General features: G+C 42.9%; 2 protein-coding genes and 2 long non-coding RNA genes across 9 annotated transcripts; 3 read left to right on the top strand and 1 right to left on the bottom strand.

The window, feature by feature from the left end:
- The first annotated feature begins 6,892 nt into the window (after nucleotides 1-6,892).
- PRKAR1A (protein kinase cAMP-dependent type I regulatory subunit alpha) lies at nucleotides 6,893-27,686 on the top strand. 4 transcript variants are annotated; one of them, XM_009236651.3, is made up of 11 exons: nucleotides 6,893-7,028; nucleotides 10,269-10,451; nucleotides 17,680-17,850; nucleotides 18,655-18,746; nucleotides 18,946-19,007; nucleotides 19,852-19,898; nucleotides 20,715-20,873; nucleotides 22,811-22,871; nucleotides 23,840-23,961; nucleotides 24,857-24,938; nucleotides 25,213-27,686. In XM_009236651.3, exons 2-11 carry the CDS (start codon nucleotides 10,275-10,277, stop codon nucleotides 25,383-25,385), a joined length of 1,146 nt encoding a protein of 381 aa, XP_009234926.1. In that variant the 5' UTR covers nucleotides 6,893-7,028; nucleotides 10,269-10,274; the 3' UTR covers nucleotides 25,386-27,686.
- Nucleotides 27,687-32,048: 4,362 nt separating this feature from the next.
- On the bottom strand, nucleotides 32,049-100,068 carry FAM20A (FAM20A golgi associated secretory pathway pseudokinase). Of its 2 annotated transcripts, none has more exons than XM_024234863.3 (11): nucleotides 100,007-100,068; nucleotides 49,807-49,991; nucleotides 49,020-49,070; nucleotides 46,760-46,838; nucleotides 38,545-38,637; nucleotides 37,611-37,726; nucleotides 36,902-37,082; nucleotides 35,760-35,869; nucleotides 34,813-34,894; nucleotides 34,267-34,326; nucleotides 32,049-32,667 (listed from the first exon to the last, which is right to left on the bottom strand). In XM_024234863.3, exons 2-11 carry the CDS (start codon nucleotides 49,979-49,981, stop codon nucleotides 32,403-32,405), a joined length of 1,212 nt encoding a protein of 403 aa, XP_024090631.1. In that variant the 5' UTR covers nucleotides 49,982-49,991; nucleotides 100,007-100,068; the 3' UTR covers nucleotides 32,049-32,402. The 2 variants fall into 2 exon arrangements, with proteins under 2 accessions (XP_024090631.1, XP_024090630.2); XM_024234862.3 differs by lacking the exon at nucleotides 100,007-100,068 and adding an exon at nucleotides 97,965-99,155.
- On the top strand, nucleotides 49,820-52,922 carry LOC134760499 (uncharacterized). The gene is made up of 2 exons (XR_010138006.1): nucleotides 49,820-49,955; nucleotides 51,728-52,922. It is a non-coding gene; the product is annotated as an uncharacterized LOC134760499 (long non-coding RNA).
- LOC129051424 (uncharacterized) lies at nucleotides 74,398-80,638 on the top strand. Of its 2 annotated transcripts, none has more exons than XR_010138007.1 (4): nucleotides 74,398-74,647; nucleotides 76,643-76,739; nucleotides 77,742-77,993; nucleotides 80,393-80,638. It is a non-coding gene; the product is annotated as an uncharacterized LOC129051424 (long non-coding RNA). The 2 variants fall into 2 exon arrangements; XR_008515687.1 differs by having other exon boundaries at nucleotides 74,421-74,647; nucleotides 77,358-77,993.
- Nucleotides 100,069-110,719: the final 10,651 nt, after the last annotated feature.

The raw sequence follows: 110,719 nt of genomic DNA on the forward strand, positions 1-110,719 counted from the left end.
GCCTTCTTGAGCCCAGAAGTTCAAGACTAGCCGGGCAATGTGGCAAAACCCTGTTTCTACCCCCAAAAATACAAAAACTAGCTGGGCATGGTGGTGTGCACCTGTAGTCCCAGCTACTTGGGAGGCTGAGGTGGGAGGATGGCTTGAGCCCGGAGGTTGCAGTGAGCCAAGATCATGCCACTGCACTCCAGCTTGGGTGGCAGAGCCAGACTCTGTCTCAAAAAATATATATGTAGATAATAAAATAAAATGAAAATCAATGGTTACCAGGGCCTTAGGGGAAGGAGAGAGGGATAAACAGTGGACCACAGGGGATATTTATGGCAGTGAATCTCTTCTACAGGATGCTGTAATGGTAGATGTAAATGTAATTACACATTTATCAAAACTCATAGAATATGCAACAGAAAGAGTGAACTCTAATGTAAACTATGGACTTCAGTTAATAATAATGTATCAAGCCAGGTGAGGTGGCTCAGGCTTGTAATCCTAGCACTTTGGGAGGCCCAAGTGGATGGACTGCTTGAGCTCAGGAGTTTGAGACCAGCCTGGGCAACATAGTGAGACCCTGTCTCTACAAAAAATACAAAAATTAGCCGGGTGTGGTGGCGTATGCCGGTAGTCTCAGCTACTCAGGAAGCTGGGATAGGAGACTGGCTTGAGCCCAAGAGACGGGAGGTTGCAGTGAGCTGAGACTGAGATTGTGCCACTGCACTCCAGCCTGGGTAACAGAGCCAGATCCTGTTTCACATACACACAAGTATCAATATTGGCCCTTCAAGTATAACAAATGTACCACACGAATGCAAGATGTCAATACAAGGGAAAACCATGTATGGAGGGATGATGAGGTGGTATCTGGGAACTCTCTGTATTTTCTGCAATTTTTTTGTAAACCTAAAATTGCTAAAACAGAAAGTCTATTAATTAGGATAATTATATCAATTTCAAATTCAGTGTTCATAAATTTTTATCGGAAGACATCCACGCCCATTCATTTACATATTGCCTATGGCCACTTTTGTGATACAATAACCAAACTGAGAAGTTGCCACAGTGGCCAGATGGCTTACAACATCTAAAGCATTTACTATCTGCCCCTCCCCCCTACCACAGGCCACTGATTACTCTTCCAGCCTCACACCATCTCCCATCTTATCCTTAGGCCATCTTGAAAAATATTTTCCTTAGAAATCCATGCTCTCTTGCCCATTAGTTCCTCTACCTGGAATACCAAGCAGGACTAACTGGGTACCATTATATCCCAGACACCTTTTTTGGCTGGCTTTTTTTGATCACTGATGCCTGAGTTAGATGCCCTTTCAATGTACCCCCCCAATCCCACCCCCATAATTTGGCCTTTCTATGGAAAGAACTCACGTTATTGCTGGCCCCTTCAGACTGTGAAAATTTTTTTTTTTTTTTTTTTTGAGACGGAGTCTCGCTCTATCGCCCAGGCTGGAGTGCAGTGGCCCGATTTCGGCTCACTGCAACCTCCGCCTCCCTGGTTCAAGCGATTCTTCTGCCTCAGCCTTCCGAGTAGCTGGGACTACAGGCGTGCACCACCACACCCGGCTAATTTTTGTATTTTTAGTAGAGACGGGGTTTCACCATATTGGCCAGGCTGGTCTCAAACTCCTGACCTCGTGATCTGCCCACCTCGGCCTCCCAAAGTGCTGGGATTACAGGCGTGAGCCACCACGCCTGGCCCAGACTGTGAACTTTTAAGTTTGAGGTCATGGCTTATTTATCTCTGCATCCCTGTTACCTAGTACCTGCTAGTATCCACTAGTGTGGATGATCAGGAATCATTTTATAAGGGATTCTAAACTTGGAGTCCATACATGGTTGGGCTTCAGGATCTGTGACTACCTTGAAATGGGATGAAAAGGCTATGTGTGTATGTTTGTTTGGGCTTATTTCCTGGGGAGAAAGCCCATTGTTTTCATGAGCTTCTCAAAGGGAACCATGACCAGCCTCCAACAAAGAAAAAAATGAAGAATTCCTGGAAGAGTATAGGTACATGGTCAGTACAGTGCCAACCTAGATACATTAACAAGATTTGTTGACTCTGTCAGATTGACAAAAACAAAGAAAGTTATGGATCCTAGTCAACAATCATACCATCCATGACACAAAGATCTGTGTGACAATAGCAAAGACATGGAATAACCCAAATGCCCATCAATGATAGACTGGATAAAGAAAATGTGGTACATATACACCATGGAATACTATGCAGCCATAAAAAGGAATGAGATCATGTCCTTTGCAGGGATGTGGATGGAGCTGGAAGCCATTATCTTCAGCAAACTAACACAGGAACAGAAAACCAAACACCTCATATTTTCACTTATAAGTGGGAGCTGAACAATGAGAACACATGGACACAGGGAGCAGAACAACACACACTGGGGCCTGTCAGGGCAGCAGGGATGAGGAGCATCAGCTAATGCATGCAGGGCTTAATACCTAGGTGATGAGCTGATAGGTGCAGCAAACCACCATGGCACACATTTATCTATGTAACAAACCTGCACGTTCTTCTGCACATGTATCTCAGAACTTAAATTAAAAAACAAACACACATACATCTGAAAAAAAGAAAACCGCTATCTTTTCACATTAAAAAAAAGATCTGTGTGGGTGACTGACTCATCCCTATTTTTTAAAGCCTCAAATCCATGACAAAAGGTCAGCCTTGTTTAAAAACAGCTGAGGCCTAGGAGATTAGTATTCAAAGGAAGAACATTTTAGAAGAGATTCATACAAATATCTGGACTTCACTGAATACATGCTTGTGATAATTTTGTGTCAACTTGGGTAGGCCATGCTACCCAGTTATTGGTCAAACACAAGTCTAGATGTTGCTGTGAAGGTATTTTTTTTGGTACGTGTGATTATCATTTAAGTCAACAGACACTGAGTAAAGCAGATTACTCTCTTTAATGTGTGTGGGCTTCACTCAGTTGAAGGTCTTAAGAGAAAAGACTGAGGTTCCCTGAGGAAGAAAGAGTTCTGCTTTGGACTTGAGACTGCAGCATCAACTCTTCCTTGGGTCTAGGCTGCTGACCTGCCCTGCAGATTTTGGACTGTATATACCCAAAGAAATACAAATCATTGTATCATAAAGACACATGCATGCTTATGTTCATTGTAGCACTATTCACAATAGCAAAGACATGGAATCAACCTAAATGCCCATCAGTGGTAGTCTGGATAAAGAAAATGTGGTACATATACACCATGGAATACTATTCAATGATAAAAAGAATAAAATCATGTCTTTTGCAGCAACATAGATATACCTGGAGGCCATTCTCCTACGCATATTAACACAAGAATAGAAAACTACCGCATGTTCTCACTTATAAGTGGGAGCTAAACATTGGTTACTCAAGGACATAAAGATGGCAGCAATAGATACCTGGGACTACTAGAAGGGGGAGTCGGGGAGCAAGGATTTAAAAACTATTGGGTACTATGCTCGCTACCTGGGTGATGGGATCACTTGTACCCAAATCCTTAGCATCGCACAATATACCCAGGTAACAAACCTGCACCTGTACCCCCTGAATCTAAAATAAAAGTTGAATGAATAAGTAAATATGCTATTTTTGATGAAGATATGTTTTAGATTAAGATATTTTTACTTGGTACACTTTAGTATTAGACCCAAGTTTGCCACCCTTCTGGTTTCTTGGTTAATATTTTCAATTAATGCTCAAGATAAACACCCCTCCTTGGTTTAAATGAGCATTTGCCAGTGAGAAAAGTAGGAAGACATTTTGGCATTCAGGTGTTTGCTGGAATTAGTTATGTCTGAAACCACAACTTTGGTTCTCCTAGGAAGTACAAGTACTCAGTACCATTGTACACCATAAGTAGGTGGTGATGGACTTTGAAATTGGAAATATGTGGATCTGTGTTTAGCCAATGGAAACTTTAGGTACAAGAACCACCAAGAAATGGACCACCAAAGTATTCCTTCCTTTCACGTTTTAGCTTTCTTAGTTCTATTTCTGCTTATCACTCGTGTTTATTTTGCTTTTGTGGTTTTTGGTATTGTTTCACAAGCATTGTAACAGCAATTATGAAATTTCTTTTTCGATTTTTGGGTGGGAACGTCTTGCTGTGTGGCCAGGGCTGCAGTGCAGTGGTGCGATCATGGCTCACTGCAGCCTTGACCTCCTGGGCTAAAGCAATCCTCCCAGTACACGCATGGGTCACCACATCTGGCTAATTTTCAAATTTTTTTTTGTAGAGACAGCAGTCTCACTGTGTTGCCCAGGCTGGTCTTGAACTCCTGGGCCCAAGGAAGCCTCCAGCCTGGGCCTCCTAAAGTGCTGGGATTACAGATGTTAGCCACCACTTAAACAGGAAAAGTTACTTACAATCCCACTACTCTAGAAACATATTTTTAAACTGAGTTTCTCAAGGACACAGGCCAAAGGAAAGGCTAACAGACCTTTGAATCAAGGGCAGAAGGCCTCCGGAGAAGGGAAACCGTACAGAAACTACGGTGGAACAAATGTCATTTCTGAAACGTAATTTACGAATACCAACAAGTTGGTATTCTCACAGTGGCACAGTGGCACTGAAAGAACATTTGCACCATTTGGAAAACACTGAGGCTATTTAGTTTTTCAGAACAGCTGTCTCACTGAACTCTCCCCGGGCTCAACTGTCTACTGCCCATTTCCCTTTATGTCTCCTAAAGCCCCAGCATATGAGGATTTGGCACCTAGAACAAGGTTGAGTGTGACTGACACAGGAAACGGCCCGTGGCTGGACTGGCGCCTGCATGCAGCTGAATGGGGACACACAGCCAGGCCTCAGCAAGGAAGCAGCTGTCACTCAAAGTGCTCAGCTCAATGTCACCAGCTTGCTTGTTTCCTTATTCTTAGTGTCTTAACTTCACTTGGAAGGTAACACTAATGGTGGGACATAGTGTCACTCTGACTTAACCTTGTAGTTTGGGTAGCTCTGCAGGAAGAGGGAGAAATGGGAATTAAATTAACATTCATTTAATATATCCCACACTGTACTGAACACTATATTTATATACGTAGAGGGAGAGATAGAGAGAGAGATCTATCTATTCGGCAATGGAGAGTGATTAAGATCACTGCCTGGGTTTAAGCTATGCTAGCTGTGTGGCCTTGGGCAAGTCACTTAACTTCTCCATGTCTCATGTTTTTTTCTGTAACGATAACAATATTACCTATGTTAAGAGTTACTATGAGGATTAAATTAATTACATGTAAAGCCCTTAGATCAGTGCTTGGAACACAGTAAGTGCTATACGTGTGTTTGCTGTTATTACCCTTAGTAGTTAACTTCAACAAAGTCCTGTTCATCCTTTTATGACCAAGGAAACTGACGCCCATGGAGATTAAGTCAATTACCGGACATGGCAGAGCCTGAAACCAAACTCAGATTTACCTGACTGCAATATTTTCTTCCCATAACATGACTGGGCCTGCTCAATGCTATCAAATTCCCTCTGCTGCTTGCCAGCATAGGGTTCAGTTTATCAACCCTTCTTTGTACTGTCAAGAGTGAAATCCTATCTGACTGAGGCTCTGTCTTTTATCCCCAATTCCGATCAACCCTGGAGAAGGGCCAATGGTCAACATTTGGGGAGTCAGTGAAAGGAGAAACTTCCCTTTTCCATTCCCCCCTGTAGGCCTGATTGCCCTTTTGATATCGCCTATGTATCCCTATCAGAAGGTAGTGAATAACATAACTAAATAAATCATCTGATGGACAGTACCTTTACAGCCTGGTGGATTTGGGGGAGCAATCGGCCTCCGAGGGCAGCGCTGTCCAATAGGAATATAATGGGAGCCATCTGTGTAACTTTAAACTTTTTAATAGCTACATTAAGAATTAAAAAACAAAAGTGAAATTAACTTTAATATTTTACCTAATATATCAAAAATATTGTCATTTCAATCTGGAATCAATATAAACATTATTGAGATACTTTTTTGTATTGAGTTCATTATTTACTTTAAACATACAGTCCTTGAAGTATATACAATGTTACTACAACATCTCCAGGACACTTGCATATGTGTATATTTTGCTTTTTTGTATTGTGTTGAATCCATTATGAATTTTAAGCACACAGCCCTAGAAATATATACAATGCTACTACAGCAGCCCCTAGCCAGACACTTGGACATGTTTCCTTGATGGGCCTTCTTTATTGAGTTACAGACTTGATGTGTCTAAAATTGTACCCTGTCTCCCTTTTCTTCCTCCTTAGACAGATACTCTGATGGAAAAAAAAAATGGCTGAAAGAGTAAAGTCGCTTTTCCTCCGAATTTCCCCCATTAGTGCAGCTTGTATGGACAGCTGCGATTTCTTGTTGGGTCACAGGGCGTTTGTGACAATCTGCACGCTCTGCACTTCTCCCTCTGTGAGGTCAGGAGTGATGGGGGGGCACTTCAGGTTCTAGAAGGACTCAGGCCTCCTCTTGGACCCTGCAAAGTCCTTTCCAGTGCCTGGTTTCCACAGGGACGGTGTTGCCTGCACAGACGACAGCACCCCCGGCGGGGAGAGCGGCCCAGCGGAGACTCGGCAGGGCTCAGGTTTCCTGGACCGGATGACGGACCTGAGCCCGGGGCCCGGGCGGCGCTGGCCGGGCACAGGATGCGTGGCCCGGAGAGCGCATCCCGGCCATCCGCCCGCGCTCGGCCCCGCGGCGCAGCTGCTGCAGATCTGCGGGGGCCGCCACCTCCTCCGGGGGCTGGCAGCGACAGGACTCTCCCCGCCCCGGCCCGGGGCCCTCCCTTGCAGGGGCTGCGGGGAGGAGTCGCCCACCTGTCATCCGAGACACCCCACGTGGGTCGGCCGGGGAGGGGGTGGAAAGGAGGGAGAAAAGGCAGAGGCGTCGAGGGAGGCCGGAGGGAGAGTGGGGTGGACGGGAGCCGAGGGACGAGAGGGAAGCGCACGATAGCTGCGCGGAGAGAGAGCGAAGGAGGAACAAAGGCGACCCAAGACACCCAGAGAGGGACAGGTAAGGAGGGGCAGGTGAGCAGGAAGGAGGAGAGAACCGGGCTAGGGAGACTGCGGAAAGGAGAAGTGGCGGGCGTGAGGAAACTGCTGTGGATAAGGGACGAGTAAGATGGAAAGAATGGCGGAAGGCGAACAACTGCAGAGTGAGGGTCCTTCCAAAAGCGACGGGGGAGGAACTGGGGCTGCTGCGCCCTTAAGGTTGCTAAGGCGACGGTTTTGGCCAGAGCGAGGCGCATTGACGTCAGTAGCCGAACGCTGATTGGCTGCGGCTAGGCCGTTTCCTGTGAAGCTGTCGCCTAGCCGCTATCGCAGAGTGGAGTGGGGCTGGGAGCAAATCGCTGAGGGAGCTCGGTACGCCGCCACCTCGCACCCGCAGCCGCGAGCCCGCCGCCTCCCGTCCCCAGGTGAGTGGGGTCGGCCGGGGGCTCAGGCGAGGTGAGCTTCGTCGCTTCGCAGCCGGTTTGCGGGAGCTGGACCGATCCAAAATGGCGTCACGGGGAGCGACCTGCAGGGGGACGGCCGCACCCCCTGCCCCTCCCCGGCCCGGCGGGCGCCTCTCCGCAGGCCTCACGCCCCCGGCTCCGAGTCTGCATCCCCAAGGCCGTCTGGGCGTCGGCTTTGGTGCGGGGCTCCCCAGCCGCCCTGCTCGCGCTCGCTGCCTCCACCCCACGGCGCCTGGGGCCCTGGCCCCTCCGCGGCCCTCCCCGGCCGCCTTCGCCCCCGCGCGCCGCGGCCTCCTCGCTCACCCTCCCCCATTTCCTGAAGGACAACGGCTCTATTTTACTGGGGTCCGCCATCGTCTCGTCCGCCGGTTCTGGCTCTTCTTGTAAGCCGGCAGTTTTCCTCTCCACTTTTGACGACTCGTCATTGCTAGCAATAGCCTTTCCTCTCCATAGCGGGGGTGATCTTTCCCCCAACACGACGGTCTTAGTCGGGCTCCTGAATTTCCTTTTCTCCCCTTTCACCTCTCTCCCTTTCCCAATTTTTTCTCCTGAGGCCGCCTCGCCACCACTGTGGCCTTCCGACTGGCGTAGCTTGAAGTCTCGGCTTCCCTTCATTTTGTGGTCATGACCGTGGCCTACGTGAAGTGAAGGGCATTTTCCTGTCCTTCTTCTAGAAAATACACGGTACCTATTAACCCCTTCAGCTCAGAGCCTGTGGTGACGACCGTCCTACTCCTTGAGAGATTCCCAAGAGATCCGTCTTTTTAGCAGAGCGAGGAAAGCAAACACTTCCTCAAGATGACCCTAGGGGAGCCGTAACTTGGCTGGTCTAAGGGGGTGCGGTCTGAATCAGGAACAGTTTCTCAAAGTGTTTTTATTTATTTCCCAGAACGTAATCCTTTCGAAACAATTTTGTCACAACTGAATTTTCAAAAGAATGAATCTGAGTGTTTTGTTTTACGTAGAGACAATGCAGCGAAAGTTTTAAAGCAGTTAAATAATTGTGTGTGGGGAGGGAAGGCTAGGTTGTTGGACTTTACAAATAAGTACACATGGAGAATCCAGGTAACTCGATTAAAAATATTAAGACTGTGAAGTCTGGTTATTCAGGGATTTACATGGTGACTGCATTAATCTTGGTACATTTCTGTTCGTATACTGTCTTATTACCAGTGGCTATCTTTTTGGTTTTTGTAATACGTTAATTGTTTCAAACAAAAACACAGTTTCACTCCTTAGGCCCGGTTCTCTCATCTCTACCAGCCAAAGACCTGATCTTAGAATGATTGATCAGTTGAATGTTCTTGAAATATGACAATGCTTTGAAGCATGAAAGATCTGATTTATGATTGTTCTTGGTGGCCTTTAAGTATTATTTGAAATGCAGACAATTCTACTGAAGTGGATTTTCAGTTCATATGATTGCCTGACCTGGAGAAGTGGCTTGTATAAATCTATCCTGAAGTAAATGCGCGTTTTTTGTTTTTTTTGTTTTTGCCTGTTTAAAGTAGCATGATTATTTTTCCATGGCTTCTAATTTATGTGCTTGTCTTGGAGCCACAAACTTTCTAATGGTCTGTTAATTAGTCTACTTGTTGTTGACCTTTATGGTGAAAGTTGTCAAAACAAAATGAGTAACAGTGTAGCACTTTAGAATAGCTCTTTACTCTGCTAATTCTTTCTATAAGTTCTTTTAAATTTACAGTTTCATCTCAATAGTTTACAATGCATTATAATTGGAAAAGTCTGATTAGTATTGAATTCAGTTGCCGAGTGGAGGGGAACACACTCTTGTCTTCTACTCTTAGTAATTAGGAGTTGGAAGGAAAACAGTATATGACCCTGTTGTTAAATTACTAAACTTCTAATTCTAGGGTAAGGTTAGCTGCTCATTATTATCTCTGTTTGCTTTACTTTACATAAAGTTACCATAATTTGAATCCTCTAAAATCCATTAAATGCAATTTATCCATTACATGTAATCCATTAAATGCAATTTATCTATTGAATCTTCATGCAAGTTTGAAACTTAAGTGTTTTAACATTCTCCTGTCAAGATGAGGAAAATATTTTGACAATTTTCTTTCCGAATGTTTTAGAGTTTATGTGGTAAGAATTCTCCCCTCCCCCAACTAAGGATTTTCCTTCTTTGCCACTAGTGTATTATCATTTAGGGGTGGAATCTGGCAAACGATTCTGGAATAAAGGTTGCTTTTAAAACTCATCTGAATTTTCTTGTGTGTTTTTAAAAATTTTGATTACGCTAGTAGTTGGCCAATCAGATCCTCAATCCAGTGGTTTGCTTTGTGACGTTAGGATACTCCCATGAGATAGAAGTTACGTATAGGGAATGTCAGATATTCTTCATTGTGCTGACTTGCTTTCGCTTACAGTTGACTTGTGTGCCCTGGTAATTCTGTCCTGTTTACCGTTTACCTACTTCCCACGTCATCATGATTTCTTTTGAGGGAGCACTGAATGAAATTCCCTTAAAGGCCTGACTTCAGCACCCGCCTCCGCAGAGGATAGTGGCTCATACTTCCTCCCAGGAGCTGAGGTTATCGACTCTCACTGTTGCCTACAGAGCACAGATCCTGAACTAAATGAAACATTTACTTGGAATAATGCTAGTTCTGTACATATTTTATTCCCTAGTCCCCACTTCCCTGTTTAAAAACAAAATCTACTTAGAAAAAAATTCCTATGAATCAGTTGCCTAATGAATTTAGCAAGTTAAATGCCAGATTGGCATTTTGCTTTATAGTTATACAAGCATATGTGTGTTTTTTTTGTCGCAGAGAACCATGGAGTCTGGCAGTACCGCCGCCAGCGAGGAGGCACGCAGCCTTCGAGAATGTGAACTCTACGTCCAGAAGCATAACATTCAAGCACTGCTGAAAGATTCTATTGTGCAGTTGTGCACTGCTCGGCCTGAGAGACCCATGGCATTCCTCAGGGAGTACTTTGAGAGGTTGGAGAAGGTAAAAATAAATGTGGGGAGATGATGAGGTGATTGTGACAGTTGTTACATTTAATAACTGGAATGTTAGTAATTTGTATTTTTTGGAAGAAAAGGAATCTGACTAAATAAAAAGTCTAAAACAGAATTTCAAATAAGAAATACAGTTAAGGCATTTGTAGTAATTTAAAAATTCTTAATTAGTAGAATTTATCAGAAAAACGAACCTATATGCTAACTGTACTTGGCTAATAAACGGTTTCCAAACAATTCTTTGTAACTTTTTAAATTAGTGTGTAGAACTATAACAGATAAAACTGATCAGAAGTAGTTCTATGAATAAGAAATTCTATAGTTCCTGAAGGCAGTTAATGCTCCTCCCGTTTTGAACAAAGCAAGTAAGCGTAGTAAATCTTATCCCACTTTTAAAACTAGTGTAATGAAACATGAATCTAGCTTGTGACTGATATATCAGAAATTTTCAATTAGATTCGGTTTTAGTGTAGAGTATATCTGATGAATTACTGTAGAGATACTGAGATTGATGTTCCTCAAAAATTTTACTCCATATTATTGGTCAGGACTTGTTGCGCTTTGAAAAAAATAATCCAATTTTTATTCTTTTTTGCTCTTCCTCCTTGCGTGTAAGTCATTGTGACCTACGTATATGGCATATGTTTTTCTAGGCAAAGTGATAATTTTACATCAGGGATGATTGAAGCAAATGAATGCTTCAATTGAATGCTTCAATTCATCTCCCTCAAGAAACGATGAATGAAAAAGTCTGGGTTACCAAATATTTTGAATAGTTTATGTGATTCGCTTCTGTAAATCAGTGAGATAAACTTACTGATTTTCTTGTGCATGTGGAAGTTATGAGGTGGTTCATAATGATTATGAATCAATTGAAATGAATCATATACCAAAAGAAATGATTCATTTCTAATTGTATAATTGAAATAATTTGCATTATTTTCCATTGGTTTTTATAGTTTCTTATAATCAGTATAGTTTTATTAGTAAAAGAATCTGTACTAAGCTTTAAAAAGTATTTGGGTAGCTCAATGATCAGGTATTTTCTATTTTCTTTAAAAACTGATTGTTAAAATTTGTATTTAGTACCATGATCAGAATAATTAAAAGAAAAAAAAAAACTAGTCACTGTGAATGTTGCTTTACTGTCTTGGCATTGTAGTAGATATTCTGGCTTTCTCTTATTTATGCAGTTTCCAAATCATGGAAGTATTGTAGAGCCAGGTCATAGATGTAGCTTGTTTTGAAGTCAAGTGCGTTCCTGGAGATCCGGTTTTGAAATGGGTCACTGTAAGGTGATCCCTCTTCTTTGGACATCAATAGAAACCATCAAATGAGAGGATTAAGTTGGTGAGACATTAAGTGTGTATCTTTTTATAGGGAGTGTTGAATGTGTGATGCTAGTTTCAAAGCTTGTAGTTGCCACAGTACTGTTTAAAGACTAACAAAGGTGGAAAACAATAAATAATTATTAAAATGGTTTCTTTGCAGATGGAATTTTTAGATTTAATGTGTTTCAGCTTCTTTAACTTTTAATAATTAAAGTCACAGTTCAACATGGTTTTTGCTGTAATTCAAGGGTCTTTGTTCACATGTATACATTCCTTCCAGGATTGAATATAGATACCTGGACCTTTAAGTAATTAGATTTTCAACTTGTTAGTGGGTCATAGTTCTGTGTATTAGGTGTTAATTTGTATGTTAGTATATTAGTCTGTTGTCATGCTGCTAAAAAAGACATACTGAGGCTGGGTAATTCATAAAGGAAAGAGGTTTAATTGACTCACAATTCAGCATGGCTGAGGAGGCCTCAGGAAAATTACAATCATGGCAGAAGGAGAAGCAAACACGTCCTCTTCACATGGCAGCAGCAAGGAGAAGTACAGAGCCAAATAGGAAAAGTCCCTTATAAAACCGTCAGCTATCGTGAGGACTCACTCACTATCGTGGTAACAGCATGAGGGTAACCCCCCCGCCATGATGAAGTTACCTCCCACCAGGTCCCTCTCAGGACACATAGGGATTATGGGAACTACAATTCAAGATGAGATTTGGGTGTGGACACAGCCAAACCGTATCATTCCACCTCTGACCCCTCCCAAATCTCATGTTTTCACATTTTGAAACACAGTCATGCCTTTCCAACGGTCCCTCAGAGTCTCAGTTCATTCCACCATTAACTCAAAAGTTCAAGTCCAAAGTCTCATCTGAGGCAAGGCAAGTCCCTTCCACCTATGAGCCTGTAAAATCAGAAGCAAGTTAGTTATTTCCTAGGGGCATTGGGTAGATACAGCCATTCCAAATGGGAGAACTTGGTCAAAACAAGGGGACTATAGACCCTGTGCATATCTGAAATCCAACGAGGCAGTAATTAAATCTTAAAGTTCCAAAAGGATCTCCTTTGACTCCATGTCTCACATTCAGGGCACACTGATGCAAGAGGTGGGCTCCCGTGGCCTTGGGCAGCTCCGCCCCTGTGGCTTTGCAGGGTACAGCCCCCCTCCTGGCTGCCTCCATGGGCAGGCATTGAGTGTCTGCTGCTTTTCCAGGTGCATGATGCAGTCTGTTGGTGGATCTACCATTCTGGAGTCTAGAGGATAGTGGCCCTCTTCTTATGGCTCCACTAGGCAGTGCTGCAGTGGGGACTTGGTGTGGGGGCTCCAAACGACCCCACATTTCCCTTCCGCGCTGCCCTGGCAGAGGTTCTCCAGGGGGGCCACGCCCCTGCAGCAAACTTCTGTCTGGGCATCCAGGCATTTCTGTACATCTTCTGAAATCTAGGGGGAGGTTCCCAAACCTCAGTTCTTGACTTCTGTGCACCCATAGGCCCAGCACCACTTGTAAGCCCAGCCACCAGGGCTTGGGGCTTGCACTCTCTGAAGTAATGGCCAGAGCTGTACCTTGGCCCCTTTTAGCCAAGACTGGAGCTGAAGCAACTGGAACGCAGGGTACCATGTCCTGAGGCTGCATAGTACAGGAGCCCTAGGGCATGACCTAGGAGACCATTTTCCCCTCCTAGGCCTCTGGGCCTATGATGGGAGGGGCTGTCCTGAAGGTCTGTGACATGCCCTGGAGACATTTTCCCCATTGTCTTGGTGATTAACGTTTGGCTTCTTGTTACGACGTGAATTTCTGCAGCAGGCTTGAATTTCTCCCCAGAAAATGGGATTTTCTTTTCTATTGCTTTGTCAGGCTGCAAACTTTTCAAACTCTGCTTCCTCTTGAATGCTTTGCTGCTTAGAAATTTCTTCCACCAGATACCCTAAATCATTTCTCTCAAGTTCAAAGTTCCACAGATTTCTAGGGCAGGGCCAAGATACTGCCAGTCTCTTTGCATAGCAAGAGTCACCTTTACTCCAGTTCTCAAGTTCCTCATCTCCATCTGAGACCACCTCAGCCTGGACTTCATTGTCCATATTACTATCAGCATTTTGGTCAAAGCCGTACAAGAAGTCTCTAGGAAGTTCCAACCTTTCCCACATCTTTCTGTCTTCTGAGCCCTCCAAGTCTCTAGGAAGTTCCAAACTTTCCCACATTTTCCTGTCTTCTTCTGAGCCCTCCAGACTGTTCCACCCTCTTCCTGTTACCCAGTTCCAAAGTTGCTTCTATGTTTTTGGGTATCCTTGTAGCAGCACCCCATGCTCTGTGGTACCAGTTTACTGTATTAGTCTGTTCTCATGTTGCTAATAAAAGACATGCCCAAGACTGGGTAATTTATAAAGGAAAGTGGTTTGACTCACAGATCCTCATGGCTGGGCAGGCCTCAGGAAGCTACAATCATGGCAGAAGGGGAAGCAAACACATTCTTCTTCACATGGCAGCAGCAAGGAGAAGGGTCAAGCAAAAGGGGGAAAAGCCCCTCAAAACCATCAGATCTCATGAGAGCTCACTATCACCAGAACAGTATGGAGGTAACCACCCGTGTGATTAAATTACCTCCCACCAGGTCCTTCCCGCAATACGTGGGGATTATGGGAACTATAATTCAAGACAAGATTTGGGTGGGGACACAGCCAAACCATATCAGTCTGAAAATACAGTCATATTCTCATCACCTTCCTCATTACTGGGGGGTTGTGTTTCTGTTACCTTCAACTACTCCAAAAGAAATGTACCAAAAACTCTTGACAGTTGGTCTTTTGAAAGCTTCTGCATTTTAATTCAGTCATCTGGAATTTGAGTCTTCTTTTACTCTTGTATTTATTAGAACCTTAGATAAGAGGAATTAAAATAACTGTGACCTTGTGTCTGCTGTGTCAGGTACTGTGTGAAGCACTTTATGTACATACATACTCGTTATTTCAAATGTATGAGGTATGTGATTATCAGCATTTTACAGACATAGCAGTAAAACTGAGAGAAATTAAGTAATGTGGCTGTGGTTATAGACTGTAGTCATCAGCTTTTGCTGGAGCAACATACAACCCCCAAATTTCAGTGGTTACTACAACAGACCAGTCATGTGCAGTTCTTCTGGTATCAGCCTGTCTTGTGTTCTTGACACCACGTATCTTGTTCTGGGGCTGAGCAGAAGGAGCAGCCCTATATAGGGCATGCTGTTCTCAAAGCAGAGGGAGGGCAGAAGCTCAAGGTGGACAGAGCCAAACCACACAGGCAACCATGGTATGGCATGTCCACTTACATTCCATGGCCAGAGCAAGTCCTGTAGCCAAGCCTTAAGTCAGTGGGGTGGGAAGTATACTTTACCCACGGGGAAGAGTGACAGAAGCAGGGAGGGAACAAATAATCGTGAAAACATAGTAGGTTAGTAGTGGGGGCAGAATTTGAACCTAAGAGTCAAGAAGATAGTGCAGAATTCAATGCAAAACTGAATGCAGAATTTGAACCTCAGAGTCAAGAACATAATTAACCACTGAGTAGACTGAGAGGTTTTTTCTAATTTTTAATTTTTTATTGATATATAACATTTGTATGTTTTTATGGAGTACATGTGATAATTTACATGCACAGAATGTGTAATGATCACGTCAAGGTATTTAGGTTATTCATCACCTCACTTAAAGAGCTGAGGAGGAAGGAGACTGACAGAAGGATGACAACAGCAAGAGAAAGGATATAAAAATATATCATAGTATATACTAGAAAATTCATGATCTGAGTAACGGCTCTGAGTCGTCAGATTAGGTTATATTCAGATTGCTGTTTTTAAAAGACTCACTAGAATCCATGAGACAGTGCTAAAATCAGAATGTTTTTGTTACTTCAAAATTAATCTTAAAAAGTCAGTGAAGTAGAATGTAGTCCCAAGTGAAATGTTATTTGTGAAATTTTTCCTGAAATTTTTGTGAAATGTCAGTGACAAATTTGGGGGGAAGAATTTGTGATTTCATTTATACTCTTAAACTGTGTGTGTGTGTGTGTGTGTGGGTGTGTTTTACTTTATTATTATTTTTTTGAGACAGAGTCTCGCTCTGTTACCCAGGCTGGACTGCAGTGGTGCAATCTCGGCTCACTGCAACCTCCGCCTCCTGCGTTGAAGCGATTCTCCTGCCACAGCCTCCTGAGTAGCTGGGACTACAGGTGGCTGCCACCATGCCTGGCTAATTTTTGTATTTTAGTAGAGACGGGGTTTCACCATAATGGCCAGTCTGGTCTTGAACTCCTGACCTTGGGATCTGCCCGCCTTGGCCTCCCAAAGTGTTGGGATTACAGGTGTGAGCCACCATGCCTGGCCTATTTTTTGAGACAGGATCTCACTCTATTGCCCAGGCCTGAGTGCAGTGGTGTGATCATGGCTCACTGCAGTCTCTACCTTCCAGGCTCAGGTGATCCTCCTGCCTCAGCTTCCCAAGTAGCTGGGAGTACAGGTGTGTGCCACCACGCCCAACTAATTTTTATGTGTTTTTGTAGAGACGAGGTTTTACAATGTTGCCTAGGTGGGTCTCGACCTCCTGGACTCAAGTGATCCGCTCCCTTCGGCCTCCCAAAGGGTTGGGGTTATAGGCGTAAGCCACTCTACCCAGTCATTTACTGTTAAACTTTAAACTTGAGAGAGACTTGCGTTTTATAGCTGTGTGTTAATATGAAATGAGAAAACCTTACTGGTTATTGGTACAAACAGAATTAACATGAAATGAGTTTTCTAAAAACCATATTTTAAAAAGTAGGTTACATATTCACATATTTCAAAGTTGTGCAGGTACAAAAGGGCATAATAATGAAAGGTCTCCCTCCCACACCATTGCTTTTCTTGAATGCTGCCAGTGTTCTTGAGATTAATATATGGGCACTTACAAATTTATATATAAAAAAGAAATAATGGGTCAAATGAATGAGAAAGTAGAAGATAACACTTATTTTTTCCCTTTTACTTCAGGCACAACAACTAATTCTTTAGATCTGAGAGGAATTTGTTTTTAAGGCTCTAGATGTGAAAAAAGAATGTTTAATAGTGTATCTTAGGTTTTATTTGATTTGGTTCAATAAGTAGTTTTTTAAAGCAAGTAAACTCTTTTTGTCTTTTAACTTCAAGTTTAAACCTTGATTACAAAGAATGATCCTAGCTCTGCTGGGAGAAGTATTATAGATATGATCTCGTTTAAATTCGTGGTTACCATCACATCATTTCATTATTTGTTTTTATCTGGGATCAAACTAGAATGTGAATTTCACAGGCTCAGGACCCTCTCCTATTTGTTTTTAATTTCCTGTTGCCTAGTGTAGGTCTTGGCCTGGCAGATCCAGAAAATGGCTTATTGAGTTAATGAAATAACTCAGTAATCTAGACATTCTTGGATCACTATGTTGGGCTTGAATTGTTTTTCCTGATAACATTTCTTTTGGTGGGAGGGTCTCTTGCTATCTGCAGTAGCATCCAAAAAAACCCAATTTTCAGGATTTTGTCTTGCAGTGTGTTACTGTTGTGTGCATCACAGATAATTGTTGTCAAGACATTAATGAATATCTGATTTGTTACTCACATGTTATGTGAGTACTAATGGCTTGTACTAATGGCTTTTGCCCATTAATAAAGGATAGCATCTGTTATCATCTGAGGTACATTCTGTTGAGAGTGTTCCTTTTCAAGTGTTACTCTCTGGTTTTTTTTCCCCTTTGGAATTGGGGTTTTCCTCTTAACTTACATGGTTAATGGAAGAAGAGATTGGAAGTGACTGAGATAGACTATCATTGGAACATGAGAATGCCAGCTTTACATGCCGAAGGATCTCATTTTGCAAACTCGTAATTTCTTTCAGGAGGAGGCAAAACAGATTCAGAATCTGCAGAAAGCAGGCACTCGTACAGACTCAAGGGAAGATGAGATTTCTCCTCCTCCACCCAACCCAGTGGTTAAAGGTAGGAGGCGACGAGGTGCTATCAGTGCTGAGGTCTACACAGAGGAAGATGCCGCATCATATGTTAGAAAGGTAGTTTTGATATTTGAACATCAGGGGGATGCTTTTGGGACCCACTTGGTGGTCATCTAGTCTACTTTGATGAGTGAATCGTAAAATACAAAACAGGGTGGAACTTCATCCATCCTGTACAATTCTTTGGGTACTGGAAAACAGGTTTCTGTAATAGCATGCTGTCAGAGGAAATAACTAATAGTGATTATAAACTGGTGAATAATTGCATTTTGGGGTTTTTTATTTCCTTGCAGTTGTTTTGCAGTAGAAGGAGGTGGGCAGTATTGCTTTTTCTCTTGAATCGTGATGTCCGTTTTTTGCTATCCTATTAAATGTTGTGGCTTTTAACCTTTTATTCTACGAGCCTCATTTGTCCTGTATTCTCCTCTTCCTCAGAGCCAGGCTATTTTGAGTTATGCTTTTAGCCTTAAAGGGGAACAGAATTGTCCTGGCACTTGAGGCTTGTGAAACTAACAGATCACAGATTTTTAAAATGACTAATTATTATAAAATACTTAGTTTTGCCTCAGAATAATGACCTTGGTCAGGGTGTTTTGATTTATTTCTTTAGTTGTTAACTGGGAACCAAGTACCAGACTTTATATTTAGGCCTGGCTGTAGGCAAGGGGATTAATTAGTCAATATTTGTTGAGTAGTTTATGGATCAAAGATAGTACAAATGTGTTGTAGTGAAAATATTTAACTCAAAGCAGTCTTGTTTAAATACCATAATGTGGCTTGATATTTAATTGAAGCGCAGGTTGCAAACATGAAATGTTTTTGGTTTATGGAATTGTCATCTGACCTTCAATTCTTTTCTAGGTTATACCAAAAGATTACAAGACAATGGCTGCTTTAGCCAAAGCCATTGAAAAGAATGTGCTGTTTTCACATCTTGATGATAATGAGAGAAGGTAGGAACAGGCTCTTTCTTAACACTATTTTTTCAAGTAAGGGTGTGATCCCAAATTATTTTCAACACTTGTTGCAAGTTTTAGAGCTCTTAGTAATTGTTCACCAGATGACAGTCCGGGGTCTTTAATTCTAAGCTTAATGTTTGAAATTCATGGAAGAGACATGTGAAATGTAACACGAGGCCTTCTCTCTTTGCAGTGATATTTTTGATGCCATGTTTTCGGTCTCCTTTATCGCAGGAGAGACTGTGATTCAGCAAGGTAAGGGCCTCTGGAGCATGCAGTATTGTTACGGGAGAGGAGGCGAGACTGGAGGATTTTTTTGGTTTTGTTTTATTGAAGTTTGTTTTCCTCTTTGATCCTACCACTTTTTTTTTTTTTTTTTTCTGTTATACTGTTGGATTTTTCTATTTCTTTTAAATTAAAGTTTTCTGAGATGGACAGAACACTTTGTATTGGGAACTAATATTTTTGATATAGTTTTGTTTATAATTTAAAGGAAATGCCTACATTGTCTTACCTTGAATGTCGTATAGAATTGCAGAATCATATATATCTCTCATGTTCTTTATATTATTAATCACTTTTAAAGTAAGAAATAAATGAAACACCTACATTCTTCATTGTATAGCCCTATCTATTAAAAAGGTTCTAGGACTTCTATAGATTCTTACTTTGCCTACATAGACTAACATGGATCTAACTTTTTGACTATCTTCCTCTTTATATTTTCTTATTTATTCTTGACATTTTATGAGTTGGTATATATTTTCATTTTGTGGCAGCCTGATAATTTGTTATTAACTATTTGAGTTGTTTCTAATGTCCTTGTTATAAATGCCATAGCAATTAATAACTGTACACATATGTAGCTTTTAAGAATTTTTTTCAGAGGTATTCTTCACCATGAGATGACTAAAAAATTTTTGATTAATTCTATGACTTTTAAAATATGTTGCTTGATTTTCTTTCCCCTGAAAGATTGTGTTAGTTTGTAACACACTCTCACAGTACCACTATAAAATAAGTTTATTATTTTGTAATAATTTTGAAAATTTCTTTCTTTAGTTTGGAATATGCTTCTAACTTTTTTACCCTCTTTTAGGTGATGAAGGGGATAACTTCTATGTGATTGATCAAGGAGAGACGGATGTAAGATTTACCAATATCAAAAATATGTTGATCTTAAAAGCCAATGTATTGATTGCTTCTGAGCAATAAGAATAGTGATTTTGAAGGGTCATTATATCCCTTGTATGTCAGATTTTATTAATACCTTTTGCCAAGTATTTTTATGACACAGAGAAACTCTTTAAAGGTAATTTTCTGTTCAGAACTTTTGCTGGAGTGGTGGTGAAGAAGTGTGTGTAGCTGGGCGCAGTGGCCCGTGCCTATAATCCCAGCACTTTGGGAGATGGAGGCAAGAGGGTTGCTTGAGCCCAGGAGTTCAAGACTAGCCAGGGCAACAAAGTGAAACCTCATCTCTTAAAAACAAAAAACAAAAAAAAAAAAACAAAAAAAAAAGAGATTCTAGACCCAGCCATTAGCTAGCAAAATTAATACAGCTTTCTTATTCACAAATGAAATGGGGACAATAATAGCATTGATCTTTTAGGATTATTAGAAAATTCAGTGACCTAATGCAAGTAAAATGTTTAGCATAGTGCTCAGCACGGTTCTCTAAGTATCTATGACTGGTATTAGTGCTTAGGCGACCTTTTCCCCTTACATTGTTACAGAGTGCTTTTTTCTTATCAGATAATTAAATCAGGTAAATTATAGACACTCTTAACTCGTTTAACTCATCAGAAATCACCTATTCTTCTCTGTTGTGTACTGCAAAGATAATATATTCTGTTTTTTAAAACAAAGTTCAGGATTGTGACCTTTTAAAAAGGTTTGAGGGTTTTTAACATTTATGTGTTTGTATCTAGAAAATAAACTTTTTTGATGTTACTTGCACTTTAGGTCTATGTCAACAATGAATGGGCAACCAGTGTTGGGGAAGGAGGGAGCTTTGGAGAACTTGCCTTGATTTATGGAACACCTAGAGCAGCCACTGTCAAAGCAAAGACAAATGTGAAATTGTGGGGCATCGACCGAGACAGCTATAGAAGAATCCTCATGGTAAGAGACCATGGTGTTTGAGAGTGTGATTTAGAATTCTCATCTACGTAACTAATGTTTGAATATTACCAGATTAAAAAGAGAATATTTCTTTCTTTTAATGAGCGAATATTTCATTCTTTTAATGAGCGAATATTTCTTTCTTTTAATGAGCAAATACTTTGCATTAAGCCCAGCTTAGCATTATTCATTATGCCATTTTAGGGAGTGATATTTTAGAACAAAACCTTGGGAAACAAGATCTGGTATGTATGTGCTGGTCATCTCATGTTTGGAAATCTATCCGTTTGCTGGTAGGCACATCTTAATTTACCTAATTATACCCATTACAGCATGATAGATGCTGCTTTTAAGTGCTTAAAGTTATTTGGGGCCATTCAGAAATAATCAGCTTCCCTAACCTGTGAAAGTGGGTTATCAGTAATGTATATGTATGTTATGTCCCCTCTCGTTAAAGGAATAAACAGAATACTAAAACCATTGGAACATTCTGGTGATAGTCAGATTTTTTGAGAACGTTGTGATAAATTTATAGGATAGCTTTGGATATTTAAGTCCCAGCCAATGAATTGGTCATTTTCAATGGTTTTCTTAAATTTGTGCAGTGTCCATCTGACCATTTGAAAATGTACAGTCTGATGTACTTTGAAATTTTTCTGCATTTGGGATATATAGATAGATTAGATTGGATAGATAGTCTTGTCCTTCGCAGCAACATAGATAGAGCTGGAGGTCATTTTTCTAAGCAAAATAACACAGGAACAGAAAACCAAACCGCATGTTCTCACTTACACTTGGGAGCTAAGCAATGAGAACACATGGATACTAGAAAGGAAACAACAAACACTGGGGCCTGCTTGAGGGTGGAGGGTGGGAAGAGGGAGAGGATCAGGAAAAATACCTGTGGTGTACTTTACTTATTACCTGGGCACCAAAATTACCTGAACACCAAACCCCTGTGACACCCAGTTTACCTATATAACCTGCACATGTACCCCTGAACCTTAAAAAAAAAAACACAAAAAAACGCTTATGGCAAAGATAAGTCTAAATTTTAGAAAGATTGGTTTTGAAGTGATATGACAGTCTGTTGGAGAAGAAATTGACCATACAGTTAGTTCTGCATTTCCTCTACAGGAATACTATTAGTAAAAGGAAACATAGAATGTTTACAGCTTTATCTCATTGTCAAAGAAGGAAGAGGTAGGACCTGGAACTATTGGTTTGAAATAAAATATTTTACTTTCTCATAGTGGGCCTGAAAGGAAATTAGGGCCTCACAATGCATTGGCTTTGTGGACAGGAATTGGAACTGTAGATATGGGGTCAAATATCTATATAGCTGGGTAGGGGAGGGTATGGTCCTTTTTTATAGAATAAAGACATGTCAGTTGTATAGGCGAGAAGCCAAAACTAATGGAGGAATCTGCATTTAAATATCAGCATTGAACAGGAAGAACACTAGGATTATTGGGTTGTAAATGAAGACCTAGATTACTTTTGTTAGAAAATATTTTCAGAGATAAATTGGGTTGGCAGTGGCACAAAATCAGTTTGAGAGTAAACATGGAAGTTGGACATTGGTTTAAAGTGTGTGGAAAAATATCTTGAGTGATAGGCTCAGGTATAAACTGGTATTTCGACTGTATTTGGAAGTTGGGAAATGCTTTGTGAAATATGTCAGCATACTGGTTGCAAATGCTAGGAATTGGGCATAATATTGGCAGAAAATAAAAATCACAAGAATGTCCTATCATTCATTACCTGTAAAATAAAAATGAATTAGTTAAAATTAAGCTTTCCTCATTAAAAGCAGCAACAAGCTTTGACTTTCTGGTTTTAAAATTTATTTGAAACTTAATATTTATTATTCCATAGCATTATGTGGTGATAATTACACGTCTTGGGGATGTCACTTTTGTTATTTTTATTTTTAGGGAAGCACACTGAGAAAGCGGAAGATGTATGAGGAATTCCTTAGTAAAGTCTCTATTTTAGGTGAGTTGTAAAGTGTGTTGACTTTGCTAGTATATGAGATACCCCTGAATTAGAATTGGATGGACTTGGGAAAAGCCTTCTGAAAGTATAATTGCTACTCATTCCCCCTGAAAAGACAGAAGGGCTGAAAGTCCTTCTGACTGTGGACATTCACAGTTATTTCCTCTGCGACTTTGGTCTCTCTTGTTCCATCATTGAGTTGATTGGTTCAGAAAAGTGAGTACTTCCAACAATACATTTCCTCTGTGGAAAGATTAGGTATCATTTGCTGGCATCCTCTGAAAACATGCCAGAAGTTTGTTGAAATTTAGAGTAAAGCAGATTAATTGAAGATATTCTTTTGTGCATTTTGTTTTGTGGACTTGGAGATGTTAGAACTTGTTCTTCATGAAGGGGGAATGGGGATTTTTATAAGGTAACAGGCTTCTGTCATTGTTTATTACAGTGAATTTTTCACCTCTTCTTTGTCTTTTCTTTGAATTGGTTACATATGCTTTGTGTTTTGGATCGTAGTTTGGCCTTTGGGAATAAAAGTTATTTTCTAGTTCTTTTTCATAAAGTAAACCAAAAATTTAAATAGATTAAATTATTTCTATGAAACTTTGGAATGATATGGATGGGGAAACTATGACTTTTGAGTATTGTAGTTGTAGGTTTGATTTGCATTGATGGCAATCTTCAGGAATACTTAAGGATTACATTGTCTTATTCCCTTGCCATTGGGTACATTTGGTATAAATTAACCTAGCCACTGGGCTACTGAAGTAAGGATGTAAGGGCTATCTGCAGGCAGTATGAGAATCCTGCTCAGACTAGAGGTAATTGAAGACAGGTACCATGTTTAATCTGAGACACTACTATAATGTTGAATGAGCATGGCTATTTGGTTGAATCTCTTTATACTTTCTTTTTACCTTTATAACAGCACCAAATAATACAGAGCAATTATTTTGATTCTTGTCTTTCAGAGTCTCTGGACAAGTGGGAACGTCTTACGGTAGCTGATGCATTGGAACCAGTGCAGTTTGAAGATGGGCAGAAGATTGTGGTGCAGGGAGAACCAGGGGATGAGTTCTTCATTATTTTAGAGGTAAAGAACTCAGAATTTAATACTTTAAAAAGTTGTACACTCTTAAGAGGGAAAGAGTGGGCTAATTCTGAACTATAGCTTTAGTTTTTAAGAATACCTGACCATTTTATTGTAAAATTATCTTTTACTTTGAAATGCTGTTGTTTGGTTTTCTGCCAGGTCACTACATTTTTAAATGAATTTGAGTCAGAATTCTTGAAGGGCCCTAGACATGAAAAGCCAAATTCTAAAAACCATTTAACATAACAAACTGTGATGATTCTGCACTATCCTTGTTAAAATGCAAGTGTTTGGGCTATTTGGCAAATAAGGATTAAAGGTAATTATTTAAATTTGAAAAATTACTGTGTTTGTATATCTCCACATTCCATGGAAATGTATAGCAGATACTCTTGCTAAGCAGATCCAAATGGCAGATTTCTATGAATGTGGCTCCACAGTTGCGAATTGATTTTATTTAAATCAGGGGTCAGGAGACTGTAAAGGGCCAGGTGGTAAGTAAGTTAAGCTTTGTGGACCATAGGGTTTCATTTGCAAAGACTCAACTCTTGTCATAGTGCAAAAGCAGCCACAAATAATATGTAAATGAATGTATGTGGTATTTCAGTAAAGTTGTATTTGTGAAAGAGACAGTGAGCTTGGATTTAGCCCTTCATCTACAGTTTGCTAACCCAAGTCTGCACCCTTTAAGCACCTTAGCTTGATACGAAGAACCTCGCTAGCAGAAGATGCTGGTAAAATAGAAATTGAAGCTCATGTGGTGACTAACTTTAAAGTCATTTTTTATCATATGCACACATATTTGCAAGGTAGCTAAAATTGCATAGGATGTTTAAGATGCCACCCTGGGTTTGAGAGTGTTTGTTTGTTTAGCTTTTTGGTGATTTTATTATAGGGGTCAGCTGCTGTGCTACAACGTCGGTCAGAAAATGAAGAGTTTGTTGAAGTGGGAAGATTGGGGCCTTCTGATTATTTTGGTATGTATGAATTCCCTCACAATAAATACATGGTTTTTTTAAGTCACCTCTCAGTGAGATATTGTAGTCTTCCATAATTTTGTCTTCTCCTGAATTTTATTTTCTAATTGCAGTCTTTTTTGGCTCTGAGAGAGAAGGTGTGAGATTTTGATCTTTACTCATTTAATGAAATTACTGATTGTCTCATATCTATTGTCTTCTTTCTCAGAAGTGCACTGCTTTAAGGAAATGTTTTTCATAGAAGTTAGCCTGTTACCCTCTTTGCTTTCTCCAGGTGAAATTGCGCTACTGATGAATCGTCCTCGTGCTGCCACAGTCGTTGCTCGTGGCCCCTTGAAGTGCGTTAAGCTGGACCGACCTAGATTTGAACGTGTTCTTGGCCCATGCTCAGACATCCTCAAACGAAACATCCAGCAGTACAACAGTTTTGTGTCACTGTCTGTCTGAAATCTGCCTTCTGTGCCTCCCTTTTCTCCTCTCCCCAATCCATGCTTCACTCATGCAGACTGCTTTATTTTCCCTACTTGCAGCGCCAAGTGGCCACTGGCATCGCAGCTTCCCGTCTGTTTATATATTGAAAGTTGCTTTTATTGCACCATTTTCAATTTGGAGCATTAACTAAATGCTCATACACAGTTAAATAAATAGAAAGAGTTCTATGGAGACTTTGCTGTTACTGCTTCTCTTTGTGCAGTGTTAGTATTCACCCTGGGCAGTGAGTGCCATGCTTTTTGGTGAGGGCAGATCCCAGCACCTATTGAATTACCATAGAGTAATGATGTAACAGTGCAAGATTTTTTTTTTAAGTGACATAATTTTCCAGTTATAAGCATATTTAGACTGTGGCCATATATGCTGTATTTCTTTGTAGAATAAATGGTTTCTCATTAAACTCTGAAGATTAGGGAAAATGGATATAGAAAATCTTAGTATAGTAGAAAGACATCTGCCTGTAATTAAACTAGTTTAAGGGTGGAAAAATGCCCATTTTTGCTAATTATCAATGGGATATGATTGGTTCAATTTTTTTTTTTCCAGAATTTTTGTTTGCCAAGCTAATCTGCCTGGTTTTATTTATATCTTGTTATTAATGTTTCTTTTCCAATTCTGAAATACTTTTAAGTATGGCTATCTATACCTGCCTTTTAAGTTTGAAACTAACTCATAGACTGCAAATATCGGTTAGTATTTAACCACATCTGCCTCGGCTCACAAATTCCGATTAGACCTTTATCCAGCTAGTGCCAAATAATTGATCAGATGCTGAATTGAGAATAAGAATTTGAGGTCTACATTCTTGGTTGTTAATTTAGAGCTTTTGGTTAAAGTATGTCCTTCAGCTGACTCCAGTATAATCTCCTCTGCTCATTAAACTGATTCCAGGAGATTGGATTTGCTGTGACTAGATACAGATGGAGCAAATGTCCTAACAGAGAAATAGAGGTGATGCTGCTAAAGGGAGAAATGTCAGGCGGACAAAGTTCAGTGTCGGGAATTTTCCCCGTGAGATTCACTGGGGCATGAGATTTTGGAAGAAGTTTTTTACTTTGGTTTAGTCTTTTTTCCCTTCCTTTTTATTCAGCTAGAATTTCTGGTGGGTTGATGGTAGGGTATAATGTGTCTGTGTTGCTTCAAATTGGTCTAAAAGGCTATCCTGCTGAAAGTCCTGCTTTCCTATCTAGCATTTATTTCTCTGGCAAACTTTTCTTTCTTTTCTTTTTTAAAGTAAACTTGTGTATTGAGTCTTAACTGTATTTCAGTATTTTCCAGCCTTATGTGTTACATTATTCCGATGATACCCAACAGTTTATTTTTATTATTTTTTTAAACAAAATTTCACAGTTCTGTAATGTAGGCACTTTTATTTTCGTTGTGATTTATATATAAGGTAATGTAGGGTTATATTTGGGAGTGACTGCAAGCATTTTTCCATCTGTGTGCAACTGACTGACTCTGATTATTGAACCCCTCTCCTGCCCTTTCCCAGGTAATTTAAATTGGTCATGGTAGATTTTTTTCATAGATTTGAAAAACTTTTAGGTTGTTACCAAGTATGAAGTATAAATCTGGGGAAGAGGTTTTATTTACATTTTAGGGTGGGTAAGAAAGCCACCTTGTTACAAATTTTTTAATTTCCAAAATAATCTATATTAAATGAGGGTTTCTGATCTGTACTTTGTGTTTAGCTACCTTTTTATATTTAAAAAATTAAAAATGAAAATTATGTTCTTACAAGCTTAAAGCTTGATTTGATCTTTGTTTAAATGCCAAAACGTACTTAAATGAGTTACTTAGAATGCCATAAAATTGCAGTTTCACGTATGTATATAATCATGCTCATGTATATTTAGATACATATAATGCTTTCTGAGTGAGTTTTACTCTTAAATCATTTGGCTTGCTGTTTACTCCCTTCTGTAGTTTTTAATTAAAAACTTTAAAGATAAGTCTACATTAAACAGTGATCACATCTAAAGCTTTATCTTTGTGTAATCTAAGTATATGTGAGAAATCAGAATTGGCATAATTTGTCTTAGTTGATATTCAAGGCTTTAAAAGTCATTATTCCTGGGCTTGGTAAGTGAATTTATGAGATTTACTGCTCTAGAAAGTATAGATGGCCAAAGGACCGTTTTGTATTGCTTCCTGATTACCAGTCTGATTATACCATGTGTGCTAATATACTTTTTTTGTTATAGATTGTCTTAATGGTAGGTCAAGTAATAAAAAGAGATGAAATAATTTAAATTCTTAAATGAATCAGTTTTTCTTCCCTTTCTCCTTTCTTTCTCTGTCCTTCCCCGAAAGTCTGCTCTGGTGGGCAAAAATGGAAAGGGGGAAAGTAAATTATGGCATCGGTGTTTTGAAAGAGCAATGTTTATTTTCAGTGCTTTTCAGTTTGTCAAAGAGTGGATCTCAAAATCTTGCTTAAAGGGTAATTGAGATGTAGCAGATTTATTTACTTAGTCATGGAAAGAAAAAATTCAGTCAAAAGCTAAAGATTTCCTTTTGATTGAAGACAGATTGGTTCTGTGGCCTTGGAACTTTCCCAGACTTAATGGGGAAACATCATTTCTATATTAGCATACTCTTTGGTTTAAATTTAATATATACATTTAATGCTACTTAGGGATACTTTTATATTTTGCATATATAAAGTCTTATTTCTGATGCTCTTAGATTTCTGAGGAGTGAGATGATTAAGTTATATTCATTAGTGTATTGGTATTTCTTCACATCCAGTGAAATTGGAGATACGTTGTATGTTAGAAGAGCATTCTTTAAATTGTGTTGCTTTGAACATGTGTACCTTTTCTAGATTCAGTAATCCCTTCCCCCCCGTCCTCTGGATTTTGGAACCTTTAGAGTCACAATAGAATATAACTAAAGAAAATTTCTCTGGGTTGACAGTCCTGGTTATAGTTGAATTCTCTCTAAACAGTGGCCCAAGTAGACTCTTTTTTTTGTTTCTTTTATTTTTTAATGATTTAAATATTGACATTTAAAAATTGAAGTAGCATGTCAGTTTTCTTAATACTACTTTATCTCCAACCACAAATAATAGCTGAACCTTTTGTACTTATGTTAGGCCCTGGTAGTGTATGTTTAGATGGGCTAAGACAACATCAAGAAGCAATGGCTAGATAACCATTTAATTTGTCCCCAAAGGTACGTTTTTATCTATCTATTTGTCTGTTTATCGATCTGTCTATCTAAGATGGTCTCACTCTGTCGCCCAGGCTAGAGTGAAGTGGCATGATCACTGCAGCCTCTCTGCCTCCCAGATTCAAGTGATTCTTGTACTTCAGCCTCTGGAATAGCTGGGACTACAGATGTGTGCCATCACACCCAGCTAGTTTTTTGTATTTTTAGTAGAGGTGGGGTTTTGCCATGTAGCCCAGGCTGGTCTCGAACTCCTAAGCTCAGACAATCTGCCCACCTTAGCCTCCCAAAGTGCTAGCGTTACAGGTGTGAGCCAGCGTGCCCGTCTCCCAAAGGTATTATTATAATAGCTATCAGTAAAGGCTGTAGCTATGTGAATTTCTTAAATCTCTTCCTTCTTATGCTATGTGATTTTTACATAGAAAGCAGCATTGTTATGTACATGTACTGCTAACATTTGTTTCTTGACATAAGTTCAGAGCTGTGACTTCATCTTGACTACACCTAAAACCAAAACCACTGAGTAAGATTTTTTCATTTTGTGAAAGTTCTGCCAATTTTGCTTAAGTAGCTGTGTGATTTTAAAGGTTGCCACTAGATGGAGAGCTTTTTTTAATCTTTGTTAATCTCAAATGAGTTAACTGTTGATCCTTATCATTCATGGATTCTGTATTTGTAATTTGCCTACTTGCTAAACTTTATTTGTAACCCCAAAATCACTAGTCACAGGGCTTTTGCAGACATGAGCAGGGAAGTGAAAAGTTTGAGCCTCCCAACACGCATGTTCCCAACTGAGGTGGAACAAAGGGATGCTCAGCTTTGTTTCATCTCTCATACTGTGAATAAGTGTCCTTTTCTTGGGTTTTTTTTTCTTTTTCTTTTTTTTTTTTTGCATTTTTCTATTTTTTTTTTTGTTGGTGATTTCACTATTAAAAAGCCCCTAAGTGTAGTGATGAAGTGCTGACTAGAGTTCCTAAGTGCAAGAAGGCTGTGTTGTGCCATATGTAGAAACTATGTATATTGGATGTTTCTTTTAGGTCTGGGTTACAGTGCTGTTTGCCATGAGTACAATGTTAATGAATCAGTATATATTAAATAAAGTGTCTCTAACATGCCTTAACATAAAACACACACACAGCAAGATTATGTATTGATCGGTCGATAAAAATGTAACTAGAGACTCCCAACAACCTAACCCTGTATTTCCCCTAGGAGCAATGTTCAGTATTTGCCAATGCAGTGTTTGTGGTGACTTTATGGAACATAAAACTAACTCGTAAGAGAATGACTATTTTTTTTGTAATATGCAAACTCATATTGTCTTCCTGACTTTTGAGAAGGCTAAAACGAATTCTTCCAAATGCCTCTTTCCATCAGTTTACATGCTGTACAGTTCCTGTTCATTTTTTAGTTTGCTGTCAGTAGTAACTTGAAAAGTTCTCAGAGTCAAGAGACTTTATTTCATGGGATGTAAACAGTTCAAAATGAACACGTTGGAAGAACTTGAGTAAGAATGAAATGGTTGGTTTTCTGATATTTTTGAGAAATGAGTCTTAATTTTGTTATTAATCAAAAAGTAATGGAAGGTTGAAAGATAAGTAAATAATAAGGTAGATGTACCACATATCATGGTGAAATTCAAGCCTATTGCTTTCTGTTTGTAGAGTGCAGCAAAATTTGTATATAGGCCGTTGGAAAACCAGTCCTTCGTTATAGGAGGTGGTGGGTTTTGAGGTAGAGCTATAGCCTACTTTCCTGAGAGTCTTATTTGGAAGTCCCAAACCATTTTGTGCTATTCTTTGAACGTTTTTACCCAGATATTTTCCCATTTCTGTGTGTGATCTCCTCGTTCTTCATCCACAGGGAAGAAACAACTTGAAGCAGGAGAGACAGTGAATGAAGTGGGGAGCCCTGTGCTGCAGTAGGGCCACAACAGTTAAGGAAATCTTTGGGATTAAGGTTTCTCTGTTAAAGAGTTAATTTAAAAAAAAATTTTTTTTTTTTTTTGTAGAGACAGGGTTTTGTCATGTTACCCAGGCTGGTCTCGAGCTCCTGAGCCCAAGCGATCTGCCTGCTTAGGCCCAAAGTGCTGGGATTACAGGTGTGAGCCCATGCCCAGCTGATTTTTTTTTTTAAGCAAACAAATTTAACTTCATAAATTAGGTGGGATACTGTTGGGTTTTGTGTTACAGTGAAAAGAAGACTTTGGGATAGGTCTAAACCACTAAATTGTGTGATTTTGCTTACTCTCTCTGAGCCTTAAAGTTCTTCCATGCACATTGGAGGATAGGGGGTTGTATCTATGTTTGAGAGGATTGGAAACCTGTGTGTTGCTTCGGTAACGTTGGTGAAGTGCCTCACATGGTCAGATCTCAGTGAATGGTAGTGATTTTATAGAGACACAAAGTTCAGGGGCAGCATACCAGTAATGTGGGGGTACCAAGGGGTCAGAAGTGTTATTTGTCCAGTCGAGGCTATCTTTGCTCACACTGCAGAAAGCTTGGAGACATTTCTGGTTCTTGACCTTGTACTCTCTTTAGTGACAGCTCCATTCTGCTCTCATGCTTACAGTATTTGAACTCTGGCCTTTACTGGAAAACTTGATTTGGTGAAATCAGGCATTTTTACTTTTGTTGACTGACTAGTCACTCCATGGAATGAAGACCTTACTGTCCTTTGTGTTTTCGGTCATTAATTATGGAATAAGAAACAAAGCCTCCTATTAAAAGGAGTTTCAGATATCAACAAGTCAATAGGGAGAAGGTAGAGGAGACAAGGAATCCCTACTACACTTTCTTCTAAGGGAGGCTTCAATAAAAAAACCTGACTTAGTCTTTTTTGAGCCAGCCGTCACAGGGAGGGGCATCTAGAGGGCCTCACCTTTCCACATAGCCCCTTTCTTCTTTTGGGGATGGGCCGGGGACAATCCTGGGGTCTTAGGGAAAAAGATTGTGGTTGGTGGGCTGTGGTCAGCCTTGTCTCTTTTCCTGCCTTACTTCAGGCTTGTGTCCCTGCTAGACCTGTTCCCATGCCATCCTGACCTTGGAGGACTTTCCTTTTTTTTTCTTCATTGTAATTATTTATTTTGTTACTGGCTGCTTAGTTTGACATATTTGATGTTATTTCAATTGTAATACTCTTCAGATTGGAACACTCCTTTTCTGATATTCTTAGCAAATCCCTCTTTTATTTTTGCCACTTGTAGTAATATCTCTAAGAAGTTACTCCAGGACTGGGCAGTAGAGATTACTGATTCAGATGGGGCCAGTGACTAGAATACGAGTAGAAAGTGTGAGGTCTAATTTGAACCTGTCTGAGAGTTACTGTTGCCTGCGTTGGCCCAAAGTGCAGATTTTTAGTCAGCTTGTGGTAGGCCAGGTGTTTTGTCTGGACCAGGAGTTATCTTTGACTTGTAGACAGAATAAGGATCCTGAGAACAGTCAGGTATCCACTTGATGTCCTTTTATTTGACTTGTTACCATTAGTACCCTCCTGGGATCAAGGCTGCCAGGCCTGACCTATACCCAGATTTCCCAGTGCACTCAGGAGGTCGTCGGTGACCTTGATGAAGCCAGTGCTTTTTGGGAAAAACGGAGCAAGGCAGTGCACAACAGAAGCGGTGCACCAAGGAGTAAAGATCAAGTTCCGTGGGCCCCGCTTGCTGTTTGAGAAAATGTCCTACTTCCTTCCTAGCTGACTTGACTTCCAGCATTAACAGGTGGAGGTGAGGAAGCAGGGTCGGCACTCGAGTCTGCTGCTCTGGCTCCAGGCATATTTTCTGAAACTGGACTCTTCCAGCCCTTAGCTTGTCAAGTTAGCCTGGCCGGAGTCAGGGGCCGATTGTTCCACTGGGCCGTCGACTATGACACTCTGCTGTCCATGGGCCACTATGCACCCCTCCACTGTCCTTAGGATGGTTTGGAGCCTTCGATCCAGGGCAAGGAGGTGGGGTTCAGTGAGGACAGGGCTGAGCTGGTCTTCTAGCAGTGATTCTCGCATCACATCGCTGAGTCTGTAGTCAGCTTGGGCCAGCAGCTGCAGGTGCAAAAGTGTTTTCTTTTTTATTCTGAAAAGACAAAGTTATAGGAACCAAATAAGCAAATGTAAAGAAAATAACTTGCCTGAACTTCTTTCCCCACAAACAGCTGTTGTAGCTGATACTCTTGGCGCCTCTCCCTGTGTCTTCTCAGGCACATTTTAATGGAAACCAGGTAAAAAGGGAATAAATGAAAGGCAAAATCCAGTATCTTGCAGTCCTTTGCCCAATTGCGATTTGGTCAAGAGCCTGCATAGCCATTTGTGCTCTAATAACGGTGATGCTGGGCTATATGCATTTTCTCTGACAACGCTAAGGGAATCAAAACTAAAGTGATACTTAGGATTTTTCAAGGAGATTTAAAGCTAATGGGAGAAGTTTCTAGTAGATGAATTGATGAGCTATTTTCTATCTCAAAATCCCCCAGTACTGCCAGCCTTTAAGTTGTTTCTTGCTAACTTTATTTCTGTGTGTCAGATTTTAAAATCACAGAGATGAAAATGGGGTAGGACCCATCTTTAGGATTTCAGTTTCTTTTTATGTGGGAATCTGACTTGGACTCTGATGTGTAAGCAGCTTAATTGACTTTTGTCAAAAACAGGTACTGCTCATCCAGTCCTGCTCAGGAGGCAGGGAAGGGAGGCCAGAGGGAAGCACGTTTAAATTAACCTAAGACGTAGATGAAGAATACTCATGCTCTGCTCTGAGTTTTCCAGTTGGAAACAAATGAGATGTTTTTGCTAGGTGTGAATATCATATTTATAATTAGCTCTGCATACTGCAGCTGAGCAGGTGGTCAATTTTACAAGCCTGGCTGAAACGCTGGAGAAGTGTGGAAGTAAGTTAGACATTCTTTAGAGAAATGGTGGCCAAGCAGGGGCCTTCGTGCCTTCTTCCAGTCTGTACAGGTTTACAGGACTTTAATCAGCGTTTTGCTCAGATGGTGATCAAGTAGTAGTATTGATGAGCTGATATTAATGCTGGGCAAAGCAGAGGTGTGATTAGTAATACCAAAACCCAGCAGACTGCAAAAATAGGTGATTATCTGAGTGTGTCAACGATTAAAGTTGGCAATTGAAAGGTTTAAAGGATTAAATTCTAATTCATCCTATGTGGAAGGATGAAAAAGACAAAATGTTGTGGGGGAAATTTTGATAGTTGTAGTACAGTCATGAATCGCTTAGTGATGGGGATATGTTCTGAGAAATGTATCCTTAAGTGAAGGTTTTGTCACGGTGTGAACATCATAGAGTGTACTCACACAAACCTAGATGGTGTAGCCTCCTGCACTCTTAGGCTATATGATGTTGCTTGTAGGCTACAAACCTTTACAACACAGTGGTGGATAGCTGTGTATATAAACATAGAAAAGATAGCAAAACTGTAAAATGCAGTAAAAATACCATATTATTAATATAATCTTATGAGACCACCGTCATATATGCAGTCTGTCATTGGCTGAGATGTCATGCAGTGCACAAATGTGTAAGAAATAAGGTGATTCATGTCATCCTACCCACTTAGTCCTGGACCAGTGAAAATTGATGAAGCCCTTCAGACCTCGGCTGCAAGCAGCATGAAGGGTCCCAGCTGTTACTTGCCCATATTATCTGCTGCAGGAAAACTTACATGCAGCACTGGGAGAGAGGCGAGAGGATGGAGATTTCATCATGGGAGTGTCGTCCAAACCTAGGAGGAGAAACAGGCTTTTATGGGTGGCCAGCAGCATCCTTCGCATTCCCCTGAGGCTTCCTCTCTCCTCTCAGCATTTTGTGAATCAGAGATTGGGGTAAAATGCCAGGGATCATGGCAGCTGCCTCTCCAGCCCCTCTCCCCAGTCAGATCACAAAAGCCTCTGTACAGAGATATTAGAGCTAAGCAATCCTTCATTCATTCACTAGCTGCAGAGGGCCAGCCACTGAGGATGCACCTTGCTCTCGAAAACCTCACCCTATTTCAACTAGAGGGCACACGAGTGCTCTCAGGCTGGAGGAGGGTCAAGTCGTTCTTGCAAAGGTAAAGAAAAAGGAAATGGAAGAAGCCGGGCTCGAAGGAGATAAGGCACGTGGTGGTGGAGGCGCTCATTTGCAGGGCGTCTGTTTCCCCCGAGCAGCTGGCTGTACAGAGCAGCACATCTGGGAGAGGGGAGTGTTGAACACACGTGGGGAAGCTCACCCTCTGGCGTTGTCAAGGTGAATAAGGAACCCATCATCCCCGAACTTGGTGAACATCTCATAATGGTGCCGGTCCATATTTCCTGTGAAGGAGGGGAGGACTCAGAGCCGGAACCAGCAGGCCAGGGGGACAGGTGCTCCTGACCTGAATTCTCTCCAGGGAACGGAGGCCTGTCATCACTTGAGAGGCAGAGGTCTGAACGAAGCTGGGCCTCACACTGTCATTTCCTCAGGGCCATCAGTGAAGCAGCCGCAGGAGGGAGAAGGAATCAAAACGAGCAAACCCTAAATGGACTGGTTTCAAGTCTAAGGCTTTCACCCCTGCCTCTGCCCCTACCCCAGCCTTTGGCCAGGGATTTGAATGTGCAGAAAGTCACCTTTGCACCTCGTGTATGTATTGACGTTGGCTTTCCTCAGCCCAGAGATCCTCAGCTGAGCCTGGTTATAGTAAACAGACACAGCTAAACTTCTTGAAAGGCACGATGATGAGCCAGCTGCCTGACTTGCTTCTGACCTAAGCTCCTGTGTGACAGCTACCTTCATAAGTGTCTCGTCTCCCTAGAAGTCCCTGTGGGCCTGGAAGGTGGAATTACTAGTCTTGTGTGTCCGTGGCCTCATATTTGTGTACTTTCTTCCCTTCCTACCTGGTTTCCCCTCAATTGGTGAAGTGAACATACAACTTCCAATCTGACGCCCACTCAGGCCTGTGGCAGGGTGAGATGCCTGCCTTATGAGTGACGACCCCTTCAGCTTCTTCCCGTTCTTTGAAGAGAGGGGAGCTTGTTACCTTCTGTCCTCTGGGACCTCCGCCACTTCTGAGGCTGTGGGAGGTGCAGAGTTGCTCAGTCCTCATGAACCAGGTTGTAAGTTTGTGCTCAAGGTCACGGGGAAACCCCGCCACATAGCAGAGCCCACTTCTGCTATGGGGGCCTGCGTGTGGGGACCTACCTATCAAGAAGTCGAAGATGGCCATGTCGATGACATTGAGGAGCCGCTGGCTGTTGTTGTACGGGTAGATCTGTTTCACTGTGTCACAGTAAAGGGGATTGACCTCCCACCTGAGGGGGAGAAGAAGTCCTGGGGCTGGAAAAGCCAAGATGGCAGGGTGTCGGGGGTCTCCCCACACCTCCCCCTCCCCCCCAATCCCTGCCTCCCTGATCCTGCCCTCGGCCGGTGGCAGCTTCTAAAATCCTGAAAGGCCCTGGGCATGGACACATAAGGCTGCATATATTCCATGTGGTGAGAAGGTTCTGGGTCCTTTAACTCTGGTGGACACTAAACCCATGGTTAGGATACTGTGTGCCATAGGGGAGAGGTCGGGGCAGGCAGGAAAGGAGGGGGCAGTGACCCTCACCTGCTTCCTCGTCCCTCCACATTCCCTCTCACCAAGCCTCTTGGACCCTGCACCACTCACAGCACCTCCATGGGCTGTTCCTGCCTTCTCTCTCTCTCACACATGGTTTTCTGCCTACAATGCTCCGATGCCCATTTTCATCCGAGGGCTCTTCTCAGCCTTCACGGAGTCCCTTAGGATCTGTCATGTCCTCCAGAAATTCTGCCTGGTGACTTCTCTTCCCACTATGATGATGATAGCTTGACTGATGGATCGATTCACTCAGTCAGCTAGTGTGGAGTACCTGCTATGTGCCAGGGAGGGTGCTAGGTCCTGAGGATACAGCAGTGAGGTCCTTGGCTTCCCAGGGCTTGCTCAGGGGAACCAGGTGTCCCTCCCATGGGATTCTCGTGTTCTCCCTGGTTATAGCAAGTGCTGTGCTGTGTTTTTGTGATCTGGCTACATGTCTGTCCTCCCCACTAGACCAAGGAGCTTCTCAAGGAGAGAGTCTGAGTCTTCCATTTCTGTATCCTGTAGCACCTAGTGTTGGGTATATGGAAGGTTCTTTAGAACTGAATAAATGAACTAAAGGGAGAGAAGAGACCCAGGCCTGCTGATCCCAGGATCAATATGAAATGGGGCAAAGGGGTATTGAGGCAGTTTTTCAGATTCAAAAGCCAAGCTAGCAACAAGTCCCTGGTACAGGGTCTGTGGCTACTGTCAAGGACTGGGCTGTGTGGCCTGGGGACCAACTCACTCCTCTTTTCCTGCCAGTGTGTAGGAGCGGATCCAGGGGTTGGGCACAGACAGCCTGGGGGCCAGGTTAAGGGATGGCAGGAAGGCAGAGAGGGAACCCTCCAGCAGGTGTGGGTTGCCACAGACAGCATACTCCGTCTTGCACATGTATGGACACTTGGCGAAGAAGCACACGTTGCTCGCTGGAGGATGGGGAGGAGAGAGGAGAAGGAGTAAGTGGAGGGCTCTGGAGGCGTGACATCTTCCTGGCCTAGGAAATCCCCTGGGAGGGAAGGGAAACGCTGAACTCACAGCTCGGAAGAGGCAGAAGAAGGAAACATTGACTTTTCCAGAAGTGAGGGTGGTGACTGCTACTAAGCTGAATCTCCTGGGTACCTGCTTTCAAATGTCCCAACCTCACTGCATTCTATCGTTATGAGTAGAACAGTCTTTATTACCCTGGGTGGATAACCTCTGGTTCCAGGGAGGCCAGCATTGTAGGGTCAATGCCCACACAGACTAGGTATCATCTCAAACACAACCATTCCCATACAGTTCATCTTGTGTTATGGTCAGGCAGGCCACGGTGGGAGTGTCTTACAACTTCATACGCCCATCCCAGTAACGGATAGTGCTAGCAGCAGGGTGTCAGGCCACTGATGAATGGAGGGGTGGACACTCTGGCTTACCATCTACTCAGACCCAGAATATCACTCGGGCCAGTACTCTACCTGGAGAGACAAAGAAAACACTCTGCAGGATTTCATTCTTGGTGACCTCTAGGATTTCCTTGGTGACATTCACTATCCTCCCCGCTGTTGGCGGCACCCGTCGGAAGTCCAGAATCCTGCAAGAGAGGAAGCTCTGTTCCATCTGAGCAATGATCAGGGGGTGAGGAGGAGGGGTTTTGTCCCCTGGCCAGTGCACATTAGGAATTGGCTGGTGTACCCAGGAGGGTGGCCAGTGAGGCGGATCTCTGCGGTATTGAGCTGGTAGTGCCCAGGTCAACACTGGGCCTTTAAACCTAGGTCTAAAGGAGTGGAGATGGAGTTGAAAATGAATCCTTATTCTGTCCAGCCTCCTGGGCAAGCCTTCCCACCATCCCAACTGTGTTCTTGGTCAGTGCTTCTCATATGTTAATGTTCCTGTGAGTCACCTGGCAATCTTGCTCAAATACAGGGTCTGATTGAGTGGCTCTAGGGTGGGGCTGAGATTCCTTATTTCTAAAAAGCTTCTTGGAAGTGCCCATGATGCTACAGACCACACTTTGGGTAGCAATGACTGAGCAAATAGAGGGAGTGGAATGTTTAGGAATGTGCTTTCACCTAATACCATAACAGTGAGACTCCTTGGATAAATAGGAGTGGGTGCATTCTCCTTGCTCTCAGATCAGGAAACTAGAGCAACTGCCCCAAGCAGCATGGCGGGAAGCGTGTTCTTTGTGAATTGTTCTTTTCATTACATTCATTAAAAGGCCTTGTGTTTTTCAATCTGGGGGGTTGCATGGGACATTTTGGGTTCAAAGACACCACGATGAGGCACGAAGAAGATAAAAAGCCAGAAGGAAGAAATGCCAGGGAGTTCCCACCTGAGGGTCTGTCTGGCCACCCCTCCCAGAGGATTGGTCCTTATAGGCAATGCCATCTCCATGGGGCCAGACCCTACCTGTCCAGATGGAAAGCTGCGATCTCAGCATTGTGTCTCTGAAAGTCAATGAAGTAGAAGAAGTCCACGGGCGTCTCCTCATCTCGCTGCTGTCTGGAAGGAAGGAAGGAATCACGCCCTGGACTCAGACTTCAGCTGGGAGCCTGAGAAGAGAGCTGATGAGCATGACCAGCGAGAAAGGAAGACAGGCTTTTATGCTTTTCATGTACACAAAGGCGATGGCACGGCAAGTCAGGAATGGCCTGTGGCTCCCTTGGCCAGGAGAAGACATGCAAAGTGGGAGGAGACAGGTTTCTTGCAAGACACTGTCCTGCAGACACCACCAATACCAAGTTTCCTACTTAAGAAGCTTTGGTGACAGTGGCTGATTATTTTCAAAACCCAGCAGTTGAGAGGGAAGAAATAGACATTCTTCTGCAGGTATAAACAGAAGAGAGAGGAATGGTTAGCAGAACCAGAGGTAGTGCAAATCCAGATGTCCAAGGATGAAGAAAGGTGGGGTATGAGCCAGGAATGGGTAATGGAAAAGTGGCCCAGAAATGCAATTTAGTATGCTGGGGTTGAAGAACAGAAAAGTTCTGGGTCTTAGGGGGATGTGGGGGAAATACGTGGACCATCATCCCCTCAGAGAAACACAGCTGGATCATGAGGGCTGGGGGCGGCTGGTGCAGAGGATATTGATTTATATACATTAAATCTCTAATGAATTCCTGAAAAGCGCCAGGCTGCCTGAGAGTGGTGGGGCCTGCTGGGTGTGTACATTAACGAAAGTGCTTTTTAATCATTAAGGGCCTCATGGTGTGAGTTCTGGCCTCTAGGCTGACTTTGCCTCGAGGCTAATAAACATGGAAGAATGATGATCTTCGAATAATTTTATAATCCACTGTGTGGGACTGTTAAAACGACTGCAAAGCGATTTAAATGTAAATAAATGTAATGTTGCAGAAATCTATAAATAAGAAGCACTGGCAATTTAAACCGTGATGTGCATTTTGCCAAAAAACACAAGAGAGTCCTGGAAACCACAGTGAGGTGCTGCCAAAAGTAGAGATTCTATTTTAAAAGGTGCAGCCACAGTTACAGCACAGCCCTCCGTGCTCAGGCCTGGCCAGCTTCTCATCATCATCACTGGATGTCGAGGCTAGCAAGGACAATCCCTCTTCCCAGTCTCGTTTTAATTCCTGAGTCCCATCTATAGGAACATAACATCTTTCAGACACCTTTTAGGGTCTTCTAAAACATTTTCTCATTTTTGTATGACGTAAGATAAGAAGTAATTTTAAATTCAAAGGTTGTTTTTGCTTTGGATCAATGCTTCTCATACTTTGAGAAGCACTAATGCACGTCTCATTGCACATTATATTGTATACATTACATTTTAAAAATATAAATCTTTATGTTCCTAATGTTCTAATGTATATTTTCCAAAGATAAAGTTCTACATTCTCTCTTTAATCAGAAAAAAATGGTGTTCACCTTAAATTACTTACAGAAAAATAAAAACCACATAATTTTTCAAGAAGTACATTTTAAAATGATATTATTTTAGATTTTGGACTGAATTTTATAAAAATGTAGATTACACTGTGTTATGGTATAAAAATAGATAAAATTGGTCCTATCACTGAATGTTGGAGGGTTTTGCATTATATTTGGGAAAAAAGCTGGCTAATTTAAACAATTTTTGTATAGACACACTTCGGAGATATTGCAGGTTTGCTTCTAGACCACCGCAATGAAGCAAATATGGCAGTAAAGTCATTCATGAACATTTTTTGGTTTCCCACCCAAGGCATATAAAAGTTATGTTTTTATTATACTGGAGTCTATTAAATATGCAATAGCATTATGTCTGAAAAATGTATACATCTTAATGGAAAAAGCACTTTATTGCTAAAAAATGCTAACACTCATCTGAGCCTTCAGCAAGTCATAATCTTTTTGCTGACTGACTGGGGTGGTGGTTGCTGAAGGTTGGTGAGGCTGTGACAACTTTTAAAAATAAGACAATGAAATTTGCTGCATCGATTCACAAAAGATGTATCTGTAGCGCGCAATGCTGTTTGATAGCATTTTACCCAAAGTAGAACTTCTGTCAGAATTGAAGTCAGTCCTCTCAAACCCTGCTGCTGCTTTATCAACTAAGTTTGCATAATATTCTAAATCCTCTGTGGCCATTTCAACAATGTTCACAGCGTCTTCACCAGAAGTAGATTCTATCTCAAGAAATCACTTTCTTTGCTTATCCATAAGAAGCCACTCCTTATTGGTCGGGTGCAGTGGCTCATGCCTGTAATCCCAGCACTTTGGGAGGCTGAGGTGGACGGATCACAAGGTCAGGTGATTGAGACCATCCTGGCTAACACGGTGAAACCCCATCTCTACTAAAAATACAAAAAATTAGCCAGGCATGGTGGCACATGCCTGTAGTCCCAGCTACTTGGGAGGCTGAGGCAGGAGAATTGTTTGAACCCCAGAGGCAGAGGTTGCAGTAAGCCTAGATCGTGCCGCTGCACTACAGCCTGAGCAACAGAGCGAGACTCCATCTCAAAAAAAAAAAAAAAAAGAAGCAACTCTATCTGTTCAAGTTTGATCATGCAGTTGCAACAATTCAGTCACATTTTCAGGCTCCACTTCTAATTCTAGTTCTCTTTTATTTCCACATCTGCAGTTACCTTCTCCACTGAAGTCTTGAACCCCTCAAAGTCATCCATGGGGATTGAGATCAATCTTCTTTTAAATTCCTGTTAATGTTGATATTTTTACCTCCTTCCACGCATCACAAATTTTCTTAATGGCATCTAGAATGGAGAATCCTTTCCAGAAGGTTTTCAAATGACCTTGCCCAGGTTCATCAGAGGAATCACTAACTATGGCAGCTATAGCCTTATGAAACATATTCCTTAAATTGTAAGACTTGGCTGGGCGTGGTGGCTCATGCCTGTAATCCCAGCACTTTGGGAGGCCGAGGTGGGCGGATCACGTCAGGAGATCAAGATCATCCTGGCTAACATGGTGAAACCTCGTCTCTACTAAAAATACAAAAAATTAGCCGGGCGTGGTGGCAGGTGCCTGTAGTCCCAGCTACTCAGGAGGCTGAGGCAGGAGAATGGCATGAACCCGGGAGGTGGAGCTTGCAGTGAGCTGAGATTGCGCCACTGGACTCCAGCCTGGGCGAGAGTGCAAGACTCTGTCTCAAAAAAAAAAAAAAAAAGGTAAGACTTGAAAGTTAGAGTGACTCCTTGATCTGTGGGCTGCAGAATGGATGTTGTGTTAGCAGGCATGAAAACAACATTAATCTCCTTGGACATCTCCAGCAGAGCTCTTGAGCGACTAGGTGTATTGCCGATAAGCAGTAATATTTTGAAAGGAATCTTTTTTTTTTTTTTTTCCTCTGAGCAGTAAGGTCTCAACAGTGGGCTTAAAATATTCAGTAAACCATGCTGTTAACAGATGTGTGGTCATCCAGGCTTTGTGGCTCCATTTATAGAGCACAGGCAGAGTAAATTTAGCATCATTCTTGAGGGCCTGAGGATTTTTTGAATGGTAATTGAGCATTGGCTTCAACTTAAGTTCCCAGTGACATTATCACCTAACAAGAGAGTCAGCCTGTCCTTTGAACCTTTATTATTATTATTATTATTGTTTTTATTATACTTTTAAGTTCTAGGGTACGTGTGCACAACGTGCAGGTTTGTTACATATGTATACATGTGTGTCCTTTGAATCTTTGAAGCCAGGCATTGACTTTTCTTCTCTAGCTATGGGGAAAGTCCCAGATGGTATCTTCTTCCAATAGAAGGCTGTTTCATCTACACTGAAAATCTATTGTTAGTGTAGCTACGTTCATCAATGATCTTACCTAGATCTTCTGGATAACTTGCTGCAGCTTCTCCATCAGCACTTACTGCTTCACCTTGTACTTTTATATTATGGAGATGGCTTTTTTCCTTAAGCCTCATGAACCAACCTCTGCTATCTTCCAAGTTTTCTTCTGCAGCTTTCTCACCTGTCTCAGCCTTCACTGAGGAGAGTTAGAACCCTGCTCTGGATTAAGCTTTGGCTTAAGGGAATGCTGTGGCTGGTTTAATCTTCTATCCAGATAACTTAAACTTGCTCCATATCAGCAATGAGGCTGTTTTGCTTTCTTATCATTTGTGTGTTCAGTGGAGCAGCGCTTTTAGTTTCCTTCAAGAACTTTTCCTTTGCATTCACAACTTGCCTAACTGGCACCATAAGCTTAGCTTTCGGCTTATTGGCTTTCAACGTGCCTTCCTTACTAGCCTCCTGAATAATTTCTCGCTTTCCATTTAAAGTGAGAGATATAACACTCCTCCTTTCATGTGAACACTTAGAGGCCCTTTTTGGGTTACTAACTGGCCTCATTTCAATATTGTTGTGTCTTAGGGAATAGGGAGGCCCGAGGACTGGGAGAGATTGGGGGAAGAGCAAGTTGTTGGAGCAGTCAGAACACACATTTAGGTCAGGTGCAGTGGCTCACACCTGTAATCCTAGCACTTTGGAAGGCCAAGGTTGGCAATCACTTGAGGCCAGGAGTTCGAGACCAGCCTGTCCAACACAGTGAAACCCCATCTCTACTAAAAAGAGAAAGAATTAGCTGGCCGTGGTGGCTCACGCCTATAATCCTAGCACTTTGGGAGGCTGAGGTGGGCGGATCACCTGAGGTCAAGAGTTCGAGACCAGCCTGGCCAACACGGTGAAACCCCGTCTCTACTAAAAACGCAAAAATTAGCCAGGTGTGGTGGGCGGTGCCTGTAGTCCCAGCTATTTGGAAGGCTGAGGCAAGAGAATCGCTTGAATCCAGGAGGCGGAGGTTGCAGTGAGCTGAGGTTGAACCATTGCACTCCAGCCTGGGAAACAGAGTGAGACTCTGTCTCAAAAAAAAAAAAAGTTTGAAATATTGTGAGAATTACCAAATGTGACACAGAGACACGAAGTGGGCACATGCTGTTGGGAAAATGACACCCATAGACTTGCTTGATGCAGGGTTGCCACAAGCCTTCACTTTGTAAAAAACCTAGTATCTGCAAAGTGCAATAAAGTGAAATGCAGATACAGCGAGCTATGCCTGTATTTGTTTTTTTTGTTTTGTTTTGTTTTTTGAGACGGAATCTCGCTCTGTCGCCTGGGCTGGAGTGCAGTGGCTCGATTTCAGCTCACTGCAAGCTCCACCTCCCGGGTTCACGCCATTCTCCTGCCTCAGCCTCCCGGGCAACTGGGACTACAGGTGCCCGCCACCACTCCCAGCTAATTTTTTGTATTTTTAGTAGAGATGGGGTTTCACTGTGTTAGCCAGGATGGTCTTGATCTCCTGACCTTGTGATCCACCCGCCTCAGCCTCCCAAAGTGCTGGGATTACAGGCGTGAGCCACCGTGCCCGGCCTGCCTGTATTTGTTTTAACTGACCAGGAAGAGATGTTTTAGGCTGTGAGTTATGTTAATTTATTTTCCTGCAAAGTAAACACTACAGGTTCTAGAAGTTTTTCCTCCCTGATACAAAAGAACTGAGAGTAGAGCTCATCCATTGCATATTAGCTTCCAGTTTTAAAAAATGAGAGACATCCGGCCAGGTGCATTGGCTCACGCCTGGAATCCCAGCACATTGGGAGGCCAAGACGGGAATCACCTGAGGTCAGGAGTTCAAGACCAGCCTGGCCAACATGGTGAAACCCTGTTTCTACTAAAAATACAAAGTTAGCCAGGTGTGGTGGTACACGTCTATAATCCCAGCTACTCGGGAGGCTGAGGCAGGAGAATTGCTTCAACCTGGGAGGCCGAGGTTGCAGTGAGCCGAGATAGTGCCACTGCACTCCAGCCTGGGCAACAAGAGTGAAACTCCATCTCGAAAAAAAAAAAATTAGAGACATCCTATTGTGCCACATAAAAATTTTGCTCGGAGAACAGAATCTATGGACCTGGTGATTTGTGGTGCATTTGCAGATTTATCATTACTTTTATGCTTCTCATTAACATCTCCTGTTTCTCTATCAGTGTTCCTTAGGTTGCCTCTCTCTAACTGGGGCTGTCTTTTGAGTATATATTATACGTGCTCACATGCTGGACTAACTGTAACAATGATTTAAACTCTGTAACAACCAGAACCTCACTGGTGGCTCTTGTGTTCAGCTGAGCATTGTGCCAAAGAGTCACATGTCTACTTGTGGAACCTCTGCTAATTGCCATGTGTATTCGCTGTTATAGCTCTCATTTCAAAGGGACACAATGTATTTATTTACATATTTTAGTACTCTATATGCCTGAATACAAGCTGAGGTCTCTCCTGAAATTGTCCCTTGGAAAGGAGTCTCTATATTCAAGTCCTGGCATAGTGAATCACTTTATTTTTTTGGGACAGATACATTAACCTGGAATGACTTGACTTTGCATTGGTTTTACTGCCTAGTGTGACTGGTTACAATAGGTTGTTGGTGGTGATGGGGGAGGGGAGTGGGGAAATAATTTAATATTGATTTAACATTCACCCCAAACTTGACTCTAAGTGATCATGACAACCAATGCCCCAAATTTTTGACAAGTAAAATCTATAGTGGGAGAAAAAAAAGCAATATTTCTAAATCTATATAGTGTTTTATATGATGGGATTTTAAAATCAATATAAATATAAGCAGACATTCAATTGTTTCATGTACATTTCTGGAGAATTTTAAGTTGATCTAACAACTAGGATTTTGGATCTTTCACATAGGAAAAATGGGGGAACGCTTTTTTTTTTTTTTTTAGATAGAGAGTCTCCCTCTGTCGCCGAGGCTGGAGTGCAGTGGTGCGATCTCAGCTCACCGCAACCTCCTCCTCCTGGGTTCAGGAGATTCTTCTGCCTCAGCCGCTCAAGTAGCTGGGACTACATGCACGCACCACCATGCCTGGATAATTTTTGTATTTTTGGTAGAGATGGGGTTTCGCCATGATGGCCAGGCTGGTCTTGAACTCCTGACCTCAGGTGATCCACCCACCTTGGCCTACCAAAGTACTGGGATTACAGGTGTGAGCCATTGTGCCCAGCAGAGGAACTCTTTATACAGCAGTGGTTCTCAAGGTTGCCTGGGCCTTGGGATCATAGGGAGAGCCCCCAGAGCTAGTCCACTGGACTCCCTGAGGGTGGGACTCAGGCATAAGGGTTTTTAAAGCCTCCTTAAGTGAATCTAACATACAGCTGATCCACTCCAACCCCTTCTTTAAGGAGGTGCTTTTGCCAAAGCAGTTGGGACTAAAACTCTTTATTCAGTGCTTATTCAAGTAGGCCCTGCCCTAAGAACCATCTACTGGGGCTTTCAATGGGCCTCCCCTTGAATGGCTGAAGGTTTGGAATCTGCCAGTCTAATTGTATTCCACTGGAAGAAGCACATTCTGGAGGAAAGCATGATTTGGGTAACGTGACCCCTCTTGGGGTGATTTTCTTTTCTGCGGGTCACCTCATCATCTCAAGGAGGAACATTCCCCTGGGCTAAGGCACTGGGGCCCAACTCTAGGAGACCCCAACCTGTGGGCTGCAGATCCTTTGGGGGCCAGAAACTCAAACTCACACCAAGCTGTCTAAGGACTAAATACATATTATTTCACTCATCTATATGTTTTACAAAATTTTCAAGGCATGTAGTTGCTGTTGTTATGAATAAAATATAAATTAATGTAAACATGTAATTGACTTCCTAGTAGCCTTTCTTGATTGTCTCGTTTTTCAGTCAAAACAAGTATTGTGGTATACAAGTCTGTAAACTTTTTGATGTCAAAAAGAGAGTGCTTTCCCTGGAAAAAAGTGGGGATCAATTAAAGTGGTGGAATGTGAACTTAGCAACCCAGATGCCTGGGTTTGAATCCTGGGTCCACTGTTTGCAGCTGGAAGATTGGGATGAGATGGTCTCTTTCAGCCTCAGTATCTTTATTTGTACAGTGGACATTGGAAGAGTATCTGGCTCATAAGCTTGCCCGTGATCCAAGGACACAACTTAGGTCATTGTGTGGCATAGATGATAGTAAGGGCCTGATAAAGACAAGCACTTAGTATTTTCAATTATTATTATTATTATTATCACCCCAAACAGTTCTGTGCTTGGGCAGATTAGAGAATCTCTGAATAACTGGCAGAAAGACTTTAGGTCACTTTTATTAGTTTTTGGTCCAGATCTTCCCAGGGCCACCCCAATTGGGTGTGGAAAGGAGGACGGCAGTCACTTACCTCATGGGTTTGAACATGGCCTTCCCGAAATCCGAGAACCTCAGCACCAGCTTGAGGTGGACCCCACTGGGTTTCACAACTGTGAAAGGCAGAAGGGTGAGTTAACCATGCTTCCAGGCCTGAGCCCAGGCTTGTGACTCTGTTCCTTCAATAAGCCCAGCTGATTTCGCTTTCCTCTTATGTAATGAGACCCTAAAGACTAGGATGTGCTAGCCTGCAGGGTAAACGCCATGGTGTCAGGCCATAGTGATGGTATCCAGGGGCTCAAGACAGTACTTTTTACTTTGGGAGGTGAAGGCGGGAGGATTGCTTGAGCCCAGGAGTTTGAGACCAGCCTGGGCAAATTAGTGAGACCTCCATTTTGAAAAAAAGTACATTTTCTGCTGGTATGGGAAAAGAGCAAAAAATACAATGAAGACATTTACTGAAAACCCCAAAGAATGTTTTCCTAATAAGAATGAACCCTTTCCTCTTTGTGTTTCAAGTACATCTTTGTAGATTCTACTTATGCCTTCTGTTATATTAGACTGGCTGGTTTATCTATGCCTCTTTCTACTTAAGACTGTACCCCTGGGCTGGGACCAGGGCTTGGCAAGTGAGTGCTTCTTAGGTGCAGGGAGTGCTACTTCCTTAAATTTTGCATCCTGGGCACCTCACTTGTCTTACCCTGTCCCTGGTCCTGGAGGGTCAGGACAATACCTCACTCACCTTGTGTTCTATAAAATGGTCAATGGCAGGTGCTTAACTGAAGAGAAGGGAAGCCTGGGGCCCTGTAAACCTTTATTTTCAAACCTTAGTGATATGGTTAGGCTTTGTGTCCCCACCCAAATCTCGTCTCACATTGTAATCCCCTTGTCTCACATCTCATCTCAAATTGTTGAGGGAGGGATGTGGTGAGAGGTGGTTGGATCGTGGGGCAGTTTCCCCTATGCCGTTCTTGTGATAGTGAGTTCTCATGAGATCTCATGGTTTTATAAGGGGCTCTTCCCCCTTTGCATCCTCTCTCTCCTGCCACCATGTGAGATGTGCCTTGCTTCCCCGCCCCCTTCTGCCATGATTGTAAGTTTCCGGAGGCCTCCTAACCATGCTTCCTGTTAAGCCTGCAGAACTGTGAGTCAATTAAACCTCTTTCTTTTATAAATTATCCAGTCTCAGGCATTTCTTAACAGCCGTGTAAAAATGGACTGATACATTTCAACACGCTCCATCAGATGAAGTCACGTAGACATTTCTGATGCGTGTTCCACACATTGAAGTAAAGGGACGGGGCCACTCATGGCTGGTGATGACTGGCCTGAGGGATTTAGGGTCCAGACCCACCTATAACCAGGTCACAGCACTCCTGGAGGGGAGCTCTGCCACTCTCAGGCCTAGCTTTTTGATGCCATTAATCACTTATCCTAGTGAGTCTCAACTCTGGCTATGTTAGAATCACCTGGGCCTCACTGTCTGAACTTGAATCAAAATCCCTGGGGGTGGAGGCTAGGCAGGAGCACTTTTTAAAGCTCCCCCAGTGATTCTAATACATATATATATACACATATATATACATATATACACATATATACATACATACATATATATGCACATACACACACACACACATATATATATATACATTTTTTTTTTTTAGCTGGAGTCTCACTCTGTTGCCTAGGCTGGAGTGCAGTGGCATGATCTCAGTTCACTGCAAACTCCATCTCCCAGGTTCAAGTGATTCTCTTGCCTCAGCCTCCTACGCCTGTCTAACTTTTTATATTTTTTGGTAGAGACAGGTTTTTACCATGTTGGCCAGGCTGGTCTCGAACTCCTGACATCAAGTGATCCACCTGCCTCAGACTCCCAAAGTGCTGGGATTACAGGCGTGAGCCACTGAGCCCAGCTGATTCTAATATTTTGTCAATAGTGGGAACCATTTGCTTCTTGAATTTGAAAGCATACTCCAATCACTTGAGGATTTTGTTAAAATTCAGATTCTGATTCAGAAAGAGAGTGAGGCTCTGCATTTCTGATGAGCTCCTCAGTGATGTTGATGATGCTTTTCCTGGGCCACACGTTGCCCAGCGGGGCCGATACAACCCTTCCCCTTAAGTGCCTTTTCTTGTTGTGGGTGGATGGGGAGAAACGTTGAGTTCTCAGAGGTTAGGCAGAGAGCCATGCTCCTTCCACTCTTGCCCAAGGTCGCCACTGGAGTGGGTTTTGGGGTTTGCACAGCGGTGAGGGTGAAGAGGCTGGGTGGGGGCGGGGCCAGGTCACTTACTCTGGGTGCAGTCACACGCCCCCAGCAAGGCTTTCTCATCTTGACTGTAATCTGCAAAGGAGGAGAAGGGCAATGAGAACTTCCAGTCTTGTTCCTGGGAGAGCCTACAACATGGAGGTCCCTTGACTCTGGTTCAGATCACCAGAGGGGAGACTGTGATGTAGCCTGGGGCCCTTGACCACTCCGTGGGAGATCTCTTGGAGCCCAGGAGACTGTAGCCTCCTTCCCTTCTATGTCCCAGACCCCTGCTCTCTAGCCCTTCAGTGGGCACTCCAGCAATACCTGGCTGGGAGACTGAGTCTGCTTTTGTCTCTGCTAATAATTTGCTGTGTCACTTAGATTGTCTTAGTGCTTGACAGCACAGACTTGGTATCAGCAGGCCTGTGTTTGAATTCCAGCTCCACCCCCTAGGTCCTTGGCCAAGTTACTTAACCTTTCTGTGTCTCAGTTTCCCTATCTGTAAAATGGCAATGGCAATATCCATGCCATAAGGTCTTTGGATGAAAGAGAATGCATCGCCTGCTTCAAAAGCAACACTCAATAAATGGTAGCGATCACCTTTCTTTAGGTATACCAAACAACAGCATACCTCCTTACGGGGTCAGGATGAGATTATTGCTATAGGATCTCTTCCAGAGGGAAAAAGATCAATGCATATGTTCCTCTTCTGTCTCTCAGGTGTCAGCGTCAAGCCTTTAATGTTCCACTCTGGAGCCTGGCCTGGGATGCTTTACCAAGACTCTCTGGGAGAAAGTCAGTCCCCCTTGCGTGATCCCATGAACCTTACCAGCACTGATGGTGGGAAAGTGCCTCATATCTTGCAGAAGTTTGCTGACAACAGGACTGGACCGGGAGTAGAGCCCACGGCGGTTAATACCCAGGTGGAACTGGACCCAGCTGGCCTCGAGTCGGAGCTGCAGTGGGGGTTCCAGGGAGGTGAGGTTCATCTGCTCTCTGTACATCTTTTGTCGCCTGAAAGAGCCAGATAGTTGTTCATTAGAGGAACAAGAATGCAAAGACCCACCAAGATACCTCGTCTGCAGTTTTTTATTCATCCTTTCATTTATTCCACAAGTGTATTAAGCATCTAATGAGGGCTAGGCTTTAAGCTGTGCTTAGGATATCATGGGGAGCAAAACACCTGTGGGGTCCTTTCTTAGCCTCAGAGGGCTTACACTCTAGTGAGTAAAACACACACATAGTTATACAATATCATACACAAATACTTAATTACAAACCAGGACAAATCCTGGGAAGGAAAAAAGGCAGATTGCTGAGAATAAAACTAGGGCCTCATATAATCTGGGATCTCAGGGTGAGACTGTGGGCCTCTTTATGCACTTTCTCATTAAAACTCTCTATCTTACATTTCCCAGTATTTTATGTTCCAAGGAATCAGAAGATAGAGGAGAGAAGGCAATTGGTGAGAATAAAAAGAAGAGAGGGTGCAGATCTTTAAGTGGGGCTGGAAGCTGAGTTAGATTATAAAAGAAAAGAAGAATTAATGAGTCATTTACTGTTTGTTCTGCTTGGGTAGCCTTTTCTCCCAGGAAAAAAAGAGAAAAATAAAAAAGATGGTTCTACCATTTAGAGATGTAGACTGTAATTTAGGAGACAAGTTGTATGTTTATGAAATAACCAGAGCAAAATACAAAGCTGTTATAAATCAACTGCTAAACATGTGGTTCAGATGGAAACGCCTTAACATTTTGGAGAAGGGAAAAGATGAATCTATGATGAAGTAGCCTGAGGACAACCACAGTGAGGAAGGCAGACTTCAGCTGGATCCTAAAGAATGCGGGGGTGTTTGGCTTGAAGGGGACAGGGAGGGTACTCCTGTATTAAGGACAACATGAGCACTATGAGAGGTAGGCAAGAAACGGGTGTATCTGGGGATGAGAGAGGCAGGTTGAATAAATGCACTGTTGAATGAGAAGACAGAGGCCTCTGGGTTGGAAGGGAAGGCAAATTAGTATGATGTCATCTGGCTGGGAAAAGCTGATTGGGAGAGGTAGGTGGGATTATAGGGGCAGGGTTTTGTAGTTCCTATATATCCCTATTTCTCAAACTGTGATAGTATACCTCTCGGGTCTGGGGCGGGGTGAAAAACAAAACAAACATGGCAGATTTGGGAATGTCCAATTTTCTCATTGGTGGAGAGTTTTAAAAATTACCACTTTGGGAGGCTGAGGCAGATCACCTGAGGTCAGGAGTTTGAGACCAGCCTGGACAACAATGATAAAGCCCCGTCTCTACTAAAAATACAAAAATGAGCCAGGCATGATGGTGCACACCTGTAATCCCAGCTACTTGAGAGGCTGAGGCAGGAGAATCACTTGAACCCAGGGGGTGGAGGTTGCAGTGAGCCAAGATCGTGCTGCTGCACTCCAGCCTGGGCGACAGAGCGAGACTCTGACTTAAAAAAAAAATTACTTTTCTATCAAAATAAAAATAGATGTATTATGGGGAAGGAAATAAAATACACCACAGGGATTTGAATCCATGTGTGATCTTGGTGATTGCAATGGACTGAATGTTTCCTTCAAATTCATATGTTGAAATTTTAACCTCCAAGGTGATAGTATTGGAGGTGGGGCCTCTGGGGAGTGATTAGGTTATGAGGGGGTAGCCCTCATGAATAGGATTAATGCCCTCATAAAAGAGACCCCAGAGAAACCCGTCACCCCTTCTGCCATGTCAAATTATAGCAAGAAGACAGCATCTGTGAACCAGCAAGAGAGGCCTCACCAGAAATGGAATCTGCGAGCACCCTGGTATTGGACTTCTTAGCCTCCAGAACTGTGAGAAATACATTTCTGTTGTTTACAAGTCACCCAGTTTATAGTATCGGTTATGGCACCCCAAATAGACTAAGGCAGTTTTGCTTCACCATTTCTCTCCTATTTCTGACACCCAGAATTAAGTGTAATATCCCCAGACGTGATTGCCCAGTGCAGAGGAGAATACGGTAATCACCACCCCCATTCATGGCGTTTTCCTTGTATGAATGTAACCCAAGACTGAAAATCTTTGGGAAATCATGTCACATATCTCTAAGAAACATGATTTTATGGTAAGCAGGATTCTAAAACTGGCCTCTAAGATTCCATGCCCTCATTTCCAGAACCTGTGACTATGAAGAGCTCTCACTCCATGATTATGCTGCGTTCATGGCATTGTTGAATTTAGGGAGGTTGTCAAGGTGGGCCTGATTGAATCGCATGAACCCTTGAAAGTAAAGTTTTTTTTCTGGCTGTTATCAGAAGTCCAAAAGATCCAGAGCATCAGAAGCATTTGACACACAATGTTGGCTTTGAAGACCCACTATTGTTGGGTCAAGTGGAAGGACCGGAGAGCTGCCATGAGGAGCTGAGAGTGCTTCCCGGCTGAAGCCAGCGAGGAAATGGGGGCAAAGAACTGAATTTTACCAACAACGAGAATGAGCTTGAAGGGGGACCCCTGAGCTGCTGATGAAAATGCAGCCAACCAACACCTTGATTTTAATCTTGTGAGATCCTAGCAGAAAATGAGTTACACCATCGGATATGGTTTGGATGTTTGTCCCCTCCAAATCTCATGTTGAAATGTAGTCCCCAGTGTTGAAGGTGGGGCCTGGTGGGAGGTAATTGTAACATAGGGGTGGGTCCCTCATGAATGGCTTAGCGCCATCTCCTTGGTGATGAGTGAGGTCTTGCTCAGAGTTCATGTGAGATCTGGATGTTTAACGGCATATGGCGCCTCCCCGCTCACTCTCTCATGCTCCCGCTGTTGCCAATGTGATGTACCTGTTCTCTACCACCTTCTGCCATGAGTAAGTTTTCTGAGGCCCTCACCAGAAGCAGCATGCTTCCTGTACAGCCTGCAGAACCATGAGCCAATTAAATCTTTTTTTTTTAAAATAAATTACCCAGCTTCAGGTATTTCTTCTCTCTCTCTTCCTTCCTTCCTTCCTTCCTTTCTCTCTCTTTCTTTCTTTCTTCCTTTCTTCCTTTCTTTTTTTTTTTTAGATGAAGTTTTGTTCTTGTTGCCTAGGCTGGAATGCAATGGCACAATCTCGGCTCACTGCAACCTCTACCTCCCAGGTTCAAGCGATTCTCCTGCCTCAGCCTCCTGAGTGGCTGAGATTACAGGTGCATGCCACCATGCCTGGCTAATTTTGTATTTTTAGTAGAGATGGGGTTTTACCATCTTGGCCAGGGTGGTCTTCAACTCCTGACCTCAGGTGATCTGCCCGCCTTGGCCACCCAAAGTGCTGGGGTTACAGGCATGAGCCACCACGCCTGGCCAGATATTTCTTTATAGCAATGCAAAAACAGCCTGAAACACTATCCCAGACTTCTGACCTATAGGACAAATGGGGTGTTGCTCTAAGTGTCTACGTTTGTGGTAATTTGTACTCAGAAGTAAAAAACAAATACGTATTTTGTTCACAGAGAGGCTCAAAAGCTAAATGCTCTTATTTTAAGCATATGCTTTTATTTCGTTTAAAGATAACCTAAGTAATATTTTTTATTAGATCTAGAAAACTATTCATACAAGTGTTTTTGTTTGTTTTTAGAGATGGGGGTCTTGCTCTGTCATCCAGGCTGGAGTGCAGTGGCACAATCACAGCTCACTGCAGCCTTGAACTCCTGGCCTTGAGCAGTCCTCCTGCCTCAGCCTCCCAAGCAGTTAGGACTATAGGCATGCACTACAAATCCCAGCTAATTAAACAATTTTTTTTTTTTTTTTTCGGAGATAAGAGTCTTGCTTAGTTGCCCAGGCTGGTCTTGAACCCCTGGCCTCAAGCAATCCTCCCACCTCAGCCTCCCAAATTCTTGAGATTGTACGTGTTAGTCACTGCCCCTCATGTAAGTTTTAGATTTTCATTTTGTCATTAAAGTGGTTAATCAGCTTTCAGGTGGGATTTACATTTCTGAGTTCCTCAGGGTCACTTAACAAAACAGCTACAGGCTGCAGAACTATCATGGCAAGAGGGTCCGCAGACTTAAATACCTAGAGAAACAGGCAGATAGCATAAATGAGTGAAGAATGCAGGCAGGAGGGGTGGGGAGTGTGTCAAACTAGAGAGAACACTCTCCATGTAAAGAGGAACAGCTGCTACTAAGTTTCAGCTGATTGTAGAGTTGTTCTGACATTGTTTATTCATCCATTCACTCATTCATCAACTATTTGTTGAGATACTAGATACTGATTTATATTTTGGAGCTAGGGTTGTGTACAAATCTACAGTGTTTCATTCATACGAAACTTATAATTTCCAGGGAAATCATTTATTCTGAGTTTTCAAGAGAAGCTAGAATCCGGACTTTGATCAGGATTTGGATTCTCCTTCTAAGTGTTGACTCAAGAATGAAGAGCTGAGCTACCATTTGACCCAGCAATCCCATTACTGGTATATACCCAAAGGAAAATAAACCATTCTACCAAAAGACACACGCACCTGTATTTTCATGACAGCACTATTCACAATAGCAAAGGCATGGAATCAACCTAGGTGCTCATCCACGATGGATTGGGTAAAGAAAATGTGGGACATATACACCATTTTATGCAGTCATAAAAAAAGAATGAAATCATGTCCTTTGCAGCAACACGGATGCAGCTGGAAACTATCATCCTAAGTGAATTAACGCCGAAACAGAAAACCAAATGTTGCATGTTCTCACAAGTGGGAGCTAACCACTGGGTACACATGGACACAAACGGGAGCATCAGACACTGGGGATTATTAGAGGGGGAAGGGAAAGGGGGTGGATTGAAAAAAAACTGCCTATCGGATGCTAAGCTGGCTACCTTGGTGACAGATTCATTCGTACACCTTGGCATCTCATGGCGTACATTTGCAGCAGGCCTACACATGAATCCCTGATTCTAAAATAGAAGTCCAAAAAAAAAGTGTTGACTCAAATTAAAAAATATCCTGTGTGGGCCAAACAACAACAACAACAACAACAACAATAATTCACAGCCAGTTTGTGTTCTCTGCCCTGTCCTGTTAATGCAAATGAAGAAGTGAGCTGGTCAATGTGAGGCAATATTAAATCCTTCTGCACACATATTACTCTGGGGACGTATATGAATAGAGGAGACAAGGCAAAGCAAAGGAACACATTATTATTATTATTATTATTATTATTATTATTATGTTTTGAGACAAGACATGCTCTTGTCTCCTGTCTCATGCTCAACTCCTGCTCTGTTGCCCAGGCTGGAGTACAGTGGCACCATCACAGCTCACTGTAGCCTTAAGCTCTTGGGCTCAAGCAATCCTCTCACCTCAGTCTCCTGAGTAGCTGGGACTACAGGCATGTGCCATTATGCCTGGCTAATTTTTTTATTTTTTGTAGAGACAGGTCTCCACACATGTTGCCCAGGCTGATCTTGAACTCCTAGGCTCAAGTGATGCTCCTGTTTTGGCCTCCTAAAGTGCTGGGATTATAGGCATGAGCCCCTGCACCCAGCTAGAATACCCTATTATTTTAAGACTTTGGTCTCCAAGAGCAGTAGAAAGATGGCTGGGACTTCTGTCCCAAGACAGCAAGCCCTCAGCCAGCCTTCCAGCTTGGGGTGGGGGAAGGGGACTGAGGCTTATTCTTCCCCTAAAGGTCAGCAGCAGGCTCAGGAGTCCAGCAACCACCAGCCCATCCCACCCCCTCAAAGAGAAAGGAGCAATTTGCACTGTTGGTGTAATTATCCAATGTGACAAATGTTAAAGCCGCTTCAGACCTAGCATTTGATGAAAACCAAGGGCAAGGGCAAATTGTTGACCAGGTCTGTATGTCTTTAGTTGGCTTTCCCTTACTTTACTAACATTTATTTTTATTTTAAAAACATAATCTAACCGGGCTCTGGTTCCCAAGGCTACTTAAAGCTAAAGCTATGTGACTGCTAAACTCTCCTGGGAGTCTTCTGAAAAGAGGAAAAAGTCCTCCGCTACGTTAGTCACTCTGCACTAGAGCAGCACAGAAGATGAGTTAGGAGAAAGAAATGATTATTCTGGCTGAGCTGGGTTTTGGGACAGGGGTGGGAGGGAGGTGGAGTTCTCTTAAGTGGAGCTGATAGCTCATGGATTCCAGCCATAACAAATCAGGGACCCAGCATCCAAATCAAAAACAAATGTGGCAAATGGAGTGTACCTTCTGGACTAGGACAAACTCTCCTGAAAACATTCACATTTACTGTTAGGTGGGGACGCATGGCTTTCTGGTTAGCTATTCTGCCTTCGCCAGAACTAGGGTCACAAGCCTCCTGGGGTAGGGGTTTGGACGGGGAAGAAAGGATATTTGCTGTGTCCTCCCACTGTTTTTTTGTTTTGTTTTTTAATGATTAAGATGGAATTGTCAAGAGTAATTGATTCTTTGTTTTTGTTTTTGTTTTTGTTTTTGAGATGGAGTCTTGCTCTGTTGTCCAGGCTGGAGTGCAGTGGCGCGATCTCGGCTCACTGCAAGCTCCCTCTCCCGGGTTCACGCCATTCTCCTGCCTCAGCCTCCCGAGTAGCTGGGACTACAGGCGCCCGCCACCACACCTGGCTAATTTTTTGTATTTTTAGTAGAGACGGGGTTTCACCGTGTTAGCCAGGAAAGTCTTGATCTCCTGACGTCGTGATCCACCTGCCTGGGCCTCCCAAAGTGCTGGGATCACAGGCGTGAGGCACCGCGCCCGGCCGAGTAATTGATTTCTTATCAGAAACTGCTTGAGCGCTCTTTGTTCCTAAGTGGGCAGCCAGTAGGGGCGTACTGGAGCCGGTTTGGACAGGCTTGAAATCGGGCATGGTGGATGTATTTACACCATGGAAATGGCAAATGCTACAAATCAGGACTTTTTTCCCCACACAGGAGAGCTGGTTTTCCAGCACATCACTGGCCAGTGCTTTAATTATGGCTGTGTGCTTACAGGTATAAAAGTGGTGAAGTGAGAGAGAATTCACCTGCTTTTTTTTTTTTTCTCATTATGCTTAAAACAAAAAGTAGAATTCTAAAATGGCAGCTCAATATGACAACAGTAAATATCACTATATTTTAAATGGCTCTATAAAAATCCATTCATATAAAAATATATTTCTATATAGCTAGTTGTAATATCAGCCAAGATAAACTTGGTTTTTAAGCTAGTATAACTGCAGAACTAGTTCATCCTCGTTCAATTTTGTCAGTAATAAAATGTAACAAGATGATGAGTTGTTTTTCAGTCACAAGGGACCCCTGGGGTGCAAGACAGTAACCTAGAGTGTGCCCATAGGGACCAAGGATGCCTGATTCCTGACCCCAGAGCCTGCTGGAATGAAAAAGTCAACCACATGTGGAACCTAAGTATTGAAATCGGGTGTGGGGAGCAAATTAATAAATGCACCCTGTTTTGTTGCAGTATGAATTTAAAAGCCACAGACCCAGCACCACTCTTTGCATGACCCAATCCCTACACTTTGGGAGGCTGAGGCGGGCGGATCACGAGGTCAAGAGATCGAGACCATCCTGGCCAACATGGTGAAACCCCGTCTCTACTAAAAATACAAAAATTAGCTGGGCGTGGTGGCACGCGCCTGTAGTCCCAGCTACTCAGGAGGCTGAGGCAGGAGAATCGCTTGAACCCAGGAGGTGGAAGTTGCAGTGAGCCAAGATAGCACCAGTGCACTCCAGCCTGGCAACAGAGCCAGACTCCGTCTCAAAAACAAAACAAAACAAAACAAAACAAAACAAACAAAACAACCAGATCATGCCTTGTTGTGTCTTCCCATCTCTTTCATAGTTACTCCCATCCAAGTACTTAGTACTTGGATCTCAGAAGCTAAGCAGTCCCGACCCTGCTTAGCTTCTGAGATCAGGCACACTCGGGGTGATACGGCCATAGAATCTTTCATAGTTACTCTCTGCCTATGAAACCTGCCCTGAGACCCCAGCTCAGGTTGACAGATTTGAGCATTGCCTACTGTCTCCTTGCTGGGTGACTCTGCAACAAAACTTTTATTTTCCCTCAAAAGCCATGCCATAGTATTGCCTTCTATTTGTGTTGGACAGTGAGGCCATTGCCTGGTAACACTGGCCTTACTTTTAAGGAAAGAGAAAAAGTATATATCACAAAAATAAAGCACAAAGTCCTCATGGCTGTTGCTTTCATCAATAAAAATAAAACCTTAGTTACAAATCACATGATCTTCAGGGGAGAAGTAGAAATCACTTTGCTCCTGACTCTGCAATACTGGAATTTTCCTTGGAAATAGTTTCCTAAAAAGAACAGTATTTCTTTTAGAAAAAAAGAGCATTCTAGAATGTTTGATTTTACTTATTTTTTAAGTAGCAAATAAATGCATTTACATGGCTCAAAATGTTAAATGTCAAGACTCTTCCTTCCATCCTGTCCCTGAGTTAACCCGCTTCCCCTCTCTGGAGGCAACTAATGTTGCTGGTGTTTTTCCCGTTGTTTTTTTCCACCTTTATTTTTATAGGTATGATAATATAAAATCCGTGCTGTCCTGAAACTTGCTTTATTTTCCTGTCAATAGGTTCTGGTGATTTTTCCAATTCAGTACACAGAAAGCTCCTCATTCTTTGTTAAGTTCACATCGTATTCCAGTGTATGAAAATCACATCATTAACCTGCTATGGTCTGAATGTTTGTGTTACCCCTAAATTCATATGTTGAAACCTAATCCCCAATATGATAGTATTAGGAAGTGGGTGGGGCCTTTGGGAGGTGATTGGGTCATGAGGACAGAGCCCTCATGGGTGGGATTAGTGCCCTTCTAAAAGAGATCCTGTAGTTTTAGTAGAGACGGGGTTTCACCATGTTGGCCAGATGGTCTCAATCTCTTGACCTCGTGATCCACCCGCCTTGGCCTCCCAAAGTGCTGGGGTTATGGTGGCATGCACCTGCAGTCCCAGCTACTTGGAAGGCTGAGGCAGGAGAATCGCTTGAACCTGAGAGGCCGAGGTTGCAGTGAGCCGAGATCACGCCACTGCACTCCAGCCTGGCAACAGAGCGAAACTCCATCTCAAAAAAAAAAAAAAAAAAAAGAGATCTCGGAATGCTATCTCATCTCTCCCACCATGTGAAGAGACAAGGCTTCATCTATGAACCAGAAAGCAGGTCCTCACACTAGACACTGAATCTGCTGGTGGCTTAATCTTGGACTTCCCAGCCTCTAGAATTGCAAGAAATAAATTTCTGTTGTTTATAAGCCAATCAGTTTATGTTATTTTGTTATAGCAGTCTGCATAGATGAAGACATCATCTACTGGCAAACTTCTAGGTTGTTTGTAATGTTTTGTTATGCTGAGCAATGCTGGGACATTCAACCTATAAATATGATGTTCCCCATATGTGAGAGTGTATCGGTATGATAAATTCCTAGAAGTGTTGTTGATGGGTCAGAGGGTAGGTGCATTTATAATTGTCACTGATATTGCCAAAGTACCCTCTGCCAAGGCAAGATACTGCTAATCCCTCTCCCCCAGCATTGTATGAGACTATATTCAAGAAGCTTTGCCAACAGTGTAGTTACACCTCTTGATCCTTGTCAATCTAATAGGTGAAAAATGGTATCACAGTGCATTTTGAATTTGCATCTCTATCTTGTTATGAGGGAAGCAGAACATCTTTTCATCTGTTCAAGAGTCATTTGCATTACATTTGCCTATGTTTGTACTGACTTGTTAGTCTTTTTCCTATTGAGTTTATACACTCAGAAAATTACATTTTTTCTGATATAATTTGCATTTTCTCCCAGTTTGTTGTCAATCTTTTGACTTCACTTATGGTGATTTTTTAAAATGCAAAAATGTTGATTTTTTATAAGGTTGAAATGACCAAACCACTTATTCATGGCTCCAACTTCTGTGCAATTCTTAGGCCAGTCTCACTTTGAAATTACAAGAATAAGAAACCAGACCAAAGCATGGTTTCCTCTAGTATTTTGTGGTTTCATTTTTTTCCACTTAAATATCTGAGAGGTCTAGAATTTATTTAGATAAAACATGTTAGGTATGGGTTCACCTTTTTTCCACCCTCCAAGATGACTAGCCAGTTCTCTAACAATCATTTATTAAACAAATTCATTTTTAAATTTCACTGATTTGAAATGTCATCTTTATCAGACAAAACATTTCCATTTGTATTTGGGTCTATTTCTGGAAGCTCCATTCTGTTTCATGCTCTGTCTGGCCATATTCCAAGGCAATGCTGTTGAACTTTTTTAACTTGATAAAATGCTTTAACAGCTGGTGGGGCTAGTCTTTTTGATTGCTCTTTTTTTTTTTTTTTTTTTTAAGAGTTTTCCTATACAGTCCAACTTGTATACTTATCCACATGAATTTTACAATTATAAAAACCCTTTCAAAATGGAAACCTTAAAAAGTTTTAAACAGGCTTATCAAGTAGCGTTATTATAATGCCTTCTTGAATTATTGATGAGAGTGCAGTTGGCACATAGTTCTAGAGGGTAATTTCCCAGTACATTTCTTTTTTTTCTTTTTCTTTCTTCTCTTTTCTTTTTTTTTTTTTTTGTTTTTTTGAGATGGAGTCTCCCTCTGTCACCCAGGCTGGAGTTCAGTGGCATGATCTCGGCTCAGTGCAACCTCTGCCTCCCGGATTCAGGCAATTCTCCTGCCTCAGCCTCCCAAGTAGCTGGGATTACAGGCACGTGCCACCACATCTGGCTAATTTTTGTTTTTTTAGTACAGATGGGGTTTCACCATGTTGGCCAGGATGGTCTTGAACTCCTGACCTCAGGTGATCCACCCACCTCAGCCTCTCAAAGTGCTGGGATTATAGGCGCGAGCCAATGCGCCTGGCCCCCAGTACATTTCAAAATGTGTAATGAGTGTACCCTTTGACTTAGAAATTTCACTTCTGCAACTTATCCTGTAGAATGATTTGCACAACTGTGCAAGAAAATATGTTCAAAGATGTTCACTATTGTTTGTAACTGTAAAAACTGGAGAAAAGAGAAATATCTAGGACAGGGGTATTTAAGAGATATCTCTATATGTAGTGACGTAGAAGGATGTCTAATTTCAGAACAGTGTAGAGTGGGTCTTTTTCTTTTTGCTAAAAATATCATATACAGGTGCTTATATAGACATAGACACTTTCATTTAGTGTGCATGAAAAGAACACATACCAAACTCAATGATGGTGGGCCCTGGGGGTATGCATGAGTAGCTTCATTTTTACTTTATATATTTCTGTAATTGTACAATTAAACAAATTACACTGAAAGTTGTTTTTGCATACCTCTTTCTCACTCCTCCATGTGTCTCCCCATCTAGCATCCTTTTCCATCCCCCACCCCCTTTTTTTTTTTTTTTTTTTTTTTTAGCATCGCATCTTCTCATTTGAATTGCATTTCCCAGACCTGGCAGAAAAAAATATTTCCTCTTGTACTTGTGTGATCTGTGACCCACAATTTCAGATCACAATGCCCCATCTCCTTGAGTCCCTGCGGTTAATTCAGGCATGTGCAAATGACCCAAGCTGTATCAATCTGAGAATTCTTAAAGATTTTTCAAAGGCTAGCAGAGAAGAGCTGTTCTCTTTTTCTGGGATTCTCAGCTATGAGAAGACTGTACATGAAGAGCTGCCAATGACCAGAAAGCCTGCCTGGTATTGCCATCACTGAGGAAAACTGAACAGTGAAGTAAGCAACAGAGGGCAAGAGGTTGCTCAAAGGCATCATTTGAGTGCCTGGATGCAGCCATCATATTTGGACTTAGTTATCTGAACGGAATGGATCCCTTTCCTCCAGCTGGTTAAGATCAAATTTTTAAGCTGCCCTTTGAAAGATGCAAACAGCCGGACACGGTGGCTCACACCTGGAATCCCAGCACTTTGGGAGGCTGAGGCAGGCAGATCACCTGAGATCAGGAGTTCAAGACCAGCCTGGCCAACGTGGTGAAATCCTGTCTCTACTAAAAATACAAAAATTAGCCGGGTGTGGTGGCACGTGCCTGTAATCCCAGCTACTTGGGAGGCTGAGGCAGGAGAATCGCTTGAACTCGGGAGGTGGAGGTTGTAGTGAGCTGGGATCGTGACACTGCACTCCAGCCAAGGCAACAAGAGTGAGACTCCATCTCAAAAAAAAAAAAAAAAGAAAGATACAAACCCCTTCCTGATGTGCCATGCACTTGCACTGGCTCTGGGAGATGGTGTCAGCTTCCACTTTTCACAGCCCACACCCTGGAAGGACAGAACCTCATCTGCCACATGATGTCCATGCAAGACTCTGAAATTTGTTCCCCACGTCCACAGTTATTAGGGACTTTTTTTTTTCTTAAACAAAACCACTTCCCTAAGGTGATCTTATAGGTGGGTCAACATGATAGGCATCTTTCTCAATAACCTTCATTATCACGCAGTGCCCTTGTTTCATCTCCAGACTAATTTAGAGTTACTGTTGTTGTTTTAACCTCTCTAAATCTCCCTAAATCTTTTTCTTGAGATGCTTCCAAGATGTCAGTCCATTTCAATATCAGTCTTCACCCACAGAAGTCCTTCAAGGACCATCTCAAATGTCTCCATCTCTAGCATTAACCTTTCTTTGACTCTCCCAAATAAAGGATAAACAGCACAAAGGCCAAACACAGGGCTCTGTTTTGGTGTCACTGGTTGGTGACAATGATGACAATGACGTAGTTCGACCCCTGCTGTAATGAGGTGAGAGGGTCACAAAATGCACAGCAAGTCAAACAAGAACTAATCAGTAGTGCAGTAACAGAAAGGGATGCAGAGTCTGTGTCACAAGGACCTGGTTCTGCCTCTTAACAGTGGAGCATCAAAAATCAATGCTAGTGTCGTTGCTATGAACACGATGTCTCATGTGATCCTGCAGCCCCCCACGAGATTCATATTCTTATCCACAATTTGCAAATGAGAAGACTGAAGATAGGGTACAGGCTTAAAAAGTAGTTTAAGCCCTCTGAGCTTCAGTTTACCTGTTGTGGGAAATGGGGAATGCTGATACTACCTCCTATACCATCAGAATTAAGTGCAGGAATATTCAACCATAGAGTAGGCATCCAAGAATGGTGGCTATTTTTAATTACGATTCTTACCACTTATAAAGATGAGAGACGAGGTGGATGATGATTTTTTTTCAAAAACACTGTTCTACTGGGTAACCAGAAACAACCAGCTTTGCCAGCCACTGCAAAATCCCTTGGAACATCCCATAAGCAAGGGAATGGCATGTATGTCATACTTGCATTAGACACCACTACAATTTGCATGCCTTGGCATGTGTGTGAGACTGCAGATCATCTAAGGGACCTTGGAATCCTGCTGTAGCTTTTCTGTGGTCTCTTGGTGTGCAGACTAAGCAATAGGCAGATTATCAAGGCATTAGAGGGAGAGCCAAGGCAGGTCTGGGCTTGGGCCTTAGGAGGTGGGTGTCTGCAGGCATGGGGATGGCAGGAAGCCTGGAAATGGAGCTTCGGTGGCCTAAATGGGAGCCTGGAGTCCTATTTGCTTCCTGGGATATGGGAGCTGAGGGCGTGAGGAGGGTGCCAATCTGCACCCTGTTTTCTTCTGGGACCCCGAGGGCAGAGTCACTTGGGTGCTGCGAGTGCTCCAGACAGGGAGGGGAGATGGCTGTGACTCACAGGGTTCGGGGAGGATTTAGAAGGTTCTCAGAAGACTGGGCGGCTCCCCATGCTCCTAGTCACTAACCACATGGCTTCAGGTCTGAAAATCTTCCCCAGTGCCTACATTTCCTTGTTTTGAGGAAATAGAAGGAATAGGTTTGGACCCCCCGCCTCCAACTTAGTTTTAGAGCAAAGGTTTATGGCTGCTATATTCAACAGTTCTTTGGGGATTGAGGTCAGGCCCCTTTGGAGTAATTTTGATACCTGACCATGCAAATATAGACACAGCAATCCTCTCCAATGGGTGTTACAGTGGAGAAGTGGGGCAGTATCAGAAGGGGAAGTCGAGACCCCCATTTGTTCCCCTCCAAAACGATATAGCTAGCTGTTCATTCCTAAGGTCTCCCAGCTACAAAGCACAGACATCTTTGGTTCCTGCCTCTTCCCAATCATTTCTAAATCCTGGAGTTTAACCTCCATTACCTCCTTTTTTTTTTGAGATGGAGTCTTGCTCTGTCACCCAGGCTGGAGTGCCGTGGCCCAGTCTTGGTTCACTGCGACCTCTGCTTCCTGGGTTCAAGCAATTCTCCTGCATTAGCCTCCCAAGTAGCTGGGATTACAGGTGCATGCTACCACGCATGGCTAACTTTTGTATTTTTAGTAGAGATGGGGTTTCACCATGTTGGCCAGGCTGGTTTTGAACTCCTGACCTCAAGTGATCTGCCTGCCTCTGCCTCCCAAAGTGCTGGGATTACAGGCATGAGCCACCACGCCCAGCCATCCATTACTTCTTAATTTTCCCTTTTTTTTCTGTTGCCTGTGCCTTAACCCTCTTATCTGGATCCTGGAATAGTCTCTTTACTGATATTCACGACCTCAGTCTTCTTCCCTTCTCCACTCCAGGCCTCCATCACTGCCAAATTCACTGTCCAGGGCACAGCTGCAAGCACTTATTTCCCTCCTATGAAATCCTTCAATAGGTCCTTGTTGTCCATGAACTCTCATCCAAATTCCTACTTTAGCATTTCGCCAAGTGTTTTACTTCTTTAAATCTTCCTCCCCACCCGTTGCCCTCCTACCTAAGTTCTATGTTTAGTGTTCCTGTACTTTCCTCCCACCTCATGCTGTTCCATCACCTTGGAATGCCTTCTTCTACATTTTCATCTCCAGAAATTCCTCCCAGCCAAACTCCCATGGAACTTCCTCCTTGAACCTTTTCCAGTCCTACAACCAACCAGATGTGAGCTTTCTTTTTCACTCCCCCAAATTTTCATAAAACTCCAATTTCTTTTATTGTTCTTGCCATATTTTGAGTAATAGTGATTTGGGCATATTTCTCATTTCTTCTAACTGAGGGCGGGCAGAGGCAATGTCTTACTCAACTTTGTGCCCCTTCCAAAACTTAGCACAGCACCTTGTGCACAGAAGGTACTTAACGTTTATTATGGAAAGAAGTTGGAAGCTCTCCACTAGTACTGACATATGCAGCTACTATGGCCTGAGTATATTTTTGGTATTAGTGGGTTAAAAATATTTTAGGGGTTTGGTGGTTTATAATCCAAGACAAATATGGTCTTTTTCAGAGTATTTCGCTCCAAGTTGTGTACAAAGAAAACTTTCTAAATAAAGGAACTCCCCAGGAGTTAGGCAATGGTACAGCAGGGTCAAAGAGGGAAAATAGCAAAAGGGTTAGTCAGGATTAGACACTTCTCTATGAACTATCACTGGATAGTTCAGAGCTAAGGGTTTGCATAGGTATACAATGTATCTCTCTATGTTTTTAGTTGCATTGGGACAAACTAACTCCAAAATAATTTAATTCAAAATCATTTTGATTGCCCTGGAGAAAACACATTTCTTTTGATGGGTAGTTTTAAATGCTGACTCTCCAGGAGAAAATAAAAGCTTTCAGTGTCTTCAGATATGAAAATAAATGGTCAACATGAAAGATGTTTTTCTGATCTTTCAAAATTTAAGGAACTTCCTTGGATTTACTTTTGCATCTTCGGCCACTTAGTCTGTGTCTCCTTTTCAGTCTACCTTGGTCCGTCATTAAATACTACAATTCTGCAAGCTTCTGTTCTGGCTCTTTTTCTTTCTCCCTCTAGCCTTGCTTTGGATGTGATTGCATCCACCCCCCTAGCTTCAATGATCACTTGTGTGCAAAGGACTCATAAATTTTTTCTTCCAGCTCTCTCAGCTGTAGACTCATAAATTCCGCTGCTCATATCTGTAAAGGACAAGATAGCAAATATTTTAGCCTTGGCGGACCATATGGTCTCTGTCTCAACTGCCCAAACCTGCTGTTATTGCATGAAAGGAGCCTTAGGCAATCTGTAAACAAACAGGCAAATCTGTGTTCTAATGCTGCTTTTTTTGTTTGTTTTTACAAAATCAAGTGGTCACAGGCCAGATTTTGTTGCAGGCCACAGTTTTCCAACCTCTGCCTTAAATGTGTCTACATTCAACATGTTTAAAACTAAACTCTTGATTGTCTCTCTAAGCCTGGGCCTCAGTTGTGGCTTCTGTTCTGCCCAGTGAAGGCCACCTGTCATAGGTCAGGTTCTCCCTGAAGCTGGCCCTGGGCTTTGGGTTTAGGAGCAGGTGATTTATTATGAAGGCACTCCCTGGAGAAACTAGTAAGAAAGTGAGGACAGGGGAGGAAGAAGCCAGACAAAGAAGTCCTAGTCTTGGTCTGATCCTTTGGGGACCTGTTAGGCTTGGTATACCTGAAAGTTTGTCCTGCATTGAAGCAAAGGAGCTGAGCCTTTGTACTCTGATATGGTTTGGCTCTGTGTCCCCACCCAAATCTCATCTCGAATTGTAATCCCCACGTGTCAACGACGGGACCAGGTCAAGGTGACTGGATCATGGGGGTGGTTTCCCCCATGCTGTTCTCATGATAGTGAGTTCTCAAGAGAGCTGATGGTTTTAGTGTGGCACTTCCTTGTTCTTGCACTCACTCCCTCCTGCCACCTTGTGAAGAACGTACCTGCTTCTCCTTCACGTCCTGCCATGATTGTAAGTTTCCTGAGGCTCCCCAGCCATGCGGAACTGTGAGTCAGTTAAACCTCTTTTCTTCTACATTACTCAGTCTCGGGTATTTCTTTATAGCAGTGCAAAAACGGACTAACACATACTCTTACTCTGGTTAGTCATTGGCTATGACTGTTCTTGGGGAAAGAGAGAATAGGAGGAGTGTCTGAGTTTACTGAGGCTGCCATAACACACGACCACAAACTTGATCATTTAAAATAAAAGAAACAGCTGGGTGTGGTGGCTCATGCCTGTAATCCCAGCACTTTGGGAGGCAGAGGCGGGCGGATCACAGGGTCAGGAGATCAAGACCATCCTGGCTAACACGGTGAAACCCCGTCTCTACTAAAAATACAAAAATTAGCTAGGCGTGGTGGCAGGTGCCTGTAGACCCAGCTACTCGGGAGGCTGAGGCAGGAGAATGACGTGAACCTGGGAGGTGGAGCTTGCAGTGAGCGGAGATCACGTCACTGCACTCCAGCCTGGGTGACAGAGCGAGACTCCATCTCTAAAATAAATAAATAAATAAATAAATAAAAATTTAAAAAATAAATAAAAGAAACTTACTGTGTCATACTTCAGGAGGCCAGAAGTCCACAATCAAGGTATTGTCAAGACTTTATGCTTTCTGAAGACTCTAGGGGAGTTTCACTCTCTAGGGGAGAATCCATTCCTTGTTTCCTCTTAGCTTATGGTGGTTCCAGGCATCCCTGGTCTTGTGGCCGCATCATGCTAATCTCTGCCTCTGTGGTTACCTTGTTTCTTCCTCTTCTCTTTATTTTTTCCTCTCCTAGAAGGATTCTTGTGCAAGCATTGAGATACCCAGATAATCCAGGATTATCTCTTCATCTCAAGATTCTTAACTTAATCATATGTGCAAAGGCCCTTTTTCCATATAAGGTAACATTCAAAGGTTTCAGGGATTTGACACGGATATATTTTGGGTAGGGGTGGGAGCAAAGGTGGGGAGTTTCTAACAGAATAAAATTCCTAGGCACTTCTAGATCTTTCTAAGGGTGAGGTCAGTGTCTTAGCCACTAGCCACAAAGCATACAGAAGCTACCTGCAGCTGAGTCAGAATTCCAGGAGTTATCCTTGAAATTTCTCTCTCCCTTCCCAAAATGTCCCCTGCATCACCAAATTGTGTAGATGTTACCTCCTTTAACAGCTCCTGAATCTGTCCACCCCTCATCTCTACCACCATCACCCTACCCTGTCACCTGGACTTGTCCAATAGCCTCCTAACTGGAAGTTCCACTGGGACTCTCTTTGATCAGCACTCCTAACTGTAACCAGAATGATTGCTTTTTCAAAATGCAAATCTAAACCTTTAGCTTCCTGCTCAGAAGCACTCAATGTCTCTTTACTGATGTTAAATAAAAACAAGCTTCCTTAGGCCTGCACTGGCCAATATGCAATAGCTACTAGCCACATGTGACTAATTACATTTAAACTAATAAAAATTAAAGTCACACCAGCCACACCCACCACATTTTAATTGCTAAGTAGCCACATGTAACTAGTGGCTACCCTTTTTCACAGCACAGATGATAAAACATTTTCATCATTGTGAAAAGTTCTATTGGACTCAGTGGTCTAGGTTCATGTTCTTCTATCCCAGCTACAAAGGCAATGATCTATCCACCATGGGTGCTTGGAACAGCCATATCCTTGGCCTGGGGCACACTTTCCTCATCTTTGCCTCCTCATTTGTCTCATTTGTCTACCAGCTCAGGCCTTCATTCCTTGGAAGTCTGCATTGGCCTCCGGAGAGGTCCCATGTCTCTGTTTCTGTGTTTCGTTGCACAGTGTCTCTCTCCTTTATTCATGCCGCACTTACAGTTTCACATTTGCTTGTGTTCATCCACCCCAGACACCACAAAGGTAGAGTCTATTTCTGTTTCTGCTTAACCCTTGAATCCTTAGCATCCTGAGCACATAACAGATGTTCAATAAATATATATATATTTTTGAGACTGAGTCTTGCTTTGTTGCCCAGGCTGGAGTGCAGTGGTGTGATCTCAGCTCACTGCAACCACCACCTCCCAGGTTCAAGCGATTCTCCTGCCTCAGCCTCCTGAGTAGCTGGGATTACAGGCACCTGCCACCACACCTGGCTAATTTTTGTATTTTTAGTAGAGACAGGGTTTCACTCTTTGTCAGGCTGGTCTTGAACTCCTGACCTCAAGAGATCTGCCTGCCTCAGCCTCCCAAAGTGCTGGGATTACAGGTGTGAGCCACCACAACTGGCCAACAGATGCTCAATAAATTGTTGAATGAATTAATGTGCTCCTTATCTCACACCTAGTGGATGATAGCTTTAGGAGAACTACCTTCTGTATTTTTCTGGAAAGACAGCTAATGGGAACCATAAACTTACTCAAGCCCAGTATGGGAGAAGTTGATTTGCATGCTCTCTGGATATGACATGTTTGCTATAGTGTTAAAATTTCCAGAAATCCTACCTCCCATTCTTCCTTCTTTCCAACTTTGTCATATCTTAAATTTCCTGGGGCTTTCCTGAGTTAGGATGAACTGAAATGATAACGAGAAATAACTCTGTCCTTTCTGCTGAAATAGCTAGTCTCCCTTTGGCATCTGGCCACACATCCTCCTCCAAAAGCAGTGATGCCAAGTCCTCTCAAGTACAGCTATTTAAATTGCATGCCACAGAATTTATATTTCGCTAAATTCACTGGTTACTAAGCTATTATGAGAAATGGCACTCTTTCTGTTTTGAGAGCTCATACTGAGGTCTCCTGGGGAAGAATTTGGTGATAATCCATTAAGTATTTTCTAATTATTTGAACTCTTGTACATTTCCTGGAGCTGTTCATTCCTGAGCAATTCTAGGAGGCACTGTGTCAGCTGGAGAGGTATGATGGGGTCCGCCCAGTCCCATCACCTGGGTTAGGATGGTTGACCTGCAGAGGTTCATGAAGCTCTGGTCATCAGTGCCTGGGATCCCAAATAGTGAGAGGAAAATGAGAATGGGGCTGTCAGCACTCAGGAAAAATCTCTTTGTTGGAAACTGAATTTACTGCTCATTGTGCGATACCATCAGAAGAGAAATGGAACAGCAGCGAAAGAGCTGGAGCCATGTGCTTTCTTCCCAATTAAGCTCTAAGTTTCCTGAGGGCAAGGATCTGCCCTGGATTTCTTTTGCATCCTCCTCAGTATTTGAAGGAGCACTCAGAAGTGCTGTGCACACAGTAAATATTCTATAAATAACTGATTATTAGATGCTTGAACACGTTTCCTGCTGCCAAAGCTCCATCATACTCCAAAACACTAGCATCAAAACTTGAGGAAGAAAATCCCTTGAACATAGGAATTGCACTTGAATTCTATCCATGGAGTTCAAAAGGTTGGTCTTACTCATTTAATACATTTCCAAGAGCACCCTGTCACACAGACAATTAGAAAAGCATTATAGTGAACTTCTATAGCACTTGGCTTTTAAATTAAACCTTGCATCTGTTTGATCCATATGTCTCTTTCAGTGTTCTTATCCTTGACGTGTGTCCTAGAAAGAACATTTTCTCAAGGTTGTTTTTTTTTTTTCCCCATGGCTGTGATGAATTTGGAAGAATCCTCCTTCATACTGTTCTGTTTCTCCTGTGACATGGAAGGTTTCAGGTTTTGTGAGACCTGAAGCTAATATGATTTGGAGGACCATCTTTAAGCAAAAGAGTACAAAATTATGAATACAAAACCAGGTATGAGAGTAACTATTTAGAATGAAAAAGAATCAATAAATTACTGGTGACTTGAAGGCTTTTTTCTGAGATATCAAACTTATGTAGAAATATATATATGTGTGTGTGTGTATATATGTGTGTGTATATACGTATATACACACACATATATATGTATATACATATATATGTATATACCCACATATATATATATATATATGTAGCAGGGATTATAGGTGCATTTCACCACAACTGGCTGTTATTTTTATTTTTATTTGTTTGTAGAGACAGGGTTTTCCCGTGTTGCCCAGGCTGGTCTTGAACTCCTGGGCTCAAGCCATTCACCTGCCTTGGCCTCCCAAAGTACTGGGATTACAGGTGTGAGCCACAGTGCCCAGCTGTATGTAGAAATATTTCTTGATCGTAACCTGGCTCTCTTCTCAACTCCACAGCATTCAGCACCCACAGGGGAAGTGAGGGGAAGTGGGCTGAGGCTTCATCAGCTTCATGGTAAATCTGCCTCTGACAGGCAATTGTGCAATTCACAATCCAGACATATTTGTTGAGCACTTTCAGAGACATTAAGTCTGGGTCCTTATCCAGTGGACTTTCTTGATTCTTCTAACCAGTTTCTGAGTATGAGAACATCGGAGCAGTAACACTGAGTAGAAGTAACTGGGCCAAGAAAGGCATGGGCTTTTGGAAATGGCTTTTTGGTGTTCACTGTTGGAATGGGCTTCATTTCTGAAACCTCAGCACTGCATTTGTGCCGGCTGCCTGTGTTCATGATAGAATTATGCAGAACGATCAACTCTCCCCAAAATGCATCTTCAGCAGAACGAGCTGACTCATGATCAGAATTCTATGGGTTGTCATAAACAGGCTGAAGAATTGTTTCTTTTTTCTTTTTAATTTTATTTATTTATTTTTGTTTTAAGACTTGTTGACTGACTTCTTCCCACTGCTCCATCTCATGGGCTCAAAAACCATTTTTCTCATTGCTTCCCTTTCTGTTCATCTGCCTCCTCGCCCATTTATTTCTGTGTCCTAGAGGCCAAGGGAAGTCCAAACAAAGCTCCGAGGCAATGTGAGCGAGCCGGAGCTGCAGTGATCTGCTAGACCCCAAAGTGAGCTCCTAATTGCTTCTCATTTCACCTCCCCAAAGAGAAACGCACCCACCCTTTGGAGGCTGTCCTTTCAGCCCTGAAAGATTATCTGCTTCAGCTAGCTCATGAATCAAAGCTTGATTTTAAGGAGGAGGTGATATGTGGCAAATGCTGCTCTATCTATAAATCAGAGTCACCATTAGTGATGGGTTTGTGAATCTAGAAAGGGGGAAAGGTGGGAGAGGCAGATCCCCCATCCCGAGTCCTGGCTCTGCCACTCACAGCTGTGTGACCTAGGGCAAGTTACCCAACCTCTCTGCACCTCACCTCATGTGAAAAGTCAGGATAATAAATGTACCCACCTTATAGAATTTTAGTGAGGATTAAATGAATTAAAGTTTATGTTTCTTAGTCCGTTTTTTGTTGCTTATAACAAAATATCTGAAACTGGGCAATTTATAAGAAATAACACTTCTCCCTTTCCTTTCCTTTTCTCTCTCTCTTTCTTTCTTTCTTTCTTCTTTCTTTTTATTTTCTTTCTTTCTCTCTTTCTTTTTCTTTATTTCCTTTCTTTTTCTTTCTTTCTTTTCTTTCTCTCTTTCTCTCTCTCTTCCTTTCCTTTTCTTTCCTTTCTTTCTCTTTTTTTTCTTTCAGCAGAGTTTAGCTCTTGTCGCCGAAGCTGGAGTGCAGTGGTGTGATCTTGGCTCACTGCAACCTCTGCCTCCCGGGTTGAAGTGATTCTCCTGCCTCAGCCTCCCAAATAGCTGGGAGTACAGGTGCCAGCCACCATGCCAAGCCCAGCTAATTTTTTTGGTATTTTTAGTAGATACAGAGTTTCACCATGTTGGCCAGGCTGGTCTTGAACTTCTGACCTCAGGTGATCCACCTGCCTCGGCCTCCCAAAGTGCTAGGATTACAGGCATGAGCCACCACACCTAGCCACATTTATTTCTTACAGTTTTAGAGGCTGGGAAGTCCAAGGTTGAGGGGGACATCTGATGAGACCCTTCTTGGTGGTGGGAACTCTCTCTAGAGTTCTTTTTTTTGAGACAGGGTCTCACTCTGTCACTCAGGCTGGAGTGCAGTGGTGCTGTCATGGCTCATTGCAGCCTCAACCTTCCAGGCCCAAGTGATCTTCCCACCTCAGCCTCCCAAGTAACTGGGACCACAGGCATGTGCCACCATGCCCGGCTAATTTTTTTTATTTTTGTAGAGACAGGGTCTCCCTATGTTACCCAGGCTGGTCTCAAACTCCTAGGCTTAAGTGATCCTCTGCAGAGTTCTGAGGTGGCACAGGGCATCACATGGCGAGGGGGCTGAGTGTGCTAGCTCCAGTTTCCTTTCCTCTTCTTATAACACCACGAGACCCACTCCCATGATAACCCGTTAATCTGTTAATCCATGGATCCATAAATGAGTTAATCCATTCGTGACAGTAGAGCCCTCATAACTCAATCACCTCTTAAGGACCCCACTTCTCAATATTGCCACATTGGAGATTAAGTTTTAACATGAATTTTGGAGAAGACAAGCATTCAAACCGTAGCATCATGTGAGTTATTGTTACTATGACTTCTGGGACTCAGTATTGGTAACTTTATCCTTCACAAAGGGGAAGGAACACTGTGACGAATTATTTCCAACTCCTGCTTAATTTCCCCATTACCTGAGTTCTGCTTACCAAGGTGAAGTCAAGAGCTCTATTTGGCATTTCGTAGGATGGTCCCTGGGGTAGGCTGAATAATGATGCCCCCAAAGAGATCTGCGTCTTAATCTCTGGGCTTGTACATACCCTATGTGTCCAAATGGGCTGGCAGATATGATTAAAGTAAGAATCTTGAGATGGAGAGATGATCCTGGGTTATTTGGGTGGGCCCTACATGTAATTACAAGAACCCTTATAAAACAGACACATAGAGAAGAAGACAGAGAAAAGAGGATGAGGCGATGTGACCACAGAGGCAGAGACTGGCATGAGGTGGCCACTAGTCAATAGGTACAACTATTATGTATCAATATTTTTTTAAGAAAGAAATTCCTGGAGTCACCAGAAGCTGAAAGAGATAAGAAATGGATTCTCCCCTAGAGCCTCAGGAGGGAACACAGCCTTGCATACATCTTGAGCTTGGACTTCTGGCCTCCAGAAATGTAAGAGAATAAATTTATGTTGTTTTAGGTCACTCAGTTTGTAGTAATGTGTTTTGGTGGCTTTTACAAACATACAAGCAGGCCAGACACGGTGGCTCATGCCTGTAATCCTAGCACTTTGAGAGGCCAAGGCAGGAGGATTGCCTGAGGCCAAGAGTTCAAGACCACCCTGGCCAACACAGGTTCACTTTACTTTACATATATATTATATACATATGTCTTCACTTTACTTTATATATATATTATATATGATATATATTTTATAAAACACACACACACACACACACACACACATAATCAGCCATTGGCAGTTACAGCTGATGGAACCAATGGAAACCACCGGGCAGAGCGTGGTGTTTAGGCACTGCTGTTTCTGAGAACCAAGTCCAAAGGGTGCCCCCTAAGAATGGCCTTTCCCTTGCCAAGGAGCTAACCCTGGGGAAGTGGATGGTGTTAGGCTGGAGAGAGGTTCTTGCTTCTTTATCTCATCCCGAATTCTGAAACTTGGCTGCATGCCGAGCCCTTTAAATGGGTCTGGCCAGCCAATGGAACAAGCTCCCATAAGAGCATAAAAGCCCAGTGCTCAGCCAGCTCCAAATTCGTGGTGCCATGGTCCTCTCTGGCTCTCTAGACCCTGCCCCCATACCTGCCTCAAGCACTTTTTGCTTTGATCCCCCACACCCTCACATGTAATAATTGTCACCATTTCTGGAGCCCTGGCTCTGTGCCAGCACCTTTTATGAAGACTTCACATGCGCTGGCTCATGACTCTTCACAACAACCTCATAAGATAGGTCCATTGTTGGCCCATTTTACAGACGAGGAAACTGACGTAAGTCAGGAAACTGACTTGAGCTAGCTCAAGGTCACCTGCCTGGTGAGTGGCAGGCACAGTGCAGTGATTTGGACCTGGCCGACTGGCTTCCTAGGCCAAACTCTGCATCATGACCCTATATGCTGACTGCATCATGGTCCATTTGGCACTTCCTGGCTCCTCATGCTGCAGCCCTGAGCCCAAGGCTCCCTTCTGACTGTCCCAGCCTCCTCCCCAGGGAGAGAGACCTGTAAGTCCATAAATGCTGTGAGGGTGCTCAGTCTGGGCAGGGAGATCCTCACTGTAGACACCTTTCAGACACTTAGTGGGGGGTACTACAGAAAATGTTAGTTACATGTAGTTGGGGACCTAGGGACAAAACGACTTGCTTAACTGATGAGCAAATCTGAGAAAAAATTAGGAATCAAAATATGATTGTTTTAAATGGTTTTATCAAAGTGGCTAGACTTGCCCTGTTGATTTTGCTCAGCCCTGTTGATTTTGGATAGCCTAACAGATCTGAGTCAAAATGGCCCCAGACTGAGCTAGTTGCCTAGGGCAGGCCAGGAGGGACATTCTAGGAGCTAGGACTCTGTCTATAGTAAAAAATCTGCTTCTCTACCCTCACAACAACTTTCAGACTTCCTGGAGAAGAATGAAAGAATGATCCCTCATCTAAGAGTCCCCAGAGTTGAGTCAGGGAACTAGCAGATGCCTTCTATCCGGGCCAAGTTTCCCAGATTCTTGTTTGGGCTATAGAGCTAAGATCCAAAACATCTAGCTCCATACAAATAAACTTAGAAAGAGCTGCCAATGGTGACCACTCTGAGGGAGTGACCATGTGCAGAAAGACAGTCAGGGCTTGCAGAAGTCCTGCCATGAAGGCTCCTGCTCAGAGAACATCTCTTAAACCATTTCCTTACGTAGCACACACCAATTCCCCTCTATTCTGTATGGTACATGACACATTTTGGGAAACATGAAATATTAAAGCTGGACTGCAGAGCTCCTCAACCTAATTGTGATGTGATGATTCACACAGCACAGGGGCCTTGCAGCTGCAGAATCTCCCTTTATGTAGAACTGTTGCCTCCTTGCTGTAGACCAGCGGTTCACCACTGGGGGCGATTTTACCCCTCAGGGGACATTTGGCAATGTTTGGAGACATACTTGGTTGTCATAGTTGGTGGGGAGAGTGCCGAGGGCTGTTGTAAACATCCTCCAATGCAAAGGACAGCTCTGCACAAGAGAAAATTATCTGGCCCCAAATGTCAGTAATGCTGAGTTAGACATCCTGGGCTACAGCCATAGAATAATGAGCAAATAAAGCACTTAATCCTCTGATGATGGCCTGAAAATTGCTATGATGGATTTTGGACTCGGTGTAATTTAATATTTTCCATAGACAGCATAAAAGCGTTCCTCAGAGCCTCTCCACTCCTTCTATAGCTTCTGCACAGCAAAAAATTAAAAATGTTACTTGTTTAAAAAAAGAAAACCAATTTGAGTCAGCAAGCATTTAGTTGTCAGACTTCTACCAACCTAACAAGCATATTGATAAACACTAACACACGTGTTAGTTGCAAAAGATGCAACATTGATTTATTTAAATGTCATAATTGTAGTTCTTTTCAATCTTCCAACTGTGTAATCCTAAAATAAATAAATATATGTTTCACACACACCACACACACACACACGCAAACACACACACTATTAGCAAGTGACATTGGATAGACAGGTGTCCTCTCTTTCCACTACCATTTTCCTGAATGAAAAAGAAGAAATGTGGTGTAAAGGCAATACTCTGAGAGGACCAAGACAAAGCAGGAGCTTTAAAAATCCACCCCCTGGGTCCTCTAATAATCAAAGGTTTACCAGAATATATTTATTTTCAAAAGTGTCTGAATTCTGCCTTACTGCCTATCATACAGGCATGGGCATTTGAAAGAGAGATGGATTTGAATGCTGGGGAATCTGCATGTAGGTGGGTACAATACGGGGTTAGGCTGGGGCACATATTTTCATGGTTCATAAGCAAATTTCCTTGTGGCTCACTCAGATTAAATTCTTTCAAGTCCTTGGCCTGTGAGCTAGTGCTAATTTGCGGGGTATTATCTTTCCACCTGATTTGCAAACCGAGAGAATGATTGCAAATGTTGGCCTCCTTTCCTCCTCAGCATGATCAGTCACCCATGTGGTAGGATAATTTATTGAGATATTAATGTGTTTTTTGTTCTTCCAGAATTTTACCCACCCCTGTTCTCAGAAGATAGCTGGGCCTTTGTGTTCCTTGCCTCAGAGGGTGTTTAGGATCCAGGACCAAGTGGAAGTTTAGACAGGTAGCCAGGCTTCTCTCACTCCTTCCTTGGATTTTTAAAAATGTCTAGGCTCAGCCAGGTGCAGTGGCTCATGCCTGTAATCCCAGCACTTTGGGAGGCCGAGGCGGGCGGATCATGAGGTCAAGAGATCGAGACCATCCTGGTGAACATGGTGAAACCCTGTCTCTACTAAAAATACGAAAAAAAAAAAATTAGCTGGGCATGGTGGCAGGTGCCTATAGTCCCAGCTATTCAGGAGGCTGAGGCAGAAGAATTGTTTGAACCCGGGAGGCGGAGGTTGCAATGAGCAGAGATCATGCCACTGCACTCCAGCCTGGTGACAGAGCGAGACTCCATTTCAAAAAAAAAAAAAAAAAAACAAGTCTAGGCTCAGTGAAGGCATTTGCTAGGCAGGGGGATTTAACAGAGAATGTGAAAGTGCATAAAGCACAGAATTTTGGGGAAGCATGAAGAGACTCCAAGGTTAGGAAAGGAGAGCTGACTGGGGTCTGTGTCTGGCCTATTTCTTGGAGGTGATCCAGTGTGCTGGGGAACGGTTAGGTGTGTGCAGAGAAAGACTCATTTTAGGCACCAGAAACCCAGCCTTAGCCAATAATCCTGTGTTTGAACTTGATGCAGAACCAACAGTGCTACCCACCTGCACGAGACCAGGTGATGGAACATGGACTACGGGTCCTCCTCAAATGTGCTCCCAGATGCCCTAAGGACATTGACCCAACATGAGGGGCTTGGGATAAGGAGCTCCAGTGATGACTCAGACTAAATTTCTAGCCAACCAAACAGAAAAGAGGGCCTAGAGTCCGAGGTGATTGGACTTTTGAAAAATAAACCAGTGCTACGTTACTTTGATTTTTGAGTTTGTAGAGCAAAATCCATCTGAATTCATTTACCTATTGAGTGAGAGTAGGGTAGGTTCTGTTAGAGCAACAACTTAATCCTGAAATCTGAGTGGCTTATCAAAACAAGAGCTTATTTCTCATTCATGCTACTTGTTTCGTGAAGGTCAGTAGGGATTCTGCTCCACACATTGACTCAGGGACCCAGCTTGATGAGCACACCAAGATCCCAACAAATGTTCTTCACAGTCATCAGGGCAAGAAAAGAGAGGAACTGGAAGATGAAGTGCCAGCTCTTCAATGCTTTGGCAGGAAGCGATGCAGGTCACATCAACTGATAACCCATTGTCCAGGACTAGTCACATGACCCCATCTAACTGCCGGGGGCTGGAACACATGGGAGAACAAGTGGACTTTGGTGAGCAGTAAATGCCTCTGCCACAGCCTCTTGGTACTTATTGAACATAGGATGTGTCTTTTGATTTAATACTATTGATAATTTGCATTTGCATAAATCTCATTATAAAGGCATTTTAGGTTATTTCCATTTAATATCTTATTCTCCTCTTCTCAAGCTCTTAAAGAAATTAAGGTCCACAAAGTGGAAGTAACAACATAATAAGTGGAAAGGAGGAATAAAAGCCAGGGTTGTGACCTGAGCTTTTTCTGCTCTTCCACAGTGGCTGCAGAGAAACGAATGCTTTGTCAAGAATTTAATTTGAATTTCCTTGGAGCCTTCTTAAAGATCATGGTGGTGGTGGGTGGGGGGAGGAACAGAACCTGCTTAACTGTTTGCTGTTGAGAAAGCAATGACTGTACCAAGATTTTACTGAGATTTTTGCGAAATGGGCTGGTTTCCCGACAAAAACTCATTCCTTTCTCGTTAAAATACAATTGCTTCCTCTTCTGGGAGCTGGTTTTATGCTATGTTGCAATGGACCTCTTGTTTCCACTCCAGCTAACTGCGTCCTTAACCTTATCCTGACCTCATAGAACCACAGCCCTGGCTCAGCACTTGAGTAAAACCTGCCCAGAGAGGGGCATGGGGCTTCTGAGCTGGAGTGGCCCCGAACTGGAGGGGACTTAAATGAGAAGGGGCGTATCATGGATTGTCCCAGGGTGGAAACCACGTGGACTTCTGCCCTGGTGAGCAAAAATCAGACTCAAGAGAAACCAGTGTCCCAAAATGGGCCTACAGTGTGAATGAGGAAAATAGCTAACTATCTCTTATGTGGCACTCACATGGGGCCAGGCAGTTTTAAGCACTTTGCTCTTTTAACTCATTTAACCCCCACAGAAACTCCTTATAAGGTCAGTATTATTATTATTACCACCATTGTAAACATATGGGAACCAGATATAGGCAGCACAAATGACACCTCCAAGGTGGCACTGCTAGTACGAGGCAGCGTTGCGATGACACCCGAGTATGACATCCGAATATGGGTAAGATACTCCACCAATAATGATTTTTCCCCCTGATTAGGAAAACCAAAAAACTTTGGTTTAAAAATAAAAAACTATGGTGCATAAGGAGGGATGAGTTGGATAACTTTTAAAACGTCTGATGCTTATTGCCAACTTGCCCTCCAGAAAGACAAAGCAACCTACACTTCCAGAGCAGGGTACTGGGAATAATTCTGCCTCGATAATCTCTGGGCCCTGATGGAAAGGGGTGTACTGTGACAGCACTGCCCACTAAGCCTCCTGGACACAAATCTCTTCTCAAATTTGTTTCCAGGACTCGGGCTCAGACATGAAATAAAGTTAAACTCAGTGTTGAGTTTCGGCTCTGGAGTTGAAAAGGTATCTCCGAAATGCAGTTTCTTTCTTTCTTTCTCTTTCTCTTTCTTTTCTTTTCTTTTCTTTTCCTTTTCTTTTCTTTTCTTTCTTTCTTTCTTCCTTCCTTCTTTCCTTCCTTTCTTCCTTCTTTCTTTCTCTTTTTTCTTTCTTTCTTTCTTTTTCTTTCTCTTTCTCTCTCTCTTTCTTTCTCTCTCTCTGCCTCTCTTTCTCCTTCCTTCCTTCCATTCTTTTTTCTTTCCTCTCTCTCTCTCTCTCTTTCTTTTTCTTTTTTTTCTTTTTTTTGACAGAGTCTCACTCTGTTGCCCAGGCTGGAGTTCAGTGGTATGATCTCTGCTCACTGCAACCTCTGCCTCCTGGGTTTAAGCGATTGTCTTGCCTCAGCCTCCTGAGTAGCTGGGACTACAGGCATGCACCACCACGCCCAGCTAATTTTTGTATTTTTAGTAGAGACGGGGTTTCACCATGTTGGCCAGGACGGTCTCGATCTCCTGACCTCGTGATCTACCTGCCTTGGCCTCCCAAAGTGCTGGGATTACAGGCGTGAGCCACTGTACCCAGCCAAAATCCAGTTTCTTGTGTAACATACCCTGTCTGAGCTGTTTTCTTCATCTGAAAATGAGGATAAGGACTGTACCTACTTATGGGGTTGTTGCAGGGACTAAATGTGTGGTGTGTGAAGTGGTCAGCACTGTGCTTAACATAGAGTAAGTGCCACACAAGTGTCACCTGCCATCAAAGTGTCACCGACTCACCAGAGGCACGGTTTGAAGGGAAGGTCTCCAGGGAGCAGAGATTAGCCTGTTTAACTAGTTTAGTAAATGCTTTAGTAAAAGAAAAAGCGTTGTTCCTAGAGTCAGCAGAATTCCTGTCATTTCAAGGAAAGTCATTGAGAAACATGGGCTCAGCAGTTTGCACTGAGAAGAGTGTGTGCATGTAGGAGGGGAAGTGGGGCAGAGTTTCCAAAATAAGTAGATTGATTGCGTTCTGTGTTTTCTCCCCATTTGCAAACATTAGGTAACTGACGTCGAAGTGATGGAGGAGAGATCAATATGTATGTTTTCTCTCTCGCTAGAAGCATGAGAGGCAGCTAAGTCAAGTGAGGGCGATGGCTGGGCTGGAAGCACTGGTGCCTTTCCCTGGCAACAGGAGGCCACAAAAGCCATTTCTTCATCATCGTCCACCCAAACATCAAACATAAATGGATAAGGCTGCGTATTGATGAGTATCAAATAACCTGTAAGGAATATTAAAACATAATCAACTAGCAGTGGTCCTTTATCTGCTTGATGATCAGTGCTGTAGGAAACCAGGCACCCTGCTCAGTGCATTCTGTACATGATCTGACTCCATCTTTCCAGCCACCTCTTGGGGTCCACAGTAAATCCCACTTTATAGACCAGGAAACTGAGGCTTGGAGGAAATGAGCCTTGGCCCTACATAGTACTTATGTGGAAGAGCTAGGATTTTTTTTTTTGAGACGGAGTCTCGCTCTGTAGCCCAGGCTGGATGGAGTGTAGTGGCATGATCTAGGCTCACTACAACCTCTGTCTCCCAGGTCCCGGTTCAAGCAATTCTCCTACCGCAGCCTCCTGAGTAGCTGGGATTACAGGCACACACCACCAGGCCCAGCTAATTTTTTTTTTATATTTTTAGTAGAGACAGGGTTTCACCATGTTGGCCAGGCTGGTCTTGAACTCCTGACCTCGTGATCTGCCTGCCTCGGCCTCCCAAAGTGCTGGGATTAGAGCCAGGATTTAAACCCAGAGTTGCCTGACTGCCAAGTTTCTCTTAGCCATTCATTTACCAAACATTTATTGAGTGCCTACTATATACAGACAGCATTTTAGATACCTGGGTTACAATGATGAAGACACAAAGAAGCCTCCATCTTTCTATTAGTTTTCTGTTGGAGCCCTAACAAATTACCACAGACTTAGTGGCTTAAATAACAAAAAATTCATTCACTCAGTTCTGGAGTCTGAGAGTTTGAAATCAAGGTAGCAATAGGACTGTGCTCCTTCTGGGGACTCTAGGAGAAAGCCCCTTCTTTGCTGCTTCTGTCTTCTGGTGGCTATTGGTGTTTCTCAGCCTGTGACCACCTCACTCTACTCTCGGCCTTCGTGGTCACGTTGCCTCCTCCTCTTCTGTCTGTGTCTAATATCCTTCTGCCTTCCTCATATAAGAACACTTGACATGGAACTTAGGGGTCCCTGGATAAGTCAGAATGATCTCCTCATCTCAAGAGTCTTAATTATATCTGTAAAGACCTGTTTTTTAACCATATAAGATGATAGTCGGCCGGGCGCGGTGGCTCACACCTGTAATCGCAGCACTTTGGGAGGCCAAGGCGGGTGGATCACGAGGTCAGGAGATCGAGACACGGTGAAACCCTGTCTCTACTAAAAATACAAAAAATTAGCCGGGCGTGGTGGCGGGCGCCTGTAGTCCCAGCTACTCGGGGGGCTGAGGCAGGAGAATGGCGTGAACCAGGAGGCGGAGATTGTGCCACGGCACATCAGCCTGGGCGACAGAATGAGACTCCGTCTCAAAAAAAAAAAAAAAAGATGATAGTCACAGGTTCTGGGGATTAGAACATGAATATCATTTGGGGAGCCATTATTTGGCCTACCTCAAGGGCCATCCTAGGGAATGCAAAATAGAGCCACCACTCAAACCAATTCAACCCTTGAAGAGTTTAAGATCTGGCTGGGTGTGGTGGCTCACGTCTGTATTCCCAGCACTTTGGGAGGACGAGGCAAGTGGATCACTTGAGGCCAGGAGTTTGAGACTAGCGTGACCAACATGGTGAAACTCTGCCTCTACTAAAAATAAAAAAATTAGCCAGGTGTGGTGGCACACGCCTGTAATCCCAGCTACTTGGGAGGCTGAGGCAGGAGAATCGCTTGAACCCAGGAGGTGGAGATTGCAGTGAGCTGAGATGGTGCCACTGTATTCCAGCCTGGGTGGCAGAGTGAGACTCCATCTCAAAAAAAAAAAACAAAACAAACAAACCCCCAAAACAAAGAGTTTAAGATCTAATGAGGCTACACACTAAGCAAATCAATACACAAAAGGGCATTAAGTGGTGTTAAGAGCCCAGCTGAAAATAAAACAGGGCTTGGTAAGGACAACATCTGGGACCCCTGTGGGTCACCAGGACGGGAAAGTTCTCTCTGAGTGGGCAGTTTTGAAAGTAGACCCAAAGGACAAGAAGCAGCCTGCTGATCATCTTCATATCTTCAGTAGGGCCCGACCATTCTGGTTCATCAGCTTGTTAATTTATACCTTAATGAGTAAATAATACTTTTGGATGAGTTGGGCATAGCATCTCCTGCCAGGAGAGGGAGGAAGGAACATTTTCTTATATGCAAATAAAATGGCTTTAATATTATAAACTGCAAGCAGCCTTAACAGACCACTGTCTTCACAACTGACAGAAAGAGCTGCTGCAGACCAACTGCTATAAATCCTAGCTCATCATATTTGGCTGACTTCCCCTGCCTTTTAATGATTTTATAGCTAATAACAGAACAGAATGCCGTCTCATTCAGTTACGTGGGGTGTACATTTTGCAATGAGTTAAACCCAGAGAGGCCACTGGTAAGTTACGCTGATTAAGTTAGGCATTCAATGGTTGCTTTATTGATGTTTTTTAATACCTAAGGTAGGCGTTTGGTTACAGTCTCTTGGAGTATTTTTCCAGCCAAACATTTTGCAGCCACATTCCATGGCATGTGGCTTTGAGGTATTGATTACCCGCTGGCTCGCCTGTCACAGCAGATTCAAAGGTATTGTCTGAAGGGAATCTAGACTGGCCCTTAGACCTGTGGCTTCCCTGTAGACAGAGGTCAGTGGCTTTGAGTTCACTTGCCTATCCTGTTTGACTCCACGACCTCAGAAAGAGCCTTTTGTTCCTACCTCAAAGTTCAGTTAATTGGTAAGTCTATTTCTTTCTTTTTTTTTTTAAATAACAAACACTATATTTATTAATTAATATCCCTCTATTCAACCCCTCTGCCTCCCACACTTCCGAGTCTTCATTGTGTATTATTTCACTCTCTTCATCTGTGCAAACACATTCTTTTTTTTTCCATCAATACCATGGCTTTATTTATTTTTTTTAGGTTTTATGTTAATTTTTCTTTTTTTTAAATTTTAAGTTCTAGGGTATATGTGCAAAACGTGCTATTTCTCTGTACTGAATGACAACTGTGAAAAACTGCACTCAAAGTGTTTCTGAAAGTTTTATCCTAAATGCACTGCCACTCAATGTCAGTGAAAAGCCCTGCTAAAAAAATCCAGGTTCATGGAGGGCTGCCCAAAGAACGTGCCTGCTGCGCTTTCCTCTGGAGCCTCAGCAATTTAAATTCTCTCCTGAGATGAGGCAAGAAAGCAGGCTTGATCACCACGACCGCAAATGGGTGGGGTGGTGCCTGGGACATGACTTTGGAATTTGCTGTGGGGCACAGTGCTAGCAGAGGGACTCACTAAGAGCCATTGCTGGTTAATTCCTCTATGGATGTGATGGAAAATGCTAGCCCTGACACCATACAGTGTCCTCTCTTGGAGGAGGTGAGGTGAGAAGGACGAGGAAGGTATTCCTCTGCTTAGTCACTACCAGGAATTACCAGTGAATTACCTAGTCACTACCAGTGCCCTTCCTGGGTCACTGGCTGCTTTTTACCTTATAGACATGGTTGGTGGCTCCTCCCCACCAAGCAGGGCTGACTCTGTGGTGGGAAGGTTCTCATGGCAAGTGTTCTGAGAAGTTCCTCACTCTTGGCTCCACTGGTCTTGTGTATCCTTCTTTTTCCTTTGACACATTTTTCTCAGCCATTTTATGTTGTGATATATCAGAATTATTTTGTGCCTTTTACCTAAAAGATTAACTCTTGGATAAAGATATAGGTATAGATAATCTACTAGATAATCTTTTATCTAAAAGATTAAATTTTTTTTACAAGAGTGAAGATAAAATGGTAACTGCATGGCCTTTGTATTTGTCATGGAACATGATTCAAGTGGACTGAATGATCCCCCAAAATATAATCCCTGGAACCTGTGAATGTGACTTTATTTGTAAAAAGTCTTTGCAGATTTAACTAAATTAAGGATCTTGAGATGACATCATCTTGAATCATTTAGGTGGACCTGATAGCCAATGACAAGTGTCCTTATAGGAGAAAGACCCACATAGAAGAGGAGAAGACACAGACAGACAAAGACAGAAGAGGAGGAGGCAACGTGATCACAGAGGCAGAGATTGGAGTGATGCAGCCAGAAGCCAATGAAAGCCGGCAGCCACAAGAACAGATTCTCCTCTCAAGCCTCTGGATGGCGTGCTGCCCTTCTGGCACCTTCATTTCAGATTTCTATCCTCTGGAACTGTAAATAATACATTTCTGTTGTTTTAGGCCACCCACAGTGGCTTAAACAGTGACAATTTGTTACAGCAGCCCTAGGGAACAAATATAGTTACCAAATTCCCTTTCAGACCTTGCTCAGGCAATGCTAAGAGATCTGATGGTTCAAGACTTGACTTCCAACTTTCTTTTTTTTTTTTTCTTTTGAGACAGAGTCTCCTTCTGTCATCCAGGCTGGAATGCAGTGGTGTGATCTCGTTCACTGCAACCTCCGCCTCCCAGGTTCAAGCAATTCTCCTGCCTCAGCCTCCCAAGTAGCTGGGACTACAGGTGCCCACCACCATGCCCAGCTATTTTTTATTTTTAGTAGCGATGGGGTTTCTCCATGTTGCCCAGGATGGTCTCAAACTCTTGACACTTTAGGTGATACACCTGCTTTGGCCTCCCAAAGTGCCGGGATTATAGGCATGAGCCACCACGCCTGACTGACCTCCAATGTTTTGGGAGTGTGACACTTCGGGCGTTCACCCTTGGCTGTACAGCTCACAGAGAGTTCTCTGCCACAGGGTCTAGGCTAGTGCAGCAAAGTGTGTATCAGAAAATCCATCCTTGATGATATATCTAATTTTCTGACAGCAAATTATACCGGAAGATCCAGTCTCAGTTTCTCACCATTACATTATAGTAACATAATGATTATCATTATAATGAATATGGAGCACAAAATTTTTACCTGTGTTGCTTTGATACCATTAAGTTGCACTGAGGGCATTTTTATCCATTTCAGTGGAGAGTGGAGAGCTCTCCAAGAGGTTCAGCCTCTAGGAGGTGTCCCTGCAAGGGCAGCACCTGTGTTTCCTGTCGAATGTTTTCACCAGGGGCCCTACATGGAATCCACTGTGGACAACTAAAGCCCAGTTAGCCTGGGGCAATGGGCAAGCTGCTTCATAATAAAACATCAATTGGCTGGATGCCTTTCCATGGAGATTTTCAGGCCAGAGTCTTATGAATTATGAAGACCAATATTTTGCTGTGGTGAACTAATGACATATGATTTAAAAGAGCTTCAAGAAGTGGAAAGGACTCTACGTGTTCATGGTGTTAATAATCTTAACAACTATTATCACAAGTGCCTTATAGATAAATGAACAGATAATGGTCTTAGAAATACACATAAAATATAGGCTGTCAACAGAACTGATGAAGAAAAACAAACCTTCATTTTTGTTTCTAAATATTATGTTGGTTAATATGAAAGGAAGTGCTTATGAGTTTACAAAGCAAGCTTTAAAACCTTTGTGAGATGACACTGTATGCTTGATTCATCCAACCACAGCATCTGCAGCCTTGGGAGGAGTAGAACAATTACAGGAGGAATGCCAAGAGAGACAAAGAGCCAGTTTTCAGCTTTTGACCTAAAAAAAAAAAGGGCTCCAGAAGAAGGGGAGCTCAAAGCCCATCCATAAACAAATAGATTAAAAAGATAATAAATGATGAACTAGACATTTTGCTTTAAGGAGAGGATCCAGGCTCCAGACTGTCTCATCTGGGAGGCAGAGAGGCTGGGGTCACTTCTTTAAGGAAGGGAAGGCCAAGAGGCCTCTTGAGGCTGTAAGAACCATATAGGAGGAAAAAGAAAATTTCAGATATGGCTTTGCCCCTGCCCCAGGAAGCTGAGATGGAGATAGGCCTAAGCCAGCAGATTGTCCTTGGCCATTCCAGGTGAGTTAGCCTCTGTTTAGTTTTCTAGGGATGCCATAACAGAATACCACAGACTAGGTGGCTTAAACAACAGAAATGTATTTTCCCACAGTTCTGGAGGCTGGAAGTCCAAGTTCATGGTGTCAGCAGGGTTGATTTCATTCTGATGCCTCTCTCTTTGTCTAGCAGATGGCTGCCTTCTCTCTGTGTCTTCACATGGTCTTCTATGTGCATGCATTCCTTGCATCTCTCTCTCTTCTTATGAGGACACCAATCATATTGGATCAAGACCTACCCACAGGACCTCATTTAACCTTAATTATCTCTTAAAAGGCCCTGTCACCAAACACAGTCACATTCTGAGGTGTACTGGAGTTTAGAACTTCAGCATGTGAATTTGAAGGGACACAATTCAGTCTATACCAGCCTCATTAGGTTTTTGAAGGGTTGTATTCAATTTCTTTCACTTTAACATATGGCAAGGGGTCTTACCACTGTCAGCTGTCTGCCCACTGCTGGACAACTCACCAGCAGAAGGGATTTCCCTTGAGCTTTTGCTCAGTAGAAGAGAACTAAGTTGTGTAGACCACTTTCTCTTCAATGGCCAGGATTCCTGAATCTCCCCAGATAGCCTTTGATTTATGTTGGCCAACAGAGTATGGCAGAAATGACATTTAACAGGTTCTGGCCTGCACTTCAAGAGGCTGTGGAAGCTTCTACCCTCTTTTGGAACCCTGTTGCCACTATATGAACAAGTCTGCATTAGCCTCCTGGAGAATGAGAGGTGGAGGCCACGTGGAGCCAAGATCACCATTCCAGCCCAGAACCCAGACATGGGAGGCAGTACAGCCAAGATCAGTGGAACCAATGCAGTAGCTGACTACAGACGCCTGAGTAAGTCCAGTAGAGACCAGAAGAACCATTCAGCTGAACCCAGCCCGAAGTGCTGACCTGCAGAATCGGGGGTTAAATAAGTGGTTCTTGTTTTAAGTCACTAAGTATTGCAATAGTTTGTTATACAGCAAAAGCTAACAGTACACAGGGCCTAAAAGATACTCTCTTAGGCTCAAGTGGTAGAAGCATTGTCAAAGTCATGGAAAGGAGTTATCAGAGACCAATACCATGTTCTTACTAGTGATAATAGTTTGGAGTTGGGGGCAAGGGGAGCAGGAGGCTTGGGTTTGGGCACATCAATTTTGGAGAAAGGAAGGAAGTTTACTCTATTTTCAAATATTGCAAATCAGTGGTTTAAAAAAATTTTCTAGAAGTGGAAGCTTCTTTTCAAAAGAAATATTATACAGAACATTCAATGTATGAAATAGATACAATTTGTAATTTATTGATATAAATCTAACATATGGTCAAATATATAAAATTGTTTAAAAAATTAATCAATGAAAACAAGAAGGATAATACGATTATTAATGCAAGCATTCAAAATTGGATGTAAGGGGAGACAGGAATAATCTTATTTTAGCACCCAATCAATTTCTATATATTATTTTGGTAGCAGAGTATTGAAAATCTTGATAAACATCTGTAAGTAGTTGCAGCAGGAAACAGCTTTTAACAGCTCACTTTGCAATCTCAGGATGCTCCTCAATTAAACAAAGATGAGAGGAGAAGCCATCTGTCAGCACAGTTACTGGAGGCAGGATCATAATGATGTATAACACAATTGGGTGTAGGTTTTCTTAAATTATATAAAAATTACCTTAAAGTATATTTTTTCAAAGTGAAAATTCAATCAATCATTTGCAGAAACTGTGAAGCACCTCCCAGAAGTTCATGAAGCACACTTGCAAAATTGATATTTCATTAGGGTAGACTTTGCAGAAGAAATTCGGAAGATGTGCAAAGCTTGGAAAACAGAGTTGCAAGGAGGCCTCAGGGGCCACAGACTCCCCCTCTTCCTTTCAAAAGCAGGAACTGAGGCCTGGGGAAGAAAACACTTTTCTCAGGACTTAACACACAGGTATCTTCGCTCCCAGTTGAGATCTCTTTTTTCAGTAGAAAGAGACATGAACCCGTGGGAGAAAGAGACATGAACCCGTGAAGGAGCTGAGTCCCCATCAATTTCTTTTTTATGCTCTCACAAAAAGACTAAAGTCGCTTTAAAAGAATGCCCAAATAAAGATTCCTATTTCCTTGGGAGGATTTTAATAGTTGGTATAAAAAGTCTGCACATGTGAATTTATGATTGAATTTGCTTTTTAAAATTCTTATTAAAACCTTAGAGCAGCAGCCATAGGAGTCAGTGACTGTAACAGACACAAGTTGAGAAACTTTCTGGTACCATGTTAGTCACTCTAGCCCCTCCACCACCCTGTCAGTCTGCATTTCCATCTTGGTTTGGGGGAACTGCTCTTCCCCACTCTGAGCCACGTGCTTCCAATGACTCCGCCTCCCTGGCATCAGTGATTGGTTGGACGGTGGGCATCAGCCTCCATCTGGGCCAATTGTAGCCCTCTGAAGCCTGGCTGTATTCCCAGACCTGGCCAATGAGCATCTTTGCCCAGGATCTTTCTTTTTGGAAATCAGAGAAACCTTCTCTCTCTAGTCCCAAGGCTTTGGGGACATAGGCCACATGAAGGGATGAAGATAAGCAGATGAACTATGGAAAGAGGGAATAGAGACAAAGACACAGAGTCCAAGGACTCTTTTTTTTTTTTTTTGAGAGGGAGTCTCACTCTGTCGCCCAGGCTGGAGTGCAGTGGCGCGATCTCGGCTCACTGCAAGCTCCACCTCCTGGGTTCACGCCATTCTCCGGCCTCAGCCTCCCGAGTAGCTGGGTGGCCGCCGCCATGCCCAGTTAATTTTTTTGTATTTTTAGTAGAGACGGGGTTTCACCGTGTTAGCCAGGGTGGTCTCGATCTCTTGACCTCGTGATCCGCCGTCCTCGGCCTCCCAAAGTGTTGGGATTACAGGCGTGAGCCACCGCACCCGGCCCCAAGGACTCTTTAATGCTGTGAGGGCAGTTCCTTCTGCCCTTACTGAGGTTTGATTACTGAGTCTAAAACTTCCTTTTCTTCCTACAGTGAGTTTGAATTGGGTTTCTGTCACATGAAACCGCAGAATCCTGATGAATGTGGGGAATACTTAAAAAACGCAATGACTTATTTGCTAGTGATAGAGACAGGAGACAGCTAAGGGTCCCCGGCGAAACCCCACCTTCAAGCCTAAAACAGCCTGAAGGCTGAACAACCGAACTGCTGGTCCCATATGAAGCCCTCCCTTTCCCAACTGATCTTTTCTTAATCACGCCGACCTGCGCCTGCGCACTGGGGGGATGGGGGGTGGAGCCTCGGGAAGCTCACCCAGTTTGCGTGGGGAAGAGCTTGGCCTTTCCTGTTCCTGCGTGGTGACCTAGGATTCCATCTGTGAGGCGGGAAATTTGCTAGCAGGATTCTCTCTTGCTCTGCTGAGAGGTATCTTTCCTTTTTCCTTTTTGCCCAGTAAATTCCGTTTTCCTCACCCTTCTATGTGTCCGTGAACCTAATCTTTCCTGGTGGTGTGAGAAGAGCCCGGTTTTAGCTGAACTAAGGAGAAAGTTCTGCAACAGTAGGAAAATGAACATACGCACAGGATGCAGATTTTGCATGAAGCTTAAGGGAAAAATGGACCTCACCACCTGGACTCAGTGGGATCCAATGACCCCAATTACAAAACTTCTGCAATGAAACTGGTTAACAAGGGGCTGGATTTGATTATGGAATTGAGGTTGGTCAATCTAACTTTTCTCCTATTTCGGAGTGCTCAGGGCTGCATGGAGTGTGAAAATAAGCAGCTACTGGTTGTGCATAATTCTGAGCTATGAGTTAACTATGAATGGGGTTAAAAAAAAGTACATGAGCCAGCTGTGGAGGCAGATAGACATACTTTCCCTATGGGATTTATGAGTATTCAGCCACTGAAGAAAATCAGAATTATAAAAAATTCCATTTCAACTGGTGAAACTGAGACCCTGTAAGGACACTTGAATTGGCCAGGAGAGACAATCTGTCCCTCCGTATATATTCCATTTTGGTTGGTATCATCAAAAATATTTACCTACAACCTATGGAGCTCAACGTAGGTGTTGACAATTGAAGGCAAATTTGCAATCTGAGAGCTGCGCTTCACTTGCCAGGGCTGAACAGCTCTGTTTTTCTTCAGTGGACATCTTTCCTATCCCATCAACCTCTCCCAAGCTTTTAAAAATCTCATCTCTTTCCACACCACCTTGTTTTTCATGATCCAGCTTCTCAGTCCATGTACCCTGTGCCAACACTTCTTAAATTTCTTTTTTACTTTCCGTATTTTGCTGAATTTTATTACAGGCTCTTGGCTTCTTAGGAACAGTACTCCTCTACTATGCTGTGTTCCCTGGGGCCTCTTAAATTTATTATCTGGCTTATTGCTAGTGAATTCAATAAAACAGGCTTTTCCCTGGGACTTGACTTTGCCTCTTGCTCAAGCTGGAGTCTACTGGCTGCCCCCAGTGCTTGGTCTCCAAAGCCAGGCTGCAGGGATTGAAAGTCAGGGATGCTGCCATCTCCATAGCACTTCAAACTCAGTTCTGTCTTGATTTCACATTTCAACTATAGGATGTTCTGCCAAGTGACAGGGCACAAAAAGAGCTAAGCCTCTTTTCTGTACTGTGGTTTTCATTAAGCCCATATGTATGTGCCTGCCTATAATAACAGGTAAGAACTTATGTCTAGTAACTTCTGTTCTGCTACAGCTGCAGCTGTTTAGAATGTTATCCCTATTTGGCTTTTGGCGGTATGCAAGCCTACTTCAGCAGAATCCTCAGGCTCTCATCAGCCTCTAGCTTAATGAATAATTACAAAAAATACAGGTCAGCACCTGCCAAGGGGGCAGAGCAGGGATAGCTTTGGCTAAGTTAAGGTCTCTGTATTTCCCATTTTTCTTTAATGCAAGACTTCTTGGCTGCTCTTCCTCAGAAAGCACAGGAAGCTGAAGAAATTCCCTCTTTTCTTGGCAAATGATGCTTTCTCAACTTTCCTTCATGGCTGTTTTTGACATTGATTTTATTTAGGCTACTGCAATCAGAAGAGCACTCCACATCCAAATTTCAGAATGTCTCAGCAGGGTGGTTTTGCTCTAGACTTCTACAGGGAGGAGTAGACAAGTGGGATGATTTTACAGTTGGAATTGTTTTTGTTCAAGGCTATTTTCAAAGAAGATAATAGGCCATTGACTAACAGCCCCCAAATCCTGGTGTCATCTGTTTCCAATGATTTGTTCCACAGATATTTACTCTGGCTCTGAAACAGCCATATTAGAGTGACCAGGGCAAACTGGGGGCTTTTCATGCCAAGGACAAGTGACCATTCCTTCTCACATGAAGCTCCAGACAGCTTCCATGAAGTTACAGCTGGACATAGTGGACAATCAAAAAATTGTATGGTACATATGGAGAGGATGTATATAGTCAGGGAGGGACCACAGTGGGGAGAGGTATTCAGAAAAGCCTTCCCAAAGGAGGAAAAGCTGGGACATCTGGGCATCAAGGGACATAGGGTGGTGGAGCTGGTGGTTAAGAGCATGGATTCTGAAGCCAGACCCTTTGGGTATAAACCCCGCCTGTGGTTTTCTAGCTGCCTGACTTTGGGCAGGTTATATAACTTTCTCGTTTCCAGTTTCCTCTATAAAACGAAGTAAAGAGCAGTACTGTATTTGTCTTCTATTGCTGTATAACAGAGTACCACAAACCTAGTAACTTAAAACAACACTCATTAATTAGCTCACAGTTTTGTAGGTCAGATGTCCAGCTTGGTGTGGCTGTATGCTTTGCACAGGGACTTAGCTGAATTTAAGGTGGTGTCTAGGTTGATTTCCCATCTGGAGGTTCTGGGGAAAAAAATCTGCTTCCAAGCTCATTCTTGGTGGTGGCAGAATTCATTTCCTTGTGGCTGTAGGACTGTAGTCCCTGTTTCCTTGCTGGCTGTCAGCTGGGGCCAATCTTAGCCTAAAGGTCGCTCCTATGCCTTGCCACATGGCCCCTCCATCTTCAATCAGCAATGGCTCATCAAATCCTTATTCTGCTTTGAATCTCTCACTTCCTCTCCTGTGATCGGCCCAAGAAAACTCTGCTTTACATGGTTCATGGATTAGGTCACGCTAACCAGATAATCTCCATATCCCAAGGGTAACTGGTACGGGGCCTTAATTACACCTGTAAAATCCCTTTATAGCAGTACCCATATTAGCAGTGGGCTGAACAACTAGGAGAGGTGTGTATGCCAGGGCTGGAAATCTTGGAAGGCTGTCTTGGAATTCCATCTACCACATGCACCTATTTCTACAAAGGTTATGAGGCTTAAAATAAGTGTATGTAATGTGCCTGGCACATAACAAGCATATTTTAGGTAGGAACATTTGCATGCAAAAAATTAGCCACTTAGGTTCTCAGGATTGATGAGAACTTGGTTGTGGTGAAAGAAGAGTGTTGTTGGGAACAATCGAACAGCCTCTGGTTCTCAGCTGAAGGGCTGCATTTTGATCTATTTGGAAGCAGGAAGTGCCTGTCTTTCTTGGATGAATGACACTGATGCTCTCCTTGATTTAGGTTTTTGCTGTGGCAACAACAGTGAGAACAGGCTTTGGAATGAGGGAGAAAAAAACCTGACAATGGCCTTCTGGACTGGCCCTCTCAGAAACCATCTGCTTGAAGCTTTTGATTCTGAGAGGAGTGGAGAGGTTTCCTCCAACTACAAGTTCAGGGATTTCGAAACCACTAAAATAATATCTTTTCCAAAACTAGTCCAGCAAGGCTCTAATTGGGAGAAATGGGAAATGGAAGTCAGGCTCCCCACTCCCTCTGCTAACCACACACGGGCCGTGGTTGAGGTCCATTTCCAAATCACAGGAGGCCACTTCCTGTCTTAGCTTAGCATCGCTGGCGGGAGAATCCAACAAGGGGCCAAGACCCTGTTGACTCTGGGAGAGAAGCAAATGGCCACCATCCATGAGTAAGAACCTGGACTTTCATCCAGCCTGCGGGTTGAATTGCCTGCTCACAAGAAATCTAGGTTCAGAGCATTCTAGGGCAGGCAAAAAATAATCAGGACAGAGATAAAAAGATGGGGGTGAGAATGGAGAGATTGTATTTTTCCTTCCACAGATGCCATGGGGGAGCTGGGGCAGGGAGGAGCTTATCTTCCCCAAGCTCCTAGACAAGGCAATTCTTATTTCTAGCTGAATTCCTTTTCATCTCTCCTGACTTCTTCTCCACCCTTCTTCTCTATCTGCCTTGGCTTCTGGATCTTCTCAAAGCATCCCCCAGAAAAACTTCAGCCAACTCACTCCCTTTGACCAACTGTCATTTTTGAAAAGCTGCCCAGTCTCTTTGCGGTGATTTTCAAAGAGAGACCCAGGACTAGGTTTTCTTTCAGTGACGGCAATAGGTAGGAGGAGGGGTGAAGAAGACAGGAGCTTCTGATGTGGGAAACCACACACACACACACCCCCCTAAGAAATGCTGAATCTGTAATTGCAAGACAATATAACCTTCCTGACATCTGAGGAAGATGTCAAGAAAGAAAAGCAAAAACTCGTATTTGTGTTATAGCTGCTGGAGTTTCTACACTAGGGAGATCTGACCCTGTTTGACCTTGCCTGTTAAGACCAGAGGGTTACAGAGAGATTGACCAAAGATATGTGGCCAAAAGGCCAATGATATGTGGGCAAAACTGGCCAAGCTGATCAGTTTGACACGTCAAAAGACAGATGTTGTCTGACTTGGGCAGCTTGTGGGCCAGAGAAGAAATCCAAAGCTCCAAAGCTCAGCGTCTAAGAATGCAAAGAAGAGCAACAGTGTGAACTATCACCTGTGCTCCAGGTAAAGCCTGCCTGCCCTGCGTCATCACTTATTCAAGCAAAGGACTAAGAGCAGCACAATTCTGGCTTGTTAGTGTATGGCCTGAAAGTGAAGACTTCATTTCCCTTCTTCCCTGTGCACTTTCCTCGTCACTATTCAAGACAGGTGCCAAATGTGTCATCATGCTTGATGGAGCCTGGCGTTGGCTGGCTGGCTGTGATCAGCAGCTGACCACCTGACAGAAACACTTTCCCTAATTACATTTTTAACTTGGATTGTGCCACACTTAGTTACATTTTTGGGGGGAAAAGAAAGGAAGGGAGGGAAGAACAGTGAGTGAAGAACAGTGAGTGAAGGAGGTTTGCAGAAAGCTTCAGGGCCAGATAGCACACAGACAGCCCACCTTAAAAATCAACACGTCTTCCCATTTGTAACTTAACTAAATGTCTAAATGTTGATATCCAGTGAACAAATATTAATTAAAAACCCAAGACATTCGAAACTGTACAAATGTCATCTTCCATTGTGTGAAATCAAAAAGGAACGTGTGGGTGAGTGGGGAGGTGGGGAGACACACCATAACCTACCTCTTGTTGGTAATGAGCTTGAATTGTGGAAAGATACTTTCTGACTTCATACCATTTCTTATTAGTATGATGGTCAAAATTACAAAAAAAATCACTCAGACTAATGGTCTCTTCTGGGCAAGTGGTGAAGAACACTGATTTGACTTATTTTATTCTCTGTACCTCTCCTGGTATGGTGGACAGTTTGCTGATACAATTATTTTGGATAGCACTTCATGTTAGGTATTGGCATGGAGGCATCCACATTTTTTTTTGTGTTTTTGTTTTTGAAGTGGAGTCTCGCTCTGTTGCCCAGGCTGGAGTACAGTGGCGCAATCTCTGCTCACTGCAACTTCCACCTCCTGGGTTCAAGTAATTCTTCTGCCTCAGCCTCCTGAGTAGCTGGGATTATAGGTGCCCACGACCATGCCCAACTAATTTTTGTATTTTTAATAGAGATGGGATTTCACCATGTTGACCAGGCTGGTCTTGAACGCCTGACCTCAGGTGATCTGCCCGCCTCAGCCTCCCAAAGTGCTGGGATTACCAGTGTGAGCCACTGTGCCTGGCCCACATATGTTTATAAATCACTAGATTTTAAATATTGGCAGGGCTACAAACAAGGAGAGCTTGTCTGTGAAGAGAAAAACAATTAGCAAGGTCCTTCATTGTTTCTTCCTCTGCTGTCCATTCTGTTTATTTGTCTGCTGCTAGGATCTGGGGGTGTCCTCGACCCTGCACATTATAGCAGGTCCCCTGTCTTCATCAGCACTGCTACATCCTCATATTCGGCAGGGAGCACTCTCATTTAAGGTAATGAGTGACTCCCTCTCACAATAGAACTCTGAGTGTGGCTCAAATTCACCCTGGCTAATGAATCTTCTGTATTTTTTTTTTTTTTTTTTCTGAGGCAAGGTTTCACTCTGTCACCTAAGCTGGAGTGCAGTGGCACAATCATGGCTCACTGCAGCCTCAACCTTCTGGGCTCAAGCAATCCTTCTGTCTCAGTCCCTCAAGTAACCAGGACTACAGGTATGTGCCACCACTGGCTATTCTTTTTTTTTTCTTTTTTTTGAGACGACATCTTATTATGTTGCCCAAGCTCATCTTGAACTCCTGGGCTCAAGTGATCCTCCCTCTGCCTCTGCCTCCCAAAATGTTGGGATTACAGGTATGAGCCACCCTGCCCGGCCTTGTGTTTCATTTTTAACCCTGATATAAGTAACAACACATCTGCTTATTAATATGTTCATGTTAACGTTTACTATCCAGTTTGGGTGGAGGGAGAATGTTCTCTGCCTCTGAGGTCCAGTTTTAACATTTGTAAGTGCAGCGGGTCCTCCTGTTATGGCCCACAAACCTTACCTGGGAAAATGTCACATTTGACCAACCACACTAAACTACTCTGTGATCTCTGAATATGGCAAGGTCACCAGCCCCCACTTGATCTTTTGTTAAATGACCAAGATCATTTCTGGTCAGAAAGTATGTGTGTTTTTGCGAGTTTTTTTCTTTTTTTTTGGTCTTTGTTGACACATAATGGTGTAGAAATCAAGCTTAAAACTGACTGTAGAACAGCTTGGTGAGAAAGATTTTTGCTTTTCTGCCATAATATTCCCCTGGACTTTGCTTCGGGTCCAAAGTAACACCGGGAAGTTTAAGAGCACAGAAATGTGACTAAATGAGTGCTGATCACATTTACAAAGCAAGTGACTTTGTCTCTCATTCTCAGATCCATAGTAGACATGTAGATACTTTTTCTAAGGGCAAAATTTCCTGGTTCACTAATCCAGACTTCCATGTTATTGATGAAATAAAGGTAATATTGAAAATGACAGTGTCTGAGAAGCAATCTCAAACTGCCTTTTATTACTGCACACAGTTAACGTGGAATTGAGAATCACTTTCTTTCTAACATAAAATCATGAGCCATAGACTTACTACTGAAATTCACCACAGTGATTCAGCCAACAACTCAACTTATTCCTTTGCAAAAATTTCTGAAGGTTTTTTTTTCCTCCCTCCAATCTCAGCATTACAGAATAATGAGCAAACAGTTAAACTGGCCCAGCTCTGAGTTTCAAGAGAGATTTATGGTCTGCTCATCCTCTGGAGGGACTCTAAAACCACCGATGACATCTTACTTTGAAATCTCTTGTATTAAGTAAAGAGATGGGTGTGGTGCGATAGTGAACTCTGCATGTGAGTGGTATTTAGACAAGTTCTGTACTTCAAAACAGAGCCCTTAACTCATAGGAAGGCTTCCTGCCATTAGCAAGGGATCTCGGTAATGAGCGTGCTGCTTCCTTCCCCAACACCCCCATCGTTCTCCAAAAAGATTCTTAATTTTATCCTAAATATATTTGATATTTTTTCCTCTGTATTTTGCTTTGGGTTTAAAAAATTCCCTGGAAGACTTTTATCTCCAGGGAAGCATCAAGCCGCAGATCCAAGTCAGTCCAAATCACCAGGATCATACAAGATGATAAAACTACCTTCAAGTTGTAATACTTGCTGGAGGGCCCAAGCCGCGTTTTAAATGTGAACAATGGGGTGGCTGCGGCAGAGAACTGACCATTTACTTCCTGCCCCACATGACCCGCTTGTGATCTCTGAAACTGGGCAGAGGAATAAGGAAAGGGAAAGAACTGGGTTTTGGGGAGAAACATGCTTTCTGGAAGGCGCCCAGGTTTACCCAAAGAGCACAGTTAAGTGCTGAATTCCAACTAGCTCTGGAGTCACCCTGTTTGGGGCCTCATTCTGGAAACCCGAAGTCCAGCGGCAGCTTTCCTCCACATCAGGACAGAGAGGGGGTTTTAGGAGTGGACGAGGGAGCGGGAGTGGACGAGGGAGCAGGAGTGGGGCTCAACGACGACCCAGGCGCTCAAGGGAAGGGACTGAGAGCGTTTCTTCGCTGCGCGGCTGCATAGAAACTTTTTCCTCTCACTATCTGACTCCGGGACTGGACTGTGAGGTCTGCAACAGCTGGTGGGGTTCGGATGGGGAACACACCCTAAGCCCAGCGCCAGCGCTGCAGCCCTGGGCCGGGGGCGGCAGGGAACTCGAGACTGGGGCGCGGGGAGGCCCCGGCCAGAGCGCCCGCTCTCCCGCGTCCCAGGCGGGGTCCTCACCTGTTCCAGCGGGCCACCTTCCTCCGGTAATACCGCAGCGCCTCCTGGCTGGCCAGGAGCGAGTCCTCGGCTCCCACGAGAGGCGGCTCCTCCGGGACGTTGTACAGCGGGTGGGCGAAGAGGGCCTGCAGCTTGGAGCCCGAGCCGCTGCGGCTGCCGCCGGCCAGTTCAGTCCGGAGCTCGGCTCGGGAAAAGTTGTGCACGATCGTGCCGGGGTCCGAGGCGGCTGCGGCCGAGTCTGGCGCCGGGGAGGAGGCGCGGCCGGTGCACGGGCACCCCCGCGGGCGCACCCGGGGCCGCAGCTGGCGCTGCACTTGGGGCCAGAGGTGGAAATAGAGGTCGGCGGAAAGCAGCGCGCCCAGCAGCAGCAGGGTCAGCAGGCGGTCCCGGCGCAGCCCCGCCATGGCCCAGCCGGGGCACGGAGCGGCGGGGTGTGCCGGCCAAGTGGGACGCCCGGGGCAGGCCGGCTGTCTCCGGGCTCCCGGGAGGGGTCGCGGGGTGCGGGCAGAAGAGGCGCCTGGAGTCCCGCGGGCGGGCCGGGGTCAATGAGACCGGAATGCTCCCCGCGCGGGCTAGTCCCCCGTGGAGGGGTGTCGCTCCTGAACTTGGGGACCAGGTGCACGGAGCGCCGGGGCTCTCGGAGTCAGCGGGCGTCGCTTCTCCGCGCCGAGTGAGCCGAGGGAATGGGGTTCCCGGGGTGCCCGCTTCTTGCGCCTTTTCTCCCCTGCGCCCGCCTGCCCGCCCGGGCGCCCGCGGCAGGTGAAGGGCCGCGGGGCGCGGGCGCCGGCTGCCACTGCGGGCGGACGGGCGACTGGGCGGGGGGCGACCGCGAAGAGCAGCGTGGAGGGCGGACGGAGGCCGCCGGCTGCGGAGCCCGGGGCGTCTCTCCTGAGGATGCTGTCGCTCGGCGGCGGCTGCTAGTGCTCCCGCGACTCCTTCTGCGGGCGGCGGAGACGCCAGTGCCCGCGGCTGGCACGGGCGGCGCGAGTGGGGAGTTGGCGAAGCAGGAGCGGCTCCGGGGAGCTTGCCTGTGCGCCTGGACTCCTAGAGGCAGAGGTAGCGCGGGGCCTCCCCGATCCTGGCCTGGCGCCAGCACCCCCGCCCACTTTTCGCTGGCACCTGCCTCTGGCGCAGCTGACGGCCAACTCCCGATCCGAGGCCGGCGCTGCCCTTGCACCTTGTCACCCACCCACTGCCTGCCCCCTCCCCCTCGCTCGGGCCTCCCACTTTCCCTGCCCAGGTCTCAGTCCAGTCACTTTAAGGGACTCACGCGAGGGGTCTGAAGCATCTTTTTACCATTTTTATTATTTTTAGGGGAAAAAAACACCACAAGCCCCCTAAAACCCTTTTTTCCTGTAAGCTTTGCCAAATGAGTGTTTGTGGGGGGTAGGGGGAGGCGGGGGTGGCAGTGTTGGTATCTGTTGTTTCTTTGTGTTCCATTCCACCTCCACCCCCCTGCAGAGCGCAGGGCACATCAAGATTCATAACAACTACCTACCACATGCCTGGCACATAGTAGGTGCTCAGGAAACATGCTCTTAGTGAAGGAAAGAGCTTGACCTTTAAAAGTAAGGTATCAGTTTTACCTAGAATCTTGCTGATTTCCTGTTTGGAAGGAGTTTGATTCCAACTCTGCCTGTACTTTAAAAGGAGGAAATGTTTCTTGTACTCAGGGAGGGAGGGGCCCTGATGACCCCACTCCGAACTTTTGAGTTTAGCTTGGTGTGAAAGTAGTCCACCCAAATGAATCACTGGAGGACACATTTAAGCTTTCTCCGATATCCTGTGAAGTAATGTACCCTCCCCACACCCAATTTTCCTTTTGAAGAAGAGGGAGGGAGTCCTGAACTCCTGGCTACTCTATTTAATGACCCCATAGTATAGTAAAGTGCAAGTCTGATTGGAGAGGCGGCCCCACCCTGCTGAATTTCAGGAAATCCACCAGAAGCTGCTTGCCCAGGCAGCAAAACTTCCCATGTAAAGTAATCCTACTCTTTAACCCCCTCCCTTCCCTTGCTGGAATTAAGAACCCTCAGACATACCTTGACTTGTGAATTCAGACCAGAGTTCTTTTCCCCGTGGTTCAGTGGAAGGTTTCTTTGGGACTTTGCAGTCTCCTCAAATGTAAATGAAGATAATGATGGAACCTACCTCCTAAGGTTATTACGAGACTTAAATGAATTGAAGTACAGTTATGTGTCATGTCTGAGAAATGTATCCTTAGGCAATTTTCCTGTGCGTGTGAACATCAGGGTGTACTTACACAAACCTAGATGGTTCAGCCTACTACACACGGAGGCTACATGGCATAGCCTATTGATCTTAGGTACAAACCTGTACAGCATGCAACTACTGAATGCTGTAGGGAGTTGTAACACAGTGGTGAGTACTTGTGTATCTAAACATAAGAAACATACAGTAAAAATACGGTATTGTAATCTTATGCGACCACTGTTGCATTGACTAAAATGTTATGTGGCACTTGACTATGTATAAATTGCTTAGAAGAGCCCCTAACTCATCCTAAATAAGTGTGAAATATGTGTTTGCTATCATTATGATTACTTATTAGTTCCTGTAGTACACTAGGCTAGGTTAGAGACTGCTCATCGCTAGGACAAAAATAGAAAAGGATGGAAAAGGAAGATAGCAGGAAGGAACCTGCTTTCAGGGACATAACATTGTGGCCTGAGTGCCCAGTCCAAGTGAAAAAGCCCAAGATGGTACTATTCCCAGCTACTCCACTCCTCTGGGTATGATGGTGGGCATTTTGAGGAGTTCTAGAACCTCTTCCTTTTTATCTGGAATTAAATTTTAACTGATTTCCAATTTCTGAGAGACGTTGCAACTTCTAATGTGTTCAATTAGATGTCATGGCAAGCGAATAAAGAAGTCAGGCATTGAATGGTGCTGATGTAACTGCAGTAACTGTGTGGCAAACTGGTGAGCATTCTTCTGGGCTGGCAAAGGACGTGGATGTGATGACATTGCAGGTCTTGTGACTTCAATTCTCCTCAACCCATGGGGTCATACTCCCTTAGCAGACTCTTTTCTTTCTGGCCCCAATTTGGGGAACAATAGTGTAACTTGCTTGGAAATTATGTAAACATATTTTCCATGCCCTTTAAAGGTCACAGTTAAGTGCAGAACTGTGTGTGGGAGTTAGATATTAAGTGTGAATGAAGCTAGGATAGGAGAGTGGAAATCCTACCAGTAGGATTGGCCAGTAGGATGTTGGCATCCTCAGGTTTGCCTCTAATCTACCTTTCCCCGTCCTAGAAATGAGCCTTCTCCTGCTCCTCTGATCTTCCATGTCTTGGGCCCTGGCTTACTTGCCAGCCTCACATACATCCTCTCCATTCACACTGAAGGTATCCTAAATTGCTGTTTGCTGGGACCCATCATTCTGTTTAAAATCTTTCATTGGAAGCCCCTTCCTCCTTTTCCATCTCTACTGATCTTGATGTATCTAGAGCCTCATAATCTCTTACTCAGACTTGCAATTAGGCTTCTAACTGATCCCTCTGCTTCCATGGTACCTTATTTCAGTGCCCACCCACACTCTTGCCAGAGTTAGACTTCTAGTATGCAGAGGCAACAGGATATTCTCCTTCTGAAAACCCCCTGAGCTTCTCCTTGTTTCAGGATTAGGTCACTCATTGTGACACAGCTCTTCGTGGTCTGGCTTCTACCTCCCTTCTTCTTTATATGCCACCTCTTTGATCTTCACCACACAAGACTTTCTGCAGTTCCCAAGTGCTCTAAGCTCTCACAGATGTGTCTTTAACCAAAAGCTCTTTCTCCTTTCCCCACCTGGAAAACACCCATTGGTCCACCCAAGCTTTGGCCATTTGTCCAATTTTTCTCTGATGCTTGTCTTCATATCCATTAAACTCAGTGCCTTGTGCTCTCATGTGCCCCCATAGCTCCTCATATATTCCCCTATTACAACATTGGCCATGTTGGGTTTCCTTTTTAGTGTGTGTTATGGGTTGACTATATCCTGCTCTCCAATTCACATGTTGAAATCCTAACCTCCAATACTTCAGAATGTTACCTTATTTGGAAATAGGATTGTTGTAGAAATAATTAGTTAAGATGTTATCATACTAGTGTAGAGTGGACCCTTAATGCAATATGACTTGTGTCCTTATAAAAAGGAGAAATTGGGACACAGAGACATGCATTCAGGGAGAATGCCCTATGAAGATAAAAGACAGATTGGGCAATTCTTCTATAAGCCAAGGAATACCAAAGACTGCCAGCAAACACAAGAAGCTAGGTAAGAGGCATGGAACAAATTTGTCCCTCACAGCCCTCAGAAGAGACCAACTCTACTGACACCTTGACCTTGGATTTATAATTCTAGCACTGTGAGACAATAAATTTCTGTTGTTTAAGCCACCCAGCTTGTGGTACTTTGTTACAGCAGCCATTGCAAATTTACACAGTACACATGTCTGCCGTCTTCACTGGAGCACTACTCCTGAGTGTAGAGGGAGAATGCTACTTATATATGTACGCAGAGCTCTGAGGATGGGGCCTATCATTTGAGAAATGCTCAAGAAATGTTTGCTGAGTGAAGGCAGAGATATTTGCCATCTCTACAACTGTAGAATCTCACGTAGGGCCTAGTATACAGTAGGGGCTAAATTATTGTTTACAATAAGATGACATAGCTTTGGACCCTGTAGGAGACATAAAGAAATATATGACACAATTCCTTCCTGCCTTCAAGAGTCTTTTGTGATCATCAGAGAGTCCAGCTGTATCTGTACTCACAAGCCAATGGGAAAAAAGTGTGAGGCAGTACACAGAGCAGATTAGCAATCTGTGCCATTGCATGCATTAAGAGGAGCAAATGCAAAGGGCAGTTGTGTTTCCTTTCAGTCTAGCTAAATATCAAGCTCTCTACTTGCAGGAGTTAAATCATGAAAACAATAGAGTCAACATTTAAACACCGAGTTCCTCAATCTGTGAAGGTTAGGCTCTATTTTTATCTTGCCCATGTTCCCATGTTGCTTAGAACTTGACTAGTTGTTTTTTGTTTGTGTAGGCAGTTTTCTATACTAGACCATAACTCCATGAGTTCAAGGGTAACATGTTTTCTTTTTTATTTTCCTGCCTTCATAGGATCTTAGACACAGCAAGGCATGCAAATAAGAATTAACAAATTCCTGCAGAATAAATGATGTTTGTGGGTTTATGTGTGTTCATATATGGAGGTGGGAAGTCGTTTGGAAAAGAGCACTTAAAATAAGAACATAAATGTATATAATCTAGCTCAAGATAAGTGTTAAGTTAGAACATCTACATAAATGTTAAGTTAAACATCCATTATGGTTTTTTTTTTTTTTTTCTTTAGACAGGGTTTTTCTCTGTCATCCAGGCTGGTGTGCAGGGTGGCAGAGTGTGATCTGGCTCATGGCAGCCTTGAACTCCTGACCTCAAGTGATCCTCCCACCTCTCAGCCTCCTGAGTAGCTGGGACTACAGGCTCATGCCATCAGGCCTGGCTAATTTTTTTTTTTGTAGAGATGGGATTTCACCATGTTGCTCAGGCTGGTTTCCAACTCCTGAGCTCAAGCTATCTGCCTGTTTCAGTCTCCCAAAGTGTTGGGATTACAGGCATGAGCCACTTTGCCTGGCCCCAGTAGATGTTTACTTAGAACATCAATGGAAATTGCCTTGGTCCTATTGAAAAACCAATAGGTAAGAGACACATAAAGAAATAACTAAATGTAGACATCTATGTCCCTCACAGTTTTTATTATAGTATAGACGCATGTGAAGAATGTTACCTTTACCTGCTAGCCGTCTCAGTAATCAGCAAGAGATGCAATTGAAATTACTATAAATGGAAGACCTAGAATGGAGTGAACTTAAGAAACTGAAACTGATTTAGTATTGCACTCAACACCTTATTCTGAGGTAGAAAGTCCAAAATTTTCTATTCATGACCAACACATAATGCCTCAACATAAGCCAGAGATTTCTCAAAGTGCAGCCTGTGGATCAGAAGTACCTGATGTGTTTATAAAAATGCAAATTCCGGGGCCACACCATAGATCTAGTATATTTTTGGAGGTGGGGCCAGGAATGTACATTTTCAATAAGCTGATTCTTACCAGCTTATAAGATTCTGACACACATTGAAGTTTGGGAATCACTGGTTGAAAGGACAGTGCTAATGAGAACAAAGTCACAGATTTGATTCCAAATAGGCTAGGTAGGATTGATTGTCTAACACTGGCCATCCAACTTGTGTCATAAAGTTCTAAGGCGCTAAAGAGAGAGAGACAGAGAGTACGTGTTTCCCCATCATTGCTACTGAGGAACACAAATGAACAAATAAGTGCCTGTTCTTTACAAATGATGGATATGTAGTGTGATCTTGCTATAAAAAGTCATGGCTGTACTTATTGGTAAATTTCCCCTGGGAAACTGAACAACCTTCCCTGGGTCTCAGTTGCCTCATTTGAAACATGAAACATTGAAGTGAATGATTTTTAATGTCCTTTTCAGCTCTGAAGAATGAGAATTTTACATTTTTTTCTACTAAGCATATATTAATCTAGATCTTTTCACACAACTTTATTTCCAGTATAAACCAAATACTTGAGAAAGCAAACCAAGGCATTTTGTAGGAAGAGTAAGAGCACTGGATTGGGAGTTAGGGAGCTTACACTGTAATCTTGGCTCAGTCATTAACTAGCTTGGTGGCATGGGACAAATTATTTAATGTCTCTGGGCTTCCTTTGCCTCACATGTAAATAAGTATTTTCTGGTAGACAATTTCAAAGTTCCCTTCCAGCATTTAGTTCCTTCAGGAGTGAAGATGAGGTAAAGACATTCTTAGATGAAGAAAACTAAAAGAAACAATCACCAGCAGACCTGCTTTAACAAAAATGCTAAAGAAAGATTTCAGATGGAAGGTAAATGCCACCAGAGGGAAACCTGGAACATCAGGAATGAAGGAAGGGCAACAGAAATGGTGAAAATATTGGTAGATATAACAGATTATTTTTTCTCATCTTAAGTTTAATATACATAATATACATAATAATTGAAGACAAAAATTATAGCATTATCTGACAGAGATTCAGTATACAGAGACATAATACATATGACCACTACAATACAAAGGGAAGAGGGTAAAGGGACTTGTATGTTGGTAAGAACTCTGCATTCCACTTGAAGTGGTAAAATATTAATTCCAAATAGCTGAGAAACATTAAATGTATATGTTATAATTCCTAGATTATAATACTATACTGTACTAAGAGATACAATAAAATTAAAAACTATACGGAGAGACATAATAAAAATAATAAATATATTAAAATGAAGCATTAAAAATATCCAAATCATACAAAAGAAAGCAGAAAAGGGGAAAGAAGAACAAAAATATAGGAAATAAACAGAAAACAAATTATAAAATGGTAGCCCTAAATGCAAACACACCGATAATTATATTAAATATAAATGGCCTAGACACACCAATTAAAAGACAGAGATTTTCGGAATGAATTAAAAAACAACTCAATGTTATGCTGCCTACAAGAAACCCGGTGTATATATGACCACTGGTAACTTAAAAGTAAAAGGATAGAAAATGACATAACAGGCAAACACTAATTAAAAGGAATCTGGCATAATTATATTAGTATTACTCAAAGTAGCAATCAAAAAGACAATTTAACAAGAAGTCATAATAATCCTAAATGTGTATGCCTCTAACAATAGAGCTTCAAAGTACATGAAGTAAAACTGATAAAACTGAAAGGATAAATGGGAAAATTCAACAATTATAGCTAAAGACTTTAGTGTTTCTTCTTCTGCCACTCATAGAGCAAGTAGACAATATCAGCAAGGATATAGAAGAACTGAAAAATACCATTGGCCAACTAAATCTAATTTAACATTCATAGAACACTTCACTCAAAAGCAGCCTAATACACATTATTTTTAAGTGTACATGACATTTACCAAGATGGACTATATCCTGCGTTATAAAACAAGCATTTAAATTTAAAATAATCAAATCATACAAACTATGCTCTCTGCTCTTGATAGAAATAGACTAGAAATGAATGACAGGGAGATATCTGGTAAATCTTCAAACATCTGAAAACATAAATATGTACTTACTACATGACCCAGTAATCCACTGCTAGGTATTTACTCAAATGAATTGAAAACTTATGTGTGCATAAAAACCTACTTATGAAAGTTTTATAGCAGCTTTATTAATAATTGCCAACATTAAGTAATGCATATGTCCTTCAATGGGCACATAGATAAACTGTTGTACATCATACAGTGGAATACTACTTAGAAACAACAAAGAACAAAATATTGGTATACATGACAGCATTGATGCATCTCAAAGGCATCATGCTGAGTGATAGAATCCAGTCTCAAAAGGTTACATATTGTATGATTACATTTATATGATAGCCTAGAAATGGAAAAGCTATGGTGACAGAGAATGGATCATTGGCTGCCAGGCATTAGGGACCATGATGAAGGTATGACTATAAAGATACGGCATTAGGAAGTTGTTTTGGGTGATGGAACTATTCTATATCCTTATCACGATGGTGGTCATGTGAATCCATCCATGTGTTAAAACTGACAACTGTACATTAAAAGAAGGGCAACTTTATTGGCCCTATTATTCAATTATGTTAAAACAAAATAAAATAAAATAAAAAACAAAGGTTGCATACTTCCATCCAAAAGAATTTTGCCTGTAGTCTGGTTCATAATAGCAAATAATTGCACAAAAAAGTAAACATCCATCTATAGGTATTATTATATAATGAGCAGTTAAGGAAGTACAATTGTATTTTCTCAGCAAAGATACATCTTTAAGTTGTAAGAAAACATGAATATAGTGTGTGTGTGTGTGTGTGTGTGTGTAGCAGTATGATACTATTTAGATAACCTTCAAAACTGGCAAACTAGGCCAGGTACAGTGGCTTACACCTATTACTCCAGCACTATGGGAGGCCAAGGAGAGAGGATCACTTGAGGCCAGGAGACCAGCCTGGGCAACATAATAGGACCCCTCTCTACAAAAAATTTTAAAAATTAGTCAGGTGCAATGGTTCACCTGTAGTCCTAGCTACATGGGAGGTTGAGGCAGGAGGATCTCTTGCACCCAGGAGTTTGAAGTTACAGTGAGCTGTGATCATGCAACTGCACTCCAGTGCCTGGAGACCCTGTCTCTGAAAAAGAAACAACAAAAAATTGGCAAAATTATAAAAACATGCATGAGAATAATGAATACTGTCTTAGTCAGCCCGCTGCTATAACAAATATACCATAGATTGGGTGGCTTAAATAAAAGAAATTTATTTTTCACAATACTGGAGACTGAAAATTCCAACATCAAGGTGCTGGCAGATCCAGTGTCTGATGGGGACACTCTCCGTGGTTTGCAGAAAGCCCTTTTTTCATTGTATCCTCACATGTTGAAGAAAGAGTGAGCATTGATCCTTTCATCCCCTAATAAGGAAGGGCACTAATCCCATTTATGAGGGCCCCATCCTCATACTCTAATTACCCCTTGGTATGATTTGGATGTTTGACCCTCCAAATCTCATGTTGAAATTTTATCCCCATTGTTGGAGGTGGGGCCTAATGGGAGGTGTTTGTGTAATGGGAGCATATCCTTCATGAATATATTAATGTCTGGGAGGGCAAGGAAGACTGTTCTCATTCTATTAGTTTCTGGGAGAGCTGATTGTTAAAAAGAGCCTGGCATCTCCCTCCCCTCTCTCTTTTGCTTCCTCTCTATAGCCATGTAATCTCTGCACACACTGGCTCCTTTTCACCTTCTGCCATGAGTGGAAGCAATCTGAAGCCCTCACCAGAAGCAGATGTTGGTGCCATACTTCTTGTATAGTCTGCAGAACTGTGAGCCAAATAAATTTCTTTTCTTTATAAACTACCCAGCCTCAAGTATTTCTTTATAGCAACATTAAAATACTGAGACACCTCCCAAAGACCCCACCCCTTAATACCATCAAATTAGGGATTTAACATATGAATTTGAAGAGAACACAGATATTCAGTTCTTAGCAAACACCAAATTCAGCACAGTGATTACATATGGAATTAAAGTGAGAAAAAAGTGCTTGTTGAAGATTATACATGGGGCTTCAGCAGCAACTGAAATGATTTCTTAGAAGAAAGATCTGAAGCATATATTACAAAATGTTAAAATTTGACAGAGTTGGGTAGTGCTATATGGATGTTGGTCACATTATTCTCTATCACATTACGACTCATTCTCTTTACTTTTCATATTTACAATATTTATTAAAAATCTGACTTGATTCATTTTGTGACCTCATATCCTGGGCTATTCTAGGTTTTTAAAGAGACAATTGAAAGAAAGCATTGAGCTTTGACAGTAAGGTGAAGCAGGTTAATAAGCAGCAGCAGTCAAAGAAATTTGCTCTATTTTATTTTAAAGGAGATACATGGTAGAGGGCAAGGAATATGTGTAAGAGCAATTTCAACTTAAATTAACTGAATTTATATTTTAAAAGGGGAAGAAATTCACAGATTTTATGCGTGGCTGCTTTCAGACTGTGCAATTCATCTGAACAGAACTCTTGCATATATTATGTGAGCTTTACATGCCAGACTGAACAACAACAGATGTGTTTTCCCTGTTTCAGTTTTTACTACCTTGACAGTACAGCTATTCTTAGAAGGTGGGAAGCTGGGACTTCATGGGTCTTTAGAATGTCATGTCTTAAAGTATCATAACTGTTTTCTAGCAACTCCTAATCCACTGTATGAATTCACAGCTAGTGGGTGAGACAAACGTTAAACAAATGTAACACAAATAAATATCTTGGTCTGGCTCAAAGTTCAGTGTCAGAATGTCAATACAGCTAAAATAAATAGAAATGACTCCAAAAAGCTTTGAAAATTAACATAGGTCTTCACTCAGTAATTTTTGAGGGAATGGAAAAATGAGAATTATATTATGGAGGTATACAATTATTAGTATTCCTTTCTAAACATCCACAATACATGTCTCTCTCCACAAAGCTCAGGCTTTGTAATCTCCTTTTCCTTTTTACCCTCTCATCCCAATTCCCATAAACTCCTCCCCACCTATGCCTGTTCTCTTTTCTTTATTTCATCCCACTTCAGTCCTTTCATATGGAGGGCAGTGGGCTCCATTCTTAATGGCTTCCGTCTCCCTCTCCATTCTCAATGCAGTTCAGCCTGACGGTCTATTAGCTGGCTGAGTAATTAAAGGACTCTTCTGTCTTGGAAGGAGAATTTCAAATATTTATGTTTTTATGATATTTTAGTTCTGACAAATGAAGAATCATAAAATTATAAATTACAGTGGGGACAGATACAATGACATCATCTTAACTCTCTTCATGCTGCTTTTGTTTTTTAAATTTGGAAGCAAGGATGAAAGGTGTAAAAGATGATTAATCATTTTAGAAATAGATGCATGACTACAGCCTAAGCCTGTGGTGAACCAGTCATGCTCTCTTCCTTTCTCTGGGATAGACTAAGTCCCACATTTCACAACCTTCCACTGTGTTCACTTGATAACTAGGAAAAGGCAAATGGACCCCATGGCTTCTACACTCTCCCTCTGTTCTTCCACAGATGTATGCTGGCCATATTTTATGAACTGGAAATCTGGACTTAGGGTCAAACTCATGAAACGGGGTATTAAAAATCATGACTCATCTATCCCAGAAGAGTCAGGAACTATAGTTGCCATAACCAGGCACATATGCTAAGCCCTCACTTCCCTTTGATGTTCTGGATACAGCCTTAGAGGGAGAAGTCAGTGGACATGACTGGAGCCCATGGTATCAGGTCTGGACAAACCAGTTTCAAAGCTGAGTGCTCAGTTTTGCTAAGGAAGGCAGTAACTCTGACTAGCAGCAGTAGAATCTAGGCAGACAGAGGACTCAGTGGCACCATATCTTCATGATGTATTTATTTTTAATGCTACAAATAATACATGAATATTCTCTCTTTGTAAAATATTTGGACAATAGACAAAATTTTAGAGTAATAAGTGAAAGTCTCCCTTTCTTCTTCCTCTTCCCTATCTGATTTTCTTCCCCACAGGTAACCATTGTTGGTCTGATATGACTCCTTCCAATGCTGCATATACTCAAGTAGCTTTGCCTCTACCTTAATAGTAATCAGATAAATGCAAATTAAAACAATTGACAAGAGATCATTTGTTTCTTATCACATTTTCATTGCAAAAAAAAAAAAATGAACAAAATATCCAGAATTGACTAGGACTTGGGGAAGGAATTGTAAATTTAAGAAACTGTTCTGGAGGTTAACTTGGTAATGTAAATGCATACAGACTTTATATCAGTCAGGATCCAGTTAGGAGATGAAAAGCATACCAATTATTTGAAAAGGAAAAATTTAATAAAAAGAATTATTAACTAGTAAAAGTGATAAGACACCTACCTGTAAAAGGGATCTAGAAGTAGCAGCTGCAAAAAAAAAAAAAAAAAAAAAAGAAGCTGCTACATCTAAGCTGAGGAAAAGTGGATCTAAGGACTAAGAGGGTTCCCCTACCCTTAAGCCAAGGCTGAAGTTTAGACCTCGTTGTAGAGAGCATGTTTACCACTGGAAAAAAACAGCCACTGTTGGTGAAGAAACTTTCTGGATAGCAGGCCATGTTGATCTGTCAAAGAGCCCATGGGAAGGGCTACAGATGCCTGAGGCCATGGT

The sequence above is a fragment of the Pongo abelii genome, chromosome 19 (assembly GCF_028885655.2).
Source record: "Pongo abelii isolate AG06213 chromosome 19, NHGRI_mPonAbe1-v2.0_pri, whole genome shotgun sequence".
NCBI lineage: Eukaryota > Metazoa > Chordata > Mammalia > Primates > Hominidae > Pongo > Pongo abelii.

Coding starts and splice junctions, on each gene's coding strand:
- PRKAR1A (XM_009236651.3), top strand. CDS start 10,275: ATGGAGTCTGGCAGTACCGCCGCCAGCGAGGAGGCACGCAGCCTTCGA. Junction 18,747..18,945: donor CTTGATGATAATGAGAGAAG/GTAGGAACAGGC, acceptor CTCTCTTTGCAG/TGATATTTTTGATGCCATGT. Junction 22,872..23,839: donor TAGTAAAGTCTCTATTTTAG/GTGAGTTGTAAA, acceptor CTTGTCTTTCAG/AGTCTCTGGACAAGTGGGAA.
- FAM20A (XM_024234862.3), bottom strand. CDS start 98,368: ATGGCGGGGCTGCGCCGGGACCGCCTGCTGACCCTGCTGCTGCTGGGC. Junction 34,895..35,759: donor CATCTTCGACTTCTTGATAG/GTAGGTCCCCAC, acceptor CCTCCTTCACAG/GAAATATGGACCGGCACCAT. Junction 32,668..34,266: donor CCTCTCTCCCAGTGCTGCAT/GTAAGTTTTCCT, acceptor TTGTCTTTTCAG/AATAAAAAAGAAAACACTTT.